Below are 144,179 nucleotides of genomic sequence, written 5' to 3'. Positions count from 1 at the left end.
TTAAACCATAAGAGACCTTGGGAAAACTTTCTCAAATCCCAACCACCCTGGGCCAGAGCAGCAGAAGCTTTTGTTAGAATTACGCAACCTTTTGGGACATGTAAGGATAGTGTCATTATGTGTAAAGAGTAGCCACTGTATTTATCATGGGTGGTAAATGGATCCCTTTCCCACAGTCGCCATCTATAATAACGTCACTTTAGAAGGATTACCTTAGTTTCCTGTTGCTTTTAACAAGCATCATTTATGTTCATTAGCTGCAGAAGCTGTATAACACACATGGGCATGCAGAGCCTACAGAGAAGGAGTTCTTGAAGGTCCTTGGGTTTCGTCTCTTTCAGAGTCCCTCAGCAGGCCTGACTGACAGTTTTCTTTCAATTTCTCCCTGCAAGAAAGTGCGATGGCTTGGCTCTGTAACCCATGGTTCACACAGGTATCGCCTGACACAAGCAGTGTCCTGCTAATGTGCTGGGACACCTTCATCCTCCAGTTTCTTCACACTTTGGCTGGGGGTGCCTTGGATGCCTTTGGAGTAGAAGACCAGATCGGCAAGACATAAGTGACAGGGAACTTCAGAGCAATTCAGAGAGCTCAGCCTTACACACAAATGAGTGAAGTTAACTTGCTGTTGAGAAAAATCTTCCTGTAATGTCCACGGCAGCCACTTTTCCTTGCAAGCAGGCAGACTTCTGAGTTCTTCCGCTACTCCTCCCTGCTAGGAACACCCTGTCATATCAGGGTGACCCTTAATAAAGCTGATTATCAGCATCACTTCTTGCAGAGCAAGAATATTTTTGAAGTCATCAAAGTTGAAAATTTTGTTTTCTGCAACAATAGTATAGTATATCTATTATACATCATGCTACAGGCCGTTCTCAGTTACATCTATACCAGTGCAGCTTTTCATCATCCCTTTTTGCCACCTGAAGATATACCAAGAGAAGGTCATACCAAGCTTTCACAATCTTGCAGACCATTGTGCTTGATTATGTGTGATTTAAAAATATTGGTCAATCCTCCAGACCATATTGAATGTAGAATACCCCTTCCCTACTGATCAAAGAAAAACCCAATTTAGTTTTGGTTTTCCTCTGTAGTTCATGTAGCCAATTCTTCCTTCCTAGTAGGTGAAAAGCAATTCCAGTCCTGCAGAAGTAGTTTAGTAGAATTCATATGTCCATAAATACCTGGTGAAAGTAACACAGAGGAGAGAGATTTTCAGGAAGACTCTTTTTAATACAGACAAAAAAAAGACATTGTTCTGTGTGTCTGGCAAGCAAGATTTTGCATCACCAAGTGACTACCATAATGTAAATGAATTGGCAGCTTTTCTACACAGAGGTGGTAAAATTGATGCAATAATACTTAGTAACGTGAATTCAAATAAAATGTTTTTAAAAAAACATTTAAAAAGTGGAAGACAATCCTATGAGTGTGGCTTTACTGTTGCTTTTTTATATACAGCTATAATGATAAATTGTCATAAAAGATATTTAGTGGAAGCTGTATTTCATTTTTTGTTAGGCCAGTCATCAAACATCTGCTGCCCTAATTGCACTAAGGTAAAATTCCCCATCATAAAATTATACTTTTCCTGTGCACTTGTATATTTTACTGCCTTTTATTACTCCAGCAGTTATTACATGTTTATATTTTTGATAATTCTAATCAGAAATTAACAAATAAACAATCTCATAGTTAATAAATAAGCCCTTTTTTTTTTTTTTAAAAAAAAAAAAAAAAGCAGAACCCTTTGCAGCCACTTTGTTCCATCAGATCACTTATCTGAGATTCCTTTCACTGGCTACCTGTTGCTAAGAGAAGAGACAGCCTTGAAATGACAGGTAAAGACACACAAATGAGAGCAACGTGCAGAATACTCAGGAATAGATAGACACATTTGACATTGGCAGCCACTAACAAGACTGCCAAGTGCCTGTCGAATTTCAGATGTTTTTGTTGTGAGGCTTGGTAATACCTATGAGCACTGCCAACAGAATGTTAAAAATAACCCCAGGAACACACCCTTTCTAGGTCAAAACTAACTGTGAAGCTGACTGCACTGTAATTATAGTGCACTAAATGAGTTACAGCTTGAGCTAATCACACCCCACTGAACGAAAAAGCAGTAATTACACAGAGAGATAATGTGAGCTTGGCAGGATCTCCTATGGCAGGCTATGGCTTTGAGAGAAGCTTCAAGTCTGGTTTGCTGGTCATTGCAAACCAGGTCTCAGCTTGGTCAATTTGCAATTCAACAGGTAAAATCAAGTCTGTGCTCAACAAAGAGCAAAGCTTAGTGGTATTTACGTAGCAAAGATGATATAAAGAATATTTAAATCGCAAATTTACTTGAAATGAAGGTTATTTATTGAACCAACAAATACGACACTGGTTTTATGACAGCATGATGCTGTTGTTTGAAGGGAGCTAGTATAGTCTATTGATGTAACTATATAAAGAATGGGGGCCTTTGTATTTTTCTAGTATTCCATATGTTCCTCTTATGTTGAAGCAAGAGGCTGGATGAGTTATCAGAAGTAACTGTATTAATCTTAAACAAAATGCCAGATCATTGTATTTGTTAAGAACCTCATAGTGACCCCTTCTTCCTAAAGAAACAAAGCTGTGATAAAGTAACAGTGGAGAAATTTAATTAATATTAAACAGATGGGAAAAGAAGACAAAGAGACAGGAGAAGGAAAAGTCATTAGTGACATATTAGGTGGCTAACCTAGCTGAGAAGTCACACTGCATGAGATGACTCCTGAAACTCTTGCTGGAATTTTTCTAAAGACAGCCTGGGAGACAGCAGTCTTAATAGTGATGACCTACAGTCTTGATTCACTCTTTTAATTGGTGGAGAGCTGAATTCAGACTTTGTATTCATTCACACAGTACCACATGCAAATTGTTCTGCTACAACAGTATCTGCTCAGAAACCTCCTGTCTACCACAAATGTCACTGTTGCCATTAAACACAATCTGATAACTCAATCAACTAAAAGGCAGCTTTAAATATACTGCCTGTAGACACTTCATTTCACCAGGGGATGTTTCCGTGTCACATTTCAGCTGTCCCCTCCAGCCCTTTGACGTTAGATCTGTGCAAGAAAGGTTGTTCTAATTTTCTGGAAAGCATCACTTACAGAAAAGGACCAGATGTTCACTTGTGCTGAAGAGCAGAGGATAATGCAGGAACATTATCCTGCAGGAACAGGGGGATGAAAAGGGCTCATTGTGCTTTTAAGAGGAGGCCCGTGTAACCTGCTCCCTACCAGGAGCTACACGAGCCTCCGGCAGCAGGAAAGAGAAGGTACCAAAGGGAGCAGCTGTGGTGGGACACCCCGGGAAAAATGCCCCCCCAGCAGAAAAGGGGCTACGTGGGGTACTCAGTGGGGAGAGGAGTGTGCCTGAAGCCAAGTGTGGAAGGAGGGAACAGTGTGAGAAGTTGTCTCAGAGCAGGTTTGTGCCAGGATGGACTCATGCGAGGTGACCTTGTTTTGTGGTGGTTGTAACCTCTCTCATTCTCTTCCCTTCTTTTCTGAGAAGGAGTGAGATAGAGGTGGCAGATGAGGTAGAAATCCCTGCAAACACCTGGCAGGTGGTCACCAGGAGATGGCAAATTCTAGTGCAGAAGGTGATGCTTCCTTTTTCTCAGTATTTCAACTTGCACGCTCAAAAAACCCACTCTGCTGGGTTTAAAACTGTGGCCTTGGCTTAACTGTTCTTAATTGGTGTTTATCTCCCCCTGGAAATCTCTGTGAGAACAGTATCTAGGGTCCTAGGGAATAAGGATAAGCCTGGAGTAAGTAGCTGACTTCTTAAACAAATTTAGACCCAAGAAGAAATATAGGGAATGAGAGCAAGGGATGGGGGATTTTCACCACTGTCCCCCAAGAAATTAAACAATTGATCAGCAATAAAATGGCTTGCTGAACTTGTTTAAATTTTATCCTACAGGAACTGCAGTGCAGATGGGATGAACTGTCAAATTTAGCTTTGCTGATAATCTGCAGAACGTTATTGCACCCTCCAGAGTTGATATAATATCAACTGGAGAACATTCTTGGGTTGATAAAAGCCACGAATGCCAACAGGCTGGGAGAGCCTTCTCCAGCTAGCTGCTGAGCTCTGTGTATGACTGCAGGTGAGATAATAAAGGAAGGAAAAGGTAAGGGTGATGGGGAATTAGGGAAGAGGTGTTTCAGAGACTGATGCCAGGAGGAGTTTGACTGTGCTGTACACATCAGGAGAATGGCTCTGCAAGCCCAGACTGACTGCTTGGAATAGAGATGTGCTGTCAAAGGTATCTCTGCATGTGAAATAGGTGAGAAAGCTGGGAGAAGTAAAATACCGCTCTCCAATTCACAAACACTGTTTTCCTTCCTTAAAATATTAATTGGATATTTTTTAAGCCACTGGGTATTTTGTTCTTCCTCTGCTCCCCAGCCTCATTGGCTTCTTTGCTGTGTTCCCTCCTGCCGTCTGTCCTGACTGAGCAGGCAGGAATGCAGCTCTTGCGGAGTGACTGGCACGAGGCTGTTAGCGGTGCTGGTTTAGCACAGCAGAGAAGGAGCCATTTGGAAAGGTCTAGCAGGGCAGTGGGATGCAACAACAAAACAGTGCAGAGTGGCAGAAGGAAGGAAAGAATCGAGGCTACTAGACTCTTGTCTAGATTGGTTTTGATCCCCACGCCAGCGAGCAAGCCTTCGTTCCTGAGCCAGGTGGTGTGGCCTGGCTTGTGCCCATACGCTGCCAAGCTGGGCTTTGTGAACTGGATGGGACAGCCTGCTCGCTCCTGCTAGGCACAGTTCCCCACCACCTATCATGGTGCAATAGTTTGCTGTGGCCCTTTGCTCTTCCTTGCCCTTGACTTCTTCAGCAGATGCTGCACTTGGGTCTTGCCTGACTTGTGAGTGTCGTGCGGTCAGACCAGCACACGCTGGATGGAGAACAAGCCGATTGCCATTGACTGGTCAATGGTCAACTGCTGCTACAGATCATGCTGTTGCCCAGCAGTGATGGTACTGAGGCCTGCTACAGTCCATTTTCATCCCGTGAGGTGGATCCAGATAGATCTGTGCTGGATACAAACATCCCGAGGGATGGATGGAGTTGCTGAATATACAGGGAAAGCATGAGATGTTTGCATGACTCCCGTTCCCCAGATTTAAGCCATAACCCAGGCTCTCTTGTTAAGACGACCGTTTGGGACTGGGAGACTAGTATCAGCTGACAAGATCACATCATTCAGCCACATGGGATAACCAGTAGAGAGAACCATGTTCAAGTCCTTGTGCCAGGAGCTGAGTTACTCTCCAGAATCAGCAAATTTTCTTGTCAGCACCCAGGCTCAAGAGGAAAAGAGCTGCTATGTGAAGCCATGCAAACATTGACTCTTATCAGCTGTTGAAAAGCAATTTTGAAGTCAATAGGTTTGCTGTAAGCACAGAGGAGTGAAGTCTCTGGAATCCCTTCTGCAGGTCCTCTGCCCCTACATGATCAATCTGCCATGTTCCTGGTGAAATGTATACTGGAACAGAAAGGATTCCTCAGCTGTAAAGGGCCATGATAACTTCTGAGATTTTCATCATACCTACATGGAAATGAGTGCCCATTAACTCACACCCTTAGCAGAAATGATTAGTTAGGAGTTTGGTTCATTTGATTAAGGTTTTCCTTGTCTATATGTACTAAAGCAAAAGAGCCAAGCTGAAAGTCTTGAGAATGAAAAGCACAATATAAATATTGAACACTTTATTTATATATTTATATTTTGCATACTGTATTTGTATTTAAATGTTTATAAACCCTGTGTTTATGTTTTAATATTAAGGCACTGCATAAATGTAAATATTAAACTATTTCCAAAGCTTATACAGATAATTTTTTGCACTAGAAAGAAGGTTGGAAAGTGATGTTTTTCTTAAAACTTGTTGTTTTTTTTTTTTTTAATATCCATTAACAATGTCTGGCTTCATTTTTATATTATTAATTTTGTTAGCAAAAACATCACTGTGGGAACAATGGTGGTTTTGCACTGTATCTGCATCTGCCTTCCTCAGGAGTAGTCTCTGCCATTAACCTAAACTATAGCAGCTACCTAGAGCCTCAAAGTGCCACATCAGCAGCTGGAGCACTGCTGAGGCAGGTGATGCAGGATCAAGCCAGTTCCACTCACTGCATTACTGGGGCCTCCTCTGGTTTTGTAGAGACCACTGGGTGTAAGATGACATTAAAAGTTCTTCATGCTAGCACAGTAACATAAAAATTCTACAGTCGCCCAGTGGATTTGAAGGGTTTGACTCTGAGGCTGGAGGTGAGGGTAGTCAGGCACTGGAACAGTCTGTCCTCAGAAGTTATGGACTCTCCATCCTTGGAGATGCTCAAAACTTGATGGGACTCTGAGAAGTCTGCTCTAGCCATACCTTCTCTGAGTAGGCAACTGGTCTAGGTGACCTCCAGAGGTCCCTTCTAGCTTGAATTATTCTATGATTTTATAATCTTGGCAGAAAATCCCTCTCTACTGGGTCATATATAGAAATTTAGATTATTTGTAGATAGCTAGTAAAAGATGCTTTTATTGCCTTATTTGTTGAATTCTTCTAACTGTAACTCTCAACAACCTATGTACTTGTCTGGCCCCACTAAGGAGCTTATAGAGGTGTTTGAGAAACAGTATACATTGTTTAATTTCAACCCTGTGTTGCAGATCCTCTACAGGATGGTGCTAGCTTTTCCCGTGTTCACCTTTACCAGGGCATGCAGGTGTTTCTGTCCTAGTCTACCTAACACAACAGGCAAAATAACAAATGAGATTCTGAAGAAATTCTTGGCATTTTAACAACACTAGTCAGACTGGAAATGCTTTAGTGCATACAGTGAAAATGATCTGGAGTCCAAGGCCATTATGAGAATCGACGACACAGCTTTGAAAACATGTCAGGTTTTTTGGACTTGCATGCATATTCTTCAGATCAGTTGCAGTAAAATATTGCCTACTCCCTTAAATACGTGAAAGAGTAAGATATTTGTGGTGCATTACTTCAGTGGGGTTACATCTGGGATAATGTTGTCCATCTTTCACTGTCATCTGGGGAATATCTCAAACCAAGGCCCCAATTAAGTATACAATATTCATGTGCTATGTCTGTGTTATTTACAGGATTGCACTTAATAAACATAACTCTGTATTGCATGGTTAATGACAATCAACATCATTACCATAACCTGAGTAGACAATTGCTTCTGAATGATAATGAAATATTTTATGAAAAAAAAAATTTACTCCAAGACTTGAGATAATAGCTTTAATGGAACATTAATCTTCCCCCCCTTCCCCCTCCATTGAGTACTTTTAAGGCAATTCACCTCAAATGTGCAATTTAGATCATTATTAGCAAAGTGAAGGACTGAAAGGCTAGAATTTATTCAGGTGCTACTTTTAATACACTCAGGTGTCTCTGGCTCATCCTTATGACAGTAACCAAAGCATTATCAAAATACAGAGAAGTGTGTGTATGTGTGTATGTGTGTTTGTGTGTAAGTGTGTGTATATTAACTTACATATGTGTGTATGTACAAAATCACACCAGGTTTATATGTGCAACAGCATGATCTTGTGTTCTATCTCATTTTAAAAAGAAAAATGTCAATTATTTGGTAAATTTTTTACTAAAGGTCTTTCAGTATCACTCTGAGGGACATCTGATAGCTGCAGCCTAGCTTTTTGACAGCAAAACAAAGTAAAATTACTGGCTATTACATGCACATACACAATCATGATAAGATTTAGATAGCATAAAATGGTGTAGTGCCACTGATACGAAGAGCACTTCCTTTCTTTCATCACATTTTTGTACTGCTAAGGAAGCCAGCAGCAACGTAATCCCCTCAACAAGCAATTCCCCCGTGTATGGGGACTTCGCCACCGGGCAGCCTGACCCTGGGGCTGCCCTGTGTTCACCCAGTTCTCCTCTCTCTGCTTATGCGTCTCACGGATCTGTTTCACTCATCCAATTTTGCCAGAACTATTCATGGTATTTAACTTTAATTGCTAAGTTATTTCCCAAAATGTGTACAATGAGACACATTTAATTTTAAATACTTAGATCCAAAGTTTACTCAACCTTTTCATTGTTTGTTTCACTTTGCAAAACAATTATCTTTCCTGAAACCCAGTTCCCATCTTTCCCCCCCTCAAAATAATCTTTATGCTCCCCTAATTACTCCTTGTTGCAGAGAAGCAACCCTTAACCTCTGAAACCTCCAGAACTAGTATTAAGCACTAAACCAATGCCAAATATTAAAGTTCTATGTACTTTTTTTTATTATTATTTTATGGAAATTCAGGCTAGATTCCCCTTTCTGCTTTAGTCAATGTAGGGCTTACTTGAGAATGATTCATGGTATGTTTTCAGAATATATCATGAATGACAAGTTAAAATCTTTCTTCTCTTGTTGGTACACAGTTACTACAGCTTGTCAATAAGCAATTTGGATTTTTCTCAATTCTTGCAATGAAATACTGCAATTTCTTGTTTAAGTGAAAAATATTTACCCTGTATGAATAATGGCATATTAATTACATATGGATTCTGAGCGTGCTTATTTTGATTACATTAGTTTCCTTCCACAGTTTAAGGATTTTTTTTTTCTTATCTAGATGCCACACATCTATTACAATTTATTTTTTATTGAGGCACCACTGAACAAAGCTATCTTTTTGAGTTTATTGTTTGGTAATGTTTTGTAAGCATTTTAATTTCCCCTTTTCTTGAACATAAGCAGTGCAAACAAAGTTAATGATCTTTCTTAATTTTCTTGTCAGATAACTCAGGATGTTCATTGCAAGGACATGCAAGAGAAGAAGAGTGGATTCTACTTTGGGCAAGATTTTACTGTGGACAGTTCAAGAAGAGATACAGAGAAATAACCCACAATTCAAAACAAGAAAAAGGAGAATTTCAATTTGGAGAAGAAGATGTCCAATGTAAAGAAACAGGTTTGGAAATAATTAACATAAAGACAGCACTCAAAACATGCTTTCGTATGCAATTGCTCAAACTGGATGTGTAAGCAGAAAAAGGGTAGGAGTCTAGGGGAAAAAAAAAATGCACAATGAAAAGTTTAGGTGTTGGAAACAAGGTAGCTGCATCACTGTGCCATTTGTTCAGGATTCAACGTCTCTGGTTTCTCAGCAGAGCTAATTAAGTGAGCAAGTGCTGTCAGGAAGAGAGGTGTGCTCCGTTCAGCTGATTCCAACTCAGCACTGGTACATCACGCCCCGCTGTGCTTTATAGACACAAGGGAGATGTCTGAAGAGATATCTGAGGGATTCCCTTTAGAGAGCCTCTCGCTGAAAGCCAATAATAAAAAAGATGATGCTTTCCCATAGGAGAAAATGAAGGAACAATCTGGAAGGAAGGCACAGCACCTACATGGAACAAAATCACTGAATCCCTCCAGAAGACAAAAATAAAGCTATGTTTAGCAGCTCTGATGGGTGGTATGTGTTAATTAGTGCCAGATACATATATCTAACATCTGTGTATTCCAGTTTAGTGGAGAACAGGAAAGGAAACAGGCTGAAAATGTTCACTCAGAGTAAAGCGCACAGCTGTCTCATTTGCTTAGTAACTAGTCAATGCTCCAGAAACTCTTGAGCGATCAAGATGAACATCCATGGAGAAGGAAGGGTCTGTCAGGAAAGCACTGGGCTGGGTGTCCAGGAGGTCAGTGACATGGAGGCTTGCAACCTGAAAATTCTTTGTTAGAATCAAGTGACACTAAACCTTAAAGAAAAAAAAAAAAAAGAGAGATTAATAGGGTTATACTGACAGCCTTAACCACCTGTATTGGAGGCAACAAGGCAAACAAAAGCCACCTAAATTAGGGGTATAGAAATCAAAGTGGACATAAGAAGCATTTCAAGCAAGGTACATCTTTTCCACTCTGATTAAGCACCCTTTGAGAGGAAAAATAAAGGAACAATTACACCAGTGCTGTACAGAACTAAGAAAAGAGACTTGGATAGTGCTCTGTTAACTGCTGCTTTGCACCAGGAGGTGCTGGTTTGTTTTGATGCCAGTAAGAAAGGCACTCAGACTCTGACAAGTACTTTTTAATATGCTGTTTATTAGCATCAGTGTTATAGAGAAAGAGAGAGTAGTATAGATAATCTTATGTCCTTTCAGATGGTAGTAGTGCTGAATTGTGCAGCTTCAGATAGGCCTCCAGATCCCACCCATGGGGAGTTACACCACTTCGTTTTTGTTAAGTCAAGCTCTTTCAGGATTTTATTAAAAGAAAACAACTCTCGTCGTCATTTCCACTGCCAGATAGAAAGGATGTTCACAGGAGAACTTGCTGCTGCAGTTTTAGATAAAGGCAAGGACACGCGGGTGGTGTTATTGTGGGTACCACCAAGTGGGACCTGCCTGCAGGTTCCTCCGTTACAGTCAACCACCTCAGCTTACCCTGCGGCCAAGGGATCACCTGTGCAGCACAGCACAGGTCAGAAGACCACGCTGTAGTACAGCATGCATGCTCAGGTTAACTACCGTGTGGATCACTCACTCCCCAACGTAGGATGGTCTTCTGGTCCTGAACATGGCATCTGCTTGTTGCATCTGATTTCTGTAACTCAGTAGCTAGGTTTAGCATTTCTGTTACCAGGTCTGTATATAATTAGGCAACTTTTATAAGCAAATCAGATAGAAAGTAACCACAAATAAAAAGTAATGCAATTGCATGTTAAGTAGAGCAGGTATTTGCCAAAGTCAGGCTTACAGTTCACTCGGCAGAATGATGTATTCGGCACGTGTGGAAGAAGAACTTTAACTGAACCATAAAGGTTAGAGAGGTTAAACCTCTGAAACATGGTTGCTGGCAGGTTTGGATGCTTCTCTCTGGAGACCCTTCAATAAAAAGCCTAATATATTGGTCTACTCGTTCAGCAACAGCCATAAATATGCCAAGTGAAATGCAAGCTAATTAGAAAGCACTTATTTTAGTTCTCCAGAGTGTATTAAGATGGAAAGTTTCACTTTCAGGCTACAACTTACTCCTTTCATATTCAGCCCCATTCTTTTCCTGTTGTATTGCTAAGGTTTTCTTCTTCATTCAGTGACAAGGCACTACATCTATCAGGCTTTTCAATATGGATTTCTTTCTGACATCATTCTAAGTAGAAACCATTGTCTGGGGGGAGTCAGTCACAAAAGTCCTTGAGGAAGTGTGGCATCAGCTTCTTTGGCCATCCCATCAATTATCCCTTGCTCCCCTTCCCCTAAGCAAACATACACATCACTTTAAAACTCCAAACTGGTGGAACAGGGCTACTGCCAACTGGGGCTATGGGATGTATTAGATTCACAACTGGTATTAAATGTCTGCTGGTGATACATACTGCTCCTCAATGGCATAACACAGTACTGATTCTCCTATGGCTATGTTAAGACTAGTCAGTAAAACTATGTGGTGAACTTGATGAAGCAAACAATCTAAAGAGACCAAGTATGTTTATTTAATGACAGGCAAGTTACTTGGAGACAGGATGGTGAAATTGTTCACAACTGAACAAACAGACAAAGCTAAATGAAATTTTATCTTAACATTCTTTGGCATTTCTGAGACAAAAAAATGAACTTCTCAAGTCCTTATAATAAAACTAAACTCTTCTGCAGCATTATCCTTGCCTGTGGTTCAGTTAACTGGAGTGATACTTCACCTTTGGTTGTGATCACGACTTAAGTCTAAGATAGACTTACTTGAGCTACTCCTTACAAGTGAAAATATTGGCTCCATTGAAGAGGGATGGTATTTTACTGCAGGTGCGGCTGGAAAAATGGATTGTTTGTGCACTGATCCTATTTCTCTTTATCTATACTTATGACCATAGACTTCATCTCTCTTTGCCTTGTTTGAACACCACCAGTTAGGGAAGCAGAAAATAGCCTAGAATCAGGCTGGACTGTTTGAGTCTTAAACTTTCGTATTTTCAATTTTAGGGAACTGTAAAGGGACTCTGGCCTTTTTAGCTACTGTCAAAGGTTATCTGGCTAGGATTTTGCTGGATTTGGAACTAGAGCTGTTGGAAGAGGGGTGTTGCCCGTAAAAGAGGAGAGTAGCCTTTGAGATGGATGGTCTTTGGGCTGGGTTTTGGGTGAACACTAGGACAGGTTCTTTGGATGGATTTGAGTCCCAGACTGGGAGAGTGTGATGACCTGAGGTGAGGACAGAAGTTAAGTTTATTATTTTAGTTTCACACATTAAAGGCCAAAGGCTGTGGCTGTACATAGAAGGAGATGTTAAACTAGGTCTGGGCTTGCTTCATTTCACTGGGTTTATGTACAGCCCTGCCTCAGTTGGGTGGGGTTGGTGTGCAAGGTGGATTTTGATACCTGACATTAGAAAACTCCTGGGTAAGGTTCACACAGTTTACTGTCAAAATGTAGGTTATAGAGGGCTCTAGTAGGAAGTTTCCCTGCCCCAAAATGGCCACTTAGGTAATGGGGGAAAGTATACAGACCCTGGGTCAGGTGTAGGGATGGTGTGGTAGCCACTACGTTGATCATGTGACTAGGCCAGGATTTTGGGACCGATGCACAAATCTCCCACTCTCCTGCCAGGCTTCTAGGAGTGCTACAGCTCTCGGGTCTGGCTTTGAGCAGGAAAGCAGGGAACAAATGGGGGAAAGCAATATCTCGTACATGTCTCAGAATTTGAGCTCCTGAAATCCTCTGTTCTAGGGGATGTTTGACAATTGCACTGCCAGGGATGGCAGAGAGAAAAGTCTGTGGATCCGCTTTCTCTGACGTGTAATACATTGATCACAATTAGAGCTAGGTCAGGGCCACAATCTGACAAACTTCTCAGATTGCTGGCTGCCATATCTTGCTCACATTCCCAGGGCTAAACTAATTGCCAGATTTGGGGTTTATTTGAGGATTAAGTTTTTCCTTCATGTCAGATTGGCAGAGGCTGAGCAGCTTTTGCTTTCCTGACGGGCATGATGCAGGGTCCATCTGCTAGAATTTCTCCAGGGATGTTTCAGCTAATGGCAGTGCTGTGCATCTCTTCTGTTCTCTCTACAGCGATGCCACGGTGTAATTTTTGAGGCTTTTTGCCTTTTATACTAATGGTCTTGCAATTGTTACATGGTCTCAGAGACTGCTTTATGGTGCAAGGCTTAGGTGGGGGACCAGATACTCTGAGGATCTATCTGAGCCTAATGTCGATGTCATCAGAGTATGATTGCAGGGAGTTGAATTCGGGGACCTGGAGGCTCCATTTCAGTCCCACCTTCTGCCTCAACCCCTGTGAGCTCAGAGAGATCATGTGTCCCCCTTTCTGTCCCATTTTCCTGTTCATCTGCTGCTCTTAAATTTTTTCTTCTTTATATATATGCTTCTCTATCTACTTATGAGAGTACCTAAAAATCTAAACAGAACATTTCCATAATAAGTTAATACAATTAACAATACCAGTCTTTGAAACAATACTATTCTGATAATTCTCACCCATATCTTTTAATTCCTGCATTAGCTTTGGAGCCTATATTTCCACAAAGTGCTGCTTCATACAGCTTGGAAGTTGTGATTATACGTTTTCAAATTAAAACATGGCATTGTTTCAAACATAAATCACTTGAAGGCAGCAGCCATTTAAATTAGATCAGAACCAGTGAATCAATGCAAGCAGAAAGGATGTTAGAGAAAGTAACGTGATTTTTATCTTCAAAATCTCATGAACCACTGAGCCTAGGAAACAAACTGCTGTACATCTTTGCCAGGTTGGACTGCATGATTAGCCTTGTAGCGGCATGTAACATTGATTTCTGTTCTTGGTGATCCTGAGTCATCAATAGTCAAAGGCTTTTCAAATCAGATAAACACACAGGCCTTTTTCTGGACAGGACAGGATGTTTTCTGCATCTCAAGTGTCTTGAACCATTTACTGGATATCATCCAGCCTTGGTGAAATGAGGACTAGCCAGCAGGAGTAAACAGAACTTTAAAGAAATCAGTTTTGTTCTCCTAGTGTGGGAGAAAAAGAAATGCAGACAGAGATATAGAAGAGGAATTGCCTGCATGAGGCTTTCTTTTCAAAGGCTTGCATGGGGAGTGTAAAGCTTCTCTTAAACATGCACTTTTCAAGCAAAGGCACTAATGGCACACTGTGCACACAGTCCTCAGTTTTAATAGCAGATGCTTGGGTAAAAAGAAGGTTCTGTTGCATGATTTTCTAATTTTGTATGCATTGGTTTTGGAAATACCCTTTCTGTGAAAAAGCCCCAAAGAAGAAAGTAAATTCTTTTCCATTTCTGAGTGCCTGGATTTGTGAACACCAGAAACAGGCCAAAGCCTTGATGCTATTCTTGTCATTTCAAAGTCAGCTAAGCTAAAAGTCAAATACTGCTTAATCATGGAGAAAGAAAAGATTATGGCTTGTATTCCACTCCAGGCACATGAGACCCCATGACTTCCTTGTTCCCTTACCCCAGCCCGTAGAGTGTATACATTTCATGGGAGAAGATTTAGTACAACTCAAAAATTAAAGAGTAGTGCCTTTATGATTAACAAACACCTGATGAAAAAGAAAAAATTGTTTAAGAGATGACAAGTGAGAAATGTCGCTGTTCTTTCCCCAGCCACCCTTCTTTTGCTTCTCTAGTACCCTTCTTGTTCTATCCTTCACTGCCTGTTTTAATGTTTTATTTGTAATTTTCTGTCTTTCATCTAAAGTTTTACTGACTCATAATCTTTTTTTTTTCTGCTTAAGGGTCTTTTTCAGGTTTCTCATGTGCCCCTCACCCGCTGTAGACCACCCCTTCATTTTGCACCTTATCTTAGTCTGTTCCTCTTTTTATTTTATTTCTCAATCTATTTATTGAGACTGCTGCCAATTTAAGACAAGGCTACCGTCAGAGGGCAGGACCTGGCTTCACTCACCTTTGATTGAGATGAGCTCTTCAAGGAACGAACGATCTGAGAAGTCATTAGGCTTCAGTAACATGCAGTATGCCCTTGGAGACAGTGTTGAGGTTCATTAGTGTCTAATGCAATAAGCACAAACACAGAGTGATAACGTGTCACTGGAGCAAAAGGGAAGAGTAGATTCTGATCTTTGAGCAATGACTGATGGAAGTCTTAAGTAATTGCATTGATATTTATGGAATCATACTGTCTATGTCTCTGCTTGCAAAGATACCCCTTTCTCTTAAGAGGTGACCTCTGAAACTACTGGACCTGATTCACAGCTATTTTTGCTGAAGTTTTGCACCAGCAGAACTTTACAGATCTCAGTGGAGATAGGCCAAGTTTAGTGATATAAATGAGACCAGCAGTAGCAAACCTAGCCCATATATTTTCTCTGAGTGCTTTCCAAAGTCTTCAGTTGTATTTTGAGAGTCTCTGCATTTCCGTTCAAATTCAATTATTCATGTTTGACAGAACTTGCTCCAGCACTATTGTGCTTTAAAAACTGAAAACTCCTCCAAGGTATAGTACAGAAAAAAATAAAACCTGCTATTGTCCTTGAAGGGAGCACTGCAAGGCTGCTGGTTCTGTTCTTTCAAGCAGACCAATAGTTTTTGTCCTATTGTGTCAGTTCACAGTTGCTGAACATATTCTAAAACATCTCAATTACTTTCTGTTTTACAGACATTTTTATTAGATATATAATCTCATGCCTCATATCCTCAGAGTGTCCTCAGTGCTCTGCCATTGCTAAACAATTATCAGAAGGATGTATTTTCTCCCTGATGGATTCTAAGCTTTTCTTCCAGAGGCTAGATTTTATTGCAGATTTTATGTCAGGACAGGAGAGGCTCACTGTTTCTTCTTAATTGTTCCCACTAGAAGCCAAAAACATAAATACAGAAAGAAGAGCTGGAGTGATAATCCAGGCAAGAGAAAGAGCAGCTTTTGATGTCCAACGTTCTTATAAAAATTCATTTCATGTTCCTACTGACCTCCTTCTTGATTCATGGCAGATAAACAGAACACCTATCTCTTTATTCCTCTGTTATGATGCATCAGAGAGGCCAAGCTCATCTCTTACACAGACTCTTTACTGCAGAATAACAGTCTACAGGATGGCAGATAGTTTTGCAAGCTTTCATATTTTGGCTGTTCTTTCTGCCCATGCCTATTACCTTGTCCTCTTCATATACTGAAAAACCTCACCTACAATAGGTGGTCTTAACCCCCCAGAATATAATATTTTGCATCTGTCTGTTGAGTTCTGAATTTTCCAGAGCAAAACAACACAGAAATATTTGCCCAGCTTTCAGATAAAGGTGTCAAATTCATTCATTACCTTTCTAATTAATATTAAGTCTAACCTTCCATTCCAGCCTTCACTTTCTACTCTTCTTAAGGCCATATTTGAAAATGGAAATCCTGAAAATACGGCAGGAGAAAATTGCCTTTCCTCCAGTCATTGCAGTAGCAGTGTCATAGATATATGAGACTTCTTGTAAGCACTGCACATGACATATTTCATTCATATAGTGGGCATTTTCAAATAGATATTTTAAGGAATACATGCGCTAATGAATTAAATGCCAGCACGTGAAGAAATCAGGCTAGACTTTTCAGTTTCAGTACTTGGGACTTGGTACTTCTTACCAGCTGGCCTCTATGCAGTAGCCAACTTGTCAAGATTACTGACTGTTGACATACTTTGGGATCAAAGGAGAAGATGAAGAACCTAGAAGACAACAACAGTTTGAGAAATTACATGGAAAGACTATCACAATAGACTTTCTTAACATAATTACAGTGGGTCCTTACTCAAAAATGTAAGAAAGTAGCATTATGTTTTTCACTAAAAGACCAATCACTACAATGATTTTTCTGGTTTCAGTGCAAAAATGGTGGGTTTATGTCTGAAAAAGTCCCACAATTTGAGGCTATTACCACCAAGGTTATTTAATTTATTGATTCTGTCGTTTTGAATACCTTCTTCCCCAGGCATTTGACAAGCACTTGAAATACCACTACAAAACAAACACATGTGAATTCAAGCCAGCATCTTTTTGCACAAAGGTAGTATCTTCAGAAGCACCTACATTATTTTGGAGCCAAGGTAATTTTTAACAATGGTACTCAGAGGAGTGAGAGGGTGGAGTGATATCTGTCCCCAAGGGATAGCCATGGGCAGTAGCCTCTGCCGGGGTCACTCACATACTCTCCCATCCTAATGCAGTGCCCGTTGGGCTGATGTCGGCATGGTGCAACACCTTTCACAAGCAGGATGTAGGGTCTTTCCCACCAGCTAGAGAAACCAACTTTGTCTGCTTAGGTTGCATGAGAAGTTGGGCCAGCTCCTCTGTTAACCACCTATCTACCCAGCAAAACACCGAGAGGCTTCAATCCTGCCAGGTAACAAACTTGAGGAGATAAATGTTCATGGTCAATAGTGAAATATTTAATATTTCAAATTCACTGGGGATTTTTTCCCCCCAGTTTCTTGCAAGGGTTGGCAACTACCTACTTTCCAATTCTGGCAGCTGCCTGTATGTAGGAAACCCCATGTCTTGGTAAGAAAGAAGCTCACAAACATAGGTTTGGAGTACTCAAGCCTGGTGAGAGTTAGCCTTCAGCTTTAGATGACTACAGGTATATTGTGGGTTTTCCTGTTTTGTTTATTTTAAAGAATGGCACAGTGGCAGCTGGCTCCATGCTCTGTATTTTGCATTTCTGCTCTGTCGTCTGTCTGGATCTATCCAGGAATTAGGACAGGAACTGAACATTTGCAAAGGGCAAACTATGAGCACTGAGTGAGTTTCCAACCAAACAGCACAGTGCTTATACAATGTAGCTTGCTATGAGCCACCCTCCTGTGTGGCAACTCTGCATTTAACTGTCTGAAGTCTCTTCATTTTCTCCTTTATACTGAAGATCCGTTTTGATTTGTTGTCTCTCTCATAAAACCAGTACTGTAAAAATCCTGTGAGCTTGGTTCTGACGCGCATCCCTGCCCACGTGCACAGCTGGCTCTGCATGGTCCCGACCCTGAGCTGGGTCTGCATGAACCGGCTCCACTAATCCCGGAGCTGGGAGCCTTAGGGTATTATCCAGCTCGCATCTGCAGAAGTGCTGCTCAGTTACTCATTCTGATACGCAGTCAACACAGCGGCTCGCTCCATGCTGCACCAGAAGGATGCTCGAGCTCAGGTCAGCCCGTGCCGGGGCTCTCTGAGCTCTGCTCCATCCCGCAGAGCACCGCTTGTGCCTTCTTACCACAGTAACGGATGGAAAGGCTTTTAGGTGGCTTTGATGGGTTTGATGGGTTTCATTCTCTCTTTTTTTTTTTTTTTTTTCTTTTATTATTGTATGAGAGGCAGCACCAAACTTATGATGGCTGGTAATTGTCTGCAGAAGGTACAGACTATCATTTAGATTGCGTGTATCTATTTTTTGGTTTGCTTCAGTAGGCTACCTTGAGCAGGAACTGTAGGACAGTATTTGCCATACAGTTGTGAGGGAAAAGGAACCATGAAGTGAGAAGAGAGGATGTTTTATATCTATTCAGTAAATCAGGCCCCCAAGGGCACCACCAGCCCTGACTGTCCCTGCCCACCCTCCCAAGGCTCCCCCCACCCTGCCCACCCCATGTCAGCCCCCCGGGGCCGTCAGCCCCTGTCCCAGCAATGTGCAACAGGGCCGGTCTCCAGCTCCCCGCAGCCCTTCCCTGCCCACCCTGTTCCCATCCCCAGGGTGGAGCCCGATGCTGGGGCTGGGCTGGTTCAGTGCCCCCCCAGTTCCCCCCTCCCCTGGCCGGTTGGGTGCCCAGGCAGCAGCAGCTCTGCTCCTTCTCCTGTGAGAGCTGTGGGGCATGGTGCTAGGAAGAATTATTGGGTTAAAAACTGAGAACTCCAGACATGGTCTGTCAGGAAAAAATTAAGATATGCATAAGAAACTAAGCATATGGCTACTAGGTCTGTATTATGTTTCATTTCACCTTCACAGAATTAGCCCCTCTCCCTCTGAGACTGGCAGCGCCTGGGTTAGTGTTACACAGGGGAGCTCACATCTATACAACAGCCAGAATATTCTCAGTTGCAATATGCCGACCTGCAACTTTGCAGATGAAATTGATTATTTTTGCTGTCAGCCTCCTCCTGCTCTATTAAAATTCAATTTTATGGTGCAACATTCCCTATGGACATGTTTTGTCATTTGTTTCCAAGACATGCTGAAAGCATGTGTGTGCTTCTAGCAAATGCTGAAACCTGAGAGAAATAGCTTATAAATTAGCAGCAGCAGGCTACAGTATAATAAACTGATTACTTTTTTGTTACCATGTAATATGTGACCATCTGTAACAGTTTTAAAGCCCAGCTATATGCTCATCTATTAAATACCATTTTGTGTGCCAAACCTTTTAGTTCCACTGTATTGAAGTGCAAGTGAGCCTTTTTTCTCTTTTATTTAGGACTGTTAAAAACATCAGCAGTAAATGAAGCCCAAGGTGACCAAGGCCCTGATCCTGCAAGTTCCCACGTGTTGCCATTTCCCATTACCATCAAGATGTGCAATTACAGCACTGTGAAATCTCTCAAGTGGTGGCACTTTTGAGAACAGGGGCTGAAAGAGTCTTAAACTTTGCAGCAATTCAAGGGAAGCCTGTCTCATCAAGCTGCAGGAATCATCAGTGTTATTTTGACTGTGTTACCTCGGCATACGATAGGAGATAACAGTCATTGCGTTGAAAATGTCTGAGCATCTAGAGACTTTTTTTTTTTTAAGAAATGAATCATGAGAGAGGGTTAAATCATCCACCTGTTTCTGGAATTATCTACATTGCCTACGTTTTGTGATGTATCTGATCAGACATGGTTTTTGACTTTCATCTGCAAGCTCAGAAAGGCAGACTTGGAATAGTGCATCTGTAGATTTCCATCCTCTCCTAACCCAGATCTTTGCACGGCAGATTAGATCTGCATAACAGGGCTGTCAGCTTTAATGTGACAGCTCAGTTCTCCTGCATTTATTCTAAAAACGGTGCCACTGGTTAATTTCCTACAGCTACTAGACTTATTATACTGACTAAATACCTCTTATATATTTTAATATCTTTACTGATTCCCAAGCACACCATCTAAACACATGATTTTCTAAGCCCCAGTTTTCTTTTTTAAAAGAACTAAAATTTCATCATGCAGCATGACATTTGAGTTTGCAGTTCAGATTGGCCATTTTCATCCAAGTCTTCTGAACATTTGTTGTATTTAACTTACTTTATTATTTTAAAGCCTGATTGTGGGGATTATTTCTTCATTCAGTAGCTTCAGTATTCTAGCAGTGGTTATATGGATCTAAAACCATGTCCATTTTTTTCCCCAACTGTCTCAATGAGTCAGTAAAAGAGATTGCTGCTTCCTACATACCCTTGCGTAGTCAAGGGCAGGTAACTGTTGGTACTACCAACATGTGCCATGTTCCTGGATGTGCTAATGAAAGAGCTCTAGAAGGAAACTCAAAAGAGACTAACAGACTCAGGTAAGTTAAAATATATTTTAGTAGACCTATCAGATATATTCAGTCTAAGTAGCAAGAACACTACGTAATAACAACTTTGACTATAACGAACAAAGAAAGAAGAGACGGTGCTTTGGCATAAAAGAGAGCAGCAAAGCCATCCATGAGTATGATATGATATCAAGATCAGATATTCAAAACACAGTAAGTAGGAAATAGAAGTGCATGATCTTAAAGGGAAAAAAAGTGGGTATAAAAAGTCAAGTTAGATAAAACCACTCATTTTCTGTACTTTTAACTCTATGAATTAGTGCAGAATTTGTCAGCATGTGGAACTGCATCAGAAAAGGTAATCAGCTAGGGAAGTAATATGACTGCTTTATGTCATTCAAAGGCCTTACATATTTGCTGCTACTAAGATTATTTTGGCAGAAAATAAATAAACAATAAAATGCCAAAACCACCAAAAACCTAAGATCAAGGGTTATACTTAATAGCAGCCTACATTTAGTGCTCACCTCCCTGACTGTGTTCAAATACTAAATAATGATTCCACTAAAAACTTATATGAAAAGAACAGAAAGTGACTGAAAGAAGGTATCCAGAAAGAAATGTTGCATTCACAGGCTGAACTCCTTACTGTTTTGAAATCACATTAAGACAGTTAGTATTCTACAAATACAGTATTTTTTTTTAATATATGCCTAGCATCTTGCACTTTGTCACTGTTTTCTATATATGCTTATTTAATCATACTTAATATGTTCATTCTATCTTAAAATGCTTATTTTAATAACTTTATGGGAAAAGCCCCCTGCATTTAATGGAGATCTGGCGTCCAATTATACTGTGGGAGACTACATGGACAAAAGGCTCACTTTAAATGAAATGGGTGACATCTTTCACCATTGCAAGGGCATTTCCAGCTTCCAAAGGACAAATGGAGTTTGTTCACCTTGGGAAAGTGCAGGTGAAATAGCACAAATATATTATTTCTCTGATGCTTCCTATCAAACATCATCATTGGGCCTCTTCTAAGACTAGAAACACCCTGGAGTGTTTCCAAGGGAACAAGAGGCTGGGTAGAGAAAGGCAGACTTCCTTGGGCAGATTTATCCTGTTCCATACTAATAGTCCTGCAAAGGACCTGTCATCTGCAGACCAGTAGACAATATTACGGCTTGCTATCCCATCAAAAGTATCTTGCCCCCCAACAGATTTACTCAGGAGGAGTGGAGAAGAAGGCAGCTTTCCCTTCAAGTAGCCCTGTCCATGCTGTCTACACGGCATCCAAAACATAACACTATACCAGCTACTAGGAAGAAAATTAACCCTATCCCAGCCGAAACAAGGACACCAGGTTACACCGGTTGAGGGAGCACCCAGACTTCAGATAATAGTTCAGCTGGGATTTTTCCAACATTTTTTTCCCTGTTCTAGGAGGATTGCTGATGCTGTATGGTATCTAATACTGCCTGGTGTGATATACAGTGTTATTTAAGAAATAGTAAAGAATGGTATAAATAGACGCTGTGTCTGACTTTCTTCACAACAATGCAAATCAAGATGACCACCACTGAAATTCAGAAACACACTGCTATAAAACTGGTGTAAGAGCACTGTCAGGCTCTCTGATGTGATCCTCAGAAACAAACTGCCTGATGTATCCACTGTGGCTATTTCTCTTCACCAGCTGTGCAGAGAAGAGGCGCCTGACCGGACTTGGTAGTGAGGCAAATCACATCACCCGCTGCTCTCTTGTACTAACAGTGCTGACTGACATGCGGTGGCACATTACACAGTCATATAGTCAGCTGCTGCTGTCCCCAGCCATCCTGGCTGACAGGCGCTGCCACCTCTGAGTAAGGACACCCGATCCCCTCATAAATCCCCTCCTGAACCTCCCTGGCTTTCAGCCCAGAATGCTGAAGACTCACGTTACCTTAGAAGAGACGGCTGAAGCCTGCAGTGGTTCAGGACCTAACCCACAGCGAGATCTGACAGCTTTGCTTTCTCCAGGATCACAACGCCTCTCAAGAGGGTGAGGCGAACAGTTGGGAGAAAACCCAGGTTCAGTCACTCAGGTTTTATTCGTAACTGCACAACTGTCAGAACCCTGAAATATTACCACAGAAGCAGTGACTGCAGCTACAGAAGGCACTGTATTGACCAAATTCACTCACTTTGATTTCTGGGATCAGTGCTGCATACCTAATATTCTCCTAATGCATTTGCTTTGGAAGCATTTATAGCTGAATTATATTTTTAAAGACAAATTCCATGTATCTGTTTGGGCAGAATGACACAAAATAAACTATCCCCATTTTCCCATCAGCTGTGGCTTTCACTGAGGAGAAATAACTTGTATTGCCCTTATAAAAACTGGTTCTAGTTTGACTTTAGGTATCATCCCCTACCCAGCACAGGGGAAGAGCTGTTTGTCATCAGTTTAAATATTTTACTGTTGTTAAACTGTGCATTTACAGTTGTTAAACTGTGCATTTTGGGGCATCACAGCCTATCTTAACCATAAGAAGGTACGAAAGGAATCCCGATAATGGTGTCACGATCCCATCTCAGCTACAGTCATATACAATAGAGACACCTCTCTTTGAAAAGAAAAATGGTCATACCAGCATAGTTTTTTCTCCACAGTTTTGTTCACATTGGATGGAAAATGTCATTTGTGAACCTCTCCCTGTTAATGAAAGTGGCTCACTAGTTTCACCTGAGTTTTCCCTCTGGTTGTTTCCTGTTATGCTGAGAGAAGATGTAGTGAGTAAGAGTTTCTAAAAATGCTGAGAGCCTACGAAGCAAATTTCACTGTTGCTGCTAGGCTTGCCTTCCAATAGCCAAACCAGAAATGGGAGACACTGATGGAAGCGCAGTATACGAGGTGTGCTGTCATAGCTCATGGAGTGAGCTTCAATCAGGCAGATGTGAGGACAACGAAGAGATGCTTCCCCCTTTCCCCCTAGAAGACAGACCTACACGGCCTGTAAAGAAGGGTATCTTTCTGAGCCTAATGCATACTTAAACACACAGGAATATGGTGGTGCTGCAGTAGTTTGCTCTGCAGAAACATGCCATGGAAATGCTTCCAAGAACCAGCAGCAGGAACAGTCTGGAGGGGAGGCCACCTGAGTGGTTTCAGTCACCCAAACTGATCCAGACTGTGTGAGAACTGGGTGCTCTCCATCTAGGAGTGAATGCAGAGAGAAAGCATAGGGTTGGATAAAGCCAAGAAGAACAACACATTGTATATGTTCATTTTAGTATACACATTTAGATGTATGGGTGTCACTTCCCATACAGAAAACACAAGACTCAAACAGTAACGTGATTAGAAAATGCAGTGTAGATAATGAATAATGAAGATAATTACTCATAGCCCCTCTGTAAACATAGAGAAAAGGAACACAATATGTCTTCCCCAGATATTTTAGTCCCTGACAGCGAGGCTATTTTTCGGGGGGACTGTGCAAAGGAAAATTTCAGAAAGACCTCAGTATGGTGGCAAATCCAACTCATGATGTATTAATTAGAATAGAATTGATAAAAACTATCTATGAAAACTGAAGGACAAACACATCTCTTCTAAAGATATTAATTTTTGTAGGGTTAGGTAGGTTTTTTTTGACTTAGCACCTATTTTTGTACTAAGATATGCCAATTTTTTCACTTTAAGTTTTGGTCTGCCTTGACAGCAGATACTTAGCTTTAATTGCAATATTTAGTTGCAAAAGTAAACACTGTTTACTTCCATTCTTAGTTGTTTTAAGTGGTAACACCATAATACAAAACTACTTCTAAGATATATATGTTAAATGTTTTTTATTTCACTGTCACATTTCACAGTTTAGTGGAAGATAGGAACTAAAATAGCTGCACAGTCATCCCTAGTACTGAGCCATGTGTACGGATGTGTATTCTATAAATATGTCTTGTCTCTGCCAAAAGTGTTTTTTTCTTCATTAAAAAAGGTAAATTTCATGCTGCAGAATAGAGAATCATAAGATTTCATGCTACTTACTTCCCAGTTAATCTGTATTTTGGTTTACTTGAATATTAAAATGTGTCTAGAGCTTGTGTCCTTTTTAACTGATTAATGTAAAGCAAAGCTAAAGGGAATAAAATCTGTTTGTCTCTGGTATTCGTGAATTGTGTTTTCCTTAAGTCAGACTAGAATCTAAAGTAATTTTCTAGTGCATGTGGTGTGTAGCCAATATTATGGACCTGTCCCTATTACATGCCCAGTAAGTAGCCCTGGATAAAGCTTCTTTGGTCAATATGGAAAACACTTCACACATCAGCTAATGACCATTCAGTGCAGCCACACAGAAGAGCATTTTTCTGCCATTGATCAACAATAATTCCTGGCATTTACAAGGCATCTTTAATCTGAGAGCCTTAAATTGCTCTGCAACCATAATAAATTCTCAGAGTACCCCTCTGAATTAGGTGACATAGTATTTGATTTACAAAGGAGCGAAGTAAACCATAGAGGAATAAGATAATTGTTCAAGGTCAGGTAGTGAATTTTTGACAGAGTTCAGAAAAACATCTAGCCTTACAGCCTTTTAGATTTCTGCATGAGAGGTGTAAACTTTGTTACTGAAGCAGATTGTTAGGTTTCTATCTGCCGTTTGCTTACTTACTCTGCACAGATGTTAACCTGTCTGTAATGACAACGTACGACAGTGAAGAACCATGTTTCCGAGCAATTGTGTTATAGATTAGGAGAAGACAGGGAATGTCTGAAGTGTGGAAAACTGTTTTAACTTCCGAATCACTGCTAGCTTTTGAATGAAGAGCTCTAATGGAGAGACATCTTAGCACGTTCCCGTATTCTAGTTCTGCTGTTACTTGATGGTAAAAGGGACACGCTGTTCTGAAGGAGGACACAATAGGCTGCACATGAACTACATACACAGATGAGGCCTCAACTTTAACGGCAAAAATTCTCTGTACAGATGTCTCTGACAACAGAATTGGTTTCAAAATGTGTAGACCTGTGAAGAACGGGGTATAAATACCTAGGCAGATGTCAGGGTATGCATTTAGAATCCAGTTTAGAGTCATGGGATGAAGCATAGCTTCTTTAGGCTTACAAGGAAAAATAATCTGCGTAGTAAAAATACTATAAAGATTGCTGGCTATTTTATCACACTTTTATTATAAATATGAGTGAAGAACTGTCATGATTGATGGGAATTCTATTTTTGGGGCTTTCAGGGGGTTGAAAGCCCTCTTCTTCAGGCAAATCAGACTGCAAATTATATCTAAGACCTGGTACATTTAACTTTACACAGTTAAAAAAAGATCCTCTCCTGTATATTCTGTGTCTTGTTCTGCTCTTTTAGCACTTCAGTACCTTATGGTTTCAAGTCTGTGCTTTTAGACCTGTTTCACGCCCCCGGTTTCTAAATCCTATGCCATTCTTCTTCTTAACAATTTTAAATTTAAATATTTTCATCCGGCAAAAAGATATTTATGGTTTAACATTTTAATAATGCTGTAGTCAGATTTTATTAGTGCTTCTCTGTTACGTTTTCTATGAGATAGGAAAGAGTAATGAAGAGAATATCACTGTGGGGTTTTAGGCTTATGAGCTTAATGTGCTATGATACAACAAAATGTATTGTCTAAAGGTCCCTTTCTCACAAAGGCAAATGAAAGCACAATAGATACGACAATATAAAGCAGCAGTCAAACCAGTGATAACATTCTGTAATTGCAAGACCATTCTTTTTTTTTTATAAAATTGTAATTTATTAAAGAAAAGTTTGAAATAAAGAGCTTTAGGATTCCTAATCTTGGCTGTTTGAGTATTACACAGCTAGTAAGAACAGAAATGACAAACTGAACAGAACCAAACCTATTTTGCCACACGATGTAATTTGACCCCCGAATCTGCAGCAGATAGCTTGGCCATCTGGACAGTGTGACAGGATGTTAGAAATCACCAGTTCAGTGGGGTACAAACGGTTGGAAGGAATCCCTTCCAGATGTCCTCAGAACCGTTAGGGTGTTTCAAACATTCTTGCAGCTGAGATCGAAAACCTTATAAAAACCTTCTTGATGTCTTCCCGTGCGCCCTTTGCTACCTAGTAGGCGCGGAGATAACTTCCCAAGAAAACCGGACGGACATTACTTAGCCTGGAACCAAACCAACATTCAATGTTCAGGGGAGCTCTCCTTTTGCCCTCATTTCATATTATAAGGAATTAAACTGAAGTATCTCGCAAAACCTAAATTAACAGTAAGCGTTCATTTCAGGCGGGCAGATCCCGGTATCTCCAAAAAGGAACGCGCTCCCTCAGTCAACAAAGTTGCCAGCCGCAGATTTGCCGTCTCTCGGCAAAACAACGGTGTGCCGGCCCCTCGGCGGCCGCCCCGAGGCCCCAGAAGCCGGCAGGTCGCAGCCCGAAGGGGCCGGGGCCCGGCCGGACGCGGGCACCGGCCGGCTGCGGGCGGGCGGGCAGAGCAGCAGAGCGATCTCCCCCGGAGCATCGTCCAAAACAGCCCTGAGCCTCTCCGGGGGGGGGGGGGGAAGGGGGAGGGCGGCCGCTCGCCCGTCCCGCCACGGCCCCTCAGCTTTGAAATCCGCCCGCAGGCTCAGCCCCAGGCCGCTGCCGGGGCCCGTTAGCGCCCGTTAGCGCCCAGCGGAGGCGACTCCCCGTATCGCCCTTCCCGAAACCGGGGGGGGGGACCCCCCCCGCTCCCCCCTCAGCGGGGCCGGGCCCGCGGCTGCGCTCCCCCCCCCCCCCCCTCCCGCCACCGGGGGCGCGGCGTGAGGGCGGCGGGTGGGGGAAGGGGGGGCGCGCATTACCCGGCATGCAGCGGGCGGCGGGCTGGCACCAAGATGGCGGCGCCTCTGGAGGAGTACGAGAAAGAAGCGGGTTGTGTCCCCATCCTGCACCCGGAGGTGAGCGTGCCCCGCCGGGCCGGCGGGAGGGAAGGAGGGAGGGCGGTGAGGCTGAGCGGGATGCGCGGAGGGCGGGAGGTGCGCCGCCGCCACCACCACCACCACCACCATGCCATGTCCCCCCCCCTCCTCTTCCCGCTGCCGGCCTGGGTGTGCGCGGCGGCGGCGAGCGGGATGCTGGTGCCGGTGCCGGTGGCGGGGAGGAGGGCAGGGCCCGCCGCGGCCCCTCCCGAGGCGCCCTCCCCGGCGGCGGTGGTCGTCCCGCCCGGCACAGGGCCGGGGGCGTGTGAGGCGGGCGGCGGGGGCCCCCAGCCGCTTCCCCGCGGGCAGAGCCGCCCCGGGGCGGTGCCGCGGCCCCCGCGTCCCTCCGCGGGACCGCTCGGCGCCCGTCCCCCGCCGGGCTGCGGGGTGGAGGGGCCGCGGCCCGGCAGCCCCGGGGGGAAGCGGTTCGGGGTAGGAAGGAGCGTTTCCTCCTGCGTTCTGCGGGCGCTGGCCTGCGGGTCGGGCCTGGCCTCATCCCAGCCCCGCGCTCCCTGCGCGGCGCGGGCTTTATTTCGGCAGCCAGCGGTTTGTGTTTCCCAATGCCTCGGCCAGGAGGTGGGAGGAATGTTGGCAGGTAATGCGGAGAGGTCGTTTCGTGTCTTATTTCCACCCTTTTTCTGTACCGCTCACCTTTGTCGACAGCGTGCATGCATGCATTTCAGGGGACTGATGTGATTGTTTTGAAACGTATTTTAAACAGTCTAGGAAAGCGTTTACATGTGGACTTGTCACCTGATACATTAAGGATGGTAGGAATTGATTTTTAAGCCTATGAAAAAGATTAGTGCATGTGCCAGGCTCTAGTTTTTGCTAAACAGATGGTACTCTTTTTCCTTAAACAACATCTTAGAGACACTTTCAGTTTTGTTGATGACTTGAAGAGGCTCTGTAGGCCTCTATAACTGATTGTGTATCCTACCCACTCTCCTCTGCCTTTCCAAACTGTGCTCACTTACGACTTTAAAATAGACCCATCTTTTCTGAAGGTTAAGTAGCAAAGCAATACATTCCAAATAAGGGTCTTGATGATTTTTTGGTTTTGTTTTGGGGTTTTCTTTTAAGTGATGTGTGTGAAGACTGATGCTACATGTTTCTTCAGACTCACTGGAGAAATACTCTAATTTTAAGTGTCTGATGTTTTTCAGAAGTGACAGAAGTTTTCAGTAACAATCCAGGCTGCTGGATGTTGATGTTCTTTGAAAGAAAATGTTCTTAACTTGTAGAAACTTTAGATGGGCAGTCTAAAACTATGAAGTGGAATAAAAAACTTATATAGGCTGTTAGTAAACCATTGTGTTTTTAAGATTGAAGATTATTATTTCCTAAATTAACTTTGAGTAATTACTATATAGCGAACAAAGATGTCTCCGTTGAAGTTGGTAATTTTCACTGGTTAAGCAATCTGGTATAATTTTATACTGTCCTTTGGTAAATAAAATTGAATGTATGTACAAAAGATGGGGGGGAAAGTTAATATATATTGTGTATTGTAACACCAACGTGAATCTTTTAATATGCAATGAATATGACTTATTTAGCTAGTCTTGAGAGGTTTTTTATTTGATTTTTTGGGGAAATGCTGAGTATCTGAGTTTATCTTATTCATAAGGTAGTATTTACATGGATTTCAGTGGGTGTTCCCTTAGCCCTGAAAATCCCTTTGTGTAGACAGGCTTCAAAAGAGAAGGATGTTTTTAATGTTGATGGTGAGACTGGCTGTTAAAAGAGAGTTTCTGGAGTTTCTGTTAAAAGCTTGAGGATTCTGTACTGTAGCAGAGCTGTATTGTCACAGACCTGCCCCCTGAACAATGTAGTGCATCTGTGCTCAGTCATTTTTGAAGGTCAGAGGCCCTCATACTCGGTGATTTCTACTTCTTAAGAAAATACTACCATGTCCTTATGTAAGTAGTGATGTTGGAGCATATAATCAGTTCTTACATTTGTATACATATAAAACTAATGCTTTTTGTAGGGCTGTTAAAACCTTTCCCAGTTTCTTATGTTTGATGCTACTGTTACCTGTGTTATGCTTCACTACGTCATTTCTTCCCTGTGAGGATGATGAGGCACTGTCAGAGGGTGCCCAGAGCAGCTGTGGCTGCCCCCTCCCTGGGAGTGTCCAAGGCCCGGCTGGACGGGGCTGTGAGCAACCTGGGCTGGGGGAAGGGGTCCCTGCCCAGGGCAGGGGGTTGGAACTAGGTGGTCTTTAAATGTGCCTTTCAGCCCAAACCATTCTATGATTCTATGCATCTTTTCCAAATATTTTTTCGTGTGTGCTTTTTATTTTAAAGATTAGACTTTTGCTTCTTACTATTTGTTTTGAGTAATTTGAATTACTTTAAAATTTTTTGAGGGGCTTTTTTTGAAGGGAAGTGTTTGTTTTTATATGGGTTCTATGGCTTTATGTTTTGCCATGAGATATCATGAGCACAGTATTAATGTTGTAGGAAGGATGGTCTTGGGAATAAGGAAAAATGTCTTAAATACTTGAGTGCTGGAAGATCTATTTATTTATTTGTGAAAAGCTCAGCTTAAAATGATTCAAGTAATTTTGGTAAGAAGGGGTAGAAGCACTGCTGTAAATGTGAATGCTCTAGGAAACTTATGATGGGACTGCTTTTAGTGGGCTTTGTGTGGTATCTTGCTGACTTAGTTCATGGGCCTCCCTCCCACATGAAAACAAGCTGAACTTAGATGATAGACTCCTGTTTCAAAGGATGTTTATTCTTATCACAAGTTCAGTTTAGTATGACAGTGTAGATCCCACTGTTTTCTACCAGCATTGTTGTAAGATTACTAGCAGAACAGCAAAGCATATAAATATCAGTGATGAAGTACAACAAATAACATCAACTGCTTGAGTAATACTCACAGAATGATCTTACACTGTATGATAAATGGATGGAGAACTGCTGGCTAACTGATCTGTTTTGGAAATAGTTGCCAGAGAGACTTATTCTTGAATGTCATTATTCCTGAAAGTCTTAGAGGAGTTGATCTATTAGACTTGAGATTTTTTTCATTAATTACTTGGAAGTAATAACAAAATTGGCATTAATAAAACTAGCAGATGAACAAGATGAATAGGTGCTAAGCAGGGAGGACACAACTGTGCAAAACCATCCAGAATTCATGTTAAGTTACATATTATTATATATTCAAGGTAATATATTGAAGATAAGGAACATAGGCATGGGATTGTATCCTGAAATTTATTGACTGGTAGGATATAAATATGAACAAGCAATTCAGGAGAAGCTCCCAGTATAGTGCTTTGATTAAAAAACATGCAATGTATTCCTTGATGTTTTTGTTTTGTTTTGTTTTTTAAGGAGGTGTCCTGATTAGGAACAGAGAGATTGTTTTTGGCTGGGCACGTGGTACTACTAACGATGAAGTTTTGTCTTTAAATGTCATTGTTTAACAATAAAGAGTGTGGAAAAGAGTTAAGAATTATTTTAATAGTGCCTTACAGTAAAAGGCTTGAAAATAAACCTGTTCAGATTATCAGAAATAGTGAGAAGCACCTTTTATTTCCCAGGTAAATACTTTCTTACTGAGATGCAGTGCTTTATTCAGTTGATACTTAACAACATCCAGTGGCTGGAAAGTGAAGCGGAGTGGGATCAAATTGAAAGGCACAAGTGATAAATGGTGAGGGTGACTAATCATTGCAATAAAGAAGAGAGGGCAATGGTGAATTATCCAGCTCTTGATGTTTTCAGCTCGAGTTTGGATGTCTTTCTAGAGACCAAATGCAAGCTTTTGAATTCTGCACATGGATAACTGGGTGATGTTTCAAATCCATGAACACAGAGTATAGACTGTGTTGGAGTGACTGATTCTGCGAGAGGTGTACCACTTCTTTCATATACATGAATTCTTCAGGGTTATGAAGTGTGTGGATGACCAAGGAGAAGGTGTAGATCTGAGGATGGACATGGTGTTGGCTGCCCTACAGCATGATGTGGTAGCTCCCTTGTAAGAGATGCAGAGCCCCCTGGGATGGCTCAGGAACGCAGGACTGAGTAGTCCCTGCTAGTTTCCTTCCTTCTGCCAATGTTCAGGTTTCTGGTGACAGTTACGGTGGCAAGCTGTGCTTCCATTTATACAGTGTAGCTCTAGTATGGGAGTGCTACTCAGGCTCTTTGTACTTGTTACCCTCCGGCAGAATTATTTTAATAGACCTTCTGGCTTTAAATTCCTTGGCTCTTCTAAACAAGAACAACTTCCTGACTATTCTGTGCTAGGTGATGATGGGTTTAGATGTTTTACTTTGAAATCCAATAATTGGGGGAGGGGGGCGTGGATCTTTAGGAAATTATTTTGTTTGTATTGCTCCTTTTTGTTTGGAAAATATTCTTGGTGTGTGGCCTAATATGGTCTGAGCTGCCAAAGGTATTTCAGCTGTTCGGAGCTGCATGTCTTTCTAAATGGTAAGAACTATTACTGAGAAGGAAGATCTGTTTTGTTACTGCTATGTAGTACATTTACCAGTGTTGATAGGTTGTGTAGGATATGTTTGAGAGCGATGGAAGTTATTGGCTGTTATAGATCTCTTTCGGCATTAGAAAAATCTTGGCTGTGAAAGTTGAAGGGTTTTTTAGGCTTGCTCTGAAGTCAGAGAAAAATCTTCCTGCAAAGTTAGAAGAAAATTTTAAGAGTTATGGGCTCTGGCTGGAATTATCCCAGCGGGAGGCCTTCATTTTTATCTTTGTTTCTCTCCTTGAGGTTCAATTTGTAACTACTTGGGAAGTTAGAAGCATGATATCTCCTTGTATTTCTTGGTGGCAATGTGAAGAAACTAAATTTATTGTAGGTAGCTTTGTCTCTAATTTTTTTCTGCTTAAAATATCAGTGAAAGGCCCGATTTTGCAGTCTGACTATATTCCCTATGGGATTCTGTTGATATTGTTGGGGTTGTACTGGGTTGCAGATTGCTCTTCACTGTCCTGTAAAGGTATGGGATTTACTCTGTAGTTTAGTCAGGATCTCACTAGAGACTAAGCTCACATTTGTGAGCTCATTCAAAGATCAGTTATAGTTTATAGTATTATTTAAAAAGGAGGATGGAACCATCTAATCTCAGACAAATTAGCATGCTTGATACTGATGGTTGAGTCTTGCTTTGCGTATCTTGGTGAGCTTCATAATTTAAGGCCAGAGGAGACTGCAGATCTAATCCAACATTCTGAGGTAGTCATTGAGGTTTTTTTAAGGAAGTAATTATTTTTATAGGCAGGATACTACTTGTAAAAGATAAACAAAATCCTACAGCAACAGATAATATTTTATAGCTGGGAAAGTTGCCCCCAGATTTAATTAGTCTGTTAATGACTTAAACCTGTCTATAGTCTGAATTTAATTTGCTTCTCTTTGATACATTTTGAGAAATATCTCTCTAAATAAATACAGACAGACCTATATTTAATATGCTGCTGATTATCAGATCCCTACACTGTTGTTATGGTCTGCAGTCCTGCTGACCCTTTTGAGTCTCTCATGGAGACATGTTCTTCATTCTTTCAGTGTTTTCATGTCATTGCTCAGAGTGCAACATCTGCTCTTGTAGTGACCTTGAGAACCGAGCGCTGTTCTAGTGCTTGCACCAGGGCCACTTACGGTAGTAAAACAGCTCCCACATTCTTACTCAGCATTGCCTGTATGTGCAGACCATTGTACTGGTCTTGTTGGGAACTGCATCACACTGGAAGCTTGTGCCCACATGATTACTCACCTCCAAGTCTTTTCAGTGCTTTCTGGATAGTTTCTAGGATGGGTCTTCATTTTAGATATGATTTTGCTTTTATTGATATTTAAAAAGCATCATTCTGTCCTGTCCTAATTGTATCAGAGAGTATTATTTATGGCCCTTTATTCCCCAGCTATAAAACTTGCCTCCAACTGTTGTTTACTCCTAGGTTGCAGACAGCCATGAAATATGGTGGGGTCAAAATACAAGCTCTGTAGGATGCTTAGTTGTCCTCTCAATAGTATTTTCATATTGACACTCCCTTGAGGTTTTGAAAATGTGAGCTACTGAAAAGAGCAAGAGATGGGTTTTTGGCCAGCAAAGTCCTTCACTAGAACAGTATATATAATAGCTACAAAATGAATCATAAGAATAAAGCTTATTCATCTCTGGTTTTTAATACACGCAAGGTAGACCACATTAACTTTCTTATATTCTAATTTCTTAAAATATCAGACACTACTAAATCAAACACTTTGGCCAGTAACTGACTATTACTACTTCTTTGTCAACTGAAAGTGGTGGGTTTATGTTTCTGTGAAGCCATGGTACTTAACATGACTAGTCTTAGCTTTTTTTGTTAATTCTATATCAAACCTAGAAAAGCCAGCAATAACTTCACATGGGTTATAAATGGGTACAGTTTTATATTATCCAGATCACTGGAATTTCTTCAGGCTTAATGAAAAACATCATTTACATCTTTTGGACTATGTGGTTGACCTAAGCAACCTGTACTTTAAAGAAGTTTAGTAATATTTTTTATTATATTAGAAAACATTTTATTATGGAAACAGGAAATTATTTAAACTTTCTGGCTTTTTCCTCATCTGTTTTTGTTCTGCACTTACTGAACATTTTCAATTTTTGTGTTTTTGTGGTTTTTACTGACAGTTCTATCATTCTTATGTTGTATTCTTGACAACTTCTGTTCATTTCTTTTTTTAGGATGCTGCCTGCCCTGATAGGGATGTTTTGCATCCTTTTGCTTACCTTTTAGTTTTCTATATTTTTCTGATTTGTCATGCTCATTGTCAATGCTTCTCTTGCCATTTTTACAAGCTTTCTTTTTTTTTTTTTTTTTTTTTTTTTTTTAGCAGTCATTCTTACTTCCCTTGTAAACTGTGCAGTTTTTTTTTACCACTCTGGGCTTTTTCTCAGTGGCAACATTGTGGCTTCTCAGGCATCTAGTAAAACACTTAAAATAGATTTCAACTATTTACAGTTTTTCTTCTACCCATTTTCTTCTGATTTGAGCAGTAACTGATTTTTAACTTTCTGAAACAGGCCCTCTTGAAGCATCAGTGATAAATGTCTGGCTTGACCTGAATTTGTGTTGACTCAGTTTGCAATTGCTTGTTAAGCACAGGCTTTATTTCTCTCAGATTTTACAGAATTGTAGTCTTTCAACAACATTTGTTTCACTGTGTTTACCTGTTTGCTCAGGAAAGTAATGAGATGTTGTAAGTGTGGAAGAGTGTTACATTTTAACTTTGCAGAATACGGTTTATGGAATTAGAGGAAAGTGTTTGTTTGCTTGACAACTGGATAGTATTGGTACTGACATGTTTAGATGGAAACAGCCTCAATAACTGATATTTCATCATGCACACTGTCCTCTGCTGATTTTCAGAGGCAGTACGAGATAAAGGTTTGACTTCCATAGCCTCTTTGTAGTTGAAACGTGGGTCTGTTACAAATGAGACTGTAGAACAAAGTCAGAAGCTCTTTCTGAAGTCGGGGGAGTCTGGCTGAATTGAACCCTAAGGCCCGTCACGCCCAATACGTGGTATAATATTAGACTACAATTTGTCTTGTGCAATTTTGAAATCTAGTAATTCCTTCCTATGCTTGTAGGATGCCTTGAGGTCTTTAGAAGTGTTTCCCTGATTGCCTCTGTAAGAAGGGAGGTACCAAAAATGGAGGGTAGTGGGAATGCTGTGCTCAGAGCTTGGAAGGCTGCTCAAGACCAGGGGAAGATGAAGATGACTCAAGAAGGAGGAAGTGCCGTAGCAAGAGAGGGAGGGCATCAGAGTGTGCTTTGAAAACACTTGTATTGCTGGCTTTGCAGGATGTGGTTTTGTACTGAGTTTAAGCTGGTCTAAAGCCATGGTGGAACCCAGACACAGTCCATTAACCTTCCTGGGGTTAGTTCTTGTAATGTGTGGACGGGAGGTGAATTGGGATACTTCTTCCTTTGTGAGTCTGTGATGTGATCTAACTGAAACCATTACTGTGCTGTTGTGAGAACTGATAAGAGGCAATGGAGAAGGTGCAGTCAGGACTGTGAGTGTGACCACGTGTTCTGACGGCAGGGCAGATTTAGCTTGACTTAAGCTGATTGAGAAATCTACTTTTAAACACTTCCAGCTGCACACATCTGCCCGTAATGCTTGTCTGGTCCCAGGATGAACCAGTTCAGGGAAGTAAATCAGTGGAAAATTCAGCCCATACCAAAAATAAATGTGAGTGACTTTCTGCCAGTTCACTCGACCTGCTCATTGTAGGATCAAGTCTACTACACTACTGACAGAAGAAGGCAGAGGGTGAGCTGATGTGACCAGTTTGGAAAGTTAGGAGTTGAATACAGTGGGACTGTTCTTAATTGTCAGGCCACAAATTTACTAAGATGTCTTACATGCTGCAGAAAATTAACTAACAGCATGACTAGAAGCACCTCTCATGCATCTACTCTTTGTGATAGATGAACCAGTCTGTGTTTATGGTAAGTGAAAAAGGGAGTTTGCTTAGTCTGCTGTTGATTTGAAGCTCCATTTGTTGGTTCACGGTTGTGGTGGGAATGGTGAATTGAAGTTTTCCATGAGGACTGGGCACAACTTGTACTAACTTTCTTTGTTAGTGTATGTGCCAAGGAGAAAAGAGGGTCCATAGCTAAACTGGCTGCTCATCCTATCATGTGCACTTGCCAGTGCTCTAATTCTTGATTTTTCACTGTTCCTCAGAGATGAATTAGATATAAACTCACTAAGCATAATTTACAGTTGAGTGTGGCTTTGGCAAATACTTACTGAATAAAGCAGAACCTCCAGTATAGTGTGGTGGTTTGTTTTTTTTTTTTTTTTTTTCCTCTGAGTAGTTCGGGATCAAGATTGAGATAGATAGATACTTGGGTACATTTTTGAAGTCTAGTAAGAGTGAAATGCAGAATTGGTTTTAAGTAAGTCTCATGATGACTGACTACTAATGCTAGTTCTTGTAATGTATTTTTTTTTTTTTTAATGTTGAGAGGTCTGCTAGCTCATGTACTCTGAGACCTAGACCTGTTTAAATCACTTAAGAAAAAAATACAGTTTTATTTCTGTTGAAATCCTGAGATTTTGGATGAGAACATGGTGCAACATTCCTTGAAAAGAAAGCCAAAAAAGATATATGTACATGTTAATGTAAGTTGCTGTCTAAACCAGAACTTTAAAGTAAGGTTTAAACCATAGTATTTTAAGCTGTTAAGTTTTTTTAACCTTTACAAATGCTAGTAAATGCAGCTGTTTTAAGTAACACTTGCTGGTGATACTATGTGTGGAAATACAAGGCCTTCTGACAAGCCTACTTGTGAAGCTGTTGCTTCCTGAAGCATAGCACTATTAAATTTAGGAGCATCTGTAAGTAAATGACTAGGAAGCAGGCAACTGGTTGTGGATACTTGCTTTGAAACAGAATTTACTCATTACCTGCTGTGCCTTAAATCCTATGATCTCTGACCTCTGCATAGAGTAGTTGGATTAAGGGCTCTAGTTGAGCATCTCAAACTCTTTATGTAAAAAAAAATAAACCTATGTTGGAGAGTGTGCAAGGTTATTCTCTCTGTATAATGGCTGACTGTTGCTTGTGAGTGGAACTTGGTATCAGTAGGACTACTTTATTGTGTTGGAGATGATGCTTTTCTTAATCTATTACGCTCCTTTTTAGAGAGAGTGTGTCAATTTAAACTAACTTGCTTTAAAAAAAAAAACCCAGAGTATTAGGTACAGATTATTTATTCTTTTTTTTTTTCCATTGTGTGTGTATTCTGTAATTAGCTTCTCCAGAGATTTTCATAAATGCATCTTTTCTATTGACATGTCAAGAAACCGTGCAAATACACCAAAAATTTAGGAGGGAAACCAAACGAGCTGCACATGATACTGTCAAATGTTGAAAGTAATGGAAAATAGTGACAGAATTGTCATTGAATGGAAGGTGATGGTGTTGTGTGGGTTGTTTTTTTTGTTTGTTTGTTTGTTTTCATGTTGTACTCAATTTGTGTAATTTAATGCTGTAATAGGGGGAAGGGAGACTCTCAGAATAAATTGTAAGGGTCCAAGTAAGGCAGCGAATCTGATAGTATATATTTGCAAGCCAAACACTGAACTTTTTTTTTTTTTTGATATATAATATGATCAGTTAGGCATTAAAAAAAAAAAAGTGGTACCGTACACTTTTTTTTTTTTTTTTTTTTTACAGAGAACGTAATCTGATTTAGATGGAAATTTTCTAGCTAAACTGAAGGTGTATATGCATCATACCAATTCAGACAGTGTAAAAGCTCATAGCTGCTGGAGGCTGTGGCTCCTCAAACTGATGAACCTATACAGCCCTGCATAATTCTTCTTGTTTTCTGGCTAGGACTTCATGTGAATGACAAGGATCAGACTGCTCCCACTTGATGACAGTCAGCAGTTAGTCAGATTCGCTGTTACTGATTTCACCCTAAATCTTGCTGCTGTTTCTAGAGAAGAAAAAGCTACTTTTCTTATGCCTGTAAATAATTAAATGTAATTATCTCTAAAGTTAAGAAATGATCACTTTATCATCTGTTTTTGTGACTTCTTGTGTTGCAGATTTAGATGAAGGGGCATAAACTCTAGAAAGGGGACTTGCATTAAAAATGTTTTTAAAAAGTACCGGTGGTATCTTTTTTGGAGGATTGCGATGAATTGATTTGCTTGCACTTATTTTGTAGAGCATTTTTATATTAATCCTAGTGCATGAGTGGCTAGTATTTATGCATATATAAATTAATGTCTGTGCTTTATATGTAAATTACTACAAATAAATTTGTCTATACAGATTATTGTACTTTTAAGAAGTAGGAGGAAGCCTGGGAAAGCTTGCTAAAAAGCACTATATTCTAACAAATAACAGAAATTGAACATGCCATTATAGGGGAAGGAATTATTTAATATTAATCTCCAATAGTCCCTGTTAAATATAACACACATACATAAGGGTTATTTCATTATTTAGCATCCCTGAAATAGTTGCAGTCTCTTCCAATTTTATCATGATTCTATTGACTGCTGCCAGATATGGAAATAGCATAGTCATCAACTAAAAAAAAATATTGTTATTTCTTTTCATTAAGAAACAAAGGCAATGGTATGCAATATTTTTTTGGAAGGTTATGCTTTTATTTCTACATCTTTATTTTAGAACTCATCAGTGTTTTTCGTTGTGTCAGTTATCTTGGTCACCAGTCAGAATTGGAGTGCGTGACTTTGATCATGGTATTGCTTCCTTGCAACAATATTGCATAACGTTAAAGGAAAAGCAGTCCTAGCCATCTGTTAATGCCTACCAGAGCCATGTGTAGCAGCTGTAAGCAGCAGTATTTTCCTCCCTTCCTTATGTCCAAGCAGGCGTATTGACCTATTCATATCCTCCTGCTATATTTAATTGTGAATTATGAAATTGCCATCTCAGAATAATTCAGTCTTGGTCATCTTATTCTTTCATGTGTAACTTCTCAATTTGCTTTTCTATGAATACTGTTCTCAGAAATCTCCTTAAGCTTATTTAATTTTGTCTTTTTTTTTAATTGGAAAAGATTGAGTACTGAGGGAAAATAAGCATAACTACTTGCACATTTGGTTATGAGAACTGATTGGGAATGCTGGTATTGTTAGTGCTTATTCCTGACACCTGTGCTTACTTTTTTCCCCTCTCCCCTGCACTTCTTTATTTTTCCTTCGGAGTTGTTTTTAATATTTTGCTTTATTTTTTGTTGCCTCATCTTACTGGTTGTGTTTTCCAGAGGAAGTTCCCTTTTCTCCTCTACTGTGTTGTTTCTTTTTTTTTTTTTTTTTTTTTTTTTTTTTCCCAAACCACTTTTTTTTGTAGCCGCCTTCTCACTATTCTGATTTTTTTCCTACCCTGCATCTGTGCAAGCGATCTGCACATTTTGTGGCTAATGAGTAACAATGAACTAGTCACAGATGAATATGAGTGATTAGGGCACTGTCAGAGGACAGTCACTGAAGTAGGAAGCTCATTGAGAAAGAGTGACCCTTGGTAGTAATTGGGGAACCAAATTTTATTTTTCTAGAAGTAGCAACATTTTCTTCATCCTGTCAGCCTGACTTCCTTGAATATTTAAAAGCTGGAGTATGTTGTTCCATGATTACTTAATCAAATTAACAACTGGCAACTGCCAGAATCTTCCAGCTACCTTCTCTTTATTTGCTTTCCCTCTACCAGTGGCTCTGGAGCTTGTCTTTTCACAGGAGACACAGATTCAACTTGCTGTCCTAGTAAAAGAATCGGGTTTTTCTGTTTCTTGGCTATTTTTTTTTCCCCTCCAGTGAACTGAGTGGGTTCACTGTGACCACAGCTCCAAGTACCAAAGCTAGCTTGAGTTAAGCAGTGGGAGCACGGAGCCAAGAGCAGTGGGGGAGTGTGGGCAGAGAAAGGACCTTTTTCTTTTAGCAATGGTAAACTGCTAATTTGGCTCAAGTCACACTTGGAAATATCTGCTTGAAAAAACATGAAGTAAATAGAGATTTAGTGTTTGCAACCTGCTTATTGTAAATCAGTGAAATCAGGCCTCTGCTGTACTACCTTATTTTTAGTTTTCCTGACTGTCAGCTGGGGAGGAGCCATTATTGGTAGAGATCAAAATATCTAAATAATAAATGTGCTTGGATTTCAGTTAGTTTTTCATATTTGAATTAGCTGTTAGTAGTATTTAACAGTGGATCATCATTGTGAAATTAAATTTCCCTGAAATAAATGTTTTCATCATAAAAGGAAAAACAATAATTAGGAATATTGTTGAAACCATTTGTGAATATGGTATATGTTCCAGGCTCAAGTTGTTATGTTGTTACTTTATTATCAATCTGTCATATGTTTAAAAAAAAAAAAAATCATAGTAGTGCTTCAAAAATTTTAACAATTTTCCTAAAGTTTAGAGGAGATTGATTCTTTCTTATTTTAAGCGAGAACTTAGAAGTCAAGTGGTGACAGTGAAAATGACAATACACAAAATTCTGTGAAAGGCATGATGCAAACATGATATCATTATTTTTCTCTCTTTTTTTTTTTTTTTTTTTGGTGCTTATTTCTGTTCCTTTAATAAAGGTGGGCGAGTCATCTAGATCAGTATAGGATTTTTAAGCAGAACTCTCTCTTCTGTCTAGCAGGTTGGAGGAACTAATCCGTATTTTTTGTGTGTTAACCTTCTGTTAAACTCCCAAACCAGGTGCTGTCTGAACGTTGCACTACTGTTTTATTTCTTGCTTAGCTGCTGATGCAGAATGGCCAACACTGGGCAAACTCACCCCTGGTGTAAGAGGGCTGCAGTCAGTCCTGCCAGGGCTGGGCAGGACGCGTGCTGCCGGGGCACAGGCAGCTCTGCTCGGGTAGCCTGCAGCTCGGTCCGAGCCGTTACTACAGCACCTATTCCAGAAGCATTTGGTGGTTGTGGCTGTGTTGCAGCCATTATATATGGTAGCAGTGCATATAGAGAGAGATTGCATTTAATATCCACAGCTTTTTAAGGAGCAGGAATATTTAGCACGGCAATTGAAAAGTTTAAAAATATAACACTTGCCAAAAAAAGGTGGTGGAAAAGTTCAGTGTTTGCCGGTTCTTCAGCTTTGGCATGGTTCTAAGCCATGTCTTGCATAGCTTATAGCGGGTGAATATGCACAAGCATGTATAGGCTTATGAGGTGTTTTGGTGTCAATACAAGTTTTAAATGAGTGAGTTGAAATCATTGCATATTTACGCTCAGCTTTTTTACTTTTAAATGTTGGGTTGTCTTACCGTTGACTCCTTGTTGCAAACCTAATAGTTTCAGTATACTGTTGCAGTCCTTGAGAGGGAGGAATTACTTAACATAATGGCATTTGAAGATCTTGTCTGCTTTCAGGTTATGTTTGCAACAGTGTAGCGTAGTCAAATGAAACAACGATCATACTCAGTTTTTCTGATTCTTACTTTCCAAATAGCTGGAGACACCTGGCAGAATTTGACCACTGGCTGGATGGACACAAAGATTTGACCTCTATTCTCTTGTTATTTGAGTAACAGGTGCTTCAGAAAACATTTATGTGTCCATATTGTAGTATTAGAAATTATGGGTTTCAATTACAGAACTTATTTTTTCAATTCTTTAAAAAGGACATAATTTGAACTTTGTGAGTTTTAAGAATGTGCTTTTGGGTTTCAGTGCTGTGCATTGAATAACTAACTAAGGAGAGCTTTGTACTTCAGTTTGAAGTGACACTATTAGTAGGACCAAATACATGTCAGGTGTAAGGTTGTACTAGTTTGACTGAAGTAATTTGAAATCTGATTATTTCTGTGGTGGTGGGGTTTTTTTTTTTTTGTTTGTTTGTTTGTTTTTTTTTTTTTTTTTTTTTTCCTCCCCATTGGTGTATATATAGCCTTTGTAAAAGCAAAAATCTCCTTCCTCAGCAAGGTGTTCTAGGACAGTGAATTTCTTTTGTTCTGGCCTCTGTCTACTTGATTTGTCCTTTAGGTTTTCAGGGTCTGAGCATTACAATTTGACATATAAAATTCTGCTTCAATTGTTTGGTGTAATAATAGGAGAACAGAGATGGTATAAATCATGCTTTTTTTTCTAATATGATGGGAAAGAGGAATTAATGTGGGACAAAATAATGAATTTAGCCCTCTAATTTTTTTTTTTTTTTTTTTTTTTTTTTTATTGTAATGTCCTCTGGTATCTTTTCCAGCATCTTTACTCCAGAGAATACTTTGGCTTATCTAGTAGCTGGGAAAAAAGGTTTGACTGAATGATTGTCTCCTTCAAATTCAAAGTGTAGCTATGTTTCTGGATAGTTAGAGAATTGGTTGAAATGTGCAATCTGAATGACAGCAGGTGCCCTGTGACACTTTTAGGCTGTCTCTTCTGTAGAGATGGCAACAGAGCAATCCTCCTGCTGGGCTGGCAATGAGTAATTGGTTAATCTAGTTAGTTTTTCAGGCTTAGAAAGAAAAATGGAATGCCACAAAATAACATTGTGGTCAAGAAAATATGCACTCTGTGGATCATTTAGGTACTGTGTGAAATTGGAAAATATATTTTTCAGAAGAAATGTCTATGCATAAGCACAAATATAATTTGAAAAGGAAAACTTCTGCTGCGCTATATATTACTATATTCTGGTTTTAAAGCTCTCAACACTTAAATTTCTTGAAAGTTTTCTTAATGTATAAAATGTCATAAACGTTCTAACTATTTGAATTAGTATATTCATTTAGTACTACAAAATGTACTCAACGTGTTAGAATTTCTCTTAATTTGATATTTTTTTCCTGTCTGAAATAGGTACGTTGTATGTAACAAATACAAACACACTCAACTGAAGTTCTTCGGTTTTGAAATTAATACTGAGAGTTTTGAGATTGGCAACTAGACTACCTTCTTTTCTTGACAGTTTACTCGGAGGTTATAACTGGTATAAGTTTTTAGACTTCTGCTTAAATGGTACTTCAGTATGTTGAAATCTGGATATAGATATTTAAAAATGTGGTTTTCACACTTAAATCTTTATCTAGCTAAAAGAGATAGATAATGCATGTAATAACTTTAAGGTAAAAATATCTTTAAAATAACTTGAATGAGAAAAATTTGTAATGACTGATTTGATTACCAGCATCCAGTTATCCATTGTGTTTTATACAGCTGAGATGAGTAAACTCCAGATGGAGAGTCAGAGGGCAGTCTACTTGTCTGCATGCAAGATCAGTATTTAAACTCTCATTGCAGTCAGTAGAGAGCTGGTTAATGTTGCAGGAAGCTAGAAAACACTTTGGCTGACTAGCCACAACAGGACACAATAAGAAGTTATTTCTCACTGTGACCAAGAGCTCCTTTTGCAGAAACTATTGCACAACTGCGAGAATGTGAGAGATGGGGAGACCTACTTGTCTGGGCAGTAGGAAGACTCCCTAGCCCTGATATGTCTCTTGGTCACTTAAGCTAGCAGGGCTACATATTCCTTTTGGGAGGGAAGGTGGTGGGGATTTGTGACTGCAAATCCTTGTTGAGGTTAGGTGTATTATATCATGGTTGTCCTGACTCAGGGCACCTTTATTTAAAAAAAAAAAAAAAATCTGTTTAGTATAATAATGGAAAAGTTGATCACTCACTTTAATAACTAAGTAGAAGTTGGAATCGTAATTAAACACCTCTCATAAGGTATTTAAAAATGTTTCTGGGTATAGATTAAAGAAACAAAATTTCTGCTCATGGAACTATATGTTGGGGAAAACTGAGTAAAAGTAGTACGTTTTAATAAATTGAAATGTATTTTTAAAACTTTCAGAGAGCTTGCTGCTTTTGTTTTGCTGTTGCACTTCATGCTTTTTTTTTTAACGTAGCTATGCTGAATTGCATAGTTGATACACAAAGGCAATCACCCATAATATTTGTAACAAATGGAAAACTGTCTAGAAGCTATATAAAATGCATCGTTCAATTTCAGCTTGCTGAGCTGACTTTCACATGCCTGCAGTTTATAAAGAAAAATGGTATGTTGCTGCCCTAGTGATCTGTCAATGCAGTGTTTTAATATAAATTCCACCAAGGGAAGCATTGAGGGTTGAAGTGCTGCCCTTCAGCAAAAGAAATAAGTTTGTAGGGAGCTGTATCTGGTGAAGAACATGTCATGGTCATGCCATTTATTTCTGAGACCCATAGGTTAAGCATACACAGATCACCTCTGAAGATGGGGCTGAAATTGAAGAATCAATAAAGTATCAGTAGGTTCTTGTCATTGGTATTAATCATTCTCAAGTATTTATTTTATGGAAGGTAATTGACTCTGCTATTTGAAGTATATTTATTTGTAGCAGAGTGAGATATTGTCAGTTTATGGACAATAGCTCTTTTTTTTCAGCTATGCTATGTTGCGTTTATAAAAAAAAAAAAAAAAAAAAAAAAAAACAAACAAAAAAAACCAACCAACCAAACAAAAAAAGACCCAAAACAAACAAACAGAAATTGCTGTTAATTTTTGTTAACATTCAATAAAAATACCCCAGTGTAGGGTTTGGCAGAACTCTGCTATTACAAGTGGTATTTTCTGAAAGGTGTTTGAAATCTATGGTAGGGAATATGGCAGCCTGCCTTGCAAAATGTGGAAATGTGGCCAGTCAGTTACCACCCTCTGAATTAGGTAGCTTTATAATACATTGAACTTGGGTACTGTGGTACTGTTTTTAAAAAATTTTACATACTATTCATTTTTTTTTTTTTTTTTTTTTTTTATTCCTTGGGGAACTTTAGTAATGCTGATTTTGGTGTTCTAATAGCAAGTATGTCTTTTTTTAGGAAATAAAGCCTCAGAGCCATTATAACCATGGATATAGTGAATCTCTTGGACGGAAAAGCCACATTGATGATTACAGCACTTGGGACATTGTCAAAGCCACACAGTAAGTTTATTTTTGAGTGTTAGATCTGTCTGTGTCTGTATTCGTTAAAAAAGTCCATTTTACTGGGTTTTTTTATTTGCAAAAAGTGGAAGGTTGGTAGATACAGTAGTGGAAGATTTCAGGAATTAACTCTACCAAATTACTGTTAGGACAAATTTATGGACATGGTATGAAAATATGTGGGAAGAATTATGATAAGTTGTAAATATAGGAGGTTGCTGGACAAGTTGTTGGAAGAGAACATATGGTTTTCTTCCTGTTGGTACTGACTGATGTTTATTTTCTGTAGGTGATGATTAAGAAATAAGTGGGCAACACTGATACGCAAACATGAGGGTTTCCTTGGTTTGTTGACATCATTTATGTGTTAGGAGGAATGTGTCTCTAACTTCCTTGTCTCTGATGCTGCAGTTTCAGTGTTGCTATGAAACTGAGTTGATTACTGAGAAAGGATTGTAGGAGTAAACTATGTGCAAAATAAATAATTGTGTTCTTAATACAGATGAATTATACATTTTTTTTTTCTACACAGTCCTGTAGTACATGCTAACTTGCAAGACTTTCTGAAGACTTGTCATGACACTACTTTTTAGCTTGCTGGTTTTTACTGTTCAGAAACTACCATCAGTATACACTTTCTTCAATAAGCGGAGGTTATAGCGAGTTATGTAAGATTTTTATTTTTCTTGTATTGTTAATTTGAATGCTTAAACTATGATCTATCTTGCTGAGCTATTTTTCTTCTTAAAAGAAAGTTTTTCATTCCTTTTTTTTCCTAAAAGGCATCTCCTCCAATTAAAGTAGCTTTGCAGATCTGCATGTGACACAGGCCTTATTTAGGTTTAGGAAATATGTACTTTCCTTCACTTGTTGTTTTGATTTGTGAGGAGTTTTACTTCCTGAAACAGATGTTGATTGACTCTGCAATTGTTGTTCTAAATACTTCAATAGTAATACTATAATCTATAATCCTCATATTAGGGGATTTTTAGAAATGAATGTATTGGCACAGCACCAAACTAGCCACTTTTTAAAAGCATAGCAATATGACAGCAGAAGTGGATTTACGAGTTACCTGCTTCCATTCTTATATCCTCATTGCATGTTTGAAATCCTAAAACACATTTGTCCCCATTAGCCCTCAAATGTAGGCTGATCTGAGCTTTCAGTTGAGTTGCTATAATTTTTTTGTGGTCTCCTCAAACAAGAATCAACAAGGCTGTGAGTTACCTGTTAATGTTCCTTCACAGTCACGGTGAGATGTGATTTACAGAGAGGATGACATCTCATCACAGAGGACTATAGTTTCATATCATAGAACCCCTGATGGTTAATATCACAGGGAAGGGGACCATCAGCATGGGTATATGATCAAGTTGTGGTATCCAGACAGCACTTCCCTGGCTAGAGGGAGAACTCGCCTTTATTTTAGGTATTTACCAGGATTTGAAGGCCATGTTGTATACAACGGGTGTCTTAAGGGGAAAAATCTCTGAAATTTTATGCAAAAAATAAACCCACCAAATATCTTAAGTCTTGCAATAAAATAAATAATGCTGCTAATGTATTAATTCAATGTTATTAAAAAGATATACAGTTCCTATTAAAATGATGTAGTTACTTTTGTAGAAATATAATCTCTCTTTTATATATATGAAAAATAGGTGAGCTTATCCTCTACTACTTGTCCTCAAAAATCAATATTCACTTAGATTAAAATATCTGCTGACTTTGTTTACTTTTCAGTTCAGTACTAATGTAAGATGCCACAAAGTTTTGTAGAAAAACCTACTCATCTGTATCCCAGAATTCCTTCCCTAAGCAGTTCAGTGTGTTCCAGGAAAATGGACTAAGAATTATTTTCAGTCTCCTAGTTTGGGTGTTCTTTTCCCCAAGTTCAGACATGTAGCATTAGGCATAGGATTGATAGCACAGTTATTTTTTTCAGAACACTTCAAAACTTCCCCAAGAGAATATAACAGCTTTTTTAGTGAGACAGTCAAATGGTTGCTGGGTGTTTACCATTAGTTAAATGAAATGATGTTGGTCTCGTGAATGGTCTCATAGCTCATTATAGCAGTGAAGTTGTGTATCTTCCTCTGTTAAAAAAAAAAAAAAAAATCAATCACTCTTCCAAAATCATTTGACATGTCCTGTAAGACCACTTAAGTTACAGGCTTCTTGACAGGAAGAAGGGGCATTTTGCTGTAGTATAGAATGGTTTGCTATTAAATTTGTGATAATCCAATAGGAAGCAGTCGTAAATAGCTAGTCAGTTATTTTTTTTCATAATTGTTCTTACTCGATGTGCTGTGTTATTCAAAGTTTCTTCTGTGAAGGTAACTGGTTTAATTATTGTAGCAACATATATAAAAATTGAGAACCTATGTAGTTCCTTAAACTTTAAAGACGCTGATGAAAAATGGGATGAAAAGATTTCAAACTCATTTATACATCATGTATGCTGTTCGACTGCAGAATTCTATTTTGAGGTGTTGAGTTTATTGGCACTTGATCACAGAGGAATAAAACAATGTTAGTGAAATAATACGTTTGCTTTTATGTTTTTCAGCAAGGGAAAATAAGAGCTTGCAAGTTCCACACATTTTGTCAGAAGTATTTGTTCATTGTTTCATATCTTTTTGAACTGTTTGTGTGCTTTATCTTCTTAATATGTAGATTGGACATTTATTAAATTAACATGCTCATACACTGTGAGCTACAAATCTAATAAACCTTTACAGTGAAATTAAGACTTTGTATAGAAAAGAGCAGTTCAGTTGATGTTCTCATTGCAGAGACTTTATCAGTATTTGTATTTTTTCTCCATTATGTTCTTGATAAATTATCCCATAGGCATACTTTATACCAAAAATAGTGTGTTTCTACATTTAATTTGCAGAAACTTGTGTTGAAGTAGGAATCTTAGTGTTTGGTTTTAATATCTATTGATATAAATGACCCTTTTCACTGACTGTTCTAGACATGCCCAAGGGCATCTAGGTGGTGTTGAAAGTAGTAGTGTCCTATCTGTTTATCTTGCAGATGTTACAATATGTGTGTAATCTCTTGTCATCTTATATTCAGTTATAGCAAAATTGTTTCATTCATATAAAGTTTCCACTGCATTTCTGAAAGCAGAAGCAGGCCACTCGTGTATTTGAAAATCTGTTTTCAAAGCAGTAGTCAAAAAGTCATCCTTTCTTTCCTTTACTATTGCAGTGGAGGAGCATTGCATTCTAATACTCAATAAGTACTTCACTTATAACTGCATGGAAGGTCTGAATTTCTTTTGTCTCCACAAAATCAGAGGGTGGGCTGTGTACTGTCTTTGTTCTGTGATATCATTCAGTGCTCAGTGGAGCTGCAAGGGAATGGAGTCTTGTAAAAGTCATAAGTGATTTAAAAGTGGAGATATGTTGGGTACGTTTATTTGTGTCTCTTTTGGTACCAGTAGCCCTGTGTCATCCAAGTCTGGAGTCATGACTTAGAATACGTTGTCTTGGGAAGAGTACTGTGTTAATATATTAACTTAAAGTTGCTGCCTTTGATTTGTTTTAAATCTTTTAAGCCATGAAACTATGGAAAAGTAGCTACTGTTCACAGATAGAGAAGTACATGATGGGTTATGGCTAGGAGAACAAAATCTGAAACACATTAATCCTTGTGTTGTGATTTTTTGGTTCTGTTGAGAGTCAATAGGCACCTTCTGCTTGTAGTGCACTTGAGCAAATTCCAGCTATGCTGAAAGTATGTTAAATAACCGTTATGAACATAAGTATTAAACATTAATGCTATTCGCAAGTGCTTTTGTGACTTTTGGAAGATTGATTCCTAGTGCTCTAGTGTTATGATTTCATTATTGCAAGATTAACTTTTCTGTTAGTTTCATTCACTGAGATCATTCAAAATGAAGTTGTGTGCATTGTGAAATAGTGCAGCATGATGTATGAAATATGCTGTACCTTGCTCAGGAAAAAAATCGTTGGATACATTTGAGAACGTACTTTTTTGCTTGCTATTTCTCATAATTCGTAGCTTAACTAATAAGAAAAAAGCAACATACATATGGAATAATTCAAATTGGTGAGGGTTGGCCAAAATGACAATTACTCCTGGCTTTTTTCTGCTCTTCACAGGAGAGGATGGGCAGACTGTGACACAGGTACCCATTCTTTATGCTTGGTCACTTGTGCCCATGGAGTTTGATTATATTGCTGAAAGTGGAAAGTATCTGAAGTTCACATGGAAGGGTGGGATTTTTTTAACCATAGTAGTAATGTAGCTACAACTGTCTAGACAATTTGAGGCTTTGGAACATAAGCAAGAGCTGAATTTCTCTTTTCTCTCAGCATCACCATTAATGGTTCATTAAGCAGCTCTTGAGTTATCCTTCTGCTGTTGAAAACAAAACTGTCTTACCGTTTAACACAAACATGAGACCTGTGAAAGGCTTTGTTAGTATTTAACCACCATCACTCTTCAAAAGGTAAAGAAAAAAATAATTTTTCTACTAATTGCATTTCCAGTTAAAACAGCTTTGATTGGAGTTACAATGATAGCAAGATGAGGGAGTGAGCTCCTGGCTTACCTACTATTTGTTGGCATGGTGATGTGCTCACTGAAGAGAGATTCCTTCCTAATATTGTGGCCAAATTTTACACTAATCATGCAGCAAAGCTGGCAGTGTCTATTTCTAGGAGTTGATGTTCTGGCAGACAAAAGATTAAAAAATGGATTACATATTTAAAATGCAAAAGGATTCTAGGATGCTATTTTTGTAAGTATTCAATTCAGAATAACTTTAACCTACAATGAGAAAGAACATGTTACAGGTTAGTTACCGAAACGGCTTAGAGACTGTGATAGTGGAATGAACTTGCACAGTGGTATTTTTGCCCTGAAAGAGCTAGTCCCATTTCTTTCAGAAGGCAAGCTCAATAGTAAGCTTTAATTATACTCTGTGTTGATGTTTACAGCATGCATCAGCCTCTAGAATTAACCCAGATGCTGAAAAATTGTTAGGTTAATACATCAGTCTCTTGTGAGGATTTAAATCTTTTCCTCCGTTCTTCTTCCTTGAAGGGCATAGAGCCCTTTATGACATTGTAAGCGTGGTTATGCTGAGTGTCTGAAGTAGGTTACTTCCTAATTTTGTAATTTAACAGTGGGTCATGAACCTTTGGAGAAGGAAAGGTGAAGTCAGCTGCAGCAAATTGATGGTGGGTGAATGTAGGTAACGTGACAGAGGAATGCTGAATTTCTAGGACAGAGCTCAAGAAAACATGAATGCATCGGTGTTTTATTTAATTGTAGAGAGCCTGCTGTTTTCCTGAAGAGGAGCAAATTGTTGTAAATTTCTATCCTTTTTTGCCAGACAATACCTCATTCTCATTGTAACTTCTGGAAGGTGCTTTGTTTTCCTGAGATGTTTTCAGATGTATTGCAGAGCTTTGTTATTTGTTTTGTGGCTAAGTGGTGGGAAGTACCTGTACTTGCAGTTTTCCTTCCAGTGAGGAAGAGGGGAAGTCTATGATGCTAAGCCTGGTGAAGGAATCCATTCTTACTAATCCTTGTAGTATCTGAACCCACGCAGTAGTCTTTGCCCAGGACCTCACAGCAGTGTGTGGGTAAATTCTAGAGGGTGATATTTGTAAATATCAGTGGAGCATAACTAGAGCATCCTGTCAGGGCTTCTGCAGGGGCACTGGCAGCAGCGTTCTGCCTCAACAGGCTGCAGAGTTCATTTACATGCTTGCCCCAGCTCTCCTTCATTTTCATATGTCTTGAGCAAAGTTCTTCAGAAAGCAGCATCACATTTTCCGAAAGACTAGAAACTTCCTTTAAATAAAATAACCCTCACAAAGCCCCCTGCACCGGAACACTAAACAACAAGTGCTTTCCTGCTGCCCCCCTCCAGCCTGTGTCAGTGCTGCTTGGTTATACCTATCTTGGTAGCATGGTCTAACTAGGTATCAGAGGTTACTGGCAAGGAGGTTCATTTTGTGTTGTGTGGTTAGCTAGATAGGACACTCATCTGAATAATTTGTATGGTTTACCATAGCAGAACAATGGTAATGTTGTCGTTCAGCGACGACAGGCAGCTGAGCCCCACACAGCCACTCACTCACTCCCCTCCAGTGGATGGGGAAATTAATCAGAAGGGTAAAAGTGAGAACTCATGAGTTAAGATAAGGACAGTTTAATGGGGCAAACAAAAGCTGTGCATGCAAGCAATGCAAATAAGGAATTCATTCACTCCTAACCATTGGCTGGCAGGTGATAGCCATCTCCAGGACAGCAGGGCTCTGTCACACCTAATATTAGGAAAACAGATGCTGTAACTCTGAAGGTCCTCCTTCCCCCAGCTTTTATTGCTGAGCACAGTGTCATACGGTATGGGCAATCCCCTTCTTGTGCACCTCAAGCCTGCTCGCTGGTGGGGTGGGGTGAGGAACAGAAAGGGCCTTGACGCTGTGTGAGCGCTGCTCAGCAATAGCTGAAATATTGGTGTGTTATCAACACCGTCTTGCTCACAAATCTGAAACATAGCCTCATAGGAGCTACTAGGGGGAAAATTAACTTGTTCCCAGCCAAAACCAGTATGTGTAAGGAAAATCCTAATCCATTGCATGAAAGGTTTACATTATAGCCTCTTACACTTTATAGATGTTTATAGACCTTATTGTGTTCTTGTGCTCTTTGTATTCTTCCAATAACCCGGAATATCTTATTAATATAATTCCTGCTTGTTGTTAATTAAGCAGGATGAGATTCAGCTAAACTCAGTCTTAGGCAGTACGATGTTTTAGCTGGTGTTTGTTAAATCTAATAGCATGGCTATAGGTCAATGGTTCCCTAGATTATGGCTTCAGTTAGTTGTGTAAATGAAGGCAGCAGGCATGTCTACAGTAGGAACGGTTGTCATAACAGCTGGCTGGAATAGAACAGTTTGTCAACAAAAGGGTGTTTTGCTATTCTATATGGCTCACTTTCCAGGTTACCTCCAAATGTTGCAATATGCAAGTGTGAGACTCTACTTCAGTAAGATCAGAATTTGCTGTTTTGCTTTCAAAAGTCCTTCTTTTCCCCCCATTTGTTCTACTGTCTTTTCTCACTTTTATTCTCGGCTGATCTGCCTTTAGTAGTCATAACCTATTCAGTGACCCCTTCAGCTGGGGCTAGGAAAGGCAGGAATGGTACGTGGTAAGCCATTTGAACAAGCTCTCACCAGGCCGTGCTGCTGATCTAGACTGGGTGAGACAGTGTGCCTCAAGATTGGCCAGACTTAGAACCTTATCAGTGTTCCTGGCAGTTATGTGTGTCTGAGCATGTGTATCTTGTCTAGCTGCTTGCATATTTTTAAGGTTTCATAAGCCAAACCTCTTTTCTCCCCTTCGCCCCGAACTGATTAAAAAAGAACTTTTGTTGTCAAAATTATTCATGGCTGCTGCTTTTTTACTCAGTCTGAGGGACAAAATTTTACAGGCTTGTTGCCAGTTGATATGTACTGCACGCAATAGTCTTTGTTCTGATCTTTTGTAATGTTTAGAAGTATTATAGGTAGGACAGCAATTTCTAGTATTTTTCATAATTTCTAGTACAACTTCTCTAAGAAATTGAAAACATGATCTTAAGTGGACTTATGTCTAGTACTTCTTTTTAAATAAGTGTGCAGCTAATTTATGTGCTTCAAACCTGTGATAGGCTTGGAAAGCATTCCCAAGGCTTGTTGACTTGAGCCATTCGAAGTTTCACTTACCTCCAGATTGAGGATCTATTCAAATACATGAAAGAAAAAGTAAACATGGTAACTACCCTGGAAGAATGGTTTCTGCATCAGTTATGCAAGCTGAACAAGTGGAGCAAAAGGGCCATAAGCTGTCTAAGGCTTTTTCTTCTGCAGAAAGTAGAACATAGAAGCAGCATAAGGAAAATTTACTTAAATTCCAACTTTGAGAGGCTGTTAAAATTCTGCTCTAGAGGAATTCTGATGTCACAAGGCCTTGTTCTTGATTTCAAGGTGTGCCCCCACATCAGTCTCCTTAACACTTGAGAAATCCCTGTGGGTTGTGCAGACATGGAAATGTAATCTTTACTTGCCTTTCTGCATTGCTTTTATTGCCACTAAAATATTTGCTAAAACACTGTAAGCATCAAGAGAAACATTCTTTAATGTTGGAGTTATTCCTGCACTAGATGCCTAAGTAATGTTTATGATTCCTTTTTCAAATGAATGTAGCTCACATTTAATAGTCATCTTAAATGAAAGAATTAATTTTATATTATAGAATTTTGAAGCAGTATAAAAAAAATGGTAATAACTTATGTCAGAAACTTTGCTATTTGTTATCTGAGAAAAAAAAATGTAAAGTGTTTGAGCTCTGTTAGTATTTGTAGTTGACCTGGTGATCTTGTCATCTGCTAAATTTTAGGAAGATACAGTCAAATCAGTTCGATAAGCTGTTTTGCTCTTTAAGAGATGGAAAGGAAGGAGAACAGAGGTGGAAGAAACAAACGTAGTGGGGTTCCTGGGAAGAGAAAAGTTGTATTTGTTTTTGGTATACTGATCAGTATTTCACCTTGCTCTGCTGTATAGCTTCTGTGGAGACAAGTTTTCTTAAAATTGACTGATACAACTTCTGCCAGTGGAAACTTTTTGTTGCAAGAAATTGGTAATCATATAGAAACAGAAAGTAAAGTTTCTTCTTAATTTTTCTTCTTTTTAAGCTTTATTATTGTGACCATAAGTATGGTGTTTGCTGAATGCATTTCCATCAAAGGTAATAGCTTTGAAAAATCTCATTTTCTTCTTCAAGGTATGGAATATACGAACGATGTAGAGAGCTGGTGGAAGCAGGTTATGATGTACGACAGCCAGACAAAGAAAACGTAACGCTTCTCCACTGGGCTGCAATCAACAACAGGATAGATCTGGTGAAGTATGTATTACACTTCAAGTTAAACATAAGCTAATCATGTTCTTAAAAATGTTGATTTGTTTTAAGTTGTGAAATAATCTTAAGTCTCTTAAAATCTCAGGTTTTGGTCTTGAAATTTGAGGGGGGGGAGAAGTTAGAAGACCTAATTTTAGCAGGAATGGTTTGATGACACAGTGAATAGAAATAACACATGTTCTATGGCCGGAAGTCAAACTTAGACTCTTCTCAGATGAGATAAATCTGTGGAACAGCTATTCAACTGCATGTGCAGTTTCTTTATACTCTAGTATACTTGTTGAAATGCCCAATTTCTTTTTTGAGGAAGGGAAGTTTGATGCTAGATGAGTAGTGAATGTTTTTGAATAAGTAAGATTAGTATGATGCAAGGGGCAATTCATACTTCATTCAGCATTTCAAGAAGTTTAGTAACTTCTTTAAAAACACAGCTGTTACAAAAGGTAACGGTGCAGCACCTCTCCTTGCAAGTAATAACAAAATCTTTAATAGTGGGAGCTGTGGGATTTGGGGTATTTTTTTGCTTTTTAGTTTATAAATTCTGGAGCATAATATCCGAGACCTGTGTTTCAGAACCTATTTTTATCTTTCAGAACATAGAGAGCTTAAATCCTGAAGGGATAATTCTTAGTACTTGCTGTTTTACAAATCATGAATGTATATAGAACATGAGTGGGTTTTCCTCTATCAGTAACAAAACAATGAATTAAGTACATGCAATTAGATTTAAATACAGAAAATATTATTGAATCCGCAGGTTTCTACAATATTTGACATAAACAGCACATCTTCAATCATTCCACTTTTCAAAACAGTTTTTATTAACGTGTGTACTTACACATAAATGAAGATGTTTTGCATTTATTTTTAAGTACGTTATCCCCATGTATGTCCATCACCGGCACCTTCATCAGACCAGATCTTGAGTTTCTGGAAGATCTCAGGTTGACATTTCATCTTGTTTTCTGAGGACTTTTCTGTGTCCTCCTGTGGTTCTATTAAAAGAAAGTTAAATAGCCAAAAATAAGTAAATAGATAAGGATTTAAACCTGATGAGGAGGACTTTGGGGTCCCGGTGGACAGGAAGCTGACTGTGAACCAGCAATGCAACCTTGCTGCAAAAAACATCCGTGGTATACTGGGCCTCATTAAGAAAAACATTGCCAGCACATTGAGGAGGTGTTCCTTCCTTTACATGCAATTGTTGAAGCTGGACATCTGTGTGAAGTTGTGGGTTTCCCTTTGCAAGAAAGATATGGACTTACTGGGGTGAGTCCAGTGCAGGGTCACAAAGATGAACATCTGACATGAGGACAGACTGCAAGAGCTTGGACTTTTTAGCCTAGAGAAGGGAAGGCTTATCTTGTCAATGTATATAAGATTCTCAAGAAGGGTACCTGCGATATCTGGTAATATGTAATACCTGGAATCTTATCAGTGTGTATAAATACCTGACGGGAAGGAGTAAAGGAGGCAGAGCCAGAGTTCTCAGTAGTACCTAGGGGCAAGATAAGAGGCAGAGAGCACAAATTAAAACACACATGAAATTCCATCTGAACATCTTGAAACACTTATGTTATTGTGAGGATGACTGAGCACTGGCACAGGTTGCTCAGAGAAGCTGTGAACTCTCCCTCCTTGGAGATACTCAAAACCCAGCTGGACGTGGACCTAGATGACATGATCTGAGTGCAGTGCTCAGGGATGGTTAGACTAGATGATCTCCAAGGATCCCTTCCAAACTAAATGATTCTGTGAAATAATTCAGTGTTTTTGAAAGATATTTTTTTTTTATTATTATATACAGTAGATAGCACAGCTGGTTTTATGCTTTTATTGTGGGTAGACGCTTATCACAGAAGCCATAATTCTGCGTTTGGCATATTCCTTTTATTATAAGATAGATAACCAATGAGCTTTCTGGCATGCTGAAAGAGAGCCTCTTTCGAAAGTGATACAGGACTCTGGTTTACCCAAATAACCTTTTTTTGTGGGAGTACATTTTTAGACCCTATTGTTTTTATCCTTTTCATTCCATTTTCCTTCTGGACTGTCTTGAGTTTTTATGGCTAGCATCTTACAACTTGCTGTGAAATAACTGAAATGCATAAAATTTTTCAGGTAGCTAGCTGTTTTTCTTTAAGGAAAGTACAGCATCTAAAAGCAGTTGTTATATTTTGAGCTCACTTTTTTATCCATCTTGAATGCAGAATGAATTATGTGCAATGAATTGTTCATCTTATTTGAGTTGTTGGAAGACATTTGTATTACGGAGATTTTGTCTTATTTGATGTGTCTTTATAAGGTGTGAAAAGTGAATGCCATTGAGACAATTATCATCATTTAAAAACATCAGTATGTCACGAGGCATTTGAAAAAAAATAGGCTTATACTGTGGATACTGTTTCTGTATTAACGTATGTATAGTTTCTTTATTAACTTTGCAGATAAGTGAATCTACCTCTGTGATACTTGATTATGACATAATTCTTTAGTTAACTAGCATTTTATGTATTCTACAGCTTTTTCTTTAAAAAAAACCCACCTCAAATCAAACAAACAAAAAAAACCTGCCCCAAAAAATTTGTTTGGGAACTTTGTCATTCATAGAGTAAAATCAGACCAGATTTTAAATTTCCCATTAGTCTTCTTTTGAAGCTAAATTTGTGAAAGTACTTAAGCATGCAAGTATTTCATGGTGTATTTTACCTTTTTTTCCCCTCCAAGCATGTTGCGAACAACTTCCTGCTGTAGCAATTACATTAGATATTGAGGTTGTTCAAAATCAAAATGTCAGATTCAGATAGATGGAAGTCTGTGCTTAAATTTCTATCTGGATTTCCACTAACGTCTTTATTATATATTAGGAAGATCTCTCCACCTACATTTGACTGATGGAAACTTGCTGTGAGAATTTTAATTCACCATAACTTTAATTGTACCAGCCATATCTCAGTTATTTTAGTATGAGTCCTGACAATTGATTGTTCTTAAATCTACTTCTTCTTTTTTCCTCAACAATATGTCGAAGTTCTTGTCCCTTCTTGATGCATCTCTACCACTGTGATGTACTGCATTGCATTTTCTTCCTGCTGTTTACTACACTGCGTGTAACTACTAATGTGTGTAACTATATAAAATTCATTCCTCCTGTTGCAGTAGTTATGTTCCAAGTTCCTCTGTCTTTAGGGATCTTGATTTATTTTAGTTTGTATCACCCAGCATATAGTGTGCTCTCTCTTTTGTGAGACACCAATTTATTTTATTTTCTTAGATTGAAACTAATCTGGTTTTCTTTTTGTTAGATCCTACCACATCTTTCCCGATGTCTTTGCAATTTGTGCCCAATGTGTGCAGTGGATAATTTCATTAAATATGTGGGCTAGTAAGCTTGGTATCACAGGGATAGACCCTAAGTGTAGGTGGTCTGCTCTCATGCTACCAGTCCTTAGTGCCTTGCTTCCTGAGTATTGGTCTTCCCAATGAAGTAGCTTAGCAGATCGTCAGTGGAGAGTGCAGGCTTAGAATTAGACTTCTCTTATTTTTAGTATTTTTTTATTCTCTGTATTGTGAGACTTGAGATTCAGCATAGATAACAGTGAAACCCATTGATATTTTAGAAGTAAAACTACAGAGCCTTTTCTTATTTCTATAGGAACAGGAATAAGTGTCAGACATGCACATCATACTTCTCTTTTCATCATGACAGTGATGTATTGGTCTCTCTTCAACTCAGTTTTGTAAAAATATAAAAACTGGCCTTATATCTCTACGGTTACCTACTGCCTGCGTTTCCCCATTCCCTGTGTTGAACTTTCTCCAGACAAGGATTTGTCTTCTACTTTTCCTCCTAGCAACAGTGACCGTGTGCACTTTGATTCCACAAGCACTGCATGCAAGCTGGGGCAGTTTTGAAATGCCTGGGAAAGACTTAGTGATCCTAATGTGGAGATCAGAGGAAGTATTTTCTTCTTAAGGTGACCTCTTACCAGATCTGTTTACTTTGAATGTAAGTAGATTGCTCAAATAGGACTGGCACCCCTGGCTTTTTTTAGCATAGAGGCTTACATGACTCAGAGTAGAATCGCCCAATTATTCCTTTCTCCTGGGACATTCTCGCCAAACACAACATTTCTTCTGCAAGATCTACCTAGACAAGGAGATTAAGTTCATAGTCTGGTTTTGCAGAAAAATCGCACTATTCATGTGTACCAAAACTGAAATGCAGTGATAAATCTCAACTTAGTCTGAGAACACCCTTAAGGAAACAAAATGTTTCAATGTGCCATCTGGCAGGAGATTGCTGCCTTATCTTTTCCCAGTTGTCAAACTGCAAGTTCTTCCTTCTAAATAGAATGTACTAACCAGTAAGTAGTGCTACTGTTCAGTAGAATCTGAACATATTCTGTGTTTCTGCGGGGACCAGTGTTTGAATGAAGACAATCTGTTTAATGTTCACCTCCCCATGAGTGGCTGTCACATCAACGAGATGGATCCAAGCTTGACTGTGAATTTCTCTGTGTTGTCTTTTATCTAGACAAGATTTCCTTGGGAACGTCTCCCCAAGGGGGACTAAATACCTTCTCAGTGTCTTTTTCAAATTTGTTCTTCAGTAGCTGATACCTTGCTTTACAAACTTACGTTGTCCCTTTACCTTATATACACCTTGTCTTTTCACCTACATGGGACCATGACTTTCACAAAACCTGTGGTGGTTCTCATTGAGAAATCCAAAAGCTTAACTTCGGTAGAGAGATGTTGCTGTTTTGTTCCTTTGGTGTCGGAGACCAGTGGAGTGGACTGTGCTGCATCGATCAGACCAGATCTTGTTTGTGATACAAACCAGAGTTTGTATGACTTTGGCAAGTCTGCTGAAGTACTCCATTGTGTCTGGTGGTTCTAAAGAAACTGTATAAAAGGACTTTTCCTTTAGATGTTTTTAGTGTGCACATGTATAGCTAATGCATTTTGCAGTTTCTGAAGTATCTTTTGGGCTGGTTTTGAAGTTTTACTCTCTGAAACAATAAGCACTAAAGAAAAAGAAGCTAGTTGCTTAGTGTAACTTTTTTTCAAATTATTCTGTTTGTTGCCCTTCTTCTTGCCGTGTCTTGAAATACTTAGAGGAAATTGAGGTGCCAGAAACTCAGTGCTGAGGATTTGAAGGACAATTTGTATGGGCAGGAGAACAGCATTTGTATATACCTGACATATTTTGAAAGCAAAAAGTCTCCAGGCACAGGTACTTAAAATGTGCAAGCACTTAGGAACCTATAGCTAGACAGTACTTTTCAGAGGTCTGTTAGTAATAACTTCTTTATATACATTGGCTCATACAGTAGTGAATGAAGAACTAGAAGCCTTCTGGGAAGGCCAGTTTTTTAAAAGCATTAATTTCTTTGTAAGGTGTGCATTTTCTTTCATGAAGGAAAAGTAATATTGCCAGTTCAGTGTGCCATATAAAACAGCAGGGAAAAAGAGTTCACAGAAACGCTACAAATAACTATGAATATGAATTGCTGCAGTTAAATTAGTAACTTCTTCTGTTCCTACAGGTAGCTCATCTTTTTGTAAATGTTCATGAGTAAAAAATAATCTCTAGCTCATCATTTAGTGTTTTTTTAAGTACTCAGATGCTTTTAATAACAATTAAGTAGCATGTAAAAATCTTAGTACTTGGCTAAAAGTGTAACTTAAATGGGAACTCTTGGAACAATTACTTCAGCAGGGCCATTCTAGTGGTGGTACATACTGCAAGTTGAACTGTATATAATTTTGCCACTTTGTCAAAATTCTCTAAATATGCTAGTCTTCTGGCAGCATATTCTTTTACCAATATTCAGAATTATTCTTCATGCATCAACCCCTAAATATTTTAGAAGAATCCATTTTATTAAATACTTCGGTGGTAGCACAGTTTGTACTAACATATATAGCAATTATTCTGTTTTACCTTAGAACCAAACTAGGAAATAGCAGCATGTTTAAAACACAGTAGGAAGCATCCCTACTCTGTCCACCCACATCAAAAAGGCAAAAAATTGAATGTATATGCATGACTTCTAAAAAGGAAAGTTATATGAAAAGGAAAGGTTCTGGTCTGTAACTGCCAATTTTGCATAACATCAAACATGCTTACTGTGTGTCCTTTATGTTTAACCAAGACAATCAATAATGTTTACTATTTCTGTTATTCCAGATACTATATATCAAAAGGTGCTATCGTTGATCAGCTTGGAGGAGATTTGAATTCTACACCACTTCACTGGGCAACAAGGTGGGAAGAAATTGTCTGGAATTTTCTGTTTTTGTGTTTTTGCTTAACTTGAAATCTGCTACCGATAGATCTATGAAATTGCTGTATTTTATGTGAGTAAGGTACATGAATGAATCCAGTCATTGATAACTGGGCACACTGTGAATGTGGTATGTTTGAGCCACAGGAGCTTTCAGCATATAGTCCAGTTTTTGTCTTCTCCTTTTCTAATGTAGAGGAAGATGATTGCTATGATCGAAAAAGGAGTCAAGTAAAAGTAGTCTGTAGTCACCTTGATTTACTTTTACTTTGGGGATCTTATTTTTGTAGTCTTCTGAAGTTCAGCAACACTTGTGCAGATGACACTTGGGATGATTTTGTGTGACGTTGTCCTTGCAGTGTTCTATTATGCATGTGGATTTTTTTAAGATGCGCTTAAAATAAGATTTCTAACCTAGTAACTTGGGGTTTTTTCTTGACTGGCTTTTTGCTATACAATACAGTTAAGTGAATTGCATGTGATGAGTGCATTAGCTGCACAGAATTTGCTTGTATGAATGACTTTGCTTACTTGGTTGCAAAATCAGGTCATGACAATTACTATTTTCAAAGTATGAATCAAAGTGTGGAAGCTCTGGCAGTGTAACTAACTGCTAAATGTATTTGTTGTATTCAAATTTTAATAGTTTTTCTGTGTATAGTTATTCAGTTGTTTGTTTTTTGTTACATTTAGACAGGGTCACTTATCCATGGTTGTACAGCTGATGAAATATGGGGCAGATCCATCGCTAATTGATGGAGAAGGATGTAGCTGTATTCATTTGGCTGCTCAGTTTGGACATACTTCGATTGTTGCTTACCTGATAGCAAAGGGACAGGTAATGTTTAACTAACATCATATTTAAATAGATTCTACTGAAAATTGGAATAGGACAATTGAAACCTATATCTATAATTCAGCAAATGCAAAATATTTGCCTAAGTATAAAAATAATTCAATGTCTTTTATCGTAGACTACAGTATTGATGTTCCACCTGCTAACTTAATTTTCTCTAACAGTGGTCTGAGTACTTTTGCTTTAATTCATACCTGTCTAGTGTAGCATATGGAGATTCTAGCAGTTATTCTTTTACCATTCTTTATTTCTAATTAATTTAATCTTTACATGTTGATGATTATTGATTAAGGATTACAACAATAATAGCAAATATTCTAGAATTCTTCACAGGTTCATCAGGTTATACACAGGTAAAGAATCTAATGACAAAGAGTTGTCATAGGTCATCTCTTTTTTTTTCCTAATACCTCAGTCCACAACTTTTATTTCTTGCTGTTACTAATTGCATGTGTGTGTAAATAAACCCACACACACAAAAAAAAAAATCCAACAAAAAAACCCCAAACAAACAAACAAAAGAAACAAACCAAACCAAACAAACAAAAAAACAAACAACACCCCCCCCCCCAAAAAAAAAAAAAAAAAAAAAAAACAACAAAAAAACCAACCAACCAACCAAACAAAAACCCCCCAAAAAACCAAAACCTTCTTGCTGGCCTCTTATATTACTGCTAGAGCCGTAAAGTGTTTATATAGCATGTGTATTCATTACCGTTCTCGTCGTCTCCTGTCCTTCATTCTGTGTGCTTAAAAACATGTTCACCTTTTTGCTACACTGCATTATAATTTGTAAATTTACTCACTCACAAATATGTGTCTGAAGCACAAATTTGATGTATTTTGTAAGCTATATAGAAGAGTCAAAGCACTCCTCTTGTTTTACAGTCTTACTAATGATGTTCACACTTCTGTATTCTGCTTATTCTTTCCAATAGCAAGTTAGATATGATCCCGTGAGAGTAGAATATGACTATGAAATCAGGGGGTTTGGTCTGTGTAAAACAGGTACTAAATTTGCGGCAAAATTTATTTGTGCCTATACATGTGAAAAATAAACTATCGTTTCATCAAGTATACTGTTTGGTAAAACAGTATTTAGTATATGATAGAGAGTAAACTAGGCACAAGAAGAGGCTGTTCATGTATAATCACTATTTTGTAAGAGAGAATGATTGGAGAGAAATGCTCTTTCATCAGGAACAAGTTTTGTGTTTTGTTTGCAAATTATATATAATTGTACATGGTTTTTATGTTACTAGAAAAATCTTTCAGATGTTATACAAGTGTGAACTTGTTTAAAGCATAGCATTAATGAAGTATAAATGGCCTTTAAAATGTCCTACTGTGATTATGAAATCTCCCTATAAATGTTTTTGTCCTTGTGTTTATATACAGACTTGTCCTATTTATCTGAACATCCAATATTTCAGTCCAAAAGAAGCCGTGCATCTTTACATGTGTACATACATAAACACACAAAACTTCCTTTAAAATTTAAAACTTACTGTGTTGGAAAGAGCTCTCCTCATGAGTTGTTATTAAAAGGATGATTATTAAACCCTCCAAATGTTAGCAAGTATGATTTTGGTATCTTTTCCATGCCATGAGTTTGAATTAATTTTAACAGTAGCTTTTGGAAACACTTTGGAAGGTTCAACTTCAAAATTATGTATTGATTTGTATGTTTAAGATATAGTGTGATTAAAATACAGTAATGTCAATAGCATTGTAATAACAATCCTTAAGCTCATAGTTCTCTTGATATACTACTTACAACTACAAAAACTACACGGTTACTGTAGAAGCTATGAGAAATACATGATTCTATTTTTTTTATTCTCCTTTAATAAGTATATGTGAGGTCTTTAGTCCTTTTTTTTTTTTTTTTTTTTTTCCCCACCTCTTTTGTGATGCCACGATATGGGTTTGGAAACTTGAACTGCTTTCGCTTATGTGGACTTACCCTATATACTACTTGCAATTATTTTTTGCCTTTTTGTCTTGACAGAGACCAGGTCCTCTTATATCCAAAGTAGGCTTCCCTTGTTCTGAACCTAATTGTATTATCTGTGTGGTAAATGACAACCAAATAAATGTCAGAATAAAGCTCAGTGTAGGCCGTGTGCTTTGTTAGTTCTGATCCTGATGCCTTTGTGGACCTGCATGGTCAGAGGAAAGCCAGCTTTCATAACTGTGTAGAGAAGTGACAGGTAGATTAAGAAGTTGTTCCTTATTGCTTCTTGTCTCTTTGAGGCAGAGCTGGAACCCAACTTCAGTGTTGCTGCTTCACTCTCTTCCTTGGCTCCAACAGCCAATGGTAAAATTTCCAGTCTGAGACTAATCCTCCAGCTTCTGGAGTGTAGTGTAGGGGAAGAACTCTTGATCAGATGCCCTCTGGACTTGGTTAAAAGTGAATCCCCTTTCATGCCAGCAAGTACTACTCAGCCAAGAGGCATCATTGGCTGATAGCTGTTGCTTTTTATTTACCCAGGCCTCTTACTGAATTTGGAGAGACTAATACCTGGCTGTATCATAATTTGCTCATGTTATTTGTGTCAGTAGGGTCAAAATCAAGCCTGCGGCAAGAATACAATATAAATATGTTCAGATAGCAAGTAGCAGAATCTTTAGCACAGTTTGAGTTTAGGGAGGATCATTATGTTTGTTTTTTTTTTTTTTTTTAAAAAAAAAAGGCAAGAAAAAAAACTGAAAGGAACTTGAAGGACTTAAAAATATTCAAAATTATTGCTCATACTACTTGACTGCTTGACACTGTGCTTATGCTGCTTAAAATGCCAAAGGCCTATCAGGGCCTAGCATATGCAAACGTGTCAGCAGGCAGTAAGTGAAGATAGGGATATGGGATGTTGGATGGTTGAATAATGTGGTCCCACCCTTTGTCATATGTGAGATAACTAACCTCAGTCACAGATAATGAATGACTACAAAGTTGCTGGTAGGGTAAAAGCATGTTGTAAGAAATACTCTGGAGCTAAAATTATAGTTTAACTATTTCATACTCATAACTGAACTATCACTTACTCAACAGTGTATTTTTTTTTTTTTTATTCTCAGAATTGCAATTTTATGTGTTAACTCCTGTCCCCAGCTACATAGGGCCTTCTTCTGAGCTACAGCCTGGGAGTAATTGGCATCTAGGTTGGGAGGTGCCAGTGTGGTACCAGCAGCCTTGGTTACTTTGTGCTGCGGTCCCTGAGCAGTGCTCCCAAGCGCTGTTACCTGTGTTGGCACTGAGGAGCGTTCTCTCCACTGTAAGACACTGAGCCAAGTGATTATTTCCTAGACCTAACCTACAGCACATTACAGAATTTTAAGTCCAGTCATGCTTCTTCCTCTTGATTGTCAGAACTGACTCTGTTTGATGGACTAGAGTACTCAAAACAGAGCTTATCTTGTTTGAAAGAACAAGGTAAGTTCAGTTCTGTGTGTTACGTTGCTTGATGAGCCACCTGTCGGTCTGCACTTGGTTCATTCCACAGGTATCCTACAAAATCTCTGCTTCTAGTGAATAACTAGCACGTCTTTCCAGAATTAGGAAATGTTTTCAGCCATATATCTCTCTTCCTGATAAAGCTTCTTTACAATATGCTTTTAATAACATTATCTCTTTAGAAGCCTGTTTCCCTTTCCGTGGGCAACAGTCCATGTGGAAGAGATCTTTTCTTTATGGAGAACAGGATTCTGAACGAGGGCATGATGGGTCTTTCTATGAAGGTCTGTGTTTTGTGAAATAACCAGTAATGGTTTTAAAGAGAATCAAATTCCTGGTCCCTTTCTGTGCAATTTAATGCACTTCTAAGTAGAATCTCTTGATGCTTTTTGAAGAGGTCATATTGTATCACAGTACTGGTTTGACCATCGCTTGTTAAATGTGCTGGTAAGCCTAAATGCTGCTCCGATCTCTAGCTGCTATTTAGATTCCTACCTCATCAGCTATATTGCTTTCAGCAAGTAGTGTTAAGCAGCATAATAGTTGCTACACTACAGCTCCTTTCCATGCAGGAAGCCCTTTCTCCTCTATATTTCTACCCCTCCAAAAGCTTTTTCTGCAATCTTGTATTAGTGCTCTAGGACTAAGTCTGGTCATTTTTACATATGCACAGCTGTTCTCTTTCAGAACCACAGTTGTTTTATTTCAGAAACAAGTGAAAAACTTGCCAGTTGTGATCCACCGTGTCCATGCTTGAAATACATAGAGTAGAGAGCAATTTGCGCAATTTTTGGTCATTGCATCACTTACTGATGGAATCTGGTTCTTGGAGTGCTTGTACTGAGTCCTAACAGCACAAGTTCACCCACCCCTCCATGGACATTATCAGATTGACCTGTCACTGAGAGTTAAACAAGAAATTAAAGATAAAATGCTTGCTGGTACACAGCATAAGAGAACAGCCTCCTAATATGGACCTGCTGCTGAAGGCTTACTTTTCTGCCTTAGCTCTTTGGTAAAAGGCAGCAACAGAGCTTCCTTTCTGAAATGCCCCACTTGTTATGTGGTTGTGGTAATTATCTGGCAAATAACAAAGAATTTTTGATGACAGGTTTGTTAAAACATATGTCTGTGTCATGGTTTAACCCCAGCTGGCAACTAAGCCCCACACAGCCGCTTGCTCACTCCCTGTCCTATGGGATGGGGGCGGGGGGAGAGGATTGGAGAGATAACAGTGTGAAAACTCATGGGTTGAGATAAAGACAGTTTAACAAATAAAGCAAAAGCCACATGCGCAAGCGAAGCAAAACAAGGAATTAATTCATCACTTCCTCTCGGCAGGCGTCTCCAGGAAAGCAGGGCTCCGTCATGTGTAATGGTTACTTGGGAGGACAAATGCCATAACTCCAAATGTCCCCCCCAACTGTTCCTTCCTCCCCCAGCTTTATATGGTGAGGTTGATTTCACATGGTATGGCATATCCCTTTGGTCAGTGAGGGTCAGCTGTCCCAGCTGTGTTCCCTCCCAACTTCTTGCATACCCCCAGCCTGCTCGTGAGTGGGGTGGAGTGAGGAGCAGAAAAGGCTTTGACGCTGTGTGAGCACTGCTCAGCAGTAAGGGAAACATCTCTGTATTACCAACACTTTCCAACACAAATCCAAAACATAGCCCCATGCAAGGTACTATGGAAAAAATTAACTCTATCCCAACCAAAACCAGCATAATCTGCTATCTATAACTACGTCATCTTTGTTAGGTCTATACAACAGGATGCAAGTCAATCTTAGTTGCTTTGCCTCTTGTTAAAGTTCCTTTGAGAAGGGATCTGTCTCAGCCCATGTTGTAGCTTAATATGAGTGATAGGTGTAGCCTGCCTAGATAATATATGTGCAGGGAATAGTCTGGAGCTTGTGGCTTTTTTTTTTGTTCTTAGCTGAGTGTCATCTAGTGTGCAAAGTGTAGTTTCGATTTGTCAAGTGGAATCACTGAAGGAATCATTTTACTTACATCCAGGCAATCAGGTCCCTGCTGTCTAGAAAAATTGCTTATCTATATGAAATCTAAAGATTAAAGAGTGATTGTTCATGTTACAGTAATTTGTACAATCTTCACAATGTGTTGTTCACACAATGTGACCTGTGAATCAGTCATGCTTCTCAAGGATGAATGAACTCGAGGGTAGGCTGTAATTCTAATTTCCTTCACAATCTCAACAACAGGAGATTAAAGGGAGTGCCAATGGCTGCATGGTCCTAGTAGATTCAAAAGGATCTAATCTATACAAGTACTGTAGGCAAACATACTTTGATCTGTTCTTAATGCATATATCTCTCTTCTCAACAAACAATGCAATAAAGTAATAGTTTTCTTTCCATCAACTGTTTTTTAAATTTCTGGTTTTGTTTTGTTTGGTTGTTTTAAATTAAGCAACAGAGTAAAAGCTCAGAAATGTAAAATTACCTTCAGGCTAGGGATGTTTTAAAAGCAATTATTTGGAACACCTAAATTTTATTTTCTGGAAAACTTTGCCTGGGTCAAACTAGCCCATGGGCAGGCTTCCCAGGGTGCTGGGTATTTGGCAGACTACTGGAGTGGAGAAGGTTCTGGGGGTGATAGATAACAACATCATCCGCTTTCTGGGTTTCTGTCAGTAGTTTCTGTAGCAAAAGACTTTACTGTAAAACTTTCAACCTAATTTTCCTAGTAAAGACTGAGGGGAGTAACATAGAAAATACTGACATAGCTCTATTGCCTCTGAGGAAAATTGTTCAGGTCTTGCATTAAGTTAGCTTAGAGTAATTTTGTTAGTGGTGGTCTGTGGAACTTGCCCAAATGTGCTTGAGAGTCTAAGCCGTCTCAATGTATTTAGGAATTACCAACCTCCATGTTAGTGAGGCAGGGATCTATAACAGGAAAAAACGCTGTAGGTATTAGATCCTTTCTGATGGATTTAAAAGAACTGTCTGGATGGTGCTGTTTTGGTTTTCTGTGGCTATATTCTGTTTAACATAATGTTTTCTTTATTTTTAGCCATCAGTTCAGTCACCACTTGATTATAGATCAGTTTTATTTCTGGGTGGGTTGTTACCATTAATGGCTTTTGTTTTAATTTAAAAGTTTTCTGGCATCCAATAACTTCATATACTGAGCAAATTAAGGAAAATTGCTTTGCAAGTGGAAAAATAGATACAGCTAGCATTCAGTAGGGTGTAGGATCCAGCTCATGGTATTTATGTTAATTTATCAAGTATTTTATTAAATATTGGTGCGTTATTTTAGTTTTCTCCTGCTTTGAGTGCAATAGTACAGCATCTATATAGGTCTTTAATGTTGATGATTAATAGTAAGAGAGAAATGACTAGGATTATACAGCGTGACTGTTCCTTAGTTTCCGAAATACATTGAAGTGATTATATATTTGCAATGGTGTTGTTAATGTCTAGTTTAATTTTTTAAATATTATTTTATTACATACTAAAAGTTGACAGATTTTCTCTAATTATGTTGGTTAGTCTTAAAATTCTGCTTCTCACTGCAAACCTTGTATCTATTGGATCTTGAGCATGCTTACTCACCAGTTGTTTTTTTTTTTTTTTTCCTTTTTTAGGATGTAGATATGATGGATCAAAATGGAATGACACCTTTAATGTGGGCAGCTTACAGAACACATAGGTAATATCTCATTGCATTTTAGACTTTCTCTTGATGTTATCTAAGTGGTGTATAGTGGTTATTGGTTTTGAATTTTTAGAAAGTTGTTTTTTGGTTTAACTAGTCAATGTTCTTCCCACACTTGCCACTTTGTCTTCTTTTATGATTGTTGTGAGAGAACCCTAGTAGGCAGCTCAGCCCCACACAGCCACTTGCTCCCTCTGGCCCAGTAGAATGTGGGAGGAGAATTAGAAGGGTAAAAGTCAGAAAACTTGTGGTTTGAGATCAAGACAGTTTAATAGCTAAAGCAAAAGTTACGCACCCAAGCAAAACAAAATAAAGAATTCATTCACTGCTTCCCATGGGCAGACAGGTGTTCAGCCATTTCCAGGACACCAGGGCTCTGTCACCTGTAACGATTACTTGGGAAGGCAGACACCATATCTCTAAATGTCCCCCTTTCCTCCTTCACTCAGCTTTTATTGCTGAGCATGACATTATATGGTCTGGAATTTCCTTTTGGTCTGTTAGGGTCATCTGTCCCAGCTGTGTCCCCTCCCAGCTTCTTGTGCACCCCCAGCCTGCTCACTGGCAAGACAGCGTGAGAAACAGAAAAGGCCTTGGTGCTGTGTAAGCACTGCTCAGCAGTTGCCAAAACATGGGTGTGTTATCAACATCATTTTGGTCACAAATCCAGAACCACAGCACCATTGGAGCTACTATGAAGAAGATTAACTTGATCCCAGGCAAAAGCGGTACAATTCAAAAGAGAGGATATTATGCAGAAGTACTCACTAATATGAACTTTTAGTTTACAAAGTAAAGAAGATTGGAAAAAGTTGGTGTAAAATAACACTTCTCCAAAGAGCAAATCTGTCTGAATTAAATTCCTGCTCAGAAAGGCCTATCACCATTGATTGTTGAGAGGAACATAGGCTAGCTTTTACAAATACTTACCATTACCAACATTGTAATCCTATTTATTTTCATCTTTTGGAATGTGAATTGGAAATATAACATGTTTTGAACTTTCATTGTTATCTGCCAAGTATATAATCATGTGCATGCTTTTACAAATCTGTTACTACTGTTAGGTTTTGGTAAACGTGAAAACAGAATTGTATAACAAATATGTTTCATGACATCCCAGAACAAGCTGTTTGACTGAGTTCCTTTAAAAGTCAACAGAATTGTGGTGGATCTTTGGTGGGAAAGGAATTTGAGTCATTCATAATCATAAGCAAAAAATGTTACTTTACTATTACATAGTGTATCTGATCAACATTCTTTAGAGAAATTGAACTGATTAACAATAAGTTGTTATGTATTTGAGTTCATCTTCTGTAGATCTAACAAGAATTTTCTTTTCTAGTGTGGATCCAACCCGATTACTACTTACGTTTAATGTTTCTGTTAATCTTGGAGACAAATACCACAAAAACACGGCATTGCACTGGGCTGTGCTTGCAGGAAATACTACAGTTATTAGTCTTCTGTTAGAAGCTGGAGCTAATGTTGATGCTCAAAATATAAAGGTAAACACTCGGTCTGTTTTTATTGTAAGTGCTTTGAGGCAGAAATAAGAGCCTTCAAAAGCACTCATGTAAATAATTTACCAATGGTTATGTGCAAGTATATGCAATTAGACTGCGTGCTTGGAGACCCATGCATTTGGATGGAAAACTGGAAATCTGACTGAATGTCTTGTAGAGAAGTTCTGGGGTTACTGTTTGTTGGAGTGAGATGTGAGACATCTCTGTCCTCTTCCAGATAGCTGACACATGCCCCAGTATATCTCCCAGTGACAGTGAGGAAGTTAAAGGCCTAAAAATACCAGTAGGAGTAAAATAAGAAAATGGGCTCTTTTTTGCATTAGAACTTTAAGTTGCCCAGTTATTCTACTAGAACTTCTTAATGGCAAAGCTAGACTCAGCACTAACAGAGCCCATCCCTAGCATATGTTAGACCAGCCAAGCAGCTGTTAGAATTTATCCCACAGACTTGGAGTCTATAAGAGCTTCTCCAGCAGTGGAAGATGTACCTATTGAATGGGGTTTTGTCCTTTGCCTCCAGACTATTCTGTACATCAAATTAGAAGCACTTCACTACCCAAGCTGTTTCTTCTGTGGTGTCAGAGAAGAATTTCCTTTTAGAAAAAGAATTCTTGATTTCTCTTCAAATATTTGTATTTTCCATTTAATGAGTGTTACAGATTGAGTGATTATACTGGAAAATACAGCTGTAAGTCTACATTTATAAAATGTTAAATACTTAATTAAATTTGACCTTTCACCATTTTCCCTACTGATTAAGATGTCCAGGGCCTATTTTCCTTGGCCACAAGTGATAGAAATATTAATAGAAATATGCTAACACACACACATACACACACACGTTTCCTTGAACAGCATGGAACAGTCTTTTTAAGTGTGCTGTCAAATTTTGCTAGTAGTTTTCTAGGTCCTACATCCACTTTAGAATATAGAAATACTGACGATCATGAATGAAAACTCATTAGAAAAATCACACGGCTTTTCATGTGCTTAAAACAAATCAACTAGCTTCTTGCATGTACTGATGTGAGTATATAGTAATTATTCCTGGTCTGTAAGGTCAGTCGTGTGGATGAATTATACTTCTAGTCTTACTTCTTGTGAACTGTTGAGAAGCTTTTTTTCTATGCTACATAATGGTGAAAATTAAGGTATTTTTGTGGACAAAAATCAGTGTGTCATACCTTGCTTCCCTTGGCAGACTGATCAATGTATTTAGAGTTTTAAAGTCATCATCTTACCTACATTTCTGGACCCTTACTAAATCCGCAATAACAATTCATATGTTTGGCCAAATGAAAAAGTACCTGCTAGCCTGAAGCAGTTCATGGTTTCTCCTTCTTTACTGACAGACAGCAGCAGTCAGCAGGAAAATAGGGGTTTGAACCTACTGGATCATGATAGCTTTCCAGTCGTGCCAGAAGACCTGTGCCTGGTTTCGTTAACCACTGCCTGCGTTCTGCAGTGGAGTCTAGGTTTCTTGCAGGTCATTCCAGGTTTCTAGGATCTTCAGAGGATCAAAGTCATTCTAGCAGTGGAAGCTTTGTCATCTTGCCGGTGGCTTTGTAACAGATGCTGATTGGGATGATAGTAAACATATAGGAAACATAAGAATTTGATTGATTTTTATAGGTATAGGGACTTGTTTTTGTGCTTCTTCTCTGACTGTTCAGCAGAAAAAGTTTTCTTCGAGACAAAAAGTGATTGTTAAGTGTCTGGCTCATGTTTTCCCAGAAATAAAAGGAATAGTGAAAGGCTCCTTTCTGTTGCAGTCACTTCCAGATTTCTGCAGCATTTAGTGAGTTGTTTTCTCAGAAAGCCCATGGAATTGACCAAGAATGGTGGTAAGACAGCTAAGGTTAAAGAAATACATTAACTAAGAGCCGTTTATCTTTTTGAAGTTGTGAAGTGGCTGAAGTGCTAGGTGAAAGCTTTGACCTTGTTATCAGCTGTAGGCAGTCTGTGTTAGAAAGGCCATGCTGCTGGCCGCCTAGGTGTGGAAGGAATTGAAGTCAGTCATCAGTCATCACTAAGATGCTCTCCTTACTTTGCATGACAATTGGAGATGTGTATGAACAATAACACTCTTATTCTAGAATAAAGCTTGATACAAGCAGTGTGTTTGTCCTGATTGTGTTAATTGTTCTGTTTATATTATGCTGTATAAGAAAATGATACTTTTTTTCTGGTAGTAAGATACATTCTTTTTCCTTCTTGAGAACTGGATTGCAGTTGGAGCGGGAAGCTGCTTTTCAGTAGTCAGAGTGGTTTTTTTGTTTGGTTGATTATTTTTTTTTTTTTGTTAGGGAAATTATCTTGCTGTACCAGTAGATGGATTGGGCAGATGAAGACAGGATTTCACAGGAACTCAGTTTGTCACTCGGATCAGAGAGAAGCCTGTAAATTTTATTTAAATATAAGCAGAAGCTCCTTTTCTCCTTTTTTTTTTGACTAGAGAACGATAGAGACCTAAAGGAGCTTTTATGGTTTAAGAAAGACTTTTTTTTTTTTTTTTTTTTTTTTTTTTTAAATCTGTTAATGAATCATTGAATGGAGTTGAGATGTAGATTCTTGACTATGCAGTATATCTGTGGGCATGTCTGTGACAGTCTACATGTAAAGTTCCCTATGGTAATGACTCTTCAGGTCATTCTTTATATCTAAACACTTTAAAGATATTCTATTGAAGCCTTATTGCCTGCTGGCAAACTCTGTTACTAGATTAAGTTCCCCAGTTTTGTGGTTTTTTTTTTTGGCTTCTAAAGAAGTCAGATGTCCACCACCTCTGTGAATACAAGGAAAATATGAAAATGGCCAGATGATGAGAAGCATAGTCAAAGACTTCTTTAAAGCTCCCTCAATCTTTTTATCTAGGCAGTTCCTAGGTGTCTCATGGCCCTCTAGTGGAAGGGATGCTCAGCTGGACCCCAAGACAACTTCAGGATTTACTTGGGAGATCAACTCCCAGAGGGGATTGCTTGTCTACAGGTAATCTTTACAGTCTGGATATATAAGGTGATATTAAAACAACAGCATCTCTGGAGTTTTCCAGGTATTAGCAATTCAAGGTGCTATTAAATTTGTGATGAAGCAGGCACCATAGTTTGATTTCAGGCATTTCTGTTGAGGGTGGAGTTAACTTAATCTGTTTCTTAGGCATCTGGCTAAACAACATGGAAGCCAAGTTAAGTCAGAAGATTATTCTTTTTTAATTGATTTGGCTAGTTAAACTTCTCACAAAGAAGGAGTGCAAGATCCTGTTAAGTAGCAAAAAGCTTCACATAATCTATAGTCTGTGCTATTTACTCTCCTTTTAGAGATTTGGAGCAAGATTTCAAAGTCAAAAATGACAGTTAAGTACTCAATTCCCATTATCTTTCTATGGGATATAGGTAGCTAACTGCACTTTTTTAATCTTTGAAATCTCTTCTGTCTGTAGTAATTATTGCCCTTTCTGGGTAATTTCAGTTTCTGGTACCTGTCTCACTTTTTTTTTAGGAGGGGGCCGAGCGATGGAGGATTCAGCCATTTTTCAAGCCTCCATGAATGGTTTGTTTAGGAGGGGAGTTAACTCCAGTAGAAGAGAGGAGGAGTCAAATGCAAAACTGAAGCTGGAGGTACCTGCAATTGGTTGTCTCTTGCCTCCTCTATAATTTTAGACCCAGTTGATAACTTTCATTTAGCTCTCTTCCTAAATGTTTAAAAAGCAATAAAATCAAAACAGTTTGGTAGGCACCTTTGGCCCCTGTATCTCTCTCTGTCTCTCTCTTGCTTTGTCTGTCAGTCTTCTCTGAAAGTAGGGAAGGAGAAGGCATGGACAATTGCTGGCTTAGCTCCCCAAGTACGTGAAGCACAAGCTAAGCATAAAAGCTCAGAGTTTTGGAATAAGTTGGACATAAGCAGTTTATTCCTTCCCATTTTCTTCCTAGGACTTCAGTAACTGAGATGATTATAAGAACATCAAGTTTGTGGAAAAAAAACAGTTATAGAAACATTCCATGATATTAATAACTTCACTCTGCCAAAAAGGCAGAGAATTAACTGAGAAGTCAGGCTTTAGACCGGGAGAGTTTCCATGATCCAGTGGGTCACAAGTTCTTACTCTTTGCTTGATTTCTGCTGCCTGTCAATAGCTGAGAGGGAAGCACAGTCTTTCATTTACAGACTAGTAGACTGTGTGTAGAACAGTGAAACAAAAATGTGTTATGCCAAAGGCAACAATTATTGCTATGTCAGGACATATGTATTGTCAGGATTACACATTTAATATTATACTTGTCCACGCATGTATAGTAATGAGGGAAGGAAAAAGACCAAAAGGAATGAATGATGTTTGGTGTCAAGTAAGCTGCAGAGCAAAAAGTATGCCAGAATGTAGCTTAAACTGATTTAAAATGTATTATTTTTACCTGCCAATCTTCTGTTTCAAAAGTGCTCTGAATGCATTTTATTTTTAAATTGGATGTTTCCCACTTTTATACTCCTGGCAGGGAGAATCACCACTTGATCTAGCAAAACAGAGGAAAAATGTTTGGATGATCAATCACCTACAGGAGGCAAGACAGGCGAAGGGATATGACAGTCCATCCTTTCTGAGAAAACTAAAAGCTGATAAGGTAAGAAATAGTATAACACACTATTACTGCTGCTGTTGGTTTGGGGGCGTGTGTGTTTAAGGTAAGCAGTTCAGTACTGTGGTTTCCCTACCTTTCAGTTTTAGGCAACACCTTTTTTCTATGACAAAAGTAATTGCAAAAGAAAAAAAATATTATTCAAGGCAGGAGGAAAAAAACCCCTAAGCTTTCACACAGTTACCTTTAGTTTTTGTGCTAACTAAATGTTAGGAAAACACCCAGTGGTTTTGGTATTGTTGGTGACAGCTAAGACTTTCACAAAGCTGACTTTCAAGTATCTAAGGAAAGAAGCATTTTAGATATCCTAAACTCTGATCTGCTCTTTAATTACGTAGTGTTTTGTGTTGAATTAAAGGAGCGTTCAATCTTGGCTGTATAATGTAATGTATGAATCTCTAATGTGGAGGCCTTTTTCTTCTCAGGTTATTATTTAATCCTGCAGATAGGAGGCAAGAAATGAGGGCACAACGGGTACCATAATGCTCTAGCATGAAGAACTGTCAACTCACCCATAGTTTGAAAACATCTAGAGTTAATATTTTTTTTTTTTACCAGTCAGAGTGTTGTTCTGGTTATTAAATATTGCTATCCCTGATTTGTTACAACTTCTTGATTTAAAGATACATTGCATCTTGATGGTTAAAGCACTGGCTACAGACTGTGCTTTAACTCTGTGATAATATAGTAATGCAGTAATTACTGACTTTAAGTGATTTGTGTATTGCGTTGTGTGTACATGTGCATTGTGACTGTGCTTTGAATATCTCAAAAGAGTTCAGTGCCTTCATCAGGAATTGTACCCACATAGTATAAGACAAAAAAAGTCCTATCTTTCTTCATAGACACTTCAGTATGACTTTATCTATTACTTACGTAACTGCAGTCTTCAAAGGTCACTGAGATTACCGTGTGCTCTGTAGTAGTTTATACACTTTGACAGATTCTTAAAAAAAAGAGCTACTGTTGTCTTTATTCTGAATTTACAGCAAAGTCTCTACAAGACAGTTCTTCTAAAACAAATATGTAAAATTACTGATTTATTGTAAAATTTTAGGAATATTTTTTCTTGCACGTTTATTGGAGACATGTAAATTTAGGAAGAGAAAAATTTATGAAGATTCCTCCCCCTGTGTCAAGCTTCCTGAAAATTTATTTAAGTTTTTGTGATTGTCCTGTTTATTATAAAATATTATTATACAATCTGTTCCTGAAAATAGAGTTACTTACTGATATTTGTTTCTATATAGGAATTCCGTCAGAAGGTGATGCTGGGAACTCCTTTCCTAGTTATTTGGCTGGTTGGGTTTATAGCAGACCTAGACATTGATTCTTGGCTCATTAAAGGGCTGATGTATGGTGGCGTTTGGGCTATGGTGCAGTTTCTTTCAAAGTAAGTGTTTTATCAGGACACTCTGTTTAGTGTGCACACAAGAAGTGTTTTGCTGGCATCTTTATTGAATAAATAATCTTAAATTTCTATTTTTTTTGACATGCAACATTATTTTTTGTTGGAATTTTTTTTAATACTATTTCTGGGAAAGGTCATGTGCAGCTTTAGCTTTTGTAATGCTCTGTTGCCTTGCAAATAGCCAGAGAGTTACCTTGGGTGAATACCACTGAGCTAATAGAAGCTAACAGCAAAACAGAAATTCAGTCATTATCCAGAGGAGGGAGCTGAATGTCTGTCTACAAAGAGTTATCAGCATGAATTTTGCAAAAAGCAGTCAAAGGGAAAGTTACTAGAAAGGAATAGAAAAAAGATATCTGTTATTAAAACCTACTTTTTTAGACTTGAAATACCCAAAGGCATCTAAAGAGATCTATGGAGAGAAATTAAGTCAGAGTCAGAGTCAGATTTTGTAGCTTCTGTTGTTGTGGAAAGGGGTGACTAAAGAAAAAGGCTGCTTTCTAATAGTATTTTTAATTTTTTACCTAATCATAAAGATTAGATAAAAATCACAACTAAAAAGTTGTGTTTGTGATTACTTTAAATATCAGTAAATGCACCTATGTATACACATGCACACACATACACATGCAGGCATGCTCCAATGGATTTTCAAGATCTGCAGACTACATCTGTCTTACTTTACTGTGGCATGTATAAAAGAACTTATTGTATCTTTATACTTAGGAGCTTTCTGCTTTTCTGGCATTGAGCGTCATGTTTATTAGAACCACTTGCTTCTCCTTCCATTCTGTTTAAAGAAGAAAAGAAAATATATCTGTTCCTTAAACCAAGTTCATGAGTCTTAGTGAATTTCATGCACTGGGAGGGGGATAAGGGGCATCAAGCTGTTGTACCTCCATGATCTTGGAGATGATCTTTTTGTCATCTCTGAGGCTGTGCAATTTGCTGACTTGCTTCCACAAATAATTTACTTGGCAATGCAAATCCTTAACCACGCTTCCTGCAGGAAGCAAGGGTAAGATTTCTTCATGTTTCTTGAGATCTATGTTTTGTCAAGTTTTATATTTTTGACCTCCCTGACAGATATTCAGGATTAACATTCTTACTTTCTCTTACCCTTTGCTTAATGTTTAGTATAAATACTTTTGAAAGTGTTTTTCACAAAGCCCAGGTTTGAATGAAAGTTTTGCTGTTATTCTAGTAGTATGTCCTTTCCCTGATGAATTTTAGCTAATTAGCTGTGTCTTCCTCCATACTCTTCACACACAAAAATAATGTACAGAAATTGCTGAAAGTTTACTGCTGAGTAACTGCTGTGTGTCCAAATGTATATTCACTTATTACTTACCATCTTAGCTCACCTTCCTTATAGGATTTTCTCAAAAGACCTAATAAACTTCCATGAGAAGACACAGTTACTGCAAGGGAGTGAAGAAGTGAGATGGAAACTACTTGTTGCACACATTTGTCTGTGGCAGCCTTGAGGGCACCACCAGGACAAAAAGAAAAATGCATCAATGTAAGAACATTTAGACAGATGATGGAAGAAGTTTTATTTCGAGGAGTTTAGCAGTTTAGAGTGTGACTTCTGATACGTTTAGCAATTTTTTTCTTTAATGTGGAATAACCTATTCACTAACCTAGTTTGTCTCCACTATATTCAACGTTATTCAGAATAGTCTTTAAAATGCAAACGTATAAGAAGGTGAAAATACTTCTGATGGCTTTTTTTTTTTTAAAGTACTAGCATTCTGTTTTAGAACTTGGCAAATCTAGTGAGATGGGAAATTAGTTAATCTGTCTTTTTTTTACTGATGTTCTGTTGGCAATTGTAACAGAAGCAAAAGAATCAAGAATGTGAACTATTTCAAGTATGTAGGCTGATAACACCAAGGTCTCTTAAGTTATTTTTTCTTACTGAAGTAATTTTAACATGTAATTGTCATTGTATGGATTTCCAAAATGTCTTTAGCACTGAAATCTCATAAGTAAATGTAGTTTGCAACTACTATCTATGTAGGCTAAGAATCTCACAGGTTTCTGACTGCTTTCCCAGTGTAGTTTTAGCATGAGTATTTACTCATTCAACACTTCTTGTCCAGTTCTTGTTATTCACTTTTAATTAACTAACTTTCAGTCATGACCCTTCATCTGGAGAGGTTGAAAACACAAATTTCTCATGAACTTTGAAGGTAAAAGTGAGGTAAATGCTTTTATAGCACGTTTGCAATATCCCATATAGTACATATTTTAGTGGGAAATGTTTTTCAGAAGCAGTTGTTCTGGACTTAGCTTTTATAAATCGAAATTTATCATGCGACATTACTCCTACTTTACAGGTCATTCTTTGATCACTCCATGCACAGTGCACTGCCTCTTGGAATATACTTGGCAACAAAATTCTGGATGTACGTGACGTGGTTCTTCTGGTTTTGGAATGATATCCTTTTTTGTTTACAGTAATTAGTATTTTTTCATTCTGGTGGTATGAAGTAATACCTAGATATATCCTACATATAAGAGTAAGTAAACTAATTAAAAATTTAAAAAGGCTATCTCCATTAAGCATTGCTTTCTATATTGGTGGTAATTCTTTTATCGCTTTAAAAATGTTCTTGCTATTGCTTTGCTTCAGTAATTTAAAGATTTTCCTCAAAATTGGCTTACAGCAGTCTGCAAAATTTCCTGTGCTTTACCAGTTTCTTAAGTGGGGGAAATGTAAGCAACTCTGTAAAATATGCTCTGGCTGTGAGGTGAAGAGGTGTAATTGACTACATTTTTAGACACTGCTTTCCTGAAAAGCAGTAGGTAATTTCATGGTATAGATCAATTCCGGTGGAATTAGCTTTATAGTTAGTTTTTCCTAAAGATTTCGTAAATTTCGTTTCATACAAACTTTAGGTACATTTGTTAACTGTATTTTCAGTCTTTGAAGATGTATGTGTTAACAACACTAGATTACAAAGATTCAGCATATACCCATCTTTTTCTTTTTGACTGTCTGCCTAGATATTGACTTTTTGTATTCACAGAGGTAGAAATTGATTCAGAGTTCACTGAAGAATGTCAGTTATCCACCTTAAGGAAATAGAATCAAATTTTTAAATTATTTTCTTGGGTATTGTAATTACAATACCCAAGAAAACAAAATGGAGATTTAATGTTTTATTAAACGCTTAATATAGTTCTTCTAGTTGTAAATAGTTGAAGTAAACTTAATATTTGTGGCTTGACTTTTCGAGAAACTGGTTTTCTTTTCATCCTCAAAGGAATTACCATGAAATAGGATAGTAGCAGTGCAGCCCTTTTGTCATCTTGTTAATATATTCTCCAGCCTTAGCTAAATGAGCCTCTCGTTTTGGGTTGGGAACAGAGAGGAGACCCTGCTTTCATACTGACAGTATTTGCAAAGGTGCTGCTGTGAATAATAGCAGTCCCATGTGACTGGAGATGACTGCTATTTCACGTTTAAAAAAATCTAAAAATGAAAATCTAACAACTGTAAAACACAAAAAAAAATATTCTAAAATTTCTATCAATATTAGCATGAGTATGTCTTGAAATAGTTACTTAGAAATGCTGGTCCTAGCAGTCTCTCTGTCTGGCCTGATTTTCTGTGTTTTTATTCAAATTCGCTAGTAACTGCAGAATGAGGAAAGATAGTACAGAATGAATATGAAAAACATTTTAAAAAGCAATAGTTAAAAATGGAGGTATACTTTTCCAGTTTTTATGGATTGGAGTAGAACTGTCTAAATATGTCATGCCTCTAGACTGAAGTTGCTTTTCTGTTCTTTTTGTTAAGAAAACATGGCTTTTGGCAATTAGTAACATACAAGTTTCTGTGACAGTTTTTCTAACTACACCATCTCACTTCTGAATCTCGGCTCTCTATACCTTGTAAATTTTCTTCAGAAACTCATGTTTGCTAATGCTACTACATGCTTTGGGTTGCAAATGTTGAGCAACTGTGAAGTGCTTTCTTGTGCTCGCATAACATAAGCTTGAACAAAATCTAAGGATTTGTGCAACTTTAAATCAAAGTCCTTGACCGTATTAAAATGGCTGCACAGCCAACACAACTTCATGATGACCTCTATCTCGCTGTAGAAAGGTGTCCCTGAAGGCTGGCAAATTGTGAGATTTTTATCCTGAAGCTCTTATTTTCTCCATATTTATACCAACTTGCTTAGATTTTTATTTCTGCTAGCCATTCTGATTAATGTGACTTGAAGTTTGGGGTTTCTTTGTCACAGAATAAAGTTCATTGTCCACTAGAAGTAGTAACCATAGACAATTAATTACTGTAATAAAGTCTGACTTCAAAATGTCAATAAAATGCTGTACTGCTTCTGTAACTTAGGGTAGGCACCTCAAAACCTTTGCAACAGTCTTTTTGTATACAGAAGTAGCAGTCTAAAAACTTGAGTTACTAATTGCTTTCATTAGAGCTGCCACAATTCTCTGACAAGCACTTTTAGAGACTTAGTGCTTGAGGCCATCTTCCTTTTAATTGGTGATTTTTAATTGGAAGTCTTTGTAATAAGATTCCAAATCCGTTCTTCTTCTGGAAAATTGCCCTGTAGCTTTATTGGAAAAAAGAAACTGCATGCCTGCTCTATTTTTGTCGCATGAGGCACCGCATTGTGGTTGGCAAAAGGATTCTTGTATTTTTAGAGCTTTATATGATTACTTACAACAGACCAGAGTACTCTGTAACGGTCATGTGATAAAACCTGTTGTAGTATTTTTTACAAATTCTGACCATCTTTTGCTCAGGAAAAAAAATTGCCCTACTGGAACTTTATATTATTTATAATACAAAGGTCTTAATTACTGCAAGTGTCACTTTAATATTCAGGTGCTTAGTAAGAGTTTTCTTGTAGATGTGTTGAGGGTGTCTGGAAGTTCATCTCATCTTCTGTGTTTAATCCTAATGGGACAGAAAAGGGCAGTCAAAACTATGTATCATAAAGAACAAACAAAATGAAGGATTAGCAGTGCATTTTCTTGAATTTTAGGGTGGTCACATGAAAACTAAGTCTGTAAGTTCTCAGACTTAATGATGTATCTTCTAAAAGACCAGTCTTGAAAGTAAATTCAAACAGTTTAGATGAATCTAGTGTACTGAATTTTTATAAATGTTTCCATTTTATTGGATTTTTCTCAGCAGCCTCTGAGTCTGAGATATTTGTTAAAATAGAAATCCTATTCTTGCTGGGAAAGAGGAAGTTATGTTCTCTATTCATAGATATATGAATCTATGCTCCTATGCTTCCTTGCACTGTTTTGCTGCTTCCCTTTAACTCTATTTCCCGTAACAAAGGACAGTTATGTCTTGCTCTGTTAGTGTATTCTAACCTTCTACTGTTTGTGGAGTAGGGGGAAAATACCCTCAAAATTGTACATACTAAATCACTATATTTTAATTTAATTTTATTTTTTAAAAGGAAAAAAAAAGGATTTAAAAGTACACTTTTAATAATGTGAGACTAGAATTTCACATTTAATTCTTTTTCATTAGCATTTATAAGTAGAACATTCTCTTGTGTCCTGTAAAAGTTCAGGGCACATGCATGTTCATGCAGTCTTTTTCAGTACCAGCTGAACAAATAGTGCCTGTTATGTCACAGGGTTCTTATACCACTTTGTTATTCTAACATCTCAGGTTTTGCTATAACCTAAAACATTCACAGTAAATTTTTTTTGGTTCTACAACTTCCATTTTGTGCAAATGGGAGTGTGCAGTTTTCATTAATAAAGCTTTTTTGGAATAGCATACTACTTGCAATGCTGAGATAAGAGGATATAAGCCAATTTATAATTTTAAAAATAATTGATCATTGACTAATACTGTATTGATTACCTTATTTCAAATATACTTCATCTGTTGATGGGTTTTAGGTGAAAGAAAACAAATGCTGCACACTTCTTCAATTAAGTATCATTTCAAAAACTGGATGTAAGAGAATTCATGATGATTTTTGTGCTTTCACAAAGCTGATAGAGTAGCATAGCATTTTAAAAACTAACAAGCCAGTTGGTACAATTAAGCAGTTAAAAAAAAAAAAATCATTCATATTACCAAAATTAGCTTCATGAAAACAGCAAAAAGCCTTCAATGCAAAAAGAAAGAAACCAGCAGCCATGTTTCTAGAGGAACAAAAGACCCAAAAAATTCAAACCCCAGGCCCAGCTATCCAGAACTTCTGTTTTCTTATTTACATACTTTTTCTAAATTAAAAAACTGAATAAATTTTGGGTGTGGAGGGGATGGCATTGATTTTTTTTCAAGCTGAATTGCTTTTTGTAGTTTTTTGTTAGCTAGAAGATAGAGGTAGAGAGCTTTTGCAGGGCTTCACTTGATTGAAAATGGATTTTGTCTTAGAAATGCCGTATCAAATGTGGCTTCTTGTGAAGCTGTGTCCTGTTGTCTACCTGGCATCTTGGATCCAGATGTATAGCTGTTATGATTTGCATGTATACATTTGCATGTATTGTTCGTTAGCATGTACTGATCTCTCAGAGCTTACACTGGCTGCATATTTTTCTCTTTAGGAGAAAAGGATTTTGTTACTGGATTTGTAGTTAGTGGAAAGGAGCATCTCGGTATATAATGTGCATTTTAGCTTGGTTTCAGACTCTTGGATGACGTGTAGCTGCGATTGTAGGAAGCTGCATGTGTTTGGACCCTTTTAAATAGGTTGCAGTTCAGGATGACAAATTAGTTTATCACGTTTACCTCACTCATGGGTTTGTGCAGTGCTTGTTGTTTTTTAATTTGATTTTTAATGAGATGGCCTTTTTGATTCCAAGTGGTTTCCTGGAATAATTTTCAGCCTGTTGTTCTAATAATTGCAGGATATTGATTAGGACTAAAAATAGAAAATGTTTTATGGGTATTTCTACATTGTCTCTTGCAATGAAGACTGGGGAAACCTCATAAAGGGCAGCAAATTGGTGACAGGGCAGAATGTGAATGCCTGCTATATCATGGGTTTTGCAGTCCTTAATAATATGGTAATGTAGTTTTCCTTGTGTAGTTGTAAATGAGGCTGTTAGGACAAAACGAGGCATTCTCTCTGGAGAAGTGATTCCCTACTCTGTAGCTAATGCAAACCTACAAGGTTTTCATGTGTGTGGAGAGTTTTGACATATCTGTGATACAAGTTGCTAAAATCTCTTTGGAAGCAAACTTCAGAGGGGACCTCAACATAATTTTAGATACCTCTAGTGTGGACATCCAAATCTGTTAGTTGTTTAAGCTCCCTTCATAGCCAGTGGAGGAAAATAGCCACTTACAGGGCACTGCTTCTCTGACTTAAGTTAAATATCTTGATACTGAAGGTAGATTGGATGTGGCTTTTTCCTTCCTGTTGTGTGTGAAGGCATACTGAGTGATTTAAGGTATGCGAGATGAACCCTACAGCTGGAGTTGTTTATCTCCATCAAACGCCAGAAATATCCTGGAGAAAATTCTAACTTTCCTTTCTCCTTCAGTCTAGTTGGTTTTCATGCCTTCTCCACATTTTTTGCTTAAAACTTAGGAGAAATGGGTTTTTGAAGATACTAGTGAAAAATACTGCTGACTTTGTCCTTCTCCATTTATATAGTTACTGCTCATCTATAATTTACTTTCTCATGTAGTCTCCTGATATCTTCCATCCTCAGCACAGAAGTACCTTATCTGCTACCATTTACACGGGCAGAGTTACACTCAGCTGACACCACTGCAATAAAAGGAAAGGCAAAACTTGCTCTGTGGAGAGTCTCTTAAACTCTCTCTGTATTTTATGGAGTAAAAGGGGGGAAGGGTAAGTTCAGAAAAATTCTTCATACTGAATTCTATTTGTGTGGCTTGGATGCATGGACAGCTTCTTTATCACTCAGGTTGTCCAAATTTTAGTCAGTAAAAAGCAATTCCAAAATTTTAAGGTTAGCAAACCGCTTTTAATAGATAGAAAATAAGTTGTCTTTCCCCTGTTGTCTTTAACAATCTAGACATGATATATAGAAAAAAATTCTATGACCCATTCTTATTTACAATTGTACCTTTATTGTTTGTAACAGATGTCTGATTAAGGTACTTTTAATGAAAAAACAGTTTTCACTGTTGTGGCAAAAACCCCATGACACTTCTAGTGTCCTGAAAAAAATGTAATCTTTCTCTAGCTATACAAATAAGTTGAACCAGTTTATTCCTGGCAGCAGGTAATTTTAGAAAAAAAACAGGAAGAAATTAGATTGCATAAATATATAAGTCAGAGCTTTTCATCTGTAATGTATCAAATAGAACTATGAGTGTTTAGGATATAGTATAGCTGGTATTTTTTCCCCCTATTATATACTTGCTGGAAGCAGCTTATTAGACAAAAGATTAATTAGCCTTTAGTGAGTTAATACTAACATTTAGTATATAAGGTACATGATTAAAATTCTAACTTAACTTGCCAATATTTTTTTATTAGAAATTCACAACCAATTCCTCTCCCCAGTAGAAAGAAAACAAAAGGTATTCGTGATACACTTCACATGAACAATGAGACTTTGTTTGCATTTCAGAAGTCAGAGGCCTTACCAGTATTTACTTATTTCAGGATTCTTTCACATCACAAAAGCAATGTCAAGGATTTGAGATACTTACTGCTATTCTGTAGAAATTCTGGGGTTTTATTAATGCTTGCTTGTATCTCTACCGTGTAGATTTGTTTATCAGTGGTTTATGTAATTTTTTTTCTTAATATTGCTTAATGCCTTCAAAACATTTTTTCCAAGAATAGTCAAACACAATAGAATATACTTATAGATATATAATATGATATAATTGAACTAATCTATCTAATTGATCTATTCTATCTAATTTCAAAATCTTATTTTTTTTTAAAGCATTCAAAAAATGTTTTTTTTTATTGTTGTCTTTGAAGTGTTACATACCAATTCAGTACAGATTGCCATGTTATCTTAAGTCTTATATGCAGGGCTTTGTAATACAAAACACAACATATTAAATTAATTACACTTGAAGTTCTAATGACTACCAAAGTGGAGAGAAATATTCATCAAGTTAAAATATAATATAAATTGGATGTGCAGTGATTTGTGCCTGAGTCATAAGTGTACTTTGTGCTTGGATAATGCTATAGAGGCTTCTGCCACCACAGCTTTGTCAAATATGGCATGTTCTTGCAGTTATGACTGACAGCTGACAGGTATCTTTAGTCACATTGGTCAAGTCTTTTGTAGGTTTATCAGAGTAAATAATTTTCCACCTTTTGTGAAAGAGGCATGTCTGAAGTATTTGGTTTTTCAACATCATTGCTAAGAAATGTTTTGATTCTGTGAAGAATGTCAAGTTTCGTAAGACTAGGCATGTTATATAGCAACTCATTCAACACATGAAATATATTTTTAAATGAATGAGTTTTTTCCTGTCTTTATATGGTAATTGATTTTATAAACACTTCCAGAGAATACTAAATCCTGTGGTTTTGTAAGTATTGCATGTACTAGTATGCTAAAAATAGCTTTCATTGATGTAAAATATGGGTATTGCCTTATAATAGGACCAGGTTTCAAATAGTACTTTCCTTGGAGATAAGTGGTGTTGAGAGGTGATGGCCATGCAACAGTGGTCACTGCAGCACAATTCCTTTTATGGCTAGAAACAGTCTTTTCTGTGATCTAATGGGAATTTCAAGCCACTGAAGACATAGGCAGTCAGATGAATATCTTATAAATAGAGCTCTGAAATGTTTATTGTGAAAACAGGAAATACTTTTAAAAAGATAAATTTCATGGAATTTAATTTATTTAAAAGGGAAAATAATTAGAAAAACTGAACTATCACTATTCATTCTTTAGAAGGTTGAGTGCTTTAGAAATGCCTCATGGAGAACAGCATTTTAAAAAGTAAATTTTCAAGTTTGAGCAATAGAAAATACTGAATAGCAAGCTGATTCTTACAGCAGCACTGAGTTTTTTTAATTCAGAAGACAGTGACTCAAGGGCACTCATAAAAATTAAATGTATTTAAATTTTCTTTCAGAATTATCAGCGGGTATTTTCAAGAGAAAATTTGGTTTTAAACTTTAAATTCCTTGACTTCAAACACATCTCAATTTTTTCTTTATACACCTTCCATTCCTCGCTAATAGCGTTGCACTTTTCTACAATTTTGGAAAATCCTGGAAATCTGATCCGGGAATCATCAAAGCCACAGAAGAACAAAAGAAAAAGGTAAACCTGTGAGATATGTCAAACTTGTTGTTCAGCAGCCTGCCACCAGTAGGTTGGAGTAGGTTGCTGTTCAGTAAATGAAATTTCAATAAATTGTTGTATAACAAAATATCTAACATGTTGAAAGGTCTTGCCTTCCAGGTTTCTTTTTTTACATTCAGAATATATGTTTAAATCCTACTGGACTAAAGGTGCATTTAGGTGGTTTTGAGTAACAAAATAAAATTGCAACTTAAATTTTCAAGGTTAAAAAGTTTAAAAAGTGATTGGGTGGAAATGAAAATGTGAAATTTCAGACTTTTGCCTTACTGAAACAAATAACCCATTATGTGAAAAGAGTTAGTTAATCTGATTTGATAAGAACTTTCCAGACTTCTAAGCACCTCTAATTTTCTTTACCTTTGTGTCTAAAATTATTAGACTGACAAACATTTTGAGTCTAAAGCAACCAAAACCTTTGGCAATCTGGAGTAGGGTTTTTTTTTTTGTATAAATATTAGGGAAAATATGGATGACCAATTGATATCTTTCCAAGATGTTATAACACTATTATTAGCATTTCTGATTTCTTTTAAGTGCATTGTTCTCAACAGCCAAACTGAGCACTGAATATGCCAAAATTATACAAGCAGCAGAAGCATTTTATTTGTTTATTTTGGTTAAGTTGGCCAGAAGCTCAAAACTCACTTTTGGTGGGATGCAAGCTTCTACTTCACAGTCATTTGTGAAAAGACCCCTGTGGATAGACGTAAGATCACTTGGAATTACGTCCTTATGTAGGAATTAAAATACAATAGCCTTTAAAAGGGTGGTTGTGCTAACTTAAATGATTTTTATATTCTCCAGTAGGTTACAGCTGAGTTGTTAGTCAGTGCACATATTTACTCTGCAAATGCCCTTTCTGTTCTTAGAAATTTACCTAGGTAAATTCCAGACTAAATTCTCTTCCTTCAACTGGACTAAATTAAATAGAATGAATAGTCAGCAGCTACACTTTGGTTTGGGTTCAGCAAATTGCACAAGTATACATTTCATTTGATCTACTTGCTCATGTAGTTAAGTGTGGTTTCAAAAGCCTTGCTGAACTGGGTAGGAATTGTAAAGTTCAGCTTCTTCAGACAGATGCATATGGCTGTGAATATTTCTGTTTTCTTATATTGCAGCTACCCAAATAGTAAAATGATCTGTTATCAGGGGGTATAAACCACCGTAGGGCATGTGTCTTACCTTCATGCAGTGCAGTGCTTTCTCACAGTTTCGTAAGTTGTTACCAAATGTTTAATATTGAGTTAGCCTTTAGCTTTGGATTAAGCAACCAAAAGAAGTACTTTAATTCCAGATGAACGAGTTAAGTATGTTTGGAAATGTGTAGTAAGCAACAATTTCAGATGTTTATTATTCTGATAGGTCATGTCCTTTCTTCCTTGATACAAAATAGCCCAAGTCACTCTTAAAATAAGTAAGTAAATAATAAAAAAAGGTTTTCCAGAAGTGATGTATCTGCTGTTGTTCAGTTCTGTTCTTGTGAGCTTTGGGATCTTGCTTGTGGACAATACTGAATTAGAGTGTTGAGCATCACACCCTGTACATTCCTTTGTGTTATCTTTTTGTTAGTCTGTAGCATAGTGTATACTCTCACTGCTACCAGAGCAACTATTTATGAAAGTGTCCAAGGTATCTAAAGCCACATCAGCAGCATTGAAATTACAGTAGATACGTCTTGTTGGTTGTTTTGGTTTGGTTTTGCTTTCTGTTCATTTGGTTTATTTACAAAAGTTACTCTTGTGAGGGAGGCCCTTCCAGTTCAAGTCCTGTAGTGGGAAATGTTAGAGCAGTGAGGGGTGGCAGAGGGGGATGAGAGGGATGCAGAGTACTGAAGTTGGCAACCTGCAGGAGGGACATGAAGGCGCTTGTGAAAGGCAGCGGTTGGTTGCAGGGGGGATCAGAGGTGTTGCACTGGTGGAGGCTGAGCCCATAACAAATGGAAATACAACAAACAAGGAGAAAAAAGAGTCCACATTTTAGAGATTGGGAGTGTTAGAAAACTGTGAAGATCGTTCCTCATTTACCTGAGAAGAGCAGGGAAAACAAGATACTGATTTACCCCTGGACTGTTGACTGTAGTATTCACTGGTTACCTTGAGGAAAAGTTTCCATAAATTTTTTCTAACCAGTTATTAAGTGTAGTATTTTGGAGGAAAACTACTGCAGCTTCAGTGAAGATACCCACCTTATCGGTCATTGTCTAATTAAGGAAGTTAGGTTTATATTGTTATGATGAGAAAATAGCTGTAAGGACTGTTTTATTGCTTCTGCAGTTAGAAACCACCTTGATGCATATGATATATATGATTTGAAAGGGAGAGGTAGATTAATCTATTTACCATTGGGTTATTTATGCTGAGCAAATTCCTTCTGGTTCAAAGAAGGTTATTCTGGCAAAAGATGTTTTCAGGATATTTTCCATATGTTGCAAATGTCATTTAAATCTCACATGGCATGATTTCAGCTGCTGAATTTTAAAAGTTTTTGGAAACCATTTAATGGAATAATAGGTTCCTTCTATTCCAACAATGAAGTAGGTATTGAAGGAGTGTACAAAATAAGAAAAAGCTATAATTTAATGTGAAGGTATAGTCATACTTTAGCCGATACCTACTTGTGTGTATCACTGACCCATAAGTATAGCATTATCTACAAGAGGAGGTTTGGTTTGCATTATTTCTTTTCTTTCTTGAAGCTTCAACATCTGAGGAAAGGGGTGAATATAGATTTAAAGTTTTGATAGGATACCTCTGGAAAGAAAGTCTGGTTTTTAGATTGCTTGAGCCTGCTAGCTAGTCTTATTTATGTTCCTGTTTGGAAATTCAGCTGTGTTAATAGATTTAACAACATGTTAGTCAAACTGGTGCTAATCACTGTGTGGATATAGCAAAATTAATATAAGCTTGCTTTTTCTCTAATTAAACCTAGATAGACTAGGAATAAGTATGAGCTAGAATTAATTTAGAAGCAAATGTGCACATTGGTTTAATAAAGTAGGTTTAAAATCAGTTTCAGCTGAATTTAAGTTGTTCCTGTGTGTAGAAAGTACTTGAAATGAATGGAGTTCACAACCCTGGGTCTGAAAAGGAGCTATTACAATGGTTGAAACCATTTGCTTATGTGATGTATTGTAATTATTTTTATTTCTTTTTTCTGCAGACAATAGTAGAACTTGCAGAGACAGGAAGTCTGGACCTCAGTATATTCTGCAGTACCTGCTTGGTAGTGTATTTTTTTAATCAATTGCAGCGCTGTTTTTTTGTTGTTGTGTTTTTTGTTTTTTTTTTTAATTTTTAATGCTAGGTTAATGCCAAAGTTAGATGTTCCTATACTGAACGCATTTTAGCCCTTAATAATGCAATTTAAAGGGCAGGATTTATTTGTAAACTTTAATTTAAGCAGTGTTTTCAATAAATAATATATCTGTACGCAAACCTGCAACAATAAAAGGAAAAAAAGTTATCATAGTGGAAATAACCTGACAGTGTTGAAATCCAAGTATCCCATGTATGTACCAAAATGGTTGGTTATACACCTAACAAGTTAGGAAAATCACAAGTGACATTCTACCACCTCTGTAGGTCATGGTAAAATTACCTGGTACTTCTAGTACATATCTGCCCCTTCCCTGCCCCCCCCAATCAAGTGTAGTTCTCAATTTTGCAGTAACTGGGGCAGGGGGGAAATAAATCTTAATTTTTGTAAAGCTTGCCAAATTGTGAGCAAATACTTTTCTTGGACTCGTTAATACTCAGTTTCACCACAGAAATTTTAAAAGAAAGTAACTGCTTAAAAAAAAAAAAAAGTTACCATAGTAAATTTAATGCGTTTCTTTTTTAGAAGGTTAACTGGTAAATATAAAGTTATCAATTTTATCAGTGTTACACTGTAATGCTTTGACCTAGGTAGAATGTGAATTATATTAATATTCCTGAAACTGAATCTGGAAAATTACGTACAGATGTGGCACCTTAAAAATTCTCTATGTGTGTATATATGTATATATCTCAGAACACTTTAATATCAGTTATTTTTTTTATTGCCATTTTATATTTCTAGCAAAACATAACCTTTTAAAAAAATTGTTTGGAGTAATTACCATTTTAAATTCCACCGAGTTCCACTTGTGTTGCGTTATATTCCTGTTTTCAGAAAAGAAGCTGGAAGGAGTTTATGTTAGAGCTCAGTTATGAATGATACTGACAGAATCGTGGAACTCAAACTCATTCTTTATTTTTGTTATTAAAAAGCTGAAATAAAACTGGTGGCTATACAAAGCTCAATAGCGGGAGGTGACAGAACTTTGTATGGGAAAAAAAAAATCCTTTATATAACAAAGAGTGTGAAAACAATTTCAACGCGGTTGTACAGATGTTTGTGTTACTATAGATTAAGCTTAATAGCTAAGATTGCTTTAAAAATTAGCATCGAGTTTGAAGTTCTAAAGGGGTTAACAACAACAAAAACAATTTACATTTAAATTGAGGGGTTTTTTTCTACTTAAAATATGTCAGGGTTTTTTGCTTTTCTAAACAAATGTTAATAACCGTTACAGATACGGAAACCAGTGAGGTCCAAACACTGTGGTGTATGCAATCGATGTATAGCAAAGTTTGATCACCACTGCCCATGGGTGGGTAACTGCGTAGGTGAGTAATTTACTAAAATACGATGTTGTCTTAACACATAAAGAAGGGAAAAACTTCTGAAATTGACTCTGGGTGTTAGGCAGAGTTCTGTCTGTTCTGATTTCATGGTGAAAGTGGCTTGGCTTGGCTTCTGCCAAAGTCTGAGAAAAACTGTTGAGGACTTTTGGTAGAAGGAAAAATATTTTCAGTATTGAGCTTAACTTTTTTTCTCCATGCGATTGTCTGCATTATTCTCATTTGTATTGTCTATTATACACCCATCCTCAAAATTGTTCTGTATCTAATTCAGTTTCCTATGTATATGGTTTTTTTAACATAAACTCTAGTAGTTAAAAGATGCAATGCTTAACTGCTTTTTAATGTCTGCAGAAACAGCACATATCAATTCCACAACTGATTATTATCCATTGCATAAGATAAAAATGTTCATCTTTGCCAATAATTTTCAGTAATTTAATGGGAAAGTATACGTATTCAAAAATGATTGTAGCAGTTAGATACAGAATGACTTCCTATTGAGTTATTCTCCTCTTTTTGACCCCCCAGGTAGTGATTTATTCTCCCCTGTAATGGTGAGAGGAACAGATATAGAACAGGAATAAAGTCTCTAAATGCTACTATTCCCTGTGATACTTTTTGAGAAACTTATTTGAAAGCCATTATTATGCAGGGAGCATTGGGGACTTCCCAGCTGGGAAATGAGTGCAGCTTGCTTCACTGGTTTATTTTTTTAGGACACAAGCATAGGTACCTTTAATCTTGGGAAGGAATTAGGACCTGAATTCACTGACAGCTGGCAGCTAATAAATGCTTCATTGTAGTCCTTCCAAATGTATATAATAATGGATAGTCCAAGTAGTTTAGTCTTATGATCAAGAGTAAAATAGTCAATGCTGGTATTTGAATTGTAATAGAGCATCACTCAAGCGATGAGATGGACTTTTATATCCCTCCATTCTGTTTTATATTTCCTATTGAAGTTACTACCTGAGCTAGTTTCATCTTTTAGATATTTTACAATGAAGAACTAAGGCATTTTTAATTAAAACAGGCAGGGGAACACGGGCTCAGATTCTGGAGAGTGTTTAGTGACTGTTTTAGAAGAGTGCTGAGGAGTACTTGTCAATGGAACAGAAAGATCAGTAACTGTAAAAGCATAAAACAGATGGGGGAGGAAAAACCTTTGTGTGTAGTAAGAGAGTACGTGAGTAATGGGATTAAGTTAGGTGGAGAAAACAGTTTTTGAAAATCAGTGGTGATGGAAAAGCAGAATCCTCCTACTAGTGGTGGTGTACAGATTGGGATAAATGGAGGTCAAAGTAAACATTAGGGCGCTTGAAAGTATGCTGGGGAGAAAAGCATCAGAAATCACGCTACGGGAACAGCCCTGAACTGGAGGGAGTGATGGTGTCAATGACCTCATATGGCTTCTCTGTCTCTCAGATTGGTACATGGTGACTCTGAGCGTAGGATTACAAAAGAGAATCCATCCTTAAAACAGCATTCATGGTATGTTTGCAAAAAAGGGAAACATGAATCACACTTCTGGAAAGGTGGAATTTGGAAATGTTTTGTGTAGTCTTCCTTAAAATGTGTTAGAAGCATAAGAATTTTACTAAAGATAGGACTAAGAAATATTGTAAGAGTGTATAGACACTTTAAAATAAATCCTTTGGGGATAAAACTTGGCACATAAAGAGATTGAGGGAGAATATTTTTACCGTTTGAAGAGGTTGACCAACAAGTACAGACTATTTGAAAAATCAGTGAGTTGTCAATTGGGGCAAATTACTTTCATCAAACCCACAAAATTTTAGTTACAATTACAGTGAGCAAGTCTCTAAAGGTGATTGTACTTATCTTTTTTAATGGAGTATTGCAACAGCATTATTTATTTATAGTTGGTTCTTTGGAAATGAAAAATAAGAGATTTAATTGAACTTATTACATTTCAGTCACAAACTACAGACTTGCAACAGAAATATAGTTTTTACGTGATAGCACGAAAGGAGCTAGAGCTAAAATTTAAACTATGTCACATGGGTTATGCTGATGTGGTACTGAATTACTGTTCTTATAGCAGTGACTCATAAGGTAGGTCTTGCGTATGTAAGAAATTATTTTGCGGTTTAGAATAATGATCACTTTTCCCCCCAGTAAAGATTCTTTTCCAAGGAGCTAGAAGTATAAAAAAATCAAGAAACGACCAAACCATCTAAATCATGTAATATAAATCCATCAGTAAAAAATCAGTTATCTTTTATTATATGTTATTACTTATGTATAATGTGAGGACAAGCATATAAAAGAAATTAGCAACAATTATTACAGCACTGATTTAACTGTGGAGGATAACTGTGTTCCTGCCAGTCCAGGGTGAAACTGTAGAGAAGAGCATTGTGTTTTGCCCAGTCTTATTTAAGATGCAGAAGAAAGGCAGTTTCTTCACTTTCTTTTTTCAAAGTAGTTTTTTTAAACTGTGACCAAGATTGTACCTGTCTCTTTTACAGTTTTAAAGGCTACACGTATGTGTTTACCAAATCCAGACAGATTTCCTGTTAGGCAGAAATTGGTTTAATATTCTTGAAGATGCTGCTGAAAGAAGCATCTTATCAGATGCCTCTCAGATGGACCTCTAGGTCATTGTTTAACGTTTGTTTTTTTTTTTTTTTTAAAATGTCTTTTATGAAACTTAACAGTTCTGAAATTTAGGATGCAAATGGAAGTGACACCTTAGGGACTTTCCCAGCACTGTTTCTCATATGCTCTTAGGTGATTGAAGGCAATGTTACAACATATTTTATGTCTGAAGAGGAAGTGTCTTGTGTTTAGTCTAGCTTGTGTTGTATGTGTATTTCTCCTCATCTCTTATTTATATAGTCTTTTAGTTCACTTGCTAAAAGCACTTGATTATTTTCTGCCTCCGGAGGATGCTCTTGGTTTAGCAGGCAAAAGATTTGACATAATGAAGTAGTAAATGCTGTGCTGGTAGATGATGACAGCCAAATCTTTTGTAGCCCATTATCATCTCTGTAGGTTTAGTCTACAGCCTAGAGCTGTTGGAAGGTTGCAACAGTGGACATATTTTATAAACAGTGGGAAGGCTGAGTACTTCAGAATTATGATGTACTCACATAAGAAGGATCTTTTTACCTCTATTAATGTTAAAAATAGATCAGTCTTCTAGTAACTGAATTTTCTTGCATTCAAATTATATCTTAAGCAGAATGGGTTTTATCTCCTTTGTTGTTTTAGCCCGGTTGTTAGGCCTTGTCTGTTCAGTTACGTGTTTTACAAGTATTCTTAGGTATTTTTTTGTTAGCCAGCTCCACCAAGGAGGTTTGAACTGAAGGTTAACTTATTAACAAGGGAGGTTGAATATTTATTCATATTTCTATTTCTTTTAAGAAAGTGATCTCTGCAGTCTGATTTTTTTTTTTTTTTTTTTTAATGGCGTTTAAAAGATATTTATTGATGTATAATTCCTGGCTGCTCAGGGCTCTGCAACAGCTGTCACCAATGTTGTTTTAAGTATTGTCTATCAAAAATTTTATTAGCTCATGAAAGAGGTTACAAATGAAATGCATTTGTGTGAATTGCAGCTGTAATGTGACAGAAACGGATGAAAATAAAATACTGCTTTGTTGTCTGAGAATAAAAAAAAAAATCACAAGTAAACCAGCTAATTTCACTGTCTTGAAGTTATATTGGCTTAATGTTGGAGAGTAATGTTTCTGTATACAATAATAAGCAGTACTTCTAAGCAAGCAGTTAAACTTTCCGGTGTAGTGTTGTCTGTCTTCTGAAAGTGTAGTAATTTGATACCTGGTTTTGTTCAACTTCAGGAGCGGGGAACCATCGTTATTTTATGGGATACCTGTTCTTCCTGCTTTTTATGATCTGCTGGATGATTTATGGATGTATCTCTTGTGAGTAAATGTGTTTTTTTGGCTTTTTTGTTAAATTGCTTAGAAATACATTGTTTATTTCCTGGTATGAATTTGTAAAGGTTTCTTTGTTATCAGAGTTTTTGATATTTTTATTCTGAAATTGAACTGCATATTAATAATTGACTATATTGGGTATTTTCTTTTAGAAGATGATGTTTTTCTTGTCCTAGATTTTCTTTTTTCTTCATCACAGCCAAGTATGTGCATATGTCATGTAATCCAGGAGTTGGGGAAGGAAGAGAGAGCAAGTAAAACTATTTTGGCACATTGTCATTTTCTTATTTAATTTAATACATTCTAATGTGGGCATTATGTTGATGTGCAGCAAACTTATCTTTAATCTTCTGTATTGTTTATAACACTTTGTTTTTTCTCTAGACTGGGGTTTCCACTGTGAGACAAGTTATGCAAAGGATGGATTTTGGACCTATATTACACAGATTGCTACCTGCTCTCCGTGGATGTTTTGGATGTTTCTAAACAGTGTTTTTCACTTCATGTGGGTGGCTGTGTTACTCATGTGTCAGATGTATCAGGTATGGAGAAGTACTACATTTGTATTGCTAAGTTTTGGTAGTGACATAAGAATATCAAATAGTTCTGTCATGTAAATGTTAATGTTCATTATTCAGGACCAAGTGTTTAGTCTCTCAGCCACTGGAGGAGGCAGGCAGCTGTTGTCGGTGGAGAGTAGGCATCATTCACTTATCATTCACTTGTGCTTGCCTTTTTTTTTTTTTTTTTTTTTTTTTTGCAAGTTGTTAAAATACCTACCTCCTGCCTTCCACCCCAGAATGACAAAAAGGCAAAACAGACCAGAGAGAGGCAACAAAGACTAATAGACTATTAGATACTATCAATTTGGAATAATGCAGTACGTTATTAGCAGAAGGAGGGTGGTAACTCCAGAGGAAATGCTATAATTACTTATTCGGCTTTAGTGTGATTTCAGATCACATTATTGTACTGTGGTCTGACCAAACCCAAGTTGTTCTTTATGTTTTCAAGGAAAGACAAGTCATATGAAAGCTTTTAAATATGACTTGGAAGTCTTTCAGTATGACTTGTCATTAATGAACTGTGATACTTACCAATTTAATCTTTCCAGGGATCCTGGAAATAAAAATGATCTTCTAAGGCTTAGGTAAAACTTCTGAGGAAATTTTTGTCCTCCTTTCTCTACAATATTCATCATTTACAACATGCATGAATTTAAAAATCTTACATGTGTGAGCAAGAACCATTCAATCTTTGAGAGGTCTTTCCTGCCAAAGACAAACGAGCAGAGGTAAGGACAGGTATTTCAGGTGGCTTTCAAAGCAGTCTAACCCTCCAGACTTCTGGCAGAATAAGCATGTGACTTTCCAGAGAGCCTTCCATCATACTGACATCATGATCCGTCGAGGATTCCCGTTAATACGATCTGTGTACAGATGAATCTTTGAATTACGTGGATTGGAAAAATACATCTTGTAGTATTTTGTACCCCTTGTGTAATTAAGCAAAATAGTTCTAGCATTTGACTTGTTCAATAATTCTGGAAAAATGAAAACTGCAACACATGGTCATACTACTAAATTTCTTAAGAGTTTTACACATAGAAAACTTAGGATTGTTCTTGGCAAATATCTTTGGAGTTTGCCATAATGATGAAATTGATAAAGAAATATTCTCTAAATTGCATCTCTTGATTTGCAAGTGCACAGCCCCTACTCTTGCTGCCTTTTTTTCTTTTTTCATCTCCATCTTAAAGTTTGGACTTGTCCTTCTTATTGAACTGGCCAGAGTTATTGTCAAAACACTACCCACTATCTTACAAAAATAATTTAAAACCTTTACTTCCTACTTCAAAAGTCAGATGTTGAGAGCCTGTTTACGTACATAAACATGAAACTTCACTGGGTCTCATGGGGGTGAAGAAAATGCTTGAGTTAAGTGCATTCAAATGAGGCAAGCCAGCCCAAACTTAACTTTATAAATGTTCTTGCTTTTGTAACATGCAGCAGAGTTAACTTTTTATATTTCACTAGGAATTACAAGATTTTATCCTCCTGTAGTATAAGGCTGCTAAGGGAGTTCTCATGTTTTTTTCCAATTACATCACATTACAGTAAACTCCAGTTTTATGTAAGATACCTTTTTAGGCTAACGTATGTGGACAGCTGTTAAAGAAAATCGTAGCCTTTGAGCCAAATGGTTTTGTAAAAGGAAAAAACCACAAGCAACAACAACAAAAAATCCCCACCTACTTTTTTCTGGTCATCTTTTTGTCTTGCAGACAGCAGAGTAATGTTGCTGCAACACTGGAGCTATGACCAGAATGTCAGGAGGAAAACAAAGTCATTCAAATGCTGTGTAAATTAACTCCTGAATCTGTTATTTACAGTACACTTCAGCTGACAAAATAGTAAAGGCATCTCTTTCTTCTGAACTAAGTAGTGAACATTTATTCAGTGATCATGATTTATGTCTGATCCCTTTCCAAATTAAACCTTTTGCACAACCTGGTACAGCTGTTGTATGGGGTTTTATGTTTGGACCTGATAATTTCCCCAGACAAAAATTTCTTCTTCAAAAGAAGGAATATAAACCAGTAAATTTTGTCCTCCTTTTTCAGTCTGGCTTGTTTGCATCTTCTTACAGGAGTTAAATTGTTTACTCTTTTTCCTGTCTTCAGATATCTTGCTTGGGTATCACGACAAATGAAAGAATGAATGCAAGAAGATACAAGCACTTTAAAGTTACGACCACATCTATTGAAAGCCCATTCAAGTAAGTTTTAAAGTGTAAACATATTTCTTACTTATATAGCCTTGCATACATTTGAATTGGGCAGCTTCTTGAAACAGAACGTAGCTAAGTACTTTTAGATTATTTTCACTACTTAGAATGCTGAATCTGTCAGCTATTTTCACAGTAACACGTTCTATCCAGGTAAAGGAAGAGGCAAATGTTTTGTAGTGACTCCAGACAGGGGTGGATAAACACAGAAAAGAATGCTTGCCAGCAGTGGTCATGTTTTGCTGTAGAGTCTATGGGAAAATAAATACTCTCTTTACAAACCAGATGCCCAAACCAGAGGTGGTTGCTTATTGCATGGTGTTAATGTTGACCTGGATCTTCACTTCCACACTTTCTCCTGAATGATATTTAAAGTACTGTTGAATTTGCCCTGTGCAGTAGCTCCCCTTGCTTGCTTTACTGTGAGAAAAGAGGCATCACTTCCTTCCTGCTCAGGAGGAAGAGCTTGGGCAAAGCTATTTGTGCAGAAGGGAGCAGGATGTCCCAGGAGCTGCAGTGGGTGTTGCACGGGTGAGACGTGGGCTTTTGGGTATCGGTGTGTAAAGGGTAGGCTGGGATTCTGGGCTCTGTAATGATGAGGGTGCACACTGGAAGAGGTGGGCTCAGGGATGAAACTGCACTGGGGTGGGAATGCAGCAGCACAGAGCAGTTTGTGGAGCCAAAGCAGGACATAAAGGAAGGCATGAGGCTGCGGTATGGGTGGGTTGAGGGCAGGTTACAAAAGGAGCGGCGAAAGAACAGCAGCACGTCTCATCCTGCTGCGTATGCTGGGTCTCCTGCGGGACCTGCTGCTCTTCCAGGTGACGCCCAGGGGAACAGGAGATAGGTGGTGGTGTTCCAGTTTGATTTTTGTGCTAGAAGAGAAATTTGTGTGATCTGTTTTTGCTCTCTCTCCATACAAAATTTCTAGTGTGAGACAGGCGAGCATCTCTGTCTGGTTGCAGTCTTCCTACAGATTAGGGTTGTAACAAAACCAGATAATTATTTTGCTTAAAGAACACACGGTGGTGCATGGGATAAGAAAAAACTACTGGTTTTATCCCCAAAGTAATGTCATATTCATAAACCGTTTTGACTGAAATAGCTTCTATCATAAAAATGTCTCCTGAAAAGATCACCAGATGTCTAAAATAACTGACTTGGCATCACCTGTCAGACGAAGCACTGACATCAAGAAGTTATCATCTCTTTGTTGCTTAGACTTTCTCTTGCATATATCATAATATGAGCTGCTCTTCCAGAGAAGCATGATCTATTCAGCCCATGTGTAATTTAAGCTAGGAAAACCCCAACGTGTTGGAATTTTGATGTAGGTAGCTTAAATATTTGACAATTAATTGATTCAGCAGCAGAAAACACTTGAATAGTTTATTTCATTCAGATAATGCTTTCTTAATTTGGTGTTGTCTTGGGACTTAACTGATCTTAGACCTGCAGCTGGTGAACCAGTATGTATGATAGAAATAGATATTAATAAAAAAGGAAACTATTCTAGGAAGACATTTACTTCATGCTGGTTTGCCTCGCATCCATCTGTACAATGCAACTTTCCTCTTACAAAGGGATCTGACTTGCCATGCTATGCCACATGATGGTCCAATGCCAATAACATGCTACATTTCTCCATACAGCTTTGGTAGGTAGTGGAAGAAAGGCAGTGTCTGGTTGTGTCCAAGGACCAAATAGACACCAGTCTGGTAATGACTTGTTATTTCAGAACTTGCTCATCAGCAAGCACTAAGATAATTCTTAACTGAATTGGTTTTCTACAGTTCGGAACTTAAAGGGTGAAGAATTTGTAGGTGGACAAAAAAGTACTGTACTACTTTAGATGAGCTATGATACTGCTTCCTAACAAGTGTTTTTGTTTTGTTTTTAGCCATGGATGTATAAGGAACATTATAGACTTCTTTGAATTCAGATGCTGTGGTCTTTTTCGGCCTGTTATCGTGGACTGGACAAGGCAGTACACAATAGAATATGACCAGACTTCAGGATCAGGCTACCAGCTAGTGTAGCACCACCTTCATCCTGTGAGCATATCATATCTGAGTGGTGCCTGAAAAATTTTCTCTCTCTCTCGAATCCACATCCCTTGAAGAGTAGCATGCTATGTGTAGGGCTGATGATGAATCATAAGGTACCTTCTCTTCATCAGAATTTTATTAACAAAAGTAAAAATGGACAGAATAAACTGCCAAACCTGATAAGGAAGAGGAGGAAGATCAAAAAGGGATTTTAACAGTTCTTAACACGAGAATTATTCGCAACAGCATATTCACGGTATTTGTTGATGGGGTTTTTATTTAAGGTCTTTCACAATGGAGCATGAGATTATTGGAGTATTGACATCAGTAGTTACATTGTGCTGAGCAGAAGAATTTAATTCCCAATATGAATAATTCCACTGAAACAATTATCTAGAATATAAACTAAATTTCATGATGCAGAGTTCACTGATTGCTAAGTTGTAGTTCCTGTAATGTGATTTTTTTAATACAGATTTTCTGTAGTATTATGTACATTGAAAAATGTGCTTTTCAATACTGTTATAAACATCATGTGGTGGCAATCCCCTGTAACATGTTAACTTCTAGCAGTAGGGCATGTCGGATAACGTTGAGAAAAAATGCATTGCCCGCATTTTTTGGTGATTGTTTTTGCCACCAGCTAGTGGTACAATTAAATACTCGTAATAACCCTGTTCTGAGATTATATAGTCTGAAATAAACAATTGCGCAGATAAGGAAAGCTCTACTGTCAAAGTTAAAGCCCTGCTTAAATGCATGATACACCTGTAAAACTGGAGTACCGTTTATAATGTTCAGGAAAAAAGTGGCAAAAATTAATTATCTTTGAATTAATTGTATAAGCAACTTACAAACTAGCAATGTTTCAATATCAGGTTTGGTCCTCATACAGTACAGTGTAGTGTAATTGGAGACATTCTGGAAGAGAAATTGCATGGGGGAAACCACAGATGCGGAAGCAAAACGTCTGAATTATAAAAAGAGAAGATAGCTTTAAATTGAATGTAACTGCAGAAGAACAACCCAAAGTTGTCTGAAGTGCTCATTTTTGTTTGGATGTAAAATAATGGAAAACAAACTTAAAAAAAAAAAAAAAAAATTAAAAATCCCCGTAATAGCACGTGCACCCAGAAAATGTAACACAGCGTTCTGAAGAAGATGGTGTATTGGCACGTGGAAATCACCCTTAATTTCTTTAAGTTCTCATGCTACAGATATGTTTGGAAGGTAAGGAATGATCTGAAATTGCATTCCAAAGGGGCTTGTCTTGAATGTGATGCACTGATTTTTGTTATAGTGTTTTCATATACTCATAGTGAATTGTTCACTGCTTCCTTAACTATTGTTTACAGAGAGACTGAGAATCAGGTTAGTTCTCTTCTAAGTGCTGTAGCAACCCAGTGGTTCGAGAAACCTGTGAGGGGAGTTTGGGGAGGGACCTGAAAGCAGATGTCTGAGACCAGTGTAAAGAATGTGTATCTGTATATAAATAATTTATCAAATAGTTTTCTCTCCGTGAGTGTGTGTTTAGTGTATTTAAAGCTGCTCATTTTCATTTTATTCAACCAAAAAAGTGTAGGAAGATATCTAATGAGCTTTTAGTGATGTTCAATATTGCTGTTAATAGGCATTATGCCCTGCAAACTCACTGCATGTTTGATGCTTGGCAAAATTAGCGTTTTCTGTAATATGCAGATTACAGGTAAAAAAGCAATCTAGTGGTATTCCCGGCCCTTGCCTTAGTAAGAGGAGCAGTGAAACTGTAAATAGTTGATGTTCAGTATTTGCAAGTAAACATTTTTTCTGTAGTTGTTCATTGATCTCAAGACACACACTTAGTTTGCAAGTACCAGATATCAGGATTTACAGAAGTGCAGCATTAGAGTACTTGAATGTTTAATACTGGAAAAAATAACATCGTCTTGGACACAGTTTTAATGGGAGAGGTTCGGGTGTAGGGGTGGCAAGAAGCTTTTGCTATTTTTGTCAGACAAAATTTGTTACCCTAGTGAAGACACATTCTATTTCAGTGAAAACAGTTGACCTTAGTTATTCATATTTTTTTCTAATCGGAAAAAAGCATGAAGACTTTATAATGTTGAGTTTTTAAATCACCAGTAATGTTCTGCATATTTGTTCATTTTTGGGTTGGTTTGGGGTTTCTTTTTTCACATTTCTGTTGAGGGTCGGTTGACTTGAAGAAATTCAATCCACTTTATTAAATATCACCTGGCACCAGAAGAGCAGTTCAGTACGTGATACAAGTTTTGGTTTTAGTTGCCCGGTAGCATTAACTGCCATGAATTGTCATGCAGTCCATGTCAAAAATGTTTGCAAAAGGAGAAGTGATCTTTGCTAGTACGTAGAGAGTTCGGCACTATTTCCTTGTTAACAGCTCTCTGGTGACCGTTCTGTAGAGACCTGCAGAATTTGAGCAATAGTAGGTGGTTGTGAAAACTAACGTGCCTATATGGATTTGGGATGTATGGAGTTTCCAGTGCAAAATGTAACCTGTCTTGAGTAACACTGAAGTGTTTGATGTGAAATCATAAAATCGAGCAGGGGGGAGCCAAATATGCAGCATTTTTCTGTCAAGTTACCAAACTTACAATTCACTTGTTGAACCGAAACTGCATTGCTTCTGAAACTTAACGAAGCTGATCCAAACCAACAGCAGATCAGACCGATTTAATCTGACATAAGTAGAATAAATGGGAATTTTGTCTTGGCCCTAAACATGTGCTGTTTCTTTGCAGGTTTCTGTATTCTTTGATGTCCACCAGATTTTTGTTTTTTCTTCAATTAATGTGTAAAACAGCATCACTACATATTAAGCTATGGATTTTTTGTATATTCTTTATTTATAACTGTGCCAAGTATTATTTTAATACTGTCGAGATCTTGATGTATTACATTGTGAACAAAAAAAATCTGTAAAATGTTTAATAAATTAGCTCTCCTTACATAAATTAAATCTGTTAAATTTTGTAAGTTATTAATCAAATAAATATTGACTCTTAGATGCAGTGTTTGTCTTGACTTGGGATGTGATTTCACACAGTGTTGTTTCTGTCCAATTTCAGAAGCTGTACCGTGAGAAAATAGCAGTTGTCTTGCACCTTATTGTAGTAAAGTATTTCCAGAAAGATTTACGGGTGTCTTAGAGACAGCATGCACCCAGTTCCGTGCTGATGTGAAATCCTGTGAAATACTCTGGGTTTTGGTAAAGTACACCTGTGTGCTACCGGTTAGAGTTACCATTCACTAATTAGATCCTCCTTTCTTTTGAGCAAAGCATGCTGGCAAGGTAATGTTTCTTAAGGAAGAACTCCTTCCAGGGAATGTTTCAGGTGGCCAAATGTACATATTTAGTGACATGTGAGGTATTCTGAGAGCAAACAAGACATCCACATAGAGCTGGGAGGTATGAGGGAGGTGTGTGCTTCTAGGTGGCACTTGCTGGACTCAAAATACCTTGACTGTTCTGGTCAGTGCTAAAGGTTAGATTTCTGAGTAGGAACAAGGTAACCATCCAAGCTGGAATTTAATCAGGATGTTTATAGCCAGCAATATGTGTTAAAGTATACCTCTAGCCTTTAAGAGCACACTGGAGGGAGAGTCTGGGTTTTTTGCTGGGTGTGGGCTCAATATTGATACTGAGGATTGTTGGTGCTGTTTTCCCCTTCCCCAAACTGGTTCTGATGGGGCTGGGCCCAAGCTCGCCCCTGCTGACCACCCTTTGACTTGTCTGGTTAGATCAGGAAAGGTACTTTCTTTTTCAGAAAAGATACTCTGTGCTGAAGATCTCCACCCGAGACCTGCTGTGCTCCAGTAGAGCAGTTGCTGCTCGTGGGAGGTATGGGTGGGCTCCTCATGACTTAAAAGCTGCTTGCTGGGTTTGTTTTATTTGGGAAGAAGCCTGCCCTCTGCACCCTCATTACGGCTTGATTAGAGTTCACTCCCTTGCACCTCCCATGGGCTGCCTTTAAGTAAAATCAGATTTTTTTGCTATCAAAGCAGTGTCTCCCGGTGAATGCTTGCGATCTCTCCTGGAATTAGGGCTCCAAACTGAGAGTAACTCAGAGCATTACTCCAGCCTGGGCTGAGCTTTCTTTCATCTGTGCTTTGCTGCAGCTGAGAAGTTGACAGGAACCAAGTGAAAGCCCTTCAGTGTAGGGTACTCGTTTCTCTTGACAGGTATATTGTCTTTACGGTTACAAGTTTTCTTTTTTTCCTTCATCTCTTTTTCTGTTATTAAATAAGTCGTTGGGATGTAGAACAGTATGGAGCTGTGAGCTATCGCTATGACACCCTCCAGGAAATTAAAGAAAAGCCCTTGGTTTCTAGTGGTTTAAATCACTTCCGATCACTTCTACAGTTCATTTTTCTAAGAATTGAAAATTCTTTTTTTTTATAGGTAAATGAACAATGTGTTAGATGCCTGTTTTTGTCAGCATAAATCAACCTGCCAACTCTGCTAATGTGGTGGGTTGGATCCTCTACAGTCGCTACATCAACTAATGGGGAGCAGTTTCATTTGCTCAGTAGTGTGTCAAGTGTTATTTTGGGTTTTCTCCAGTGCCGCTCAACATTTTACATAATGCCTTTCCTGAGAAGAGGAAGCACTTCCATCAGGTGACAAGGTTATGGAAAGAGGATATTGCCATTGTCCTCATGTCCTCAGCTGCTGGGGCCTGGACACCGCTTGGAAGTTAGAGCTGGCCTTGCTCAGGTTGGAAGTGTCAGAGGGGATCAACATTTCCTGCACAACTTGTCAAGTTGGCAAAGGAGAAAAGTACCTTTTTGTTCTTGTTCTATACTGATAATCCTAATACTTTTCTCCTTATGAGTAGCAGGACCAAAGGTTTCTGCCCAGGTTTCCTGGGCTGTACTCTTGCTTGCTGCCTCACTCCAACCTGAAACGTGCGCTGCTTCTGCCTTACTGTTGTCTTTCTCAGTTGTAATCTTTCCCTCTCTGTGTACAAGCTCTTGGCTCACATTTTGAGCTGGCTGGCTGTTCTTCCTCATATCCACATTGTTCCTGAGTAACCCCTACAAAATGCTCTTTGTGTATTATTTTGACCAGTACATATTTTTCTAATTAGGCTTTTGGCATGTGCTACTTCACCGCCTCAGACCGCAGGGCTAGATGTGCCTTCAAACTCTGCCTCAGACCGTGTTGACACACTTGCTTACTATTATATTTGCAGCATTCCCAGTCTTGAATGCGTCTCCCTAAATTCACTCCATGAAGGTCTTTTTCCCCCAAAAAAGTATCATCAGCCCGTTTCACAAACCAGAGCTCCAGATCTCTTCTTTCACTAACTTCTCTTGGGCACGATGAGAGTTGAAACTGAACCTGCCCCTCCACCCCAGGACACCACGGGGGTCGTAGCCACCGGGACGGAGCTCGCGCCTCCCTGCCGCTGTGATCGGCCTCGAGTGAAGCCCTTGCTGTGCAGTAGCCTGCCCTTCCCTGGAAGGGGTGGAAAGACACTCCTGCAAACACCCATTACCTGCAGGCATGCTCCTCTGAGGCAGGGTTTGTGCTTTTAAGAGGTGTTGATGCCCAGATCTGGAGTCTCCTCCTTACTGCAGGCAACAGGAAGCCATTAGCTTTGCACGAGGAGCTTGGCCGAGGAGCCTGAGCACGCTGCTGAAGGTCTGCTTAAGCTGCTCAAGAAACTTAGGACTAGATTTAAAAAAACGAATAAAAATTGCAAAGCTGCTCATACTAAATGCTGGTTACTTGCAGAAAACTAAGGCAAGTTGCCTTAAACTGGGTGATTTTTTGCATAACCATTATAGGCTTTAAGTACCTCATTCTCACATAAGGCCTTTGAGGTGGGCTAGTCTTGGTTCTCCTCTTGAGGTGACTCCCATTTGCTTCACAAGTGCAGTTGCAGGTACCATCAGCTCAGGCTTTACAGGCTTGTGTGGGGAACAGCTTTGGCCCCTAAAAGAAGCCAAGCTCTTCTGTGAGCCTTCCACACAAGATCTGGTTAAGGCGAAAGTCCTTGTCTCCTAATCATAGGCGTTTATTGACAGCAGTTTCCATACAGCTCTGTCAGCAGCGTCAAGGCCCTTGACTGTTACCGTTTCACCCAGCTGCTGTGTTCACACAGAGTAGCTCTACACTGCACAGGGTGGGTTTAATTGCCATTACTCCTTGCCCATCAACTTGAGTTCAAGGCACTTTTTCTACCTGAGTGATTAAAGACAGAATTTTATTCTGCTCTGTTGTTGCACTGCAGCTATCGTGTCAGATGCCATCCTCAAGAGGGTGAAACCCTCCACCATCTTCAGGGAACTAAGGGTCCTAGCACTACTGAGAAAAGTCCAAAAGCTGCTCTTAAACTCAAGTTTGATGGGATAGTCCAGAGCTTGGTCAACTGCTGAGTAGGGATGGTATTAACCTATAGCTGTCCGGGTCGAGTACTCCTCCTGCACAGTAAATCCTGCACATAGTAACACCCCAATACCAAAGCAGGTACAATCCCACAAAATATTACAGTAGAAAAGTTTTGGTTTCCATTCACTAGAGAGTCTAGGGCAGAGACAGCCAGCTACTCAGGCCCACGGCTACTTACAGTCGACTCCTTTCAGAGGCGTGGCACTGCACAGAGCAGTAGGTTATGATTTACTACTCCTGTGCAGCGAGCAGCCAGGGGCCGTGCAGGGCCAGGTGCGACAGTGGAGGGTGGTCACCCACCTCTGAAGGCTGGGAGCAGGGCGCTGAGGGTCCAGCCTTCAGTCACACAGTGGAGCTCCGCACCAAGTCTACAGCATCACATCTCCACCCCTGCAGCCCTGAAGTACCCAACCACCACTCCCCTTGTATTGTATTGCTGACAAGGTCTGTTAACGCTTGCAGTTAGGATATATCAACAAGCAAAGCTTTATTGAATCGATACTCAGTATTAAGTGTTACAGTGTCATACACAAAGCAAGGAAAAGCACAGTGCTTTTTTTTTTTTAAAAAAAAAATATAATCTGCTGACCCTATGCCCAAGCACTACAGTAACTAGTATCTGTTTCACAGTAGTTAGTAACATTTAGGAAACTCTTGTTTCTTGTAGCAGGATCTCAGCAGAGCTGTAAGGGGGCGCTGAAAGGGGTCCGAGCTGTGCCCCCTCACTGGGCATGAACGAGGGCACCCGCTCCCTGGCCATACCCAAATCCCTTGGGGCCAAAGTTCTTCGCATAACAACCTGCAAGAAAGATGAAGGTGTGGCAGCTGAGGCTTCTGGCTCAGTTATTAAGAACAACACTGTCTAGGCTGAGCCCCTCAGCCGCTCCCCATTGGTCACCAGAACATCCCCAGCAGCAGCAAAGCTTAAAAACATTCTGTTAAGCTGCAGAACTGCCACGACCAAACTCAAGAGCCATGGCTGTAAAGTCCATGTAGCTCCCAACCTACTCTCTGAGAGCAATGCATACCTTGGCGCTGTGGCTAGGTATCTGTTAGCACATATATTTTCATCAAACCGCTGTGTGGATCAAGTTTATACGCATGACACCATGCAAGAAGGCAGGGTAAGATGCCTGCTAGCTTGTTTCCCTACCCTGACCTGCTCTCTGAGCCAGGCAGAGGGCAGGGGCTGCTGCTGCATTTCTCACGATGTAATGTTTTGCTTAATGCAGATGTAAGCTACATCAGCAGCTTCAATAATATTTATTTCATTTCTCAGCTCTATTCCTGTGGTTTATAGCACACTTCCATCTTGACAGGAGCTTGAAAGTTTCTTATACCAGGAGTAAATTCAGCATCTGACCTTGTAACATTACCTTGAACCATAAACAAGTGATCTTTGTTTCTTTCCTCACCTTTACAATAGATTTCTCCCTCTTTTTCAGTTAGGGTTGTAGACTCTAGGCTTTTTCCACACTTGGCACATCGGAAGCAGTTTTTGTGCCACGGCTGGGGAGGAAAGGAAAAAAAGGAAAAAAAAAAAAAAGCTTAAATACACAGAATACCTGACTTGGTAAAAAAATTCATTAACTGGAGATACCTGCATCAATTTTGTTTACAGATGACTGGTGCAATAAAAAACAGTTCAAGTGCACCAGTAGCAGATGAGAGCATCTGCATTTCTGCAAGTGGCCCAAAGCCCCAAATTCCACACTCTGCCCCGCTCAGGGCAGCATTTTGAAAGGTTTGGGCTTGCTCTCATCAAATCAGAGCAGATCTTGGCTCTCTGCAACGCGTCAGACAGCTGGCAGACTGACACACAGTTTTACACAGTATTTTCAGAGAACGGGTCCGTTCTGCTGAAACATTTAGCCTCCACCACAAGCTGCACACCACAAGACTGTTCCCCTCTTCTGGAGGGAGAACGTTCCTGTAGTTTGCTTCGCATCTCTGGCACAAGACAATACTGAAACTTCACCCCCGAAATCCAAGGTGAGCCCTCATCACCCTTCTAGTGCTTTTTGCTCAATTAAGGTGATTGATTTGACTATTTCCAATGCTAAGAAATGCAATTTTAAGGCAATTCGGCCCCGCAGTTGGTTCCCTACTGAAACCCATGTAACATACCTCGCTCACTTTAAAGCCCACGTAGCAAGTACAAAATGGCACACGCAGTTCCTTACCTTTCCAGCTCCTATTACTTTCTCTGCTGCGTAAACAGAATCACCACACCTGGAGCATTTCTCTGCCCCTCCAAACTTCTGAGCAAACTTTGAGGTGTTTGGATTTGTTGTGGGTCGGTGGGGAGAGGGAGTGCTGAAAGAAATGAGACATTTGTTGTCTTTACTCTTCTACTAAATGACCTCGTTCTCTTCTTAACAACACTAACAGAGCAGCATCCAACACACAGTACAGAATACAGTATTTCTGCAAAACTGAAAACTGGAGAAGTGAGTTACCAGCAAGGCTATCCAATTACACTTGACAGGGGAAAAAAGAGGCAAGAAGAGAAAGGCCAGGCTTTGAAGCGTAAAAAGAAACTTCTGTAAAAGATTTTCACTTCCCTAGAAGCACTGAATTCTGTATCAGGACATGGATTTATCAGATAGGAAGCTACAAATAATTCTGTTAAATTCCTGTCCGCTGATCATAATCTGGAACCTGAACTGATCACTGAACCTGACTGGAGAGCATGTATCATATAAACATCAAGCAATAATTTGGAAACTTTCATGAAGCAAGTTGTGAGGCATACCTCAGCTTCTTTCCACATGCTTTGCTTTGCTGCTAGAACTTAATCAGACTAAGAATGTTTGCTATTTAATAGGCGTTTTGGTTTGGGCTATAATTAAGCACAAATGGTTCTTCATTTGCCAGTTAAAAATTTATTCTTTCTGTAGCCCCAGATTCTCAGCTCTCCCAATCCATCCCTGCTAGAATCCACTGAACATCTGCATTTGCATCTTATTTAGGAGAGTGATTCAAGACCCACCGTCACCCCTGTGGGCTCGGGCAGAGCCATCACCAGCTCTGTAATCCAGTCCCCTATGGCTCATGCATAGTGCTAGTGCATCTTTACCTGCAGTAACTCCTGCTTGTAGAGTGCCTACTCACACACTCACCAGTGGAAGCTTTGTGTGACTGCAGGTTAAATGCCCTGCATTCGGTTATACCGGGGTATTTTGCAGCATTTCTATTCCAGACAGCATGAACCAAACAAAAATCCAGCCTGAAAGACTCCTCTGAAAACTACTGAAGGTCCCACGCTGCCCAGCTCAGTTTGCTCACCTCTCAGGCTTGATGCCCAGCCTCTCTCCCCTGTCCATGTTCAGTGTGCCTGCCCCTTGGCCATATCCATAACCTTTCGGGCCATACTTTTTCCCATAGCAAGACTTGCAGTAAACTTCAGCATCATGAATCGCTACAGTTGTGCTGTCCAAGTTTTTCCGGCAGACCACTGGAGCGGGGGGGAAAAAAAAAAAAATTTAAACTGCCTTAAGGGACCATTTCCATCAGCACACGTAGTAAGCCAAAAATCAAGTGAGAAGTGATGTTATGGCTTTCTTTATCCACAGTTCTTCCTACTAGGCTGTGGGACAACCAGAGATTAGGGGGAGCAGGTTGTCATTTGAATTAGTGAAATATGCTTAGCCCTATAAAGGCCTCTATTCCCTCCCACCTCTTCATGACCATGACATTTAAAGCCTGGAAACTTGCTGTGGTTTGATGAATAAGGCTGCTCAGAAACTCAGATAGTACACTCAGCAGTTTTCCTTGATAGATGCCATAGAGCACGAAGCAAAACTCTATCGGTGCAGAAGAGCCCCTGTCCTGTCCTTTTGGCCAGGGTGGGGCTGGGAAAAAGGGAAAAAAACAACTTCAAGGTTTTCCCCCTGCCTCAGTACTGGATTGGGGCAGAGTTGGGACTGTTTCACAGCTGTCACCGGAGGGGCCATGCTTTGCTGGCATTCCTACATTGTCCTTCAGCACAATGTAAGCACTCTGTTCAAGGTTACAGTAGAAGGCAGAACTATTTCTTTCTCAAACCTTCTTTTGTATCCCAACTGGCATGCTCTTTCCGTCTGCAACTGCATTATGCTCATGATAAAGAATTTGGGGAGGAAAAAAAAATAATAAAAAAAAAAAGCCTTAAAAATGTTTTGTTTAAAAAATAGTTTTAAGGTTTTCAAAATAGAGCGTGACCTTTGCTTATGGCATTCATTAACTCCAAGGTTCTTTTTATAAGACAGAAATATCCAATAAGTAAATCAACTAAGGTTTGTTAAGCCTACAGACTTTAACCCCAATAGAACTGTGCACTAAGGAAAAGCAAATACTCAGACACACTAGAGCCATTGTTTGACTGTAAGTTCCAGGTTTCTTTTAATAGAAACTCCCATAAAAGGCTGAAAATGAGGCAGCCGAGACATCTAATCTTTTTTTTGTGACTGCTGCAGAGCGAAGGGGAAGGCGCGTAGGTGCGCCGAGGCTCACATGCCAGCACGGCACGCTGAGGTTATGCTGCAGACTAACAGCAAACTTGCCTGAGAGGGCCAGTTGTAACTGTGGTTACATGGCAACGGCTAAACCCTAGCTCTGCTGGTAGGTATTAAGCACCAGCAAGCAGGACAAAACGGTACCTCGTGTTTGAAATAAGGTAAAATTCTCTGATTCAGACAGGCGGGCTGTCTGTTTGCAAAGTAGGAGCCTCCGATTCACAGCGATCCCTTTGTTCCCTTCATCTAGGAAGAGGTCTTTTCAGCAGAGAAAGCAATTTTCAATGCCTCTCTGGGCTTGTTGGTTGGACTGGAAAATAATGCTTTGGACTCCTTTCATCTGAAATAAACCAGAGGCCCCTGTGCCAAGAAAGTCTAGGCTTTTGGCTGTGCTAAAGCATTGACAACTGGGCTGTGCTCAGGCACGCTGGTGTCCCCGTCCGCACGGGATGTCGGGGCAGGGGTTTGGTAACTGTTCCTTCCGTTGCTGCCGGCCCCGGCACCACTGGGAGAAGTGCAGCTGAGCTCAGGTCATTGCAAACAGGGCTCTGCCACTGGGCTCTCTTCTCTGCATGGGCAACACTTCAGCCAAGTTTCCATCCTAAAGATCCCTTAGACTCTGGAGGAGAAGGCTGGGAGGGGCGCAAACGGAGGAGAAAAGCATGATGTGCGCTGCTTTGGGAAGCACATCCCAGCCTTCCCATGCTGGACAGGTACAACAGTGTCTCTCCAGGAGACAAACTCTCCCCTCGGCACCGCCAGGCCCAGGAAGCACGTGGGGAAGCAGAAGTCAAGCCCAACAGGTGATGGACAAAGCCATCGCTGGCCACGGCCATCCCCTGTGCGTCACGGGTGCCAGCTGAGCCTGGGGCGTCTCCTGTGGACCAGCACCTTGCTGTGACCCCCCCACACAGCTACGCTGGGAGAGGTTTTGGAGGGAAGAGGGAGGGGAATACTTACTGCAGAGGAAGCAGCACCGGTGGAAGCTCCTCCCGTCACACTGCACCTCCTCGGCATGGTAGACGGTGCGGCCGCAGGCGCCGCATTTGTTGCCTCCTCCCCAGTTTGGCATGGTGGCTCTGCACGCCCAGCCAGGCGGGAGGGGAGAAAGGGAGAGGTTTGTTAGGCACCGTGTCCTCCACCACCCCGGCTCGAGGGCAGCTGGGGCCACAGGCTCCTTTAAACCAGGTCTGTGAAGTTTGTGTCTCAGAGCACAAGCCTGCCATTTCGCCAACTGTTTAAAAACACGACCTTCCACCGCGTGAGAAGTTTCTGTGACCAAATCAACTTCTCAGCCCTTCAGATCCCAGACCAGATTTAAAGGCTTAGGCAGGCTTTCTACGGCTATTTGTAAAAACAGATGGACTGGCAAGAGGAACAGAGCCCGCTGCTGCTGCTGCTCAACAGCAATTAAAACATAGACACAGTCTATGTCCTCCCGTCCCTCCCTGGGTTTTGAATGTTACACAAATTGGATATGCACAAATTACAGTTTCATGCACAAGGGCTTTACTGTACCTTCAGCAAACGTGCCCCCCCCAGATGGAGATAATTCCAGTTTCAATGCTTCATTAACGCCGGGCTTCTCTTCTGATGGAAACAAACTAATTGTGCCAACAACTGCATTTTGTTTTACTGCAGGGCCTATCATTTGGGATGCCATACAAGCCAAAGTTCACCTCATCAGAGAATCACTTACCAGGGCTGTAGGGACATTCTAAATCCCTTTAAGATCACCCCTGGACTTCAAAGAAGTTTAAGGGGGATTATTTCTTGGGGACTCCACTGCTATTACGTGAACGGTGCCTTTCCCAAACAGGTATATGAACCAAACTCAACCGCTCAAGGAGCCACAGCTGCTTTAAAATAAAGTAAAACCCCTTCTCATGCATTACTTGTGATGGACACTCAGAAGGCTAGCGAGGAGGGACAGGCACCATCACCCAATCTTGGAAACAATCTCCTACATTAAGCCAGAAGCAGCAACTGTCCCGCCTCAAGCTGAGCTGCCCCCTCCCCAGGTCCCCTGCACTCATGCCATCACCACCAGCAGTTCCCACCCAGCTCGACTGGGAGCTCCTCCTGCTCCTCCCATTAACTGTCCTGGGCTAAAGCACCAAAGCAGAGCACTGCCCCCCACCTTTGGCTTTTCTGGGGCTTTCCTCCTCCCACCACGAGCTAACACAGCAGTGTTTGTTGATGATCTCCGTGTCATCACTGAACCGCCCTTGACTTGCCACCGCTGGTTAAGGCTGGTTTGCTCCCCGGGAGCTCACCACCAGGGGACCCCCTCTCATAAGCACGGAGGGCAACAGCAGCCAGAGAGAGGGTTATCGGTTCAGTGAGTCTAGCCCAGCCGAGCTGCTCAGGCCTCATCGACCCCCCTGCTCCTTACTGACCCTTGTTTCAGACAGGGTTTCTGGGTGAGGACCTCGGGTTTGCTCACTGGAAGCCCAGAGGGCACCTCCTGCCACCCTACCCCACCAGCAGCACCATTCCCCCCCAGCAGGCTCCCCACAGCAGCACTGAGGTACAGGTCAGCTCTCAGGGAGGGAAGGAAGGAATTTGTCGCAAGCTCTTGACTTCTCTCAGCTAAGTCACCTTCAGTTACCCTCAGAAGCTCTCCTATGTCGGCCAGACAGGGAGAAGAGACACGCGGCAGCATCCCCACACACACCCCACGCAACCTGCTGCCTTCGGTCAGCTTTGCCGCCCACCCCTCTGAGTCAGAAGCAGAGGACTACCAACCTCCAGTCGTTCCCCTGCCCAGCAGAGAGGAACTGGGAGCGCCGCCACGGCACAGGGATCCAGAGAGAAGCACTTTGCTTCAAGATCCCCCTTCTCCAAGGGGCTCTCACTGACGCGTGGGAGAGACCTCGGTGCAGAGCGAGGGGTCTCGGGGGCGCCTGGCTGCTGCCTTATGCTCCCTGGGCAAGGCAGAGCCGACTCGCAAATCACATCTCAGAGCAGCAGTTTTGGCTACCCCTTAGTTAAGTGACCCATCTCCCTAGCACTGCTAAAACGAGCCTCCTGTCCAAGCAGCCTGTCCAGTAGTTCAGCAGTTTTAGGGATGCAGGGAAGGTTGTGTAGTTCCCAAGTCAGACCCGCTGCCAAGTAGCTGCTACAGGACCTTTGTCCAAGACAAGCAGACAGCCATTCATGGCATGTGGGAAAATAAGATTAGTTTATTAACCTAAATTGGGGCATCTTAGGTACATTCCTATGCGAAGGCTTAGGAAACTTCCTGAGAGTGGCTGAGCTGCGCCATTTGCACACTGACACTAATTACTGAGCTATCCCTTTGTTTAATACTTCCACGGGATTAGCACCATTACTGCTCCATGGTTTAGCACTAATACCCTGACCAAACTCATAAAATTAGTTTTATGACATTTCCCACTTTGTCTTTGTCATTCTTGGCACAACTGTAGAGTCTAAAAATTAAGATTCCATTTCTTTTATTCAAGTGCTTGGCTGTGCTACTGCACAGCAGCTGACATCAATCATGGCAAAGAGCGTCCTTAGTTAAAGGGAATATAGGCTGCACAAAGCTTTGTAAAAGGAATGCATGGATTGGGGAAAAAAAAAAAAAAAAAAAAGAAAAAAAGGAAAAAAGGAGAAGAGATTCCTTTCCACTTTGTACAATTTCCAAAACGTAAATGGTATTTGGTGCAAGAACTACTTCTGTGTTTTCCTCTCACCATCCCTACGCTCATGTTCTTTTGTGCATTTACATGAGTCTAAATTATTTTAATCACTTTGTTAGCAAACAATTACTTAAGTTTCCATGCACACTAGAGCTGAGGACCTGGATCAGGTTTCTAGCTTTGCCCCAGATTTCCCATGGAATATTGGGCAACACGAGGTGCAACTCCACCCCTTCTTCCCAAGGGACATGAAGTATTAGACGATCTGGCAACCATTAGCTGACTCAAATCTTCTGATAAGGGCTCTGGGAATTCATTAAATGAAAAGCAAAAAGGACTTGAAGTCAGTACTTCAAGGCGACCTTGGTCTCTTCCACAGAAGGTATTTCCATATACCCTCCCCATAATGTTCCCATGACGGCCTACATGGGAGGAACTACAATATTTCTTCAATTACCCAACACCAAGGGCTACCCTGAGGCAGTGGTGCCCAGATGGCACCTAAGGGGAAAAGGGCTGAAGAAGCTCTGCAAGTAGGAGAGGGCACAAGCCCGTATTCCTGCCCACGAGCCGCTCTCTTAGCGCCAGCCTGCAGCTTCGTGCTGCCCAGGTCTCCTTTGAGAGCTTCACAGGTAGCAGATTCAGACTTCCAATCCTGCGTTAAGCCTTCCCTGCTCCCTCAAGACTTTCTGGCTAGTTCAGGCAGGCCTTCAGGGAGCTCAAGAGCAGTAATTAAACATCCAGATGATCTCACTACCAGTAACAACTTTGACTTTCAATTGCACGTTTGTTGGCAGCTCCTGTCCTCTAATGAGAAAATACTGACTTGTGCTAAGCTTGTACCCAGTCAAGAGGGGAGCATGTTATTCAGCTAGCATTCTCCAGCACGCCAGTGACAAGCCACGGCAACTGCAAAGTCCCTTCCAACCCGCTCGTTAAACACAAGAACCCTAAGCCAGCCCCAAGCCAGACACGGAGGAATTCCAGCCTACCCAGTTATCCAGGACTGCCTTTTCAGCGACCCGTTGGGGAAGCCAAGTGCGTCGCAGCCCCGTTCAACACCACAGCTCCGGGGAAACCAAACCAAACCAAACCAAACCAAACCTCAGCTCCGGGCGCTCCTCCCGGCGGCGCCGGCCGAGGGGTCTGGCACCAGCCCCTCCGCAAGCGGCCGGGACGCTGGCAGCGGGGGACCCCCGGCTCCCCAGCCCTCCTCCTCCTCCCGCCCCACCGCCGGGGGTGCCGCCACGGGCCCCCCCCCCCCTTCCCACAGCCCTCACGGGTAGGGCGGGACGGGCCCCACGGGCGCAGCTGCGGGTGGCGGCAGCGGCCACGGTGGGACCCCGACCGGCTGCGTGGGGGCTCTGCCGGCGCCCCTTCCCGCGGCGTCCAGCCCGTCCCCGTCCAGCTCCGCACCTGCACGCCCACCCGCGACACGTCCCCGTCCCGCCACTCACCACAACACCCGTCGCGTCGCGTCTCAGCCCGGCGCGGCCCCTCAGCGGCTTAAAGAGCCGGGGCGGAGCCATGGCGGCCCTGGCCCGGCCCCGCCGGCCCCGCTCCCGCCGCGCAGCCCCGGCGCTGCCGGGCAGCCCTGCTCTCACCCTCACACGTGGGGCCTGACCCCGTCCCTGCGGGACTCAGAGCCCGCGGAGGGGACGTGGGGGGCCGCCTGCGCCCACAGCCCCCCGGTCCGTGTAGCAGCGTGGGGCCTCCAAGTGCGAGGGAGTGAAGGGTGTCGCCCTGCGGCAGGCACCCCGAGAGGCGGGGAGGCCGCAGGAGGCATCCCAGCTGCAGCCTCTGAGAGGACCTTCACCGGTGTTTTCACTCGCTTTTAGGATTTCTTTTGAAATCCTAAAGTTCTTCATCCTCCACATGAAGTTGAAGCGGGCACCGTGATTATGTTACACCGGGGGAAGGGGGGGCTCAGGCCTGTGGGAGTCTGCAGGCACTCGCCCCCCCCCCCCCCCCCCCAAAGGGGAGGAATGGGCGCTGTACCTCCCTGCTAAACCGTTCCTCCAACATGGACTAATTAGGAAGGACTTCAGTAGTTTTCACAAAAGACCAGCGATTAGGCCTGTCCACACCAGCCAGCTCATGCTGTAGAAAGCAGCCCAGTGCTTGAGCTGCTTTCCAAAAGCAGCCCCATCTCCCAAGTCCACAGGGCTGCCCTGTTGTTTACCGGGAGATGTGGGTTTACCTCCTCCTCTTTATTAAATAACCAGATCAGCGACTCGTTCCCCGTAGGAGCGCCAGGTTGCTCCATTTCAGCGCAGGAACGGCGACTCGTGGCACACCAGAAACGAAGCCCAGGCAGCTGGGTGGCAGGCAGCTCCTCACAAAACCTCCAGCGCAGGCACCGTGCAGCGAAATGGCTGCCTGCAGGTCGGCCATTAAATAGGGCCCGCAGGGCTGCTCGCGCAGGCGGCGTGTGGGGCCAAACTGCCCACACCGCGAGCTTAAACACGACCTCCATGTCAGGCCTGCGAATGAGAAAGCTTAGCTGTCCTCTCCCCTTAAAATGGGCTTCCAGCCTGCGGGCTGGCAGCCACGGCTCACTGAGACTTCTTTTTCCTCCCCATTTATGATATTCTTTTTTCATTTGCAATGAATTGTGAATGACCAGATTGTGAGCAACTTATGGACATCGTGGAGCCCTGCTCCATAAGCAAGGACAGTATCGATTCCTGTGGAACACGGTGGCATTCGCTGTAAGCAGGACCAAGAGTCTGACCTCAAGCATCGTAACAAAAATTTTAGTCTAGCTTTTGAGGGAAGGGAGCCCTATGAAAAGCAGAAGTACAAGCAAGTGTTGTTTCACGACTTGGAGGTTACATGAAGGGAGAGGATTTCTCCAAGTCAGACAAATAAGAGGCGTATGAGTCAGAGCAGACTGACTCCATTTATTGTGTGAAATGCCTGTGCTCTCTTGTCCAACCTGTCCCACTCCCGGCCCTGCTGGAACTACATGTGATGATGCTAAGTTATTTACCATGTCTCCTCAGGTAGCCTCCAAAGCTATTAGATTTTAGCTTTTGATAACATTTCCTACAGACTATAAAAAATAAACAACAGAGATACCAAAGGGAAGAGAGAAACATTGCAGTTCTAGTGAGGTCTGACCGTACTCAAAGAAAGGAAATTCTCACTGTGAATAAGGGGCCATGCTGGTATGAAATAAAACACTCTTCAATGGTGAGGCACTGCTAAGTGAGCTAGAAGACAGTCTGACATCCAAGATTTAGTTTTCTCGTGTCTAATATTTAGTCAGTCTGTCAGATGCTGATCAACTATGAGGGACAGGCATAAATGTGTCGATAAGTCAAATACAATATTTAGGAATACTGTGATACTTGGGAATAATACCTTGTAATGAAGGAAAACAAAAGCAAGAATGAAAGCTTTAACCACACAGTTTATTTCTATTGATAAGGACTATTCATATCAATACATTTTATAAATATACCATTAAGTATGCATATATATATAATCTGTAAATACATGCTTATTTTATATATAAACATACGTATTCTGTCTCCTCAGCAGATCTCTTCTTTTCTGTCTCTGTCTTTCCTGAGGGCATAGTTCAGAATTTTTTAAAGATAAAGCCCACATCCAACCCTGCCGCATTCCTCCTTGCTGTCCTACACTCCTTCACCCTGTTACCCTGAGCATCCCTCCCATTGCCTGAGCAGCCCCACTGCCCCCTTCACCCTCACAGAAACACAGATTCATAGAATGGTTTGGGCTGAAAGGCACATTTAAAGATCACCTAATTCCAACCCCCTGCCATGGGCAGGGACACCTTCCCCCAGCCCAGGTCACTCAAAGCCCCGTCCAGCCGGGCCTTGGACACTCCCAGGGAGGGGGCAGCCACAGCTGATCTGGGAAACCTCTGACATTGCCTCATCATCCTCACAGGGAAGAATTTCCCTCCTTGACATCCGCCCGACACATCCCCATCCTTGCCCATGTTCTTCCCTAACACCTGCTGTAAATTCCTCTTTCCAGCTCACTTGCCCAGAATCTCAGATGTTGCCTCTTCTCACTGGCCTGTGGAGGAGCTCCCACCTAACAACCACGCCAGCTGGGCTTCTGCAGCCTGCCATTTTTTTTCTGGCTTCTGCCGTTTAGAGCTTAGCATCTTATAATTAGGACTGTTTATTTCTGAGAAACGGCATTCACGTGTCTTAACAGCTCCCATTCATTTCCCCTGCTGATTCGACAGCTCTGTGAGCGGGGAGGTGTGCCTCTGTTTTCTTCTGCTTCCTTGGCCATGGGAAAGCCCACAGGCTCTACACAGAACCAGTTCTCCCTTCACTTGTAAAATTGACCCAAAGCACATTTTTCACTTCAGAACAAAATTCTCAAGTTTTTAGCTAGGCCATAGTTTTATGTAAAAGTTGTTTTCCATGTTTCAGGGAGCTGAGTAGATCATCAGCTTGTCTGACCTAGTTACTTTTCAAAAGGCTGGTTGTACATCAGTATCCTCAGGCCTTTTCCATCCACTAAATACCTTCCACTCACCTGGGATTATCTTATCCTCTTTTGATCTGGTAAGCATGGTCTCACATGTCTGCTTACAGCAGAGTCAATCTGCTTGCTCTTCTGGTAATCCTTGCTATTATTTTATGAAAGCTTATTCTAGACCATCCAGATTTTACTTTGCAGGGGGTTTAGTCAAATTCTGACAGTTTTGGTCAGAGCTAGTTTTATCCAAATGCTGCTACTACTGATAGAGCTCCCTTAATTATGTTCTTGAAAGAGCATAATTTAGCTAATTTTACTATTACAAAAGATGGTTTAGAGCTAGCATTAGAGTTTATTATTTACCAACCTTCAAGGTTGGCCACCTCACAGTGATTCCCGTGTTACCTTGGTTAATATCTCACTGGGCAACCCCCAGATTTGCCCCTAATGAAAGGGATCTTCAAGTGAGCTCTATGCAGTATCAGCCAGGGAAAATTAATTCATCCCAGAGTTACCCATGTTTGCCCTATCCTAGAGGGGAATATGTGTTTAGCTAATTTCCTAATCTAAACATTCATGCATCTCAAGAGTGCTATACATTTATTCTACCGTAAATATAACAATAATAAATGAGTGAAGTTTGCATAAATTAATGAAAATACAGCAGACAATTCTAGAGTTTACCAGAGATTGGTTTTGTTTGGTTTTGCTTTGTTTTGTTTTAATCAGCTGTTTAAATCCAAAGTACAGATCTCTGAGACATTCAGTATGAGAAGGCTGTGCTTTCCAAGCTTATTAATTGCTTTATCATTGGTCATATTCATAAATTCTTTTAATTCTAGAAAATTTCAATTCTAGGATAAAAATAATTACAAATTCATCATTTGCCTAGTGGTTGTAAGAAACAGCTATTTGGGTGTCCAGTAAACAACATGATCTAAGCTAGCATAATTTTCTGAAACCTGTGTGTATTTTCATCTTTGTTAACCTATGTCTTTATATCAGTGATGCTTCTCAATATAGAAAATAGTCAGATTTGTGACCCTTTTTGAAATCTACCCAGATGTTCCTGTTTATAGAGCATTCATTTTTTAATACCATTCCTCATGATATTCGATTCCTAAGATGTAGAAAATGATACTGAAGAGATCTCTGCTATCAAGATTTAAAGCTAAGAAATAAAGAAAATTTAAACTTTTAATTGAAAGGGTTTGCTTTGTTCTTTGTCATGGTCTGGGGAGATACATGTGCTTCAACACAGGTCCCCGAATGTATTAGGCTTTTGAAGCATCCCAGATGCTTCCTACACTGAGGAATTCTTGGTCCCACCTTAATCACTAAAACATCTAATATTATTCACAACAAGGGCTGCGGAGGGAGGCTGCGCATCACCCCGATCGATACATCACTGCTTAGGTTAGCTCTACCACATATGCCCCTATGATCTGTAGCACTAGGAGGTCAGTAAATCACCCAGATTACTTCTGAGCAGGGCCAGCACGGTTGTGCAGATGTGCCAGGAGAGCACCATGCTTTGTCACCCTCCATCCTTCATCCCGAGGGACGGCCGTGAGTCGGTGCTCGGGGTCTGGGCTGATGGGGGAGGTGGGCACCGCTCACTATTTGGGATGCTGAGCGATCGCTCCTCACTGCTGACGTAGTTCCCCTTATCTGGAGGTTAGAGTTGGAAGGGTCCTGACTGGGAACAGTGGCAGAAGGTCGTTGGGCAGAGGGGTGCAGGGAAGGCAGGGTGCCGGGCACTGACCCCATCCCTGCGGCGATGCCCACAAACATTTGGTCCCCTCCCCTTGCTGTGAATCCAGGTTATTTCTCCCCGTATAACAGTGCCGTGGGGAGAGGCTGAGAGGGAGCCAGCCACCGTGTCCACTGGCCTCCTGACAGCCAGGGCTGTCTCCCTCCCCATGGGAGCCTGCAGCTCAAGCCCCTGCTGCAGCCCAAGGATTTGAACCTGGTTTTCACGTGGCCAAGGACAGTGCTGCAAAGAAGTTATTCAGGAGGTGGAGACATGCAGGCTCTCTCATGCCTGGTGTGCCCTGAACATGCCTCAGCGGGGTTGAGGGGCAGAGAAATATCTGTCTTCCAGGATCCCACTTCCCTGTGGGCTTTGCTTTAGGGGCTGTGAGTAGAAACAGAGGCAGCTGTGGAGCTGCCCACTGTTGGAAGTGTGGGTGCTAGTGGGATTTTAAGGAGACTGAGCAGCGGGTTTTCACTCAGAGGCTCTCAGACCCCTCTCCAGCTCAGCAAAGCGTTCTGGACCCAGTGTGTTCCTGGCCCCCCAGGGAGGTGGATCTGGACTCCTGCAGAGAGCTCCCATTCATTCCCAGAGTCTTGCACGCAACGCTCCAGCCTGATGTGAGGTTTATTTAAAACCCATAAAGATGAAAGAAACACACAATTTGCATCTAATCCTAAATACATTTAGCGAGGTAAAGTACAGCGTAGGCTGCCAGTGTTGATGTTATCAGGCAACAGCACTGTAAAAACCCAGCAAAACATTGAGGTTACTATATTAAAGTTCTGAGGTTTTGAACGGAGCTTTCTGAAAAGCCTAGCAAAACATGAGCTCTATTTCAGATGCCAGCTCAGCAGAATACTAATACCTGGACTAGTAATGATGTCACCTCCCTGGCAGGAGGTATAATTTAGGCTGAAAGTATTGATTTCTTTAGTAAAGCTCGATTTATTCACCATACACTCACAAGGCCAGATTATCCCTCGCGTCATGCCATGGAAAAACCTGCAGGCAAGAGCTTCAGTAATCTCAGCCATGTGTAAGTTCTGTCTCTGACTGTCAGGATTGCATTAATGCAGGATAAAATTTGAGGACCCACACAGCTTGTTCCAATAATACCATTATTGATTTTTGAGGAGGGCAGGGAAATGTGTTTAATATTAGATAGCAGGCACAGAGGGGACAGACAGCAAGGTGAAACGGTCTGACTGCTGTTTTAGGAAAGCTTCCCAGTTCCATCAGGCTGTTGAGGGAGTTGCTGGGAAGATGTTACCCGGATAGCAGATGGCAGCCTCGCTAAATCCATGACATCAGAAAGTGGTGGTTGGGCTGAAAAAAGAACCCATGTGATTTTTTTCTTTTTCCTCATCGGCCCCTTTCCCAGTAATGGTTAGGACCCTAAAACCTTCTCCACCACCCCAGCACCACTGCATGTAGCTTCTTGTCCTGATGAGAAGAGGAAGCTCAAAGGCAAGTTGTGCCAGGGTGGGATGGTGATCATGCCGTTCCCTGCCTGCCTGCCAAAGAGCACTGCTTCGGGCTCCGTTACCTCAGCCACAAGCAGCCTTGGCCTGGCAGTCTTGGGCCAGGGCTCCCTGCTGGCTGTTGTGAGAAGGAAGAGGGTGGATGGTTTCCAAGTTGCACCGTGTTACCATTGCATGACATTTCCTGCATCCTTACATCAAAGGAAACGCATTTCAGACTCCACAGAAACAGCTAGAGGGTGGTCAGCAGTAAACCCAGCAACATGCTGATGCCTGCTGGAAACCATTGCTACAAAACATGCCCTTGGTGTCCCTGGCCCTGGCAGCACAGCATGCTAAGATGCAATGATGCCTCACCTTTCCCAGGCTAGGAACATCAGATCTAAGGAGAGGGAGTGGAAATTTTGGCCAGAAAGCTACTCAACCTCAAGGGGCATAAGCTACCAAGCGTGGTTGGGCTGTAGCTTCTAGTGTGTCTCCTTGGAGCCAGCAGTGTTTTAATTACCCTGACTGTCTGCAGAGGGGCTCGGTGGGATTGCATATTGTTCCTGTTCTCATTTGAACAAAAAATGAGCATCAGACTTGTACTTTGCAACCGACTGTAATGCCAATGACAGACACATGTCACCGAGGAGTGTTTGAGCATGATATGAAGTCTCTTTTTTTCCAGCAGTAGAAAGGAAGGATAGGTATACCTCATCTGACGTGTTTCTTGGGAGAAAGACAGCACTCTCCATAAACGTGATTATGCTTCATTAACAGCCCATGGAAGAGGAGTAGGTGGCACTGGGCACCACCTTAGTGGTGCTTCTAAGACTGGATGTGGCAGCAGCAACAAGAGCCAGCCATAAGCTACAGCTCCCCTCTCTTTCCTTTGCCTGGAAACTAAGCATCTGCATCAGGCTCTGCCCAAAAAGCAGAGGTGTCCTGGCTGCAGGTGGCTTGCTGGAGGACTGAGAGCTCTTCCCAGCCTGCAGAGCTCCTGGTTTGGGGTGCAGCAGTTGTCAGTCTGACCCCCTGCAATGAACCGTCGGCAGCACCGCATTCGCGTGGTGGCTTTCTCCAGTGGGTACTGGCTACAGGTGAGGCAGCCTTAGCTCCTGCCGCCAAATTGAGTTTCTGTTAGCTCTGGATGGGCCCGTTCCTGTCTTTGACATATCCCTGGTGTTAGGATTCATGGCAGCAACTGTGTATTACAACAGTAACATCTTACATCTGCATTTTCCTGTGTGTTTTATGAAGAACTGGAGCTGAACTGCTCACCTCAGTGCCACCTGAGGAGGAAAGAATACCTCATTAGTTAAATCAGTTAATGATGATTATTAATCAATACAGTTGTCACCACTGGTTGGAGTATTTTAATTACCTCTACAGCTAAATAATTATTTGAACCAGTAAAACCAGATAACAACAGTACCATGAAAACACTGATTATATGCAGGGGTTTCATCAAGGAGAGGATGTCAAAACTGAGTTCTTGGAGATGTCTCTGTAATTGTGCTAACATAAAGGTCATCGTAGTGCACGATGAGCACCTGATGTGAGTTACCCAGCAGAAACTGCTCATCTGGGATGCTCCCTTCCACCATCAGCAGAGATATCCATCAGCCAGCACTGGCACTGGTGCTCCCCTGGTCCCTTGGCCCCACTGCTCTTTCCTACTCCCATCCCTGTCCATGCTCCATCCCTCTCGTTGGCCACAGCATTAATCAGGGTGCACAACAGCTCCCAGTTAAAACTAACTGTGCAAAAAATAAGTTCTAGTGGCAATGCTGGCTTTGGCTGACCGTATGACTACATCACCAGCAACAAATCATTGTAAGGCAGTCTGCTTTTCAGTGATTTCCTTGGATAGCAATTTATAATCTTCCACATACAGTGAGTGAAAACAAGCTGTGCTTAAGAAGATCACACTGGCTAGCTATTGCACATCACACAGTATTGGCAATATTCCCTTTTTCCTGGCACAAATACAGAAGCACTAGGATGCTACAGGGTGTCAGAACCCCTTCTGTATGGTGCTGATGGTCAGCTTTCTGCACTTGGCTTATTCATTATCTTTAGTGCTGCATCCAAATTATAACGGCCATCGTCACGTGACACACACTCTGTAACAGCGCACACACCATCCTGCTAAGATAGAGCAATGCCTGCAAAATACAGATCTCTTTGCTGAGAAATACAGGTCTAAAAAAGTAATGCAAGAGCCAAAAGGATTCCTACAGATATTTTGTCACTCATTAAGGTAGATCCAGCTTTAACAAAAGTAAAATTCCATGGTCAAGAAAAAGCCCAAACAAGTTACAATATTTTTCTTAATTGGATTACAAATGTCACCTTTGGAATACTTTTAAAAATCAATTATTCTTTTGCCTTTGTTGTGCTGTCAGTTTGGTTTTTACACTTCATTAAGCAAGGCAATGAATCGAAGCTGTTGTGCTTCTTATTGATTCTGTTTTGTGTTCAAAGTCAGTTTATCTTCCTAGATGTTGGGCAACAGTAAACTCTGTTTTTCTTCCTAGCACAGATGAGATAGCTATGTACACAAACTTTAAAAATGAGCAAATTGCCATCATTTACCACAGGGATGTTTCTGGTCTTCCTTGGGATGTAGATTCTTCCATACAATTAATTACAAGATACATTGACCCATAAAAAGAGATAGCATGTATGGAGGTCAGAAAGACAGCCTGCTTAACCCAAAAGTTGAAATGGGAGAAGACCTATGAACAGAGGTTGAAGGGGAGGTGGTTGAGATTTATTGTCTAAAAGGTAAGGGTTAAACAAGGATTTTTAAAAAAGGGTCCTGGAGGTTTTTTTGTAGGTGTAAATGGAGAGACTGTGACAAGCAGAAGAAAAAGCCTGAGACTCAGAGTGAGAAAAGAAAGCAAAGAGATCGAAAGGGTAAATGTGTAAATGGGAGAAAAAAAAAGATAGTGGTAATAAGGGAAACTGGAACAGAGATAAATAGGAGGATAATATGCAAGGTCCCAATGGAAAAGGTCTCTGGATAAGGACAAAGAACCAACATTTAATGCTTTTTGAGACATGAAGACTGAACAAGGGAGCCAGACAGTCATCAGCATGAGAAAGGTTTTAGTAATAGGTTGAAAAAAATATACTTTAAAATTCAGAAGTTTATTAACTCCATACTAGGTACTAGGCGCAGAAATATGTGTATTTTCTGTATTCCTTGCAAGTCATGGTACTGCTTATACAGTAAGATTTATCTTTGGGGTGTTTTTTTGCCCTAAGGTTTTTTTCTTGTAGCAGTCCAGATGTTCAAAAGCTTTAATAAACAACACATTAATTGAAATTTTAGGATTTCATGGTGATTTTTCCTTTACTACCAAAAGGCTTATTCCCCTAACTCAAAATAATTTGTACTTTTTTTTTTTTTTTTTTTTTCAGAAACTGAATTTCAAGTCAGAAATTTAGATAGCCATATATATCAGTATGTTTGTATGTGTATGTAAGTCTGTGAAGTCTGTGTCATTTTTGACCCTTGGTTACACACAGTATTATTTGCTCTCTGTTATTTGTTCTACACATTTGAGCTCAGTGCAAGCACACACCTCCAGTTCAATCCAAATCACCTAAAACTTTCCACTCTCGATTGAAAAACGGTGAATTAGCACATTGTACCCTGCAGTTTAACACTGTGCTTTGTGTGCACATAACGGCCTTGGTGTTGTGGCTTGGAGTGGGAGGAGCAGCAGAAGGGTCTTTTGGCGTTTCTCCCTCCTGGGGCCTGGTGTGCAGTACGTCACGCTAGAGCAGCTCTGGCTGCCACCAGTGGGGCTCTGGTGGTGTTGCTGGGCCACAAAACCCTCTGAAGAATAGGTAAGCCCCTCATCTAGCCAAGGCTGAGGCCAGATCAAGAACCCACTAATGATAGCTGAAAGAGGACCATGGATTTCAGGAAGGCTTGGATGGGCTTTTGCTCCTTTTCCTTGGCCATTTTCCCCACCCGTAAATCGAGGATAACAGCAGGCAACGTTGGGACAGCTGGGCGAGGGCAGTAGGTTTTAACTACTGAGAGCCGTATCGCCATCACAGCTGGTTGCATCTATAATCCTCTTACTAATTAAAGGTCAACATACAAGTCTGAAGATAAAATGCTAGGAATTACTATTATGGTGCTGGTCATTTAGCAAGCAGCCTTCTGTCTGTCTCTACTTCACCATATGTAGTTTCAGTCTTGTTTCTGCAGTGAGCTGCAACATCGGTATTTCCAATAGCAAATTCTCAGCATGACTCAGGCCAATCCCCACAAAACCAGCAATGGAGCAAAAGTACAACAAGCACTGAAAATTTTCAGCAGGTATTGCAGGACTAAAAAGCCTTCATATTAATTTTGCATTCCAAAATCTAACCTTTGTGTTTGATTTGCAACAGAAATAAAAGAGTTTTGTTTCCAGCCTGTGATTATTTTGTGTTAATTAGGTCTTTGAAAGGCCCCTTGGCATTGTGCGTGTTCTTCCAAAACCAGCTTTTAATGTCCTAAGAATAATTACATGGGCCTGAAAGTCACAACTAAAATTTGGGTTGATTTATTTACAGTTAATTGTTGTCATGCAACCAGATACTGTTGTCAATTCGACATTACATTCCCAGCAAAAAGGTTAACGGAAATCAAAAGTAACTAGCTCTTCTAAAAAGCAGTCATTTTATGCAAAACATATGATTTTTTTTTTTTTTAATTGCAAAAGATGTAAGGTCAACTAAAACTGCTTTGCAGATTAGCACGATTTTTACTGTTTGATGATACTTGCAATGGTCTTCTCTAAAAATTAGAGAAAGGAATGGGGTGATTCCATTGCCTGCTATGCATTTGGAGTCTGGTGCCAAAACCAATAGGAAAATTAGCTGAAAGATGACGATTTAACCACTGGGTGAGATAGTTGCTGATAATTACGCATTCAGGATAATGAATGCTGGTAGTTTCCATCAGCCTGTGGCTGGTTTGCATTCAGGGAGGACTTGCCAAACTTAGGGCACACATCAGAAGACCTCTCATGCACAAATTGCGTCTTCTCTCACCACACTCGGGTTGCTCTTACTTGTTTGGTGTTTCAGGAAAATGTTCTCAGAGTGCCAGCATGCTTCAGGAGTACCGCTCTTGTTTGGAGATACGACAGGCAGGCCGGTTAGACATCAAATCAGTTTTCAGTCGTGCAGACTAGACACCAAATCCCATTAATTGTAGGCACCTGGACACCTTGGAGGCTTGGAGATTTCTACCAGTTTCTTTTCTTGCTTCCAGCCCACCGGTTCACAGCCGGGCACTAAGTGCAAGGCTGGTGGGGCACTGGGCCAGACATTTTCTAGTCTGTTCACCCACGTTTTGTTCACTGTGCTGGTAGTTCAGGAGTGGGATTGTATGTGCTCAAGCAGACTCTGTGCCAACTTGGTGAGGTTTTCACCACTGAGGGTGGAAACCCTGCACTTGCTTGTGGCCATTTGTGCGGAGTCAGCACATCGTTACGGACTTGTTGTTTGAAAGGAACTTTTATAGTTGGGGAAACGACGGGTTGCCCAGTCCTGCAAGTGGAGACGGTTGGCAGCTTGGCTGCCATCAGGGCACTGCTCTTCTTGCTCCAGACTTGTACAACCAACCAAAGTCCTTCCCAAATGAGGACAGTCAGTGATCCTTGGACTTGTTTATTTTAGCTACTGTAACTTTGTATGATATTCAAATCTATGTAAATGTAATTCTTTCCTGGTGTTTTCTATGCTAATGACCTCAGTAATGTGTATGGAAGTAGTTTCTAGGGGTTACTCACTTGCTTATATAAACAATTCCTAATACTCATTTTGCTCGCAGTGCCTCTCCGCTCCTCCTGCTCTCGCCATATATAAAATGCAGAACATACCATGTTACCTAATCCTTTATTTTGCCCTTTGGCTAGCAGTCTTTTCTCTACCTCCACCCCAAATCCTTTGTCTGGCTTATTCTACTCCTTGCCTGAGAACAGCCCACAAGTCGTTACCAAATGCACAGACATGTGCACACACACACACATGCACACATACTTATATATGAACACATTACTTTCATGTGGACTGGGAGGACAACATGGTTTACATCATCTCACATCTATTGCCCTGACCTTTTCAAATAACTCATGTCAAGTTTCAGTGTTATTTTAGTTTGTCTTAGCGACATGTTTGCAGTTGAATTTATATAGCATTTTGTAGTTTGCTTCTTTTCTCCCTAGTTCAGCTATACTTCAGGGAAGAAATGTTGGAAAAATAAATAAATACGAAAGAAAATTATTGTGCAACATACCATTCTAATGTTAGAATTTCACTGTGTTATAAATAATTTCATGTATAGATGCGGAACAGACTTTTGATTTACTACTGTCTTTCTGAATTAGTTGTATATGGTAGATTTCTGTAAGGGGTCATATTTGACCGAAGGTGTCTGTTATTGTTGGCATTAAGTGATGTGCTTTCCAGAGCTGCTAGACTACTCATGGCACTGGACCAATTTGTTATTCTGGGAGTAGATAAAGTCTTTGTTTAGCCTTCTGGCACTCAGTGTAGCTCTTAAAAATGGTTTTCTTTGTTTTGCTTTAGGTTTTCTGTTGCTCTTAAATCTGCTCCATTCTATGGGGTTTTGTCACAGGAGACAAGGGGCCTGAGTATTAGGTGCAGTCTTTCTTGGATGTCTTCCCAGAAGGCTTAATTTCAGGTGGGTGGGAGAGGGACATGTGCAGATAATGTACAATATTGTACTTGTACATTGCAGTGTCAGCACACTTCCATTCGTCTAAGACCAGCAGCTGTCACTGATGCTGATGTTCACTAGATGTCAGATACAATTTTTATATTATACCATAGTACCTGGAGTTGAATCATATTTTTTTTCCACATGTAAGTGTTACCTCATTGTGTACAACTTGGAGTAATATCCAGTAGAGGACTTGGACAGTTAAAGGAGAAGTGTGTTTATACCTGACTGTAAAGCTCTCTTGGTTCCTGATTTTAAGGTTGCTGGACCTACATGTTTACACAGACCCCTAGCCGCCCCAGCTCTGGCACAGATGTCATCCTGGGGCGTGGAGGATGCCCAAGGCCAGCGAGGATCCTAAACAAAATGTTCCTACCCCACAGCCACTGCCGAGCTTAGTACACAGGCAGGACTGTTCTCACAGAAATACCATTGCCATCTTCCCTGAAGGCAACTTCTGGTGCTATTGTGTGCTTTAACCTTGCAATTAGAGTGGTTGACAGGAGTCTAGGGAACCCGGATTTAGTTTTCTTTCCAGGCAGAGAGGATGCCAGCAGTCCTGGAGGCCTGTTCCCCTCACCAGGCTCCAAGCTGCCTGGCGAGAGTGGGGCTGCCAGGTGTGGGTGCAGAAGAGGGGGAGAGCCTGCACTGTTGGGGTAAGGGGTTATCCACCCTGCTCTTCACTATGCCCAGGGCTGCTTTAGTTCATCACTGAGGGACTGCTCCCTGTAAGAGCACCTCAGCACTTACCCAGATGAACAGGGACCCCAGGGCTTCCCTATCAGAGGTGTCCAGCCCTGGGGAAATAAAAACACGCAGCTCCTCCTTGCTCCTCCATCTGCTCTTCTCCATGAACTTGCTCTGCAGGACCAGGGGTGCCCCAGCTCAGGCTGACCCATTTCCTTGGGTACCAACCAGAAAAATGGGACTTTTCTACCTCTCTGTAGTAACCCACCGAGTATGTAAGCTGAGCAGGGCTCTGCCTGCTCTGTGTTTACTTTGGCACCTGTGTGCATCACATATAGATCCTAACTGCTGAGCCATAGGGGGCTGAGCATCCACACCAGTCTCAGGTCTGTGGGTGTGATCCCAGCTGAGGCTTTCATCCTGTTACACAGCTGGGACAGATTTTTGTGCAGTTCAGGAGGTCAGTGGGATCATTCTGGAGCAATTTACTGGATTCCAGCTCAGTGCTTGCAGTACTTTTATTGAAGAAGTTCCCAAGAATGTTTTTGCTCTGTCAAGGCCAAAGAAGGCTCCCTGGTAAAATGCACGCTTAAGGACATACCTTAAGTGCCATTAGCTTGAATGAATCTTAAGTAAGTTCCCCTTAGCAGCTTTGCAGAAAAGGGCTATGACCTCAGGACCTGATTTCGCTGTTCCTGCTCAGGTGTCGGAGTTGGTGGGTTGAACAGGTTGGTATTGCCACAGCACGGCTCAGGTCTTGGAGCGAGGATTTCAGGCTTTGTTTCTCCATGAAAGATATGAGCACACGTTTGGATGTATGGCACAGAAATGACACTGTGCTGCCTTTCTGTACTCTTCTTCCACGGCGTGTTCTCTAGACAGTTCAGCAGAGATGGTAGACTTAGAACATTTATGCATATGAGGCTCATAAAATGTCTTGCAGTCGTCAGCCTTTTGAACTGAAGCACTTCCATTTTTTCTCAAACCACTTTTTAAAACAACAGTCAATGAAAATGTCTCCAGGAATCTGAGTTTTCCAGGAGACAGCTCCTCATTCATCTTGAGTGCCACGTTATACTGCAAAAGGCCCAACTCAGCAAACACAAACCCACATATTTACCTTAAGTCACAAGGGAGCCTCTCTGAGTACAATTCTGGCTTGCGTTAGCATGTGTTTGAGGAGTCTGAACACAGAGACCTGTTGCTGGAAATATTTATGACAGTTTGATAGCATTTGTTTAGAAATGTCACTCAGCAGCACGTGGCTCCCAGTCTAGCCCTCAGGCGAGCAGCAAGCGGGTGTCTCTGGTGCCCTGTGCTGCAGGTGCTCTGATAACAAAAGTTTAAATTATTTTTGGAGCCATGAGAGAGAGCTCTGAATTTCTGCTTTGGATGAAAATATGTTTCAGCAAAAGGTAAATTTTTATCCGACATGTGCCCAGTTTGCATAATTGAGATCGCTAAATATCAGCTTGCAGTGTTGCTTAAAGTGTAGGGCTGTACGATGTAGTCCTTCATCAGTGGTTGCTTGGAGGCTTAGGCATCTGGATCTCCTGAAAACTCAGCTGAAGGAGCTGATGTGGGTAGTGCCATGGCACAGGTACCTGCAGTACCTCTGCATCCCTGTTCTTCTGAGGCACAGGCTCCTGAGTACCCCCTCACCTTTTGGGGGCCCTAAGAGGGTAGACATGCTCCACCATCCTCATGTATAACTCCTTGATCCTGGAGCCAAGGTTTTGAAATCTCAGAGATGTCACTTGGTTGATTTGTAATTGAAGTGACAGGACAGGGAATGTTGGATGGGAAGAAGGGAGGTCATGCCAAGAGTGCAGCATTAGCTCATGGGGGCAGGGTGGTGAGCAGCATATTGATGAGGATTTGGAAGGTACATATGTATGCTATTCCTAGCCAGATCCTGAAGTCCTCACATTAGTATTTTCTCAAACAGGCTGTTAACATCAGAGGGTTAGTCTGTGCGAGGTGAAGTATATGCAGAATCAGCACATTGGCATTTGATGTCTCCTAGTGAGGGATGGAGCTGTAAAGCTTTACAAAAGAATGCATTTTAAAAAACAATTTGAAGGGCAAAAGCTGTGTGAGGAGTTGGACAGGAAGACAGGCCTCTTACTCTATAGATAGAATGGGTTTGTGCTGGTTTTGATTGAGATAATTTTCTTCATAGTAGCTAGTATGGGACTATGTTTTGGATGTGTGTTGGAAACAGTGTTGTTAATACAGCTCAGTTATTGCTGAGCAGCGCTCACACAGCGTCAAGGCCTTTTCTGCTTCTCACCCCACCCCACCAGCGAGCAGGCTGGGGGGGGCATGAGAAGCCAGGAGGGGACACAGCCGGGACAGCTGACCCCAGCTGACCCAAGGGATATGCCAGACCAGATGGCGTCATGCTCAGCATATCAAGCAGGGGCAAGAAGGAAGAAAGGGAGGGAGATGTTCAGAGTGATGGCATTTGTCTTCCCAAATAACCATTACGTTACTGGAGCCCGGCTGTCCTGGAGATGGCTGAGCCCCTGCCTGCCCGTGGGAAGGGGTGAATGAATTCCTTGTTTTGCTTTGCTTGTACACGTGGCTTTTGCTTTACCTATTAAACTGTCTTTATCTCAATGCGCAAGTTAGCTCACTTTTTCCATTCTGATCCTCTCCCCCATCCCACCGGGGGGGAGTGGGCCAGTGGCTAGGTGGGGCTTAGTTGCCAGCTGGGCTTAAACCACGACAGGATTCTAACACAGAAGAGCATTGCGGGTACAAGAAGGCTCAGCTTCTTTTTGATTCAGTGTTTTGTCCAACTCATCACTTTGCTTGTTTTTGGCTGAGTAGCGGTAGTGGCTTGTTTCCATGGTCTTCTTTGGCTCATCAGTTTTTCTCAGTTCTCTGACATTTTCAAAGGGCCCAGTTAAGACCATTTCCTTGAACTTCATCATTACGGACAGTGCTCAGTTTGTGCACTCCAGTTACATCCTAAATCTGGTGCAGCCATCCCACGTTTGGGGACTTGTGTGCGGCTTCCTTATGTGGAACTGGGATTTCTCCTGTCTGTAGAAGAAAAGTTTTCTATCTGACTTGAACTTCCCCAGGCCTAGAACGACACCCAAGAGGAAACTGGAACCAGTGTTTCTTTTATCTTAAATAGATCTTCACAAATATCTGCCATAAAGGGCTCTTTGAATTACTGGGATAAGGGGCAAATGGCATCCCACTGGGAGCATTCCGTAGTGCATGGGGACATTCTGTAATGCATAGGATTTGTGCCTTATTTTGAGGTTTAGCCAAAAAAAAGGTGTCAAAATATTGATCTTTCCAAATTGTGTGCAGCATATGTTAGAGCTGGCTGCTGAGATTTTACTTCAGTCTGCATCAGGATTGCTGATACAAGTCACTAATACAAATATTGCTGAAAGGTTCATTTTTCTCCTTTAGTGTGGCTGCTAGTGCTCTGGAGTTTTCAGTTTCATATTTTTTCCTGAATATTACTTACAGAAAATACACATTGAATGTGTTGCCTTTTTTACTATCTATATATATATTATATAGTATGATCACTGATGTTTATTGAACAAAACTACAGCCTGGGTCAAAGTCATGCCACATTGCAAGTGTTCATTCTTTATATCTTTTAAAAGGAAAGTAATGTTGAAGGAATATAGCTACTGTTCTACAGTACCCAGCAATGGATGCATTTTCCTACTTGAAGATTTCCTAGCATCATATTTTTGTGGGAAAATGAAACGTATTACATTTTCAGATTGGATGACAGGTATATGTCCATTTTCATATTTGCTCTGGCTATAAACATTACTCTTCGGGAAGCTAGGATCAAAGAGCAGAAATGATGCTTCATCTTTTATTTTTTTCTTTAAATGAATTAAATAAGTTATTTTCTCTTGTCCTGGACTCTGGCAGACATCAAATGCAGGAATGATGGATGTGGATATGGCTGTTTTTCAGTAACAGATTCTTGTGCTCTTTCTTTCTTTTTCCAGCTTGCCTATTTGCTTTAAATATATTTATCCATTTCTCTAAGAACATGTAACTAAATTTAATTGCAAATACTGAAAAATTCTCAGTTTCCAGATAGTAGCATAGCTAGGAATGGAAATTTAGATGGGCCCAAGTTATGCTGTACAAGCAGTGTCTATACTTCTGCTAGAGCAAATCACTTTATTTGCAGTGTTTTAAGCCGACAAGCAACCGAAGTGATAAATCCCATCCTTTTACATTTTTTCTCAGAGAAGACTATTAAAAAAAGACTTGATACATTTATTTTCAATTTAGTACTCATCTGGGTTCAGTTCTGAGTTATGGAGAATCTGGATCCTACTTGTGTCTCTGCTACCCACTGCAGCAAGTCACCTCAGCCTGAAGCACTGGGAATTATTTCACATTAATATGTTGATATATGCCCAGGACCACAGGTTCCTTCCCCACGTGCTGTGTACGAACACTCTGTGGTAAATAAATACTGGTCCAACCGTCCCCATCAGTTGCAATCATTGACAGAACTGGTTTTGGATGAGGCAATGTACTTGGGCTTCCCTCTGCATCCATGAAACAAGCTTTTGCCTTTGGAAACTTGAATAAGGAGTTCATTTGCTGGTAGATTTCCATATTGAATAAATGAGTGCAGGAGGGAAGGGAAAGTAAATACAAGAGCAGATGTAGGTAAGGGCTTTTTGCCCAGAAGGAGCAATGAAAGTTTTAGGATGTGGACATTTTTCCCCACTGCAGCATTATGACCCTCATATATTGTGAAAGGGAAGATGATTACACTGTAGCTGTGTTACTATAATGTTATAAAATGGATGGGATGCTATCTTTCAAGGAGACTATCAAATGATTCAGTAGCATGGGTAACTAACCGTGGGTTTCTCTGCATGACAAGACCGAGTCATAATAACAGTTTGGGAATAACGATGCTATATTTTTCCATTAAAGAAAGTTTTATTTCTGGAACCTTGACAGATTTTTAAAGTAACGTAGACTTTTCTTACCACTGAAGCCCACATCTTTATTACAAAGCCAAACTGTTCTCTCTGAAACCACATTATGCATGTTGTAACAGTACTCTCCCACAGACGATGAACACTTAGAACATATTTTTCCATGTGAATCATCCATTCATTTAAAAATAAATTCTCTCATTAAACAGAATACAACCATGTGACAAGTTCTGTAGGTTTGTATTTTCGTTAGACTATTAACATGTTATTGCTGTTTCAAATAATTTTCTGATAATTGCATTATTTCTGCACACACACACACCCTCCCCCCCCATTTTATTTTCAGCATAATATAAAGCAGTTTTCATCCTCACTTTGTTGAAAGCACACCTAGGTAAAATAAATGACCAAGAACTGATCCTGCAGTGGGATGAATGCAAAAAGATCTGTAGTGCTCCTTGAAACCAGTCGTCACACAGCCTCACGTAAAGTTGCCCGTCTGCATTTCTCTTCTGGATAAAGTCCTTAAAGAGAAACAAAGCCATCATTACAATCCCTGATGCTGATCACTGAAGAAAACAGTGTCTCAGCAATTTTTTATACTTTCCTTCAAAACTAGAAGGTTATGAGAGAGCATGAAAAGCATATGTTGTTGTCATACAGCTGGCGCTCTGGGTGAGCATCCATCAACAGATGCTCTGCCTTGCCACTGGTGATACGGCTTTTCATGGGTATTATCTGTCCATTTCACAGCCCCAGATAAAAGGTAAACAAGATCCCAAGTTCCAGGAGTGATTAGCTTTGATAATTGTTCTGCTGCTTGCTTTCAGCAATTTACTTCTATAAATACGCACTAGGGGAATCATTTATCTAGTGTACCATGGCACAGTAATTTCCTATATAATTTCATCCATTTGCTGCAGGAACTCATTTGAGCAATTGTTAATTAATCATTAGCAATCATTAACTTCGGATAGCAGTGATTGCTAATCATGATTTCCATGCTGCATTTTTAATTTCTGAAGGTTCATCATTAATCAAATTAGTGACATTTTTTGTTATTTGAGGAAAAGAAACAGTATGCATCCCATCCATTCAAAGGAACTGTTGGTAACACCTTTGCCTTTAAAATCATTGCATGCCTTCACTCTGGCTGTTGTAAAAGTCAGAGGGGTTTTTTTGCTGCATAAATTACTTGAAAATATTTTGCAGTTTAAATTAACAATGCTTTCCCATTGTTTGTGCTACTGACAATTATGCTGTTAAGAACAATGATGAAAGTAGTGACACCACTCCAACTATTTTCCTCATGGTTAATCTTCTTTGCCTCATAGCTCATGGCTTTGGAAAAAAACCCAGCTATTTGTAATTCTTTTAATGCCACCTTTTTCTCAATGACATAGGTATAATAATCTATTTTTCTATTAGTGTACCCTTATGGCCCATCAGCACCATGCTTGCACTTTGTGCAGCTCTGCAATAGAGGAACATTTAATTCTGATTTTCTCTCGCAGTGCAGTGACTTTTCAGTGTCCCCTTGGAAAGAAGAGTATGGCACAGCCCATGGGTGACATGCAGATGGAAACCTTCCCTTCGGAAGAAAGGCCAGCCAGGTGTCTCTTCTCGCCTTCCTCCACACCTTTACCTGCCATCCTTGATAGCACTGGTGGTGGGAAGGAAGGAGCAAGGGTGGAGTGGAGCTGCAGTTGGGCTCCACCACCTCTCCAGCGAGGACTTTCACCTTTTGTAGCTGCTCCAGCCAGCCCCATATTTCCTGTCCCATGTGAGACTTCGGGTGACCACGTAGGAGAAATCAGACTCGGAAGTCAAACATTTCTCCTTTCTGATGTGTGATGGAGAAGCAGCCCAGAAGCTGCCGTGTTTGTGTTTACAGCAGGATGTTTGCAAGCACTGGGAGGCCGACAGGCTCCCTAAACTCCTGGCTCCATGCTCAGCGTCAGCACCCTGGCCTCAGGCATGAAACTCCCATGTGCGTGCCTTCACTGGGCGAGAAAAAAAGGGAGTAATAATTAACTCACAGGGCTGTGAAGTACCTGAACGAGAAAAGGGCAGTGTATTTGCACAGCACCTCCATCCAGCTGAGCCTACCTCCGGGAGCAAGCTGGGGCTGTGCTTATCAATGTGTGACCCACCAGCTCTGGGATGGAGAGATTAGCTGCTCCTATCACTGCATTTACTCAGATAAACTGCTCACACACTCACCTCATGGGGAGCTGTAAAGATTAATGCTGGCAAATCAAGTCCCTTGACGGTGAAAATGCTGCTGAATGGTGCTAACTTTTTATCACTGCTGCTTGCCACACAAATACTTGCTATTACATTTATTATTAAAACACATTTCCCATAGAGCTGTAGATTGAGAAGCCATGAATGGTATCCGGCTGAAATCAGAGTGATCTTATTTCAAGGAATTCCAGAGGAATGAACAATAATTTGCCACTAATTGCAAAGAAGCTTTGATAAAAACTCTGAACAGATTCCCAACAGCACATATTTTCCAGAGCCCGCCTGGTAATTTTCAGTAAAACCCAAGAACAATATGGCCATTAACCCTTATGTTAAATGTCACCCAGATTTGTTCTTATCATTCTTCACTGCGCTGCAACTTTTTATGCGTGTTTTTCATAATTTATGGTGTGTGGCCACATGTGGGCTCGCTCCGTTATACACCCATAGAAAAAAGTTAGATGACGGTCAAACGAAGCCCGTAAGGGTTGCGTGATTATTGTTCCCCTGTGACTCTTCTTTATAAAGTACAAAAGTTACCTTCTATCTTGTGGGTTCATTTGCAGACAGACTGCATCTGCACAAACCCCTTCCCACGTAAAGGTCTAAATACGTGCAGAAGACACCACTTTCTTGAGGCAGACGAGGTCGCGGGCAGCGGTAGCGTTTGGATCGCCTGGTGAGCTGCATGGTGACGGGCTGTGGTGATGTCCTCTGCGTGCCCATCGCTTCCTCGGTGAGTCTGCTGGAGACCGAGAAAGCCACACCAGGCCCCCGACTGTTCAGCGTGGAGTCGGGCAGGACGTCTGCCCGTGCTCAGGCAAGGCCCATCGCTGCATCAGGAGGTTATCAGTGGAGGCATGATTCGAGACCCACTGTGGTCTCTGGAGACTTCCACTGGCCTCCTGAGATTTTCTCTTCGTGCTAGGGCATGCTAAATAACATGATATCCTTGTTGAAAAAAAAACAAAACAAACCAAACAGCAACCTTTTCATACTTAGCCAGTGCTGTCCATGTTGTTTGATGGCTGTAAATCTTCAGAAAGTTGCCAGCTATTTGTGAGGCTATGATGAAGGCTTCCTGATTGTAACAATACTGTTTCATTATTGTGAGCACATTTTCAAGGTACAGGTTGGTTCCGCATAAATTTATTGACATTTAAAGTTCAATAGCAGTAATCAATACCAGATGAGTGGAGTTACCAGCCAAACAAGAAGACTGACGGATAGTTGAAACAATTTGTTGAAACAATTGACAGTTGAAACAATTCCCCTCATGGGAAAGTTAATTGTTCAAATTATTCAGCAAATATTGCAAATTCACAGACAATTAGAAAATTTTATGAATATTTTGTCATAATGAAAGATCTATGTCTATACAGAAAATTATTTTAAATTAATATTTCAACTGGCTCATGTTTAATTTATTCTGTATAGCTGGCCTGGTTTCGTCCTATTGACAGAGGAAGTAACAAACGTATGAATGTGCACTGATTCCCCAATTCCCTATTTAATAAAATACATTAAGAAATTAAGAACAAGCTTTAAGGCACATCCAGCTGTGTGGTTGGTTCTCTTAAGAAGATTAGCAGACATTATGGCATCCCAGTCCTAGCTCTGCTGGGATCCCAGCCGCCAGTTGTCGAAAGGCTGGGATCTCTCCTCATGTATGCACAAGTCATTAAAAAATAGAATTGTTTATATTTTAAGTTACCTAAATTAGGAGATGTCCTGATATTGCCTAAACTGGGAGAAGAACATTATATTCATTAGGTAAAATCCATTGCTGACATAAAGCCACAGAAAGAAAGACAACTAACTCTGAAGATCTAGACAGGCCTTCAGTGCAAGACTTCTAATTTCAAAATAAAAATTTCAGCTATTATCTTTTTGTATTTAAATACCAAAAGATAGTGCAAATGAGATTCTTTGCATCATACAGTGTACTTGGGAACCATGTAGATAAGGTTTTTTGTCTGTGCTTTGTTTTAAGGTGCCTCTCCACCTTGTGACTTGGCGTGGCCACCACTCTGTTCAGCAATATGTCAGACTGAAGGTACCAAAGAAATTTTGAATGCTTAAGTCTATTTCTTATCATTTAAATGCACTCAGGTTTGAAATGATGATCAGTATCAGATACTGCTGTAGCTTTGCTCAAAAATAACGTCAGCTTGTTAGGCAATGAAGCTTCCTCAAGAATTTTTGGATGGAAGAAAATGTCTTGTACCCAAGCAAAGCGCTTACACTTTGCTGGGATATATTGGCCTAATTTTTCTATGGACAAGGACATGAACAAGTATAGCAGGAGGCTGTACCAAGAGAGGACAGCGTGCTCTTCCTGGGGACAAAAGTTTTCCCTCTGTGTTAAGTTACAGAAGCCAGTTTGTGGGCTAGAGCTGAAGAGCCAGGGTGTCCCTCTGGTTTCTGAAAGCTTCTTCCCAGACGGATGTGATGGATTTCACTGTGCACTTGAACATTCAATTAAATGATAAGTAAAGTTTCCTAAATTATCTGACAACGTGATGTGGATGCTCTCCACATACTTGATCAAAGATGTGTGGCTCACCTGTGAGACCAGCCAAGCTAAAGATCGAATGTTTGAAAACTGAGGCAAATGTTAGCAACTGGTCTGTTTCAATAGAAAATCTATTATAGATGCAGTTCCAGGGTCAGGCACAAAGTAAAGACAGCACAGGTAGGACTGTCAGACACGCTCTGGCAAATTTGTCAGGCTGAGAGGGGCAGAGCATGTGCCTCAACTTCCCCCGCTCGCACTTCAGCCTGTTCCTAGACTCTGCCACCCAGGACAAGCAGTCACTGAGGCACTTACTGAACTGGAGTGGTCAAAGTGCAATCACATATTGCTATTTGTCAACTTTAGTCTAATAGTAGAAAAAACCCCAACCAAACAAAACCCCATAATAGAAACCACAATTAAACAAAAACCTGTTTTTCATCCAGACAAATTCCAAATGTACATCTGAATTCCCCTATAGTCAGAAAAGAAGCAATCCAGAAAATACTTATTTTTCAAATACTTATGCTAAAAATCATGAATAGCTATGGTATCTTAATTTTTGCTAATTTGTGTCCTTTTATGTAATAGGATATTTTCAAATGACTCCCTTCTGACAGCTTTATGGAAGAGCTATTATTTCTTTTCTCCCTCCCTCACTATGCTTTGCAAAGTCACATTACACTGCAACATTTAAAGCATGGATATAATTTGACAGTACTTCATATAAAATGTACTTTTCAAGAACAGAAATAATAAATGCCCAGGAAATTGCTATTTTTTCTGTTATTGTCCATTAAATCCATGGAAAGGGAAAAAACACACTGTGAGATTTCTAAAAGATCCGCTAGCCCAATCTGTTTTTTAAACACAGAGGAAACTTCAGAAAACTTCAGTGACATGATTTCTGCAAATAGAAAATTCTGAAACTAGAAAAATTTAATTTGGAAACCGCTATTATAATTTGCAACTTTATTTATACTTTGCCTTCTATTCTGCAAATAAGTTTTCCATGTTTTTGTCCTAGTATTAGGTGTTCCATTTCAGGCCAGACAGATGTTGTAAGGCCAAAACCTCAGTTGTCATTAGGTTTATGAATCAGTTTTGTTTCATTAAGGTGCTCTAAAAGAAGTGAAGCAATCTTCTATTTCTGCTATAGGAAACTAGTGTTCTTCTATATAGTCAAAGGCATATTTTTTGATTGCTTAATGATAATATTCTGTTCTTTTTCTGATTTACATATTTTGGCCCATACCAATACCTTTCATCTTCCAATTAGTTTCCCCATTACATGTATAATTAAAGACAAATCAGATTATGGTGATTAGCATATATTATAAACCATTTACTAATTTCTGAGGGCATATTCCTACAAGGGATAACAGAGAAATTAGAAGGCTAATTAGGCCAAAATTACCTTTGCTAATGAATCTAAGCAGTAGTTAAATCCTTTAACAAAAGAGACATTTTTGTGTTTTGGAGGCTGAAGGTGTGATGCTCAGGAACCAACATTAGGAATAAATCCGTGGAGTTTCAAGAAGATTTGCAAAGGGCTCAGCTCCAAAACACCTGAACTAATTTTCTGAAAATCTGCTGCCATTGGGTCTAACTGTGGTTGCTTAAGACATTCATAATGTTGTAGAAGTTTGAGGGGAGAAGAAATACCTCTCTCTGAAGTACAGCTCTTCCCACTGTTCTTGGGGCTCGTGGGGAGAAAGAAGGTTTGAGGAGTGATTGCCAAATTTTGCATGCAGTGTGAGGGCATTCCTTTATTCAACAAGAACGTATGCTGAATTCAGGAGCAGTTGTTGTAACAGAAGAAAACATTTCTAGGTGTTGAAGCCACAAGCCCAGGGATCAGGAGACCAAATGTGATTTGCAGCCAGAGAATGGAGATGCAGCCTTTGAAGGCTGCTTAGTCCCAAACCTTTACGTGCATTTTAGTTCCTGAGTCTCTTTTGTATTAGGAACCAAAATACCTCTGAGGGGTCCGATCTCAGTATTCCTTATCTGTAAAGGGGGAAAAATTAGTACTTCCTACTTCAGATATGCTAAGTTTGCTGAAGAGGGAGGAATGGTTCAACGATAGAAATGAAATGGCATGAAAGTACCTAAAATCCACCAAATAAGGACTGCCTAGAGCTATTACAGGCACAGTCCTCCAGGTTTAGACTCATAATGAAGTGGCACTATTCACTAGAGGCTCCCTTCCCCCCCTGTTCTCCACTGGGATAGATATCTGTGCTCGGCCTGGAACAGAATGCTTCTTCCCCTTCTTCTTCATTGTGATGGATATTTGGAATATCACTGTCAAACTGTTCCTGTTTAACAGCTCTATTTTCAGATGCTAATTACCTGCTGAAACCTTCAGCCTCTGAGCTGAAGTTTTCCAGACCAGGTTTCTCCCCTGGATTAATCTCATTTAAATATAAAAGTAACAAAGCACAGCTATTCTTGTAGACAGGGAAAATAGACTCCCTTCATGTGAAGGAAAAAAGAAGAAAGTGATAGATTGTTTTGAACAGCTTCTGTGTCAAAATGGGTAGGAGTAAGAAAAGACTGAAATACTATAGGAAAATAGTCCTTGGAGAGGCCGTGAGCCTTTTGGTGTTCCAGTGAAGCTAGCCAAGCATTGGGGATGATAGTTTCCATATGCACAACTGGTTTGCGCAACTATTTCCCCAGATTCTACGTAAAATGAGGCAGTGCTGTGCATGATGATACTGTTCCTTGTACACACTAAAATACCCCCCTAGCCGAGGAGGTGGGTTGTATGTCTATCCCTCTGCAAGAAGTGAAGGTATGGGAGAAGTGAACACGTATAAGAGAACAAGCTTGAGCATGCAAACATGTCCATCGGAGGTGATGGGTTTTGACCTCTCCAACAGCCGGGTAGCTTTTTTCTAAAAAAAAACCAAAACAAAAAACTTAGGAAAAGACTGAAGTCACTGAATATATGTGTATGTGTGTGTAGGCTGCTCCTAAATGAAACCTGGCTTAGCTGGCTCCAGCCTATGTGCATCAAGCTATCAAGATTGAGGCAGTATACAGTATCAGAGAAAATTAACTATACATTTCAAGAGGAGTATTTATAGACTCATAAACTAAGAGATCTGCATAGAACAGAACTAAGCAAAAGGGGTAAAGGGATTTTGGGTAGAACTGGGGCTTGTAGCTGGTTTTCAGGTCTATCTGTAGTAGAAGGACAATGTTGTTTGCAGACCATGATCTCTCATTAAAGGACTTGGGAATCCCAAATACACCAGTGGGACTAGTTGTGAACTGCTGTTTAATAAAATAAACAGCTTTCAATGAGCGTCACTGGCAAAACAGTCTTGAGTCAGGGAATTTTACTTCATTTATTTTTTTGGCACATTAACAAAAATTTTAATAACTGATTTGGATATTGAAGAAAATAAGACACTTAACACTTAAGCAAACACTAAGGGAGACAGCTTTCCTCTCCATTCCCTATACTCAACTTAAACCAGACACCTTCTGAGCCTCAGCTTCCCTTGTTTCCACCAGCCTTCACACTCAGTCCCTCCCAGCCCCTCTGGTGAGGCAATGGGCAGTGCTGGATGGTGGGGTCTGTACATAAGGGTTTCCTTCAACTGCTCCTCCCTTCTTAACTGTTTTCCTCTGTGCACCAGCTGCAGGGGTGTCCCTGCCCTGGCGTGGGTCACGCATGGCCACCATCCCTCTGAGGTACCTCCTCTGGCACAGAGCAGCTCCTCCCAAGAGTGCCTCTCCAGCCGTGTCCCCAGCCGTGTCCTCCCATGTGTCTCCTCTGCCTCCTTTCAGGTATCTCCCACCCCTGAGTCTCCCCCTGTGTCTCCTGTCCCTTTCCTTAACCATGCTGGGGGCAGGCGCTGGGGACGCCCAGGTGGCTGGGGCTCTGCCTCATGCCCCGTACAATGAAAGAAATCAGGCAACCTGTTGAGACAATGGTGAGTAAGAGCCAGTTTTTCTGGAGGGCAGGGTGGCCAAGCCACAGGCACCTCTGCGTTAAGGGAGAGCTTAGGCCACTGCCAGCCAGTGGGCACTGCTGAGGAGGAGGGAAGAACAAGGTACCAAAAGTGAGCAGTAGGTGCAGAAGAAATGGAATGGAGGTCAGGGCCGTGGTTTGGAAAGAGGAGGCAATGTCTCTGCTGCCCAGTGAGCAGTGTGTCCGAGAAAGGGGTGGACACCCCTGCCTAGACAGTGAGCCGTGGGGGTGCTCGGGCTGGGAGTCCGGCCCCAGGAGCCTGCGGGAAGACATCCAAGCCTGGGAGGAGTGTTGGGGGGGTTAGGCTATATTACGCCCTTCCTTTAAGTATTTCCTCTTGGCTAGCTCAGGTTTCTGCCTCTTACCCTTCAATGTTGGCGTAGTCAAGGACTGTAAATCCCTCTCTGGGAGGCAGCCAGCTGAAAGCTGGTCACTGCTGCAGCAGCTTTCTTTGTAGTCTTAGGTCTGTTTGCTTGTTCAAAAGATGCTATGGGCAGTTCTACTCCATGTACAGCAGCCCACACGTCCAGTTTCTGTGGAAAACAAGCTAAAACCCAGCCAGAATTAGGTGAACGTTGCTATGCACACTATCACTGGGCGGGGACTAAGGGGCTATCAAAAAAGAAAAAGCTGAGAGACTCCTGGGAATGTAAAGCAAAATTGTCTTAAGTAGGTTATTGTCTAATATCCTGAGTGTTAAATGAATGGGTTCCCTTCTATTTTCCCTGGTCATTGTTGCCATTCAGCACCTGTGCTTCCTCTTCAACACAAGGTCTTCCTGCGGGCTTGTAGAACAGTTTGCTTGTGCCTGTGAGCTTGGTGGTAACCCTTCAGCAATGACATAAAACAGTCATAAATCACAGTTCAGGCTGAATCCCCGGAGCAACTCTCACTGTTCTCCTGCACTGGGTATAAACCCTCACCACCAAAATTACCCTCTCCACTTGGAGAAGACCTACACTGAGGCCTGGTTTGGCCAACATGAGTGGAGCAGCTAGAGACCTTCTAACATGTGTGGTCCCCAACCTTTCCTCTCGCCTGCCTGCCTGTGCCAGGGGCTGCCGTTGCTCGATTGATCCATCTCTTTGTCCTTGTCTTTGAGATGTCTACCTCAGAGGGGTGTCCTTGAACTTGAGATAACTGGACTTGTTCATAATGACTGTTCATAACCACCACTGCACCACATATTTCATCTTGTTACAGCATTTGCTTAACCTCAGGAAGATTTTCTGTTAAGGCAAACCCTAGGAGATAGCCTGATTAAGCTCAAGTGAGTGTAATTTTCATTGCCTTGAGAAGAAAGGTTTCCTGAAACATAACGTGCAACAATTTATAACACTTTTCTTCCCTGTGACACTTAAAG

The 144,179-nt window shown here is 40.1% G+C and overlaps 2 protein-coding genes across 3 annotated transcripts; one reads left to right on the top strand and one right to left on the bottom strand.

The window, feature by feature from the left end:
• Nucleotides 1-26,837: 26,837 nt before the first annotated feature.
• ZDHHC17 (zinc finger DHHC-type palmitoyltransferase 17) lies at nucleotides 26,838-102,443 on the top strand. 2 transcript variants are annotated; one of them, XR_006165308.1, is made up of 18 exons: nucleotides 26,838-27,423; nucleotides 44,799-44,902; nucleotides 53,722-53,844; nucleotides 60,056-60,133; nucleotides 60,846-60,990; nucleotides 68,070-68,134; nucleotides 69,486-69,648; nucleotides 74,157-74,282; nucleotides 75,548-75,690; nucleotides 78,051-78,151; nucleotides 85,823-85,947; nucleotides 89,152-89,214; nucleotides 90,548-90,641; nucleotides 94,487-94,570; nucleotides 94,970-95,127; nucleotides 97,269-97,363; nucleotides 99,273-100,650; nucleotides 102,180-102,443. XR_006165308.1 is itself a non-coding variant. In XM_042792475.1 (17 exons), the coding sequence occupies exons 1-17, from the start codon at nucleotides 27,361-27,363 to the stop codon at nucleotides 99,409-99,411; spliced, it is 1,869 nt and encodes a 622-aa protein (XP_042648409.1). In that variant the 5' UTR covers nucleotides 26,838-27,360; the 3' UTR covers nucleotides 99,412-102,443. The 2 variants fall into 2 exon arrangements, 1 of the variants encoding a protein (XP_042648409.1); XM_042792475.1 differs by having other exon boundaries at nucleotides 99,273-102,443.
• Nucleotides 102,444-106,297: 3,854 nt separating this feature from the next.
• CSRP2 (cysteine and glycine rich protein 2) lies at nucleotides 106,298-115,521 on the bottom strand. The gene is made up of 6 exons (XM_042793155.1): nucleotides 115,436-115,521; nucleotides 111,292-111,410; nucleotides 109,124-109,292; nucleotides 108,019-108,151; nucleotides 107,251-107,344; nucleotides 106,298-106,634 (listed from the first exon to the last, which is right to left on the bottom strand). Exons 2-6 carry the CDS (start codon nucleotides 111,401-111,403, stop codon nucleotides 106,558-106,560), a joined length of 585 nt encoding a protein of 194 aa, XP_042649089.1. The 5' UTR covers nucleotides 111,404-111,410; nucleotides 115,436-115,521; the 3' UTR covers nucleotides 106,298-106,557.
• Nucleotides 115,522-144,179: the final 28,658 nt, after the last annotated feature.

The sequence above is a fragment of the Tyto alba genome, unplaced genomic scaffold (assembly GCF_018691265.1).
Source record: "Tyto alba isolate M040663 unplaced genomic scaffold, T.alba_DEE_v4.0 Super-Scaffold_2, whole genome shotgun sequence".
Lineage (NCBI taxonomy): Eukaryota > Metazoa > Chordata > Aves > Strigiformes > Tytonidae > Tyto > Tyto alba.
This window is presented reverse-complemented; position numbering and strand designations above follow the sequence as displayed.

Coding starts and splice junctions, on each gene's coding strand:
- CSRP2 (XM_042793155.1), bottom strand. CDS start 111,403: ATGCCAAACTGGGGAGGAGGCAACAAATGCGGCGCCTGCGGCCGCACC. Junction 109,293..111,291: donor CCGGTGCTGCTTCCTCTGCA/GTAAGTATTCCC, acceptor CCCCCGCTCCAG/TGGTCTGCCGGAAAAACTTG. Junction 108,152..109,123: donor CTGGGCATCAAGCCTGAGAG/GTGAGCAAACTG, acceptor CATTTCTTTCAG/CACTCCCTCTCCCCACCGAC.
- ZDHHC17 (XM_042792475.1), top strand. CDS start 27,361: ATGGCGGCGCCTCTGGAGGAGTACGAGAAAGAAGCGGGTTGTGTCCCC. Junction 94,571..94,969: donor GATTTATGGATGTATCTCTT/GTGAGTAAATGT, acceptor TTTTTTCTCTAG/ACTGGGGTTTCCACTGTGAG. Junction 95,128..97,268: donor TCATGTGTCAGATGTATCAG/GTATGGAGAAGT, acceptor TCCTGTCTTCAG/ATATCTTGCTTGGGTATCAC.